Source organism: Mercenaria mercenaria, chromosome 16 (genome assembly GCF_021730395.1).
Source record: "Mercenaria mercenaria strain notata chromosome 16, MADL_Memer_1, whole genome shotgun sequence".
In the NCBI taxonomy this organism is placed as follows: Eukaryota; Metazoa; Mollusca; class Bivalvia; order Venerida; family Veneridae; genus Mercenaria; species Mercenaria mercenaria.
Window position 1 is genome coordinate 56284088 of NC_069376.1, and position 144179 is coordinate 56428266.

A 144179-nucleotide genomic window follows, 5' to 3' on the forward strand; every position below is an offset into this window, starting at 1 on the left:
TCTCCCAAAATCAGTTTTCGTATTACCTCCCTTTAATATATTATATTTCAAATACGACATAAAAGAGAATGATTATAATTGAAAATTAATCAAGTATTCAATTATTGTTAAAATGAACTCTTTTTGGGAGACCATGATAAAGTTAGCTTTCGTAGGATTACATGTTGCATCCTTCGGCCGTCATATCAATTAAATGATAAAATAACAATCTATTTACGAAGTATGTGAATGAAAACTAGTTGCACCTAAAATGTATTTAACACTTCCAAATAAGGTTATCAGCCTCGAAGTAGTTCAAATTGATAACGCATGTACTCCAGCATATTTTGGGGGGAAATAAATCACATCCGGTTTCAAGATTTTTATTACTTTGTCTATCACAAATATTGGCTTAGCACAGATAACGCTGCACCCGCTTTAAAGTTAAATTCCTTCATGTCTACATGTAAAATAACAAACAACTTGTCAGAATGCAGAGCTTACTTAGATAAATGTGCCACATCACGTGAAAAATATGACGTACCTTGAAGGAGCAAGATATTAAACTAATCAGGGGGATTATTTGTCAAATGTTTTGATGAAATTCCTTCATGTTTTCCGATTTTTTTTTAATTTTTGTATGACCTCTGAAACTCAAAATATAATAAAGGTGAAGTTACAGGTGTCATTTCATGTGTCACAGCTGAAGTACTAAACCAAGCACCGCCTACGGGTGCTATCGCTCGTCTGCAAGAGCTGTACAGTATGTAAGAAATATTTCTAAGTATAAAAAGGGCCATAATTCTAACAAAATGCAAGTTAGAGTTATGGTTCTTGGCCTACACAGTCATCTAAAAATGATAAAGAAATGTGCAAAGTTTCAAAGATGTAGCTTATATATATATTTTTTTAGAAAAGGTGGACCTAAACAAAAACTTCAACCAAGAAACTCAAATTTTCTAAGTACAAAAAGGGCCATAATTTTGACAAAATGCATATCAGTTATGCTTCTTGGCCTACACAGTCATCTAATGATGATAAACAAGTGTGCTAAATTTCAAAGCTGTAGCTCTTAGTTGTTGAGAAAAGATGGACATATTACAAAAAAATTAACCAACGCCGACGATCAAGTGACAGTACCTCGTAGATTTTTTTTTTTTTAATCAGACGAGCTAAAAAGAATTGAAGATACACATGACTTTTTCATATCTTCGGGTAAAAACAGTTTCAAAGACCTTTATATATTTATTTATTTGTGCATACGTAATGTCGCTGGCCAGATTCGAGAAATATAATACCGTATTTTTATGTGTATTATGGGTACATATGGATTGAAAGAGCTAAAAAAAAACTCTATCTCCATCCAAAATAAGTAATGAATAAATTAATTCTTAACTTTAAACATGTATAACATCGTGTAACACAACAGCCGTGTTAAGCATCGCAACACACGGTGACATATAGGTCTTTAATATAAGACAAATATCGTCCTCTGTAAAGTAAAAAAAAATAAATAACAGCGTTTTTTGTCAATTAAAACAAACCAAGCTAAGTATGTGGTAACTTGTACACCATACGGCAGGTTTTACAAGTCACAAAGTGTAAATATGCAAATGGATGGTAAAACAGATTATTTCGTGATAAATTACTACAAACGATACCTGAACAGGAACTATAGTAAGAGGGAAGATATACATTTCGAAATGAGATTATTCGTCATCACTGACCGCAGATATCTAGACTAATATCGGAGATGTTTTTAATATATTTTTATTTTCAAAAAAAAAATAATAATAATAATAATAAGAAATATAGAACTATTTTGTAGAACTTAAAACTGTATCTTCAACAAGTGATCAAAAAGTATGAAACGAAACGTCTGAAATAAAATCACCATACATAAAATATATACATATATCATGAATCACACCCACAGATTCCAAAAAGATTTCCATCATTTCAGAAAAGCAGAAGATGTTCCCGGAGAAACAAAAGTCAAAGCAAGGCAACAGAATCCATCCAGATACACATGTAGGATATCGCAGACGATCCATACAATCCAGAACATGAAGAAATGCAGACGAAACATTGGATGAGTGTGGATCTAGTCATGATAAAATTAACACATGGACGAGACCAAAACTCATCCAACTATTCATCCATTTTCTATAAATAGTAACCACTTCCAACTTCCGGTGCCAATTCCCTGAAGATGTCACGTGTTCAGAATCCAAGAGTTTGTTTCCTGTGTTTTAATATCCTTTGAAATATTTCTACTGGAGATACTGACGTGCAAAATATCACATTTTGATGAATTTACGACCATGAGATACAAAAATTTTGAAATATGCTTGCTGCACATCTCTAAAATTAATGGTAACACGTGGTCATGGAATTTTTGCACGCGATATTTGACCGCTCCTAAAAAATTGTCGTCTGTCTTTATCGATTTTCAATCCTTATACGAGTGATATTCCCGCCTTTTGAAAGTTTACTCTATTTTCTCGTCCATTTGTTTGTTTAGCGATTTTATTGAATTTTATCCTCTATCTCTTGACAAACTAATCATACCTATGAAAAATTTGAATTGCTTTCCGAATGGCGGAGACATGTATACAAGATAAACCATACTCTAAAGTGAAGAAGAAAATTTTACAAATAGCTTTATCTCCATTCTAAGCGCCCGAGGTGAAAAAGTTATGAAGCAAAATCGTTACAGGTGACGCGCTGTCAACTGTGACTGCTTGTTTAGTTGTTGCTTTATTAAACTATGCCAAAAATATCTATCATACATGCAGATTTTCTTTACTTTTATCATAAATCCTATAGCGAAAGATTAGCTATACCTATAGAGAAATATGAAATATCTATAAATACAATTTGACTAATTCGCGATCTAAAATATCTTAAACAAATACATAACAAAAGAATAAGAACAATTGTAAATTCCTCCGCAAATGTATAATAACAGCTAATCTTATTTTTTATCCGTGTTGGAGACGATCCAAATGTTTAAGCGTATACATTGACTAAATTCCAGTTTGACATGTATCTAAAATCGTTTACGACACAGAATATCCAAGTTACTGTCAAACAAATCTGAAGAATTTCTCGAGGAAATAAAATCCACAATCAATCGTCACGTGTAGAGATAAAAACTTTACGCGCGCTTTCAAAAACGTCGTCTGATAATTGTAAAAAGGAAAATCTTCCTCTCCAAGATGCCCGCCTTGTGTAGAAATCGCATTCGCTCCTTACACGACGCTACGGGTAAAATGCTTATGGAAAACTCCCAAAAATGTGTATATTTGCGCGTCTACCTGGATTCATGCTCCGTGAACAAACATAATAACTCCTCTCAAATACGTAGCATTCAAAATCTCATTTCAATGGGTATTTGGACACGAGGACGCACCGTATTACGCATGCGCAGTGAAATAAAATTCGTCGCGGATTATCAAATTTTCAAACTGATATCGAAACACTTGAAATCCTGTAAGTACACAAGAAATGTCTTTACACAAAATCACAAATCGTTAAACGTTATTTGATTTGAACAATTTAAACGCCGGGTATCCACAAATGATAAAAGGCTGTGATATATTCAAACGCGTATATTTGCAATCTTGCTAAACTCGTTTGGATGGCGATCGATTTTTACAAAATATTTGACAGTCAGGTGAGAATTTACAAAAGGGGCGCACCAGTTACGTTCTGGTTGAAAGACTTTATTCATAAAAACCTGGGCGATTTTCGACTGACATATCACGAACAATAGAACCCGCTAACGGACCGACAAAATCCTACACATTGCGGCAATCACATATTCATGGTGTATGCTAAGCTGTCATGCCATTTTAAAAGGCCAGAATTCCTATTTCAAAAGAAAGAATTTTAAACCAACTGACTTCTGTTCATTCCTTCCAAAATTCCTACATAACACTTTGAACAAGAGGCGACGCTCTAAATATAGTAATTATTTGATATTTGACAAAATATCGACTTTGAAAAAATCGCGACAAAACTCAAGTGCAAAACAGTTAAGTTTGAGTTTTGTTGAACACACGTTAGATATCAATAAATCTATGTTTGGCGTAGATTTATACAAATAATATTAAGTTACAGGTACGCATATCTAAAATGCATACCTGTATTGAACAGATCTACTTGTTGGACACATATTGTTTTCTTTAAATCTAAACACCCGATAATAATAAAATGAAGAGAAAAACGCAATATCAGATGTTATAAATATGATCTACGTTCAAAATTCTCCCCTTTTTTGCAAGATATACTTTCTATACCTTTAACAATTTATTTTGTGGTTACGAAAGCATGCACATATGTAGGAGTTAGCAAAGTATGCACGATAAGCTCTTAAATGAGAACCGGAAAAATAATGCATAAAAAAAACGTAGTCTATAAACAAGAATGCCTTAAGATGTTTTTTTTTACGCGACGCTGGACATTTTCCTCTAATTTTGCGAAATATCTGTACATGTACAAACCGGTAAAAAACGTGTGTGATTATAAATACTTAAATATTCCTTCAGGCTTTAAGTATCGCAATTTCTATAACGTCATTATAATATTAAACGCTTTCTCAGTTGGATTTTCATTGAAAAAATAATTAGCATTCCTTTAGAAAAGGTAAGATTATATTTGCTTTTGAAAGACCTATAAAAGACCTGTTTTAGCTTATTATAATGTCAAGATATGCGCGAATTGAAATCGTTGATAGGTTTTATATATCATCTATATAAAGCCTTCTCAATAGGTATTGCGTTAATATATGGGAATTTCAAATGAAAAGCGATAAATAGATGATAACGTCCTTTCAAAGCATCGCTAGAACATGCAATTACATGTTTCGAAAGATGTATATCTTGCATATATTTACTTAACAACTGTGAATCAAAATCGCCCCTTTTTTCAAACAAAAAAATAATTTAGTTATATATCTCGCCAAATGGGATATGTAGCTAAATAACCAATATTTGTTTTTCATATGATAGAAATTTTCAATGAAATAGCTAATTAGCAAAAAATAAAAGTTTAAAGCTACCTGTCGCAGGCGAAATGAAAAATTATATGTGTAGGCCTACTGCGTATATATCACACTTTCGTTAAGCCTTTCCAAACATGAATTTGTGCTATACAGGATGTTTTCACTAAAAGCCGCTTTAACAAAATACAATATAATTAAAAATGTAAGATTTTGTCTCAGCTACCAGTTCAGATCCAATTAGCCGGTACATATTATATCAGCTCGGTTACCTCCCCTCAAATAAAGTCAACTTCAATTTTTGACTGTTAAACTCTGTGAACATGTATGTCAAGTATAGGATGCTTATTAAAAGGGTTGCTGTGTTTAGAAATATATAGTTTGCCTTCTTAAACACACGTCTTCGAAATTGTTCACAACACCGATATGTGTTATTGCGGGATCAGCCCAATTAATAGTTCGCTACTAACGAATTTTCGGTTACTAATGCTAGATTCCTTCAAAGGAGTTATCTCGCTTGAAATATACATATGCGGGTGCGAGTTATAGGGTTTCTGCCGAATAAAATCAATCGTTTGTTCAGTTGATACAGAGACGAAGAAAACAAACTCTTGGGCTTTGAACACATGTTATCTTTTGGGACACGAACTGAAAAAGAGAAGCACGATTACCCTTAAGACGAGTAAAGATTCTCAACACCACAATCGTCAAAATATCACTCATGATCGTCCGTCCGTCTGTCTGTTTTTGACTGCAACAATCATGCAGCAGCCCCATCATACCGGAGACGACCACCATGAGTTTCCCTGCAAGCATTACTCGATTCATCAACAAAGCTTAAAAAAAACCTCCATCAGAAGACACTCGATTCCACTGCATCAAAATATATTCAAACGAGGCCATAACAAGGCTACTCGTGCAGTCCAAATAACGACCGGTTAAGCCATATAAATATATTTGTATAATCATTTTGAAAGCCACTGACCACCCACTGAACCTATGCTCCCAGTCCTGGTATTTACTTTGCTGTTAACGACATATCTATAATCTGCTGACTGCATCTCGATTGAACATACATAATAAAAGCCATAAATTAATGGCAGTGGCTAGGTAGCCGGTTCCGGCTACCTAGACCAAAGGTCTACGTAGCCGGTTCCGGCTACCTAGACTAAAGGTCTAGGTAGCCGGCTCTATATATATATATATACATATCATATATTAACACGTAGCCAAGACCCAGACATGTTCAAAAATAACACCCGGGCCTTGAATTAAGGTCCCTTTTTAACTATATCATATGAATTAAATTTTTTGGAATCGATCCAGGCGCCGACCTGTATCTGGCAACGGGTCTCAAAATTCAAATCTCGCTGGGCCTACGATTGATTAGTTAGACTGGAAACAGTCATAACTACGCAGCGCAGCGTAAAAAAATAAGAATGAATAAAACAAAACAAAACAAATAACACGTAAGTCAGGGTAGCCGGCTTTAATAAATTTTGTTATAAAGGATCATTATATTAGTTAAATCAATTACATTTTTTGTGACTTATTATTTACTATTTGTGATTTACCTGTTTATTTCGCCGTATTTATGCACTCGTATCATATCAGCCGATATTTTGTTATGTTATCAACAAATGATCAAAGTGTCGTTATCGTCATCGGCGTGTTTAAATGGCATGTTTATAATTAAAAGTAAAATTTTAAATGAATTTTTGTAGTTTGTTATAAATGTAAAAAAATACACCAGTTTTGATAGATGATTTCAATTGTCGGCGATCCTTTAGAATTATGTCTTTTGATATATACATGTAATTATGTAATTTTACATTTATCACGCTACCTTAGAATAAAGAGCTCATATGTTCAAACAAACAATTAGAACCAATAAAGATCATTGAATTGTAGACAAATCGGAGAAGAAATTAGTAAGTAATTAGATAATTAATTAAAGACGCACATAGAAGTGCGAAAGTAATGATCACTTAAAATTTTCACTTAAAAAAGGCACACGAAATGATCCAACGTCGTTATGTTCAGTAGAGTCGCATCATTTAATATACGATGATGCTCTTTGTTTTGCCTTTTTAAAACTGTTTGTTTTGTTTTCTTTTAGGAATGAATCGCTGTATCTCGAATATGTATCGAGTACATTCTAACATAACAAAATGTTCGCCGATATGAGTGCGTAAATACGGCAAAATAAACAGGTAAACCACAAACAATTAATAATAAATCAGAAGAAATGTATTTTATTTAACTAATTTAATGATCCTTATAATCCTTTATAGATACAGTTTATTAAAGCCGGCTTATGGTGGCATATTTCTGCATACGATAACCAGATAAGTTTCGCGAAAATGTATCGAATTTTCAAGAAAAACATAAAAAAATTCGCGAAAACATATAAGCTTTTTTCGAAAGATACTGCAAATATTAAGTGGATAAATTTGTGTTAGTGCCCACTTCTGCATAAGAAAACCAGATAAGTTTTGCGAAAATGAAACAAGTTTTCATGTAAAACGGTAAAGTTTTCGTGAAAAAACATTTTATTTTCACGAAAACTTTACAGTTTTTCATGAAAGTTTAGTCCATTTTCGCGAAACTTATCTGGTTTCCCTATGCAGTAGTTGGCACTAACGCAATCTTTTTCCATTTAATATTTGCAGTTCTTTTCGTGAAAAGCTTTTATGTTTTCGCGAAATTTTTACTGTTTTTCGTGAAATCTCGATAAATTTTCGTGAAACTTATCTGGTTATCGTATGCAGAAATATGCCACCATACCGGCTACCTTTACTTACATGTTCATATATGATATGTATATATAGAGCCGGCTACCTAGACCTTTAGTCTAGGTAGCCGGAACCGGCTACGTAGACTAAAGGTCTAGGTAGCCGGAACCGGCTACCTAGCCACTGCCTAAATTAATATCTGAGATATTTTAATTTTCGACCTTTCAACGCAGTAAAGCATAACGAAAAAAACCCTTGCTCATAAATTTTTTGCCAACTAAATACAAGCATAAATATTGATATATCTTGGTAAAATATCTACGTTTTAAGTAAATGGTTGTTAAATAACAATAAAATACGTGGAATGTTGTATACGTGGTCTCGTTCAGTGAACAGTAACTGCCTCGGTTATATATACATGTATATAGGGTATTATTTCATATACGTAGTGTTATGGGGTACAATCTGGGAAAACTTCATGTTTTTTAAGAGTTTAAATGAGTCCTTAAAACGACAAATTTGCAGTGAGTATGAAAATAATGTTTTGTAAAATGAAACAAACTGATGATGACGATGACGATGACGACGACGACGACGACGACGACGACGACGATGATGATGATGATGATGATGGAGGTATTGGAGACGATAATGGCTTGCTATGTTAATAATACAACGATAATGGTGACCGTTAATGGTGTTGTTCACGTCTTGTTGATGAGGATGATGATGATGATGAGGAGGAGGAGGACGACGACGACGATGATGATGATGAAGATGATATTACTGCTGCTAATGATGACAGTAGAGAAGAAAGAAAGTGGAAAGAGGGAAAGAAAAATAGTATATACGGATAAAAAATGAATTTATGGAAAAGTAATACGTAATACGTGGAATGAATAAAAATAATAAAGTATCAAGTTTTCAAATTGCATGAATTAAACATTTTCACAATGACAAAAGCTTTTCTTTATGCAAACACATGCAAAATTAAAACCTTTCATTCTATTATATGTTTAATTTCTCCAAAAGATTTAATGACATAGCAGTTCATAAAGAAGGCTGTATCAAGTTAAACCAGTTATTGATACTATTTAAACTACACATCTCCAAAACAGTAACAAGCGTTACTTATAAAATAAAAAACACCTGAAACATTTCCATTGACAGCGGCTGATACGACCAACTGCAGACGATAGAATATCCCAGTTGCTTTTATTGTTAAATATAGCTCACTTTAATATTCAACTACATTATGGCCAGTTCATTATTTGAATGTGAAAATTAAGATTAAGCATATATATAAATTTGCAATTAACGTATCTAATAAGGCAGAAAATCAACACGATTACACATATTTAGACATAAACCCTTCAGATGCTTTCCAAACAATCGAACATGTTTAATTTTTACATCTCATTTCATTTCTCTTTTATTCTTTAACTGTTTCTTTCTATATATTTAGCTCCTCCTCGCTATCACCCACCCCCGCGCCTACTCCCACCCACTCCCTCGTCACAGCAACACGTCCCTTTCACACTTATTTGTTCATTCCTAATCCACTTTTCTCCTTTAAAATCGTATAAATTTCTTGCAAATAGACTGCTTTGTATAAATAGCAAAAAGTATGCTCTTGGTGTTAATATACAGCCTTACTTTTCAAGTACTGAACTTTTTTGTTCTAAATGCTTATTTCAAAAGCTACACTTTTTTTAGAATTATTTCATCATTTTTAATCTTAAATATGTACCATCATGTAAAAGCAACTGTTGAAACTAATTTCTAGACCGTTGGTCGTATCAACACGGCGGCTTAAGGTATAGAATGCGTTCAGCTACAGGACGTGACAATACTTCTTCCGCAGATCAAAATCTCCCATCTTTCCGAATGGGTTGTTAAGATAAATAGTAGCTTAGTGAGACATTCATTTTAAAATATGGGAAGTACAAACGACACTTCTTTTCAAATCAATTCAACCAGTTTATATTTCAAATTTGAATTTTTACAAGAGACCTTCAAAAGGGCACATACAGGTCAATTCTTTGTAAAAAGCCATTTAAACTTGATCCATTTTCGTCTTGTTAAAGTCTGAAGTGGTTCGGCCAGTTCAAATGATTGTCGTATTGCTGCGTATTTTCTTGTACACACGTGATATTTCATGCATGTATGTCATATTAAATTTCACTTTAATAGAATAATTTTAGTTCAAGTTACTGAAAATCTACCTCAAAATTAAATACAAACTGCTTTTTCATTCTACAAGGTTTCACATAGAATTAAATTGACTAAATGTATAATTCATGGCACTTCTATAATATCAAAATGTTTCGGGTAATATTTAAGAGCAAAGTATTTTTTTAAAACAGTACAAAGGACAACCCCATCTACTATTGCCGCGCGCGTGTGCGTAAAGGGAAACAATCAATACTACTGCACTATTCAAATCAGTACGAGTTAAACCGCTTGATCTCACATTGAAGAATAGATCACCTACTGAAAAGGTAAAGTTGCGAAACTTCATTACCTATGGATTTCAAGACACCATTTTAATAATTTGCAAGATTTTCTTCAACTGACAAAACAACAAACACAATTCCATGAGGTTGCAGTTAGTACAGACAACTTTTTTTTTTATAATAATTAGTATATTTGTTTACGTGTCCGTGAAATAGATCCATGGTATTTACATGTGTACGATATAACTGAATTTCAACCGTTTCATTGGCTATAAAGTTTTATTTTTTATTAAAGAATAATAACATAACAAGCAGAGGAATTTTATTTTTTGTCAACTCTTCCACCTAACTATCCCTTAAAGTCTTCCGTTTATGCCTTATTTTGTTAGAATTAATTGTAATCACCCTGTTATTCTTTTCTTTTTCTTTTAGTCATACTTCACAAAAATCCAATTACAAGACAGAAGATAGGCTTATACCAGTTACTATAGCTATTAGATTAAGACATGGTAAGCCAATTTATTGAAACAAGTTTACAACAGGCTCTGAAGTAGCGCCACGGAAAATCGGTATCTAAATTTGATTTTAATTTTGTAAATTAACAACTTTCTGAAGAAGAAAAAAGTATAAAACTGCGTACTGATTTGTGATACTGCATACCAGAATATATATAACCTTCGCTTCAAGTACAACGTATTGTATACTCTATCAATTTAGCCATTATTGACCACAGGCGACACTGGCAACTGTCCAGTAAATATGGCACAGTGACCACAAGTGACCGATCGAAGGGCGGACATGTATCATTGTATGACTGATCCACTTATTAATAAAAGTCTATACATGTATATATTCTATTCTAAACGGTTGCATTAGGTCAATTATATGGTAGAACAAAATCGTCTTTTTGTTTTCATACATTCACAGTAATAGCAATTAGAAAATAATTCCAGTACGTTTACAATGAATAAAATTAAATCTAAAGAATATGTTTTAAATGGACCTGATTAATAGCGAAATCCGGACTGGAAACTTTCTGTTACTACAATTATAGGTGGTCATAAGCCGCCCGCCTGGCAGGCGAACTGTACTGAGCCAAATTCAGTGCAAAAGAAACGTTATAAGAATTTTTAGTTAACATTAACAATAAAAACCCTCATTGTAAGAGCAACATGAGGGAACTCTGAGCCACTTTTATGACTGGTCGCAAATCACTCAAGTGGCGATTGGCAGAGAGACCCCTGCCTGGTATTGACCTTATAGACCCTCGAGCACGAGTACCTTATTTACTGTATATAATAAACAGTTTACGTAAGTCACTTCTTTATGTCACGACAAAGTCGGTCATGATTATGAGCGGGGATTGATAGACCCCAAATAATAAACCAGACATACAAGCTCTGTCACCCTTTAAACAGCATGAAAGCAACACAGCTTCAAAATAATGCTCTGCATATTGTTTTATCTACTGACATATTTTGTAAAGTTGTAAGCTAGACACATAATTATATCAATATAGTGGACATTTTTCTTCTTTTAGCTAGGTGATTACGCAATGCGCTAAGAAATACTCCAGCTTCGCGATTTTTTCACATTTATACATTCTATGGCAAACTAGATAGAAATGATATGTTGAGAAAAAAAATCACTCCAACTGTGAGATAGAAGCTTAAAGAGTTACAGATTATTTTTGTTTGCTTTACTACTCCCCTACCTGTGACTGGGGGTGGGGAGTCCCCTACCAGTGACTAGGGATGGGGAGTCCCCTACCAGTGACTGGGGATGGGGAGTCCCCTACCAGAGACTGGGGGTGGGGGACTTAAGCTTTGCTCCCCACTGTCTCCGCCTGGAGAATATACAGTATTTTGTTGCTGTAGGAATTTATAGGGTTGCTGTCGCAACAAATAGTCCACAACTATGACAAAAATGGAAAAGTGGGATCCTGCGATCACTTTGGAAGTGTACTTTTTCATGCAATTTGCTACAAAGATAGATGGCAATATAGATAAAAATCAAACGCTTTCCTTTTCTTGCTGTTGTTATAGCAACAAATAGTTCAAACATTGACAACAAGAATGGATTTTATAGACCCTTATCACTCACATGACCCATTTCTTACCTCAGATAACTTAGTATCTAATTTGGTTTATATTTCATAAAAAGAAACATTCTGACCTTTTTTGTAAATCTAGAAAAATCGTTATAAACAAGTTTTTCTTTATCTAGTGACCTAGTTTTGTATACAAGTGTCCCAGTTATATATTTGTCCTAGATTTTAAAGAAACATTCTGTTTGACCATGTCACGTAAATATCAGTTGAAATATGGCACTTTGAATGTTTAACAAGGGTGTACTGTATATGATTTGTCCTAGTGACCTAGATTTCACCTAAGTAAATCCAGTTTCAAAACTGACATAGGTTTTATAGAAACAAACATGTTGACGAATTTTTTTTATAAACGTGGGCATCTACAGAGTTAGAAATGTGTTCAAATTTATTGACCTAGTGACCTAGCTTTTGACCCCAGATGACGTAGTAGTGATCTCATCCAAGACTATATATTGGGGGTAATATTCTAACCAGATATTTTTCATGAAACTTGCTACATATACAGATGGCAATGAGGAGAATATACACGTCTTTTTATTTCGTTCCAATGGCAAAATAAGTGGTGGCTATGACAACAAATCCAACAAGAGCGGCGAAGTGAGATCATGCGATAACTTACTAATGCATGAAACTTGGTACCTACATAGAACACAAAAAGAAGGGAATATGCAAAACTATGGTAGCTATGGCCATAAAAACAATGGTTGTCACGCCATAAATAGTTAAAATATAACAAACCTTTGATCCTATGATAACTTAACAAGAAAAAGGCAAATTTCATTTTATTACAATGAAAGGAAATACACCTACACACTGGTTGCGTTTTCCGTCAAGCATACATGTATATTTATACAATGGCTCAAGGTAAATCTCAAACAACTAACAGTATGAAATGTTTTACTGCCAGGCACTACTGTAGTCTTTTTTTTATTTCCTTTGACATTTTTTCTAATAAAGGAAGAAAAATGCTGCGTTAATGCGAAAGAAACCACTGGCAGGGTTTTCTATTTTTTTACTCTCGAAAGCAACAGGCAGTCAATTTCCATATAAGAGGTACATGAGATGAAGTCCAAAGAGGTCTATACGAGGGTGCTACGGACCAAGGTTGATAAAGACACATCAAGATACTTTTTATATGTTTTATATTTCTAACTTTGCAGTCCCTAAATGGGATCAACAGAACTATTTGGAAGAATAAACTTGATATAAATGCACACAAGAATGCTACAGACCGAGTTTTATGAAGATCCATCAAAATGTTCACCAGAAGGAGTCCTTTCAAGATGTTTATAATCCTTGTTCTGAAAAGGGTCAAATCCAAGCATATGGAAAAAAACTTGAGAGAGGACCTTGCCATGACGCTACAGAACTTGGTGAGATTCTGGCCAGAAGTTTTAGAGGAGAAGATGTTTCAAGTTAAACTGATGACGGAACATCCACCAGTATTAATACCTTCCCCTAAGTTGAAAATACATAAACAGGTATATATTGTAAAATTTGAAATTTTTGAAGTTGAAAATAGATATAGGGCTATTGTAAAATATATTCATAGTGCTTTTTCCCTTCTTCTAAATCCTTTAAGATGGTCATTGCCTATATCTGAATTTTAACTGTTTAGCCAATAACCATGAAAGATGTGGACAGCTGCGACTTAGATTTACGAAATGCCGTTTGCGCACTACTTCCCAAGAAGGGCCGTTTACATACTACTTCCAATAAAGGGCGTTTGCACAAAAACTCTCAAGAAAGGCCATTTCCACAATAATTCCCAAGAAAGGCAAAATTTATACAATAATTCTCACACAATAATTCTGGAGAAAGGCCGTTTGCACAATAATTCTAAAGAAAAGACGTTTACACAATAATTCCCAAGAAAGGCCGTTTACACAATAATTCTAAAGAAAATTATTCCATTAATCTATATTCCCAGCTTGAATATTGAGGTTATCTGATCTTTATTCTCGTTTCTCAAAATAAGTTTTGAAATATGTTTCAATATTCTCAGCTTTGAGACGTTAAAAAATCTAGGTTCATAGCAACTAATTAAATTGATACACCTGCTACTTACAATCTTCTATTTTTTGAAGTATTTGACAAGTTTATAGTCGTATATAAATTGGTATTAATCTACCACTTCAAAGATCTTAATTTATCATCATATGCGAACCCAGAAAAAAAAATTGTAGACTGTTACTCAGCAATCCAGGCTCTGAGTTGAAATGAGCTAAGAACGTTTACGAAAAATAAACTTTCTGGAAAGTATTATGCGACAATGCAGTTGAGAACCTAGGTTAAGAGGAGAACGTTCAATTCAAGTTGAAAACTTAGGTACATGCACAGAATCTATTTTCTGACTCGGTGACTTCAGTTTTCAGGTGAGAACATGGGTACTTAGAATTATTGTGCAGGTGGCCTGCCATAACGGAAGAGAAAGACATTTAGGCTTGGCCACACGGAGAAGCATCCTTAACAGGTACAAATATACTGGTTAAAACATTCTGGTTCATTGTATTTAATATTTTATACCTCTGCTCGTGAAATTATACGATTGGTTTGAAAGTACGGTCACTCTTTTTCTCGCCCACGCACATTTTTGTGCTTTTTATGGATATGTCGATAGATCGATCAACATGTTCCCTAAACAAAAAACGTTCACTGACCTAATCATGCATACATGTTTTTTTTTTCATCCAGCAAACATGTAAGTATAGATTCAGTAAAAGGTAGCCTTCTGCCAGCTATTGTTTCATGTCTGATTCACGTCCGTATCTGCAGAGTTCTTATTTTCATCAACACTCTTACTTGTATCGCCGGTCGTCCGCTCAGTCAGGTAGTCAGTCAGTATTCCGTACATTACCCCTGGCGCAGTCGCTGACGGATAACGTCATTCTACAGTCCACCCAGTTAAAGCAACCACTCAGTCAATGGATGATGTGCACATTATTACTCAGTAGAGGTACATTTATATAAGATATGTGGAAATGGATAAGTTTTCTAAAGACACACAACTTCTCAACAAGTGTGATTAGTAACTTCTACATGAGCCGTGCCATGAGAAAATCAACATAGTAGCTTTGCGACCAGCATGGATCCAGACCAGCCTGCGCATCCGCGCAGTCTGGTCAGGATCCATGCTGTTCGCTAACAGTTTCTCCAATTCCAATAGGCTTTAAAAGCGAACAGCATGGAGCCTGACCAGACTGCGCGGATGCGCAGGCTGGTCTGGATCCATGCTGGTCGCACACCCACTATGTTGGTTTTCTCATGGCACGGCTCACATGACTTTTAACATATCTCGATAAAATCTATACTACTTCTTACCTTTAGTGGTCCACCTTGTCCTGTCCAAGGATTCGCCTGAAACTTACTCGAAATTTTCAATTTTTCAGTTATCTAGACTGTTACCTATATGGTTGGTTGCCAGGTATAAGACTGGATTTATATACACGTGTGTGACACCAACACATTTACTGTGGAACAAACTTATACAGAGTTCTTTCAACATAAAAGGAAGTAATAATACTTTAATATAATCATTTTCTAAAGAGAACAGGATCACTGAATTTTACCGTTTTACCAAGAAAAAAAAGACAAATAAACCAAACAAATTTAAAACGCATTTAAAGACAAATTATTTTAAAGGGAGCCGTGGTCTAGTGGTTAAAGGTCTCGTCCGTTAAACCCGTCTGTGGGTCGTGGATTCCAGCCCCACTGGGGTCACGACAACGCCTTCTAATAGGACACCAGTGCTGCTTTTTTTTTCAGGAAGTGGACTCGGGGAGTGATTAAAATAAGCTTGAAGTTTTCTTCTCAATCGAATTAAAACAAATCAGTATAAACTAAAGACAAAGTATTCTTTGGCAATGGCTCAACGTCTGTAATATCTACTTATCTGACAAGTTAAACGGACAGCAGACTAGGCAAAACTCCTTATTGTCATTGAAACTTTGAATGACAAAGTTTTACTGTGAACATAAAATTGTATTTATCTTAAAAAAACACACTCCATGTATATAGAGATTGCTTAGTATGTCATACAATTTAACTGCTCGACTTCTAAGTAATAATATATCTGTAAGTAACGGCTTATCATACTTCTGTTTCAATGTACAAAATTTAATATATACTGTTAGCTTCCCCATCAAGAAGAATGAGAGCCGAGTTTGACTTGGAGGACAGCTTGAGCCTTTAGCTTTACAGTGAATTCATTGCCGCCACCGGTAACAAACAGTTCATTTATCACATGCCAGATTAAAGGGCATACACTTATTTGTGGAATGGAATGAGATACTTATTCCATTCCATTCCAGTATCTCATTCCATTCCATTCCATTCCAAACTTCCATTCATTTTGGTAATGTCCCAGAATATTTAATTGGAATCATGCATGTCAAGGGCAAACTAGCGTACTTAGAGTACAATGCAGTCTTGACAAGTAGTCTGAAGCTGTGGGATCTAATCTTGTCATACTATTTTTCGTGTCCTCACCTACACAGTACTCTGTATAAGTTCAAATTGAATAAAAATGTCTGGCTTTGGATCCAAATGAGTTGTGGTTTGTGTTTTGGAGTTTAACGCCCTCATTCGACTTTTTTTCATTCATATCAAGACGATTAGTTTAGTGACATACCGTTTCTGGGCAAGCTACCGCAGTTTACCGGTACTTGGTGCACAATTTCCTATACGAAGTAACAATTTCCCTTATTGGAACAGAGGTAGGGGGTGAAGAAACTCCCTGACTAAATGCCATGGGAAATGCTCTGCTCTGACCCGGATTCGGAATTGAACCCACGCCCCCCCCCCCCCCCCCCCCCCCCCCCCATAAGGGACCAGCGCTCCAAATGAACCTCAGAATAAATAACTTGGCCCTAATTTTTAATGTTTCAAAGCAAAACAAATAATCCATTCTGATATCACTCGATCCCTATTCCCCCCACCCCCACCCCATAATCAAATAAAATCAGACCTAAAAAGAATCTAATGACCTAATGACCTTGTTATTTCTGGCAAAACAACAATAACATAACCATCTGAATAATTTCAAATATAACAATAAGACAATAGCTGTGAGATAAATTTCTGCAAGAGATATCCCTTGAGATTGTCCAACAGTTTAATGAACCAATTCTACCTAAAGTTGAACTTTGGTTTGTCAATCTGTTACAAATTGCAATGAGATATGACCTAAAGATGTAAACAAATCAGTATATTTTGGAATGGAATGGAATGGAAAGAGATAGTGAAATGGAATGGAATGGAATAAGTATCTCATTCCATTCCACAAATAAGTGTATGCCAGATTAAAGTACACAGCACATTATCCCGACAGACTATTCTAGATTTATAAAAACAGCCATATCTTAGAACATTTTGTATTACGTATTTCTAAAAATCACTTTTATAAACTATAAAAGTGTTACAAAGTGGAAAATATACTTTCCTCTTCTTTATATTCATAATATCATACTAGACTAGTTATTGCACTCTTGAAAAAAAGAATATTCAGTGAATCGAATATCACACTGATACTCGTACTAATATCATTAAAAAAATTATACAACTACAGAAATCTGTTTTACACCAATATGAAATATTACATATTTTTGTATCATTCTCTTGTTATGATAAAATCACTCAAGCAATGTGTAAAAGCATAAAATGGAATATGTGTAAACATGTCAAAACCGAGATTAGGCATAGTGCACTATAAACGACACGCTGACCTGTAGTTGAACTACCCTCAGACGAGACCATGACCTTGATAGATTAATTTAAAATTCTCGCGGGAAAATGGCCGCGTCTGCTATGTTGTCTGACACACAGAAAAATGCATTCAACTGTATCTCCAACATTCTGAAGTCCGCATTTTAAAGCAACATTAACCTGTGTGCAGTTAGTATCAAGGACTATTTTATGTGTATTACGTAAACAAGTTCACATAAAATAGTTCCCGATTAATAATATCTCAAGGCTGCGCGAAGTTCAAAAGTTCGCAAGGATAAAAACGGGCGACTGGTGTTTACTCTTTTCCCATTTCCTTTGTTTCTTTAGTGTTTTCGTTTGAATAGACCATTATTACACTGAATCCTTCAATGTTATATCTGTTCTTGAAACGGAAACCCTCATTTCAAATTGCAGACTATTAAAATGAGGAAACAAAGACTGATTACTGTAATACTAATACACTAATCGTTAACTGTACGAACGTCTTACGAAAAAAACCTACAAAATAAAAAGACACTAATAAAGCCGTTTACCTGCATTTTGGGAACACGCTGTTAAAAATCTTCAGGCCCGAATTTTAAATGATGCAGGCACGGACGGCTGAACAAGAATAAACTTCTTTTCGACGCCTGTGTTTCGATGCTTTTCTACTCATACCAGAGACACTGAAGCTGAAAAAAAGATTAGCTTACAGAAACATATCTTGGTTCCAATTTTAAGTTGGTCCCGATCTTAAAATGAAACTTATAAAGGTTGGATTCGAAACCAGATATCAGACTACAACTAGTTTTGCGCTAGCCAAATAGTCACTGACGGGACTTGCATAGCATTTACTAATTTCACAAATATTTTTTTACATCCCCCTTTACAATGATATTCGGTAGTTAATTGCTTGCATATAGAAATTACACCCACCCACTCCTCCATCCCCTAAAGACGACAGTAACGACAGTATTCCTATTCTAGCAAAGCCTAAAATTATAACCTAGCCTTTTCTCTGGCGGTGTTAAATAAATGAACCTGGTTATATCAGAAATGTGACCTTTTTCAAAACGCATGCATATATATGTCAATAAAGGTTCTAAAACGTATAATCGCTACTAGTTACGTTACAAAGAAACTACAAAAATATACCTGTAACTTCTATCTGTGACGAACGTCTTCTTCAACTCCACCTTCACAGACTTGTACATGATCATTTTGTCACTATTCTAGATGATGCTCAAATTGTTCTCCATTTTGTCCGCTTTTGAAAATATTACTGTTACTGTTTACTGTCATATCCGCGTAAGAATATCACATTATATACCAACAGTTTTATTTGACTACAGTAGCAGTAGATTTTTCCGACGTATGAAAACTGATGATCAGACAATGTCCCGGGAAATTCCACGTGACCTTCAAATTGTCCAGCAGCGCGAAAAATGCAAATTGAGACAATCACATATCATTATTTAAAATGCACGCCCATGAAGTGACCAACCAGCAGCCGAACAATTTTGCATGTCTATGTTTGTATCAGTCGTTTCCGGTTGAATCTACCCAGACATACGCCAGACAGAACTGGCGGCCATTTTTATTGACCCGAGTCAAAGCGACCGTCTAGCTATAGTCTGAAAATCTTTTGAAGATTTTTTTCTGACTAAACTTCATTTTGTTAGTTTTCGCTAAAATTTCATATCGGCTACTGGAATCTTTGTTAAAGAACTCAGATATCCTTTAAAAGGAAAAGTGAAATTGTTATTTTTGTTGTTTCTGTTCTTCTTAAAACTTTTCGAACGCACCTGTCGGCTACTGGTCGATGAAAAAATAAGGTCCATATAATTCTTTCATACTATCCATAGAATATTTATGCATAATAACACTTAAATGTTCTGACTGGTGAATTTTATTACATTTACTTAAAGCTCTGTTAACATGAAATTACAACCATCCCGATTAGGTATTTAAACGAAAGTTCACTAGTACCCGATATTCTGTTTCATATTACTATCCCGTGTACGAGCCCCAATCCACACAATAATCCTAAAACCTGACCCAGCAAAATCCAGGTCCGTTAATATTCAAAATCCTTATCTCGCTCCGCTGCGGTCAGATTTTCTACATGTCTATAGTCTAGCCGGTCAGTAATGGCTGGTGTGTACAAATATGCCGCGTTCTGCCCGCATACCATTTAACTTGACCACTATATGACCCCAGCTCGTCTCACAGCAATATGATTACTGTAAACTTCCTAGGCGAAGTAAAATAGCTATGCTATATCATATATACTATGTTCTCTATATTTTCTGATAAATGTTTATAGAGAGAACTCTCATATGCTTTGTGATATTTGTACTTTATTTTAGTAACTACAATATGTGATTATGTGTACTAATCCATAGTTCTTGCCACATTATCGCATTAGTAATTTACTTTATACTGAACGGACATCGATCAGCTTGAATTTAGTTCAAGGGCATTTACTCTGAATCAGTTCAATAGTCTTTCTTTACAGAAAAACCTCGAAAAAGCAAAACATAACTCAGATTTTTATCGATTTTTATCGATTTAGCGAGCAAAAATAGTTTCAAATTTAAAACATCAGTAAACACACCGTCACTATTAATCAATAATCCTTAAGGTTCAATCGTTCAACTTTTCTTAGTTAACATTTGTTTGCAGCCCGAATAGGAGCTCTTTTACGTTTTTACATTCATAGTGTCAACTTGGTCTTTTTAATCATTTCAGGCATGAACATTTCAATGTTAGATCGAAATATTGTTTCCATCGCAACGTAAAATCAAGTAGAAATGACGGATTTATTTCATTTATAGGCGAATTTTCTATATTTTGGAAAATTTTCTATACTGTCATGCTTTGTAGCTAAAACTTATGTGGAAAGTAATATTTTTAAAGGGTATGTTAACCTCTCCATTAACATTAAAATGGCTGCCTGTATAATGAGCTTTAATTTTAACTACCTATTGTAAAAACAATTTTAGATAAATGAATGATTGTGAAACAGCTTACAAATAACATCTAGAGGAATTCCCGTTATATTTCAAAGTGATAAACGCAGGTCTATTATAGAAATATTGTTAGAGAAATGATGGGAGCATTATGAAAATATGAACTGCATTCTTACAAGATTTAGATTTCCTATACATTTATTCTGTTTATTATAGAAATAGTCACGGGAGTTCAATATTTTAGCCTGCAGATGCACCCGTCCTCCGGCAAATGAAAGCGTTTACACAAATATCCAAACTTGAAGAAAAGCCCTTCAGAAAATTTAGAATTGTGAATTTTATTTTGACGGAAGCACTATCTGCTCGTTACAAACACTTCGGCACGGTATGTATGGTACTTTCTTGGTCCGGCATTGTACCTGATGCGACAGGATTTGCTATAGTCTGCTTTGCCTTTGAGACCAGTGCAGACCAAGATCATGGTTTGCACTGTTTGCTATTCAGTCTGTAAATTTTCAACGAACACCCTTTTGAACAAGAAGTGGTACTGTCCAAATTGAATGATGAACCAGTCCTTTTTAGAAATTTAGCAGGGTAAACTGTCATGGTATCATGTGTACCTGATGCGACAGGATAGCAAAAGTACTATGACACGAATACGTCACCTGAAATGGATTTAATATTTCTAATTATTTCCCTTAAAAAGTGAAAATGCACTATGGAATTTCCCATTTTGAATGCATTTATGAAATATGGTAACGTCATAGAGCAATGCGTAAAATAAGATTGAATTAGTATCTCCTTATTAGGACTTTCCTTCTCCTTTATTTCCTAAACAGGAGACACTAAGACCTAATAAGAAGATATTGAGGTCTAATTAGGAAATATACTTTAATTTATTTTACGCGTATGGCACTAGGACGCTTCCATACATACTTGACTAAAACATTTATCACTGTGACCTTGATTCATTTTGTTTTTGTTGATGTTATTGCATGCCTATCTATTTGACCAGTGTCCTCGGCCATTTCAAACATTTCATAGTTATTTTGAGAAACACAGTATATCAAAGATTAACGCAAATGTCTTCTTTTCCTAATGGGTCAGACACAAATGAGAAGCACACGTTGTTTAAGACAGTTTTATATAGAAGCTGTTACTTTCGTATCGTCTACTTTAAAGTGGTTTTACATTAAAATCAATCTTGTGTTACCATTTCAGACGCTGACATTTACGTGACCCTAATATCATAAGATCCAAGGCGATAGTCAACTTAATTAAGAACAGGTAAACGAACCATACAAAAAGTATGGTGACTCGTTTCCGCCATGTAGTGATGTCGTGTTGGCGCTCCGGCAGAACGACAGAACGACAGCACGATAAAATGATAATCATAAAAAAAAGGATTTCAACTTGGTAAACACCAATGTTGTTTGATATTACAAATTCATAGAATGTAGTTTATTTAGAATTTAGTCATGCAATACACTAAAAAATCAGGTTGAAATTTAGCTTGTAGTTTGCAGGAAATGAAATTATTTTTGTCCATTTTTAAGGAATTGAAATTCGCCTTCATTTGGCATATAATATGTTTAGATTACTGCAATCCTCTGTTGTCACCAATCAGCCAGCTCTACCGGTAAAACAGGCGACTAAGCTTCATGTATCTAAAAATCATGGGCTCTAGTCCCATATTTGGCGTAAACGTTTCTTTTTCTGAATATTTATTTTTATCTACTTAACATTATATTCAATTTGCAACCCCGTTCTTTTCATATGGTATTGTATTTCAATTTTCTTCCAGCATGTGGCTTGAAAAAGAAATAGAAATGCTCTAAAGAGCTAAAATAGAGTGACAACTATTTGAATCCATCTCGCGACAATCACTCTTTGTGCGACTGACTATGTTTGAATACCTGGACTGCTAACACAAAGGCAGTTATTGTTATACTACATGTTTTTATGGGAAATGTCAGATCATAACGTTTTATGAATTAATATGCCGAAATATTTTGCTCCCTTCTATAACTGCATCTGACTATGTGCGTAAAGTAAAGGAAAAGTAATATATCTTTAAAACTGTTTATGCGATCCGAACACTAATAATAAGGTCTGTTTGTGTTCAAAAACGATAATTATAATTTCTTTAAATGATAGCAAATTTAGGCTTGGTATTTGAAGCTTAAATTGTACATTACCCTCAAATTAACATACTTTGAAAAGATCAATGCAAAGTCGTTTACAATAACAGCAGAACTAATGCACTTTCATGTGATATTTCACCTCAAATATGGGCTTTGGAGGAATTGTATACCTACTATAATAACACTCACTTAACAAGATGTAATTAAAAGAGTATAAAAAATTACACTGAATATATCAGTCGCCTGGCTAGCGTGATGCTCATTTGAAAGCTGAATGAACCTCAGATACGTGATATGCCATTATTTAAAACATTATACACACTCCATCTTACACCCTGGGTGACTCTCGTTCTGTATAAAGAACTACATCTGTATAGTAGATTTGTGTAGTAATTATTATGTTTTACGTAAAACAGGATGAAAATCAACTACCTTGATAGTTTCTCTATGTTCCTTATAACATATTTTTCGACTTAAACGTCATTTTTACAGAAAAAAAAAACATAATGTTTCACACTAGATGATAAAATAAAACCGGAACTATTACGTTGTTTTCGACTTTGTAACGTCATGACGTACTTCCTGTTTACGGAAAGTTGATCAATTTACAATATTTCGTAGCATACAAAGCATTTTGTAATTCTAAGTGATCTTCAGCTAGTATAACAGTGTCATCTGCATACAACAGCAAGAACAATCTAAGATAAACCTCCACTTCATCATCACTTAAGCAATCAAAGGTAGTTTTGCACAGGGTGGACAGGCCTTCAAAGCTTACAGACATATACTGAGTAAGGTCATTTAAAAATAATAAAAAAAGGACAGGAGACAAATTTTCACCCTGTCGTACACCAGTTTGACTAGAGAAAAAAACTGACAATGTGCTGTTAACTTTAACACAAGATTTTGCAACAAGCGTAAGAAGAAGAGTGTTAATAAACCCTGGTTTGATGCAGACTGTAAAAATGCCAGAAATCAATATCATGTACATAAGAACAAATACAGATTCAAACATTTACCATCTATATTACAGGACAACAATTTATGCCAAAGTGCTGTACGATTCACAGAGTCAAACGCTTTGTTATAATCTATAAAAGCACAAAAACAATGTTTTTTCTTGGCAAGATAAAAGTCTACAATAAGCTTCAGTGAAAATATATGATCTATTGTACTGTAACCTTTTCGGAAGCCGGCTTGTTCCTCACACAAAAGGTTATTATCCTCTAAATAACAATTTAATCTGTTATTTAAAACTGCAGTAAAGAGCTAACCAAAACAACTCAGTATAGTGAGTCCCCTATAATTGTCAGGGTCATCCTTATTATCCTTATTTTTATTGCTATGAGTAACAATCATATGCATTCCACATTAATGTTTTATTTCTATTATACTGTTATAGTCTTAAGCATGTAATATGCCATGACTAAATAAATAAACTTGAAACTTAAACTTGAAACTTGAAACTTGGAAAAAATAATAAAAAAGTGCTATAAGAAAATCATCTGTTTGAATTTATTTTTACTATTATTGACTATGGCATGCAAAAAATATTCAATCACTGGCGGTAGATGCAGATGAATATCCGGCTCTCGGTTAACTGTTTAAGCGGTAACTCGGCAGAGCCTCGTTACCTCCCAAAACAGTTAACCTCGAGCCAGGTATAGACCTTTTTACAGGGAGCTACTTCCTTGGCAACGGGAAACAATTTTCGCGCATGCGCACTCTACGTAGGGCAAAAAAACATGATTGCACAATATAAATAACGTTAGAGTTACATTGTATTTTAATCTATTCTATCAATAATGAGTTTGATTTATAGTAAAAATCCACCGTAAGGCAAAGGAAAATGCAAACCAATAGATTTAACTAATGCGCATTATCATTGATGATTTTGGATTAATGGACTATTTATTCGGCACTTATGATCTCGACAAATTTAGGTTCATTAAAATGAAAAATAATTTTTTCCATGAATTAATAAAGTAATAACAAAGATTTTGTTTTATTTCCTAACGTGATCTCACGTAACTTACAACGTGTCGCAGTTAGCATACATGATATTGGAAATGTGGTTAAAAGTCGAAGTTGAAAATAAAATGTTCAATTAACAAAGTTCAGCCTATGGTTTTATATCCAATTATACTTCAATGTGGATCAATTCATTCAGTATTCAAAAATAACAATAATCATCTTAAAAAAGTTATTTTTTATTTCTGTTGTTTCTTCGAATTTGAAAGTTTTTTTTTATTTGACATTATCAAAGTGGCCGAATGGTCAATGCAGCGGTAAGATTTGATAGAGAGGGGGCGGGTAGCGGGGAGGGGTGTTCTACACTTACATTCTTTATCTGTTCTATTCTTTGCGGAATTCAAGTTTATCATAATTATTCTAAATCACGGATAATGACTTCTGTGCGCGATACATTTTCGATATGAAAATGATCCAGCAATACATTATAGATTTATATCAGGCATTTTCCTCCAGTGTGTAGTTATAGTCCTTGATTTGATTCATATCTTACGAATTTAGATTTTTTGTAACTACACTTTCATCTTTTTAAAAGGAAATGTCCATTAAAGTTCCAAATATATAGCATAACTTATATTCTTATATATTTTATGATACTAGATATTGTCCGTAAGTATTGACCTGGCACTCATTAATCTTCGCCAATATTTTCGGGTGTTTTCGTTAATTTACGCAATATTAGTATCCTGAAAGTATCTACATTACTAAAGTAACATGTGAAGTTAATCAATGACACGGTGGCGTAGAGGTAAGGTGTCTGACTAGCACGCGCGTTACCATGGGTTCGAAATCACTTACTGAATAGGTCTTCTTTTTTTTCAATTTAATGCATTGTAAGGATATCGTTTACATTATTTTATGTGTCATATTTCATGAATTTTGATTGTTTTCTCTTGTAATGTTTTTTTCTTGAACGTTGGTGACAGGTAATTTGTCTTTTTCTCTAAGATACTATTAAAACACTTTTATTCCACTTTTTACAACGGGAAAATATGATTACTCTTTGTAAATGAACCATAAATACCACGATACGTTTGGTCAAATAAGTAGTAAGTTTGGGGAAAAAATATATGGTCTGTCGTAGGACTCGAACCCACAATCCTGATATTGGCAGGTAAATGCTTTGTCCGCACAGCTTAATGCGACCACCAATTCCTTGCACGGTTGGATACATTCTTGTTTGGATACCCAATTTCTTTGAGCTCATAACTCAATCAAAGTACTGACAGTATAGAAAGGCTGGCTACTGGCTTGCAAAATCTAAAATATTATAGGTTTTCCTACCAAACTAAGACGAGCATAGGGTATTGTTGAGAGGAATCATTTTAATTGACTTGAGAAAGGTATTGTTAGGATATTACAGACTATAGATGGTGAAACACACATAGCGTTTGCTTCTTTGGGGATAACACAATTAGTGAGACAAACATCACGTAATTCTCACTTGGGAATCTGACAAAATATAGACGAAGCAAAACTTGTAGACAACAAAAGCAAAATGAGCAACAAAAGGAACACAATTGGGTACCGTCTGTGGCAAACACACCATTGGTAAATTAAAAGCGTTTATGCTGCGTTTGTATCCTTATCCTTTGCCCCCACCATGGTTTCAAAGTCAATTTTTAAAACCAAGTTGAGTCATTGATTTTAAAATATAGACTTGCTTATAAAATTTTTTAAAATCTGACTACTCTAAGTCTTGAAAAAGATATGGCAGTTTGAAATTTAAGAAAATGCCTGATCATGGAGGCGCCATTTTAGTGTGTTTATGACGTCATTTACACACTGCTAAATTTTTTATTCAGCAAATAACCTTTTAAATAGATTAATTTAATATGTTTCTGGAGTGTAAAATGTAAAACATGGTAATTTCTTTCATTATAGCTGAAAAAAAGTAGAGAAATCATTTTACAGAAATAAGTAAATACAGTTCAAATATGTATTTAGAAATTTAATAAGTCCGCTATTTTGGTTCTTGTTGCCATAGAAACAAAATGGCCGCCGATTTGATAAAATATTTCAATGAGCTTGCTTACAATGTGTAAGTTATAAGGGCTACAAACGAGAGAAGTATTGCAGAGCAATACAAGACTTCCTACTGGTTAGGAACATTGCAAACAAGTATGAAGTATATGAAGTATTATAAAGAATAATAACTAGAATAATAACTAGAAACAGAGGAACTAAAAAGGAAAAAGTAAAGAATGTGACAAAAACTGCCCTACGCTGTCGAATTAAATCTCCGTTTATGTATAAATTTATATATGGCTACTTTCTTCCATTTGGATACCAAAAAAAGTTTCTTTGAAATTATAACTCAAAAACAGCTACTCATTACATTTGAATACGAGAAAGGTCATGTCGTAGTGTTTTTAGCATGTTTGGGAAAATATTCGCCACATTTATTGTTGTTTATGGCTGAAGAGTGTGTACATTGATACAAAAATATCTACAAACCAAAACAATAAGTATACAATAAAACACCAATAATATCTGTTTGACTGGGTAAATTTTATTGTAAAAAAATACCAACGGTGATTTCAGTTTCTTTCAATATGATAGCAGAATTAAGTCTTAATTTATGAAGCTCTATTGTAGATTACCCTCCATACTCCATCACTTCATGTGAGGAAGCCATCCAGCTGGCTTACGGAAGGTCGGTGGTTCTACCCAGGTGCCCGCTCGTGATGAAATAATGCACGGAGGGGCACCTGGGGTCTTCCTCCACCATTAAAGCTGGAAAGTCGCTGTATGACCTATCATGTGTCGGTGCGACGTTAAATCCAACAACATCTTAAAATACTATGGAAAGTCGTTTACAGTGAAAGTACAAAATCAGCATTATGAAATCCTCAAATAGGGATAAGGTCGAGTTACAAGTGCTATAATAATTCTCAGTTAATTGAATATACTTGAAAGATTCAAACATTGAATGTTTATAAATGACCCAAATCCTCTACTATTTACCACAGGCTAGTTCAGTTTGTAGAGCATTAGACATTTAAGGGATATCTGAGGGTCATAGGTTTGAGTCCAACACAATGGTTTTCCGAATGGTTAACTACTGGACAGATTGTCACAAACCACTCAGGTATATTTTTTGTTACCTCTTACTTTTTATATCGTTTCGTTCACTATTTAATTTTTCTTTCAGAAGTATACATATATACAGGTTCAGGTGAAAATGCTGTAAAAATATCAAGTGTCAGACTGACATATGACTTCTAGTGGAAAGGATTACAGAGTCAAATCAAACTAAGACGTATTTGAATCAAATTTTATGAGATTACCATTCCTTGCGCGCTTGGCTACGTTCTTCTGTTAGTTTACCTGAACTTTAAAACACGAGAAATGTCATATCATAACGTTTTTGACCATAGTTGCCGCAATATTCAATATTTATTGTTGTGTGTAACTGAGGAGTGTGTCAATTGACACATATATGTCTAACACTTATGCGATAAAACACCAGAAACACCCGTTTGATATGTTAAAATGCATTCAAACCAATTTGAAAACGATGATTTATGTTTCTTTTCAGATGGTCGCGGATTATAAACTTGATAGTTTTGTAGATTCGGTCCTCCTCCCTCCACGATAACTTAACATACTTGGAAGTGATAATTGGAGTCGTTTCCGATGATAGTACAACTTCAGTCTTTTGCTGTGTGTGGCAACGTTAAATGTCGCAACGCCGCTAAATGTCGCAACCACCATTATATGTCGCAAGGTTGACGTTAAATGTCGCAACCACCGCTAAATGTCGCAAAATCGCCTGCCGCTAAATGTCGCACCTTTAACGTTAAATGTCGCAAAAATTTGCCCATCGTTACATGTCGCAACTCCAACGCTAAATGTCGCGCAGCAAAATAAGAGTTAAACAGTCTTTACAACTTAGAGATAAGATAAGAGGTAATGCATGCTTGCATGCATCAGTATGCAATGTGTTGATTTGGAAGGGCTGAAATGACCTTTTACTCTAATCTGCACGTTTGCTTTTCAGTGGTCCCGCACCATACATACGTTATATATTCTATATCTAAAGGTTTGAGCACTAACGTAGTACTCGCCACAGTACCAAATTTATTTCAGGTCTGAACTATGTAATTCTATGGAGTCCTGTTTAGCTCATGAGATATTAAGCTCGCGCTCCGTATTGTCGCGCGTTGTATCGCATGTTTTTAGTCGACCTTAATTTCGTTACACAACAGCCCGGGGGCCAGAAATTGTTGATGGAGGAGGGGGTGGGGGTGGAGGGGGGTGGGGGACAAGTTTAAAACAAAAGCGTCATCGGCGACGTGCGGTAGGTACGGGGTTCCTCTATTCGTATTTGTGGGAAAGTTTTTTATGTACAGGTATGAAATGCTGGCCTGTGGTGCATTTTTGTCTATTTTTTTTTGAGGTACGTACTAAAGGGGCACTCCCCTTATTTTAGGTGGTTAGGGTCTTTTCCCATTCACAATTTTGAAATACAGGTATGGAATGCTGGACTTTTACTGCATTTTTTATTCAAAATTTCGGTGTATGAGAGGGGTTAACCCTGCCATTTTCGAGGGCTCAGTGGCTCTCCCCGGGAACGTTTGAAAAACAGGTATAAAATGGTTGCCTCTGGTGCATTTTTTGTCTTAATTTTAAGGTACTGGAGGAGTACTCCCCTCATTTTAAGGGGTCAAGGGTTCTTCCCCCTGGGGAATTTTGAAATATAAGTATAAAATGTTCGCCTCTGGGGCGGTTTGGGTCTACATTTTGAGAAAATATTATTTCCAAAGTAGTCGGGTGCAACTTAGATGAGTATAAGTCACTACTAAGCTAACAAGGATGGGGTTGGGGGTGGGGGATCGGCCCGGACCGCGATCCGGGCCTGTTACACAACAGGATGTTTAACTACGCGACACGAAGACTGTAACTGTGTTTTGTACCACCTGTAGAAAACGAATATTTTCTATTAATCAGCCATGGATTCTATTTCTTTGTTTGGAGGTTTACATTTCAAATCATAAGGTAACTATCAAGCTTCAATGGCGGAGAAAGATCCTATGTGGCCTTTTGTACATATTTTTAGGTAAAGCGGGAATTTTGATATTATTTTACTTTTAGTCTCTTAAAATTGTTTGGTTTAGTCTCATTCCCCTAATTATCCTACTTTTCCGCCTACCCACACATAACCCCCTCTCTCTCTCTCCCCCTTCAGAAATGTAAATATTTATATTTTCTATTAATTGTCTTGGTGCTGTGTGTTTGTGTCTTAGATTTCTGTGTCGTTATTCACCCCGTTCCCCACCCATACCAAACCCCCACAAACAAACAGTATCATTACCAAATCGTATTTAGTTAGAAGAAACCTCAGAATATTTCTGTCCTAAAACACTGGTCCTATTACCAAATAATAAATATTTTTCTTGCGTGACTGTTCAAACAAGGTGGAACTCAGGTGAGCGATCTAGGGCCAACAAGGCCCGCTTGTTGCTATACGTAACAACACTTATCATTAAGATAATTATTTGTATTACATAACCCTGTTAATTTTTCTTCCCTCAAAAAAAGTAAATATACACAAGGAATTGATAGTCATTGTGTCATAGTGCGACATTTAGCGTTGGTGTTGCGACATATAACGGTGGGCAAATTTTTGCGACATTTAACGTTAAAGGTGCGACATTTAGCGGCAGACGATTTTGCGACATTTAGCGGTGGTTGCGACATTTAACGTCAACCTTGCGACATATAACGGTGGTTGCGACATTTAGCGGCGTTGCGACATTTAACGTTGCCACACTGTGATATTTCGCTGGCCGAACACAGATCTTAATTTTCAAATGGAGATTAAGGTCGTACTGCGCATGCTGTAACAAAACTCAACTTTATACAGTTGGAAGACTAAAACGTATTTACACAGTATTGAATGTTTTAAAATTACGGAAATCCTCTACTGTTTAAGGCTGAATCAACCTCGGATATCTGAGGGTCGTGGGTTTGAGTCCCACGTTGGGCGTGTAATTTTTCTCTGAATGTATACCTACTGGTGAGATTTAACGTTAAATATTATCAAAGCTTTTCAGTTTATAACCAATTTCTTTTTATATTATTTTGTGTGTTGATTTTCTCTCAAAAATATACATATACAGATACTCATGAAAATACTACAAAAGTATCAAGCGTCAAGCTGCAACATGACATCAGGATGACATGGTGGAAAAGATTACTGGGACAAATCAAGATAAGAACTATTTGAATCCAATATAATGCGACTACCAATTCCTTGCACGGCTGGCTATTTTCTTCTGTTTATATACCATATCCAGTTTATTTGAACTTATAAACCACAAAAGTTATTTACTACATTTGAATACGAGAAAGGTCATATCATAATGTTTCTGAGCATGTTTAGGGAAAATATTCGCCACATTTATTGCTGTTTGTAACTAAAGAGTGTGCACATTGTACAAACCAAAACAATAAGTATGCAGCAAAACACTAATTAATGCTATCTGTTTGATAGGTTTAATCTAATTGCAACGAATATGCCCACGGTGATTTCAGTTTTCATCTACATTATATTAAATAGCAGAATTAAGTCTTAATATATTAAGCTCTTTCGTAGATTACCCTCCATACTCCATCACATCTTAACATACTTGGAAGTGATCAATGGAAAGTCGTCTACAGTGACAGAACAAAGTCAGCATTATGAAATTCTCAAACAGCGACAAAGATCGAGTTCCACGTGCTGTTATAATACTCACTTAATTATATATATTTCAAACAAATGTCTAAATAATTGTGCGATAAAACACCAGAAATGCCTGTTTGATATGTTAAAATGCATCTAAACCAATTTGAAAACGATGATTTAAGTTTCTTTTTAGATGATCGCGGAATGTAAGCTTGATAAATCAAGCTGTTTTGTAGCTTTGTTACCCTTCTCCCTCCACGATAACTTAACATACAGTCATGGAAGTGATAATTGGAAAGTCGTTTCCAGTGAAAGTACAACTTCAGTCTTTGCTATGATATTTCGCTGGCCGAACACAAATCTTAATTAAGGCTATAATAATACTCACTTAACTTAATACAGTTGAAAGACTAAAACTTATTTAAAAAGTATTGAATGTTTTAAATTACGGAAATCCTCTACTGTTTACCATCATATCAATCGCCCGGCTAGCTCAGTCGGTAGAGCATCAGACTTTTAAGGCTGAATCAACCTCGGATATCTGAGGGTCGTGGGTTCGAGTCCCATGTTGGGCGTGTAATTTTTCTCTGATCATCAGGATGACATGGTGGAAAAGATTACCAATATAATACGACTACCAATTCCTTGCACGGTTGGCTACTTTCGTCTGTTTAGATGCCCAATAAAGTTTCTTTGAACTCATAACTCATAGAACAGTTATTTACTACATTTGAATACGAGAAAGGTCATATCAAAATGTTTTTGAGCATGTTTTGGGATAATATTTGCCACATTTATTGTTGTTGGTTGCGGGTTTATCCCGCTACCAAAGTTAAAGTGTGTTTCCGACAATCATAGCATCTTTATTTGATTCCAAATCACATCCAAAGGATGTTCATGTGCTACACAAAATAGTCCCATTCATGAACAATGCGGATGAATTATCAATGAACAAGCAGTTCTTATTCAACCTGTATCCACTCGCACTGACCATTTAGATTATATAAGATCTATCAATGATAAGGTATTCCAGCCCATGGTTACATCACAAGCTGGGTCAGGCAGAGTTCATCTTAGATATGAGACACATTAAATTTGTATTTGTTTCTCATTCATGTATATTCATAGACTGGCATTTAAATAGAAAATAAATCTACCAAAAACCCGCAACCATCAGACATTTCAAGGCTTTGATTTTTAACTGAGGAGTGTGTACAGTGTACAAACCAAAACAACAAGTATGCAGCAAAACACTAATGATATCTGTCTGATAGGTTAAATTGCATTGATACAAATTTGTCAACGGGGGTTTCAGTTTCAATAATAATAATAATAATAATAATAATAATAATAATATGTTTATTTTCTGAAGGTTACATACTAAGTGTACAAAAATACACATATCAGAATTACTTAAATTTTCTCCGACAAACACGTCTCAAATTATAGAAGTCTTAAATAAACATAATATACACAAAATATAAGCATAACAATAACTATGTTTTAAAAGAATTACCATGCGTCACAAAGATTAATTCACGACAATTAATAAGTGCAAAAAAGGAAAGTCTGTCCCATAAAATAATATTTCTCTCCATATGATAGCAGTCTTAATATATCAAGATCTTTTGTAGATTACCTCCACACTCTATCACACTAAAGCTATGGACTGTAAGAACTAGTTCTACTTTGTTAGAAAACATTTAAATCATTATGGGTTAGAGCAGTACTCTGATTTTACTACACCAATATCCAAATATAATATTGTTAAGCATATTGGTGAAGCTATGTTTAAAGGTCATGTAACAGAGTGGAATAATAGTATTAATGCTGTCCAATGAAACTCCGGTAGAGGTGGTAACAAACTTCGAACATACTGTACCTTTAAAAAAAGAGTTTTGTGTTGAGAGGTATTGCACTGATACTACCAAATGCACACAGATTAGCACTGTGTAAATTTAGATGTAAAGTTGCTCCGCTCCAAATTGAAACAGGGAGATATGAAGGTTTACCTATAGAAAGAAGGATCTGTCCGTTTTGTAATGTCAATAACGTCAGTTGTATATATATATTTTTTTTCTTCTCTACTCTCCAAAATATGTTTGCTTAAGTAGTCGTACACTAAACATCGCAAGACAAACTTTCAAGGAGCTGTATTAATATAAGCCTCTACAGGCTTGTTTACATATCCTTAGACTAGAAAGCTATGTTCATGTTATTATTTATTGCTATATAAAATTGTTTGACTTTGTGTATAATTTATAATGAAAATAAATATTGTTTAAACTAATAACGTCAGTTTAATTGAAAATGAGAGCCATGTTTTGCTTGAGTGTAGTACGTGCAATGATATCAGAGATACTCTTTTTAGTAAGGCCATAGTTTCTGCATCAAATTTTATGGACATGAGTAATGCTGATAAAATGAAAATTCTTCTTACTTCAGATGTTTTAACTAGAGTATTAGCCAAAACCTGCTTTTTGATATTACAAAGAAGACAGTTTTATCTGTGTAAATAATATGGACATGAGTAATGCCGATAAAATGAAAATTCTTCTTACTTCAGATGTTTTAACTAGAGTATTAGCCAAAACCTGCTTTTTGATATTACAAAGAAGACAGTTTTATCTGTGTAAATAATATCTATCTATTATAAGTGATTTCCTTTTTCTAATATTGAGAGGCAACTGCTAACAGAATCAGCCTCGACAACATTTTAAAGCCGAGTATTCTAGTCACATTTTAAAAAGTAAAGTTGTATCTGGTTGGACTGATTAGCAGCTGTTGCTCAATTTTATCCACGGTATGTACATAATAGTGTGATATATGTACAAAGTTTACTACTGTAAAAGTAATCTTTTTATCAATTATTGCTATTATTAACATTTCTAACATAAAGTGTTTTTATGATGTGAGAACATAGACTTAATAAGTAGGGAGTCATTTTCAGAATACGAATGTTTGCCTTATTCGAAAATGAATAGATAACAAGGTTGTTTATTACTTGACAAGACTAAACAGTTACTTTAATATAGACCGCACTGGGTTGTCTATGATTAACAATAGATTGTTTTCTTATGAAACCCAACATTATACGGCACCGTGTAAAAATGGAGTGGAGTCATGGAGTGGAGTGGTGGAGTGGAGTCTGGAGTCGATTTTGGAGTCAAATTTGGAGTCGCTTTTGGAGTCATTTTTGGAGTCAAATTTGGAGTGGAATCAAAGTTGGAGTCAATGTTGGAGTCTAATTCGGAGTCAAAATTTAATAAAATCTAAACATTTATTAAAAGATTCTACGTTTATATATCACCTCCAAATAATTATCCACATACAATATTTTACACTTACATTTACTAGTAAACTGTTAAATCATGGGCTCAATATCATACTCCTCTAGAAAAAAACAATAACAGTTTTTCAAATGACCCTTATCAGATTGGTAAGAATAACTTGTCATTACATTGGATAGTTAATTACAACAAATCACTCTCTACTTTATGACAGATTTCTACAATTCATTCAGCTGATGAAGGTACTGGTACAGCACCTCAGCATGATATCTCATTCTTATCAGGACTTGACCCCTAATTCCTTCATGGTTTGTTATTTATGATGTTGGGCCAGATGTTGCCTGAAGATTACTAAGAGAGAATTGATAAACATTTCAAACTTGAAATGTTAAATAATGAGAAAGTATTGTTTTAAAATTTTAAAATGAATCAGGAAAATGAAAACAAGAAAAAAAACTTAGGTAATTAAATATTGACTATCTACTACAAACGGCATAATATAATAAGACACATAATAAGACATGATAATACATGATGAAATTAATGAAGGATAGAATACTGTGTGTGTTATGCATATGTTTATAATAGACAATAGTACAATTCACAAAAAAAGTACATTTGCACAAGTCTGGTTCTTGAATCATCTTTTCATTCCATACAAAATTTGCTTTCAAACCATATTCGAGTAAGACAAATTGTTAAAGAACTATATGAATTTTTATCAACTTCATGCCTGTGCAGGCCTCTCGTATACAAAAGCTCTACCACCGTTCTCTGGTACCATGTCGAACATCAGATGATTGAGGATAATGCAGGTTGTTCTAGTTCTATGCAAATACAGTAAACTATGTAGGTTTTCTCATGGTGTGGCTCAACTATGAATAAAGACAAATCATCTGCATTTTTTTAAGATTTGCATTTTGTAAATTTTAATATCAGACTGTTAAATAGTAAACAGGTAAATAGGTCTGCCATGACCCGCCATGGTCTTTGCTAGTCAATATTCAAAATTTATAAATGATACCTATATTAAACAGGAGCTTATTCATAGTACGCAGGGGTCGTGTTGGGGGTACGGGGGTATCCTCCCCAAGATTTTTTTTTTAAATGAGAACAGCAAATGGTGCATTTTGGGTATATTTGAAGTAAATACAGTGAACGTAAACCTTGTTCTTTTTTGTTTTTGTTTTGCTTTTAATAAATTTCATACAAAATGTATTATTTTAGTAGACCTACACGCAGGTGAAAAAAATATGCAGCAGGTCTGCAAGTAGACTAAAGAGATATTTTTATTATAGATATTTTTCAGTACATTCAATAGGATCAAGCCAATATTCACCCTAAAACAGAGCAAATCACAATCCCTTTTCTATACAAGCTGACCGATCATTTGAACAAAGTAAATGGTCAAATCTCTAAAAACATTGGTTTAAAAAATGCAGGCGTTTGTTGTAACTTTAAAATAAATCAACAAGACATATGGAGGGGCGATATCGAAAAATGTTCCAAGTGTTTATTTAGAATTATTGCTATTACGTTCCCTTTCACGTTAAGCCTGCAATAACCCTCGGTTGTTTTCAGTAGTTTGGACACTTCTATCCATTATTTAATGGTTTGATCAGATTTCTACAGACATTCTTATGAAAACAATGCTAAAGACCGAACAAGATTTGTAGAGAGGCTGATATCTTTGAATTCCTTCTTCGTGAAATAAATGCTACTTGAAATTATAATATCCGAAGTGTTTCTGGGACTTTAATACCCTTGGTAAACCGTAATATTACCAATAATGACATGACCATTGTCTTAAAACACAGACTCTAACATAAATTCTATTACTAGGAAAACCGTGATGAAAACAGTTATAACCAGTGTTGTTGTGTTTTTCTTCGACCATAAAATTAAAGAATTCCATTCCTAAATTCAGCACAAAAATGACAATAATAATTAATATAGACCAAACACTTCAGTAACATTAAGTATCAATGAGACTCCATTCACAAAATCCTTTAACATTTAAAAACATCCTGCTTGAGAGGCCGCATAAAATTAGAGACCATTTGTCTTAAGGCCCATTTTATCAATCAAGACTGTTTCATTAAGAGATAATTACATATATTTAGTGACTACAGGCCTGAGAGAAATTACACCATGACTCCAATCCAAAAATAGCTCCAAAAAGACTCTACTCCAAATTGACTCCAAAAAAAAAAGACCACTCCAAATTTGACTCCAAAATCAACTCCAAAACTGACTCCAAAAAAGACTCCACTCCAAATTTGACTCCAAAAAAGACTCCACTCCAAAATTGACTCAAATTTGACTCCAAAAAAGACTCCACTCCAAAATAGACTCCAAAAAAGACTCCACTCCATATTTGACTCCAGAATTGACTCCAAAATCGACTCCAGACTCCACTCCACCACTCCACTCCACGACTCCACTCCATATGTTACACGGTGCCACATTATACTGGTTGATTTTGTAGTCATTGTAAATTTAGGTTATAAGTCTACAAATTCTTCATACAAGTGCATACATATTCCTCATTTTACTTACTATGCTTAATAATTGTTAATGGATTGTTACTGACTGAATTAAATAACTTAGTCACGTGTTCATTGAAATATGGATTTGACTTCCACACTTAACATATCAGTACACTCTGAGGTAACTTTCCCTGACCAGATTCAATCACACACACATACCACACACGCCAGTTTTAAGTCACGGACACCTGCACACAGACATACACTCAAGCACACACAACACACATGCACACACATAAATCTGTACTGTTTTAATTAAGTCATCTGGTTGCTTTTGATGTATGTATTGTTATTTTTACTGTTTTATATGTCTCTTATAATTCTAAAATTGAATGGCCATTTACATATGTTTTAATGCTATGATGTTTATTTGTATATACTTGTAGTTTGTAAATGGAAGAGACTGAAATAAATAAATAAATCGTTTTTACTTAACAAACTTGGAAGTGATCAAAGGAAAGTCGTTTCCAGTGATAGTACAAAATCAACATTATAAATCCCGAATGGAGTTAAGATCGAGATATACGTGCTAGAACAATATATTCACTTAATTGAATGTATTTGAAAGATTCAAACATAAAAAATATAGATTTCAAATTACCCAAATCCTCTACTATTTACCACGATATCACCGTTTCAAGGCTAGTTCAGTCTCACACTGGATAACCGGCTATCCTGACGCCCGCTGGAAATGTAACCCAACTGGAAATGTAACCCAGCTGTAAATCGGTAGGTAAAGTTTTTCATTTATTTCTATTAAAACGAAGCCAATTCTTGCAAATCAACTTGACAGTTTTGTCAAGGAATGACCATGGCTTACATTTACAATTTCTGGGCCAAAAACGATCGTTACGTTTTGATCGTTCAGTTTGAAAAAAATCGAGCCAAAATCTAAAGTTTTGCGCAAATTGTTTTGTTTATGAACAACCTGTGAAAACTTTTATCACCTGGTTTAACAGATGTATCCTTTCGGAACACATGTGTGAAGTTTCCAGGTTCTACGTTATTCTTGAAAAATATTAACAGTCCAGTAAGAGCTCCAATTTCCTCAAATGGGCACAATTTCACTATCCAGCATAGAAATAGCCGAGCGCGCCGTCTCATGTGACAACTCAAGTAAACGCAGAACACAGTCACAAACTTAACATTTCCTATGTAATTTGGAAAAAATGAATAATTACTCTATGCGTATTTTGCAGGTGGCAACATTCAAAGTAAACGAATACGGGTCTCACTCCAGCACATCATAGCCAAGACATGCCCTTCTATGAATATTGAAAATTAACGTGAAGAATCAATGTTCCAGGCTGGTATATTGGCTCAAGGTATCAGTTGGACAAATATCCTAGCCATGAACTTAGCTAGTATTTTGTTTCCTCTCCTAACTTGGCCCAAATTTCCAACTAAGATGCCTTTCGTTTTAGTTGTTGTTGTTGTAGAGGTTGAGTTTATTTATACTCGCTGCCGGGAGTCCCATATGAGCGAGAATATTCGCGCCTTCACTGTCCATCATAGAGCGTCAGCGGGCGTCTTGTCATGCTGTCTCTCGTAGTCCTTGCGGAGTACCAATCTCAGCGTTCAGCGTGGAAGATGACAATACAAGCTGAGGAGGTAAACGATCCTTTTTAGGGCCACTGCCCTCGCCCTTTGTTGTGACTCTACCGGCTGTCCTCAATATATTTATGATCACTTCCGGTAGAGCCCCATGCCTGCTCCGCGACGTGCACGCGGCGAGAGCTCAGGAGCAGATTTCGTTTTAGGATAGAACATATATATATATCACTTTGTCAGTGACGTCATAGTAAAGCTTCATACAGAGATTTGTAAACTCAACATGCATAAAGGTCCACAGCTTGCGAACGACACCATGCTAATAAACTATGCTCCATACCAGTCAATGTTTATGGGTAAGGATGCCTCCTCTGTATTTTCTATATAGGAACAAGAGCTGTCACTAATGGTGACAAATGCCCCCGCAGCGCCTTGACCTTTGACCCCAAAGTCAATAGGGGTACTATTAGCATGTAAAGTTTGAAGGTCTTGGGTGCAGTGGTTCGCGAGTAGTGCCTTCATGCATAAGTTAACGTTGTGACAAACGAACAGTTGAAAACTAATATGCCTCCCTTCAGGGGCATAAAAAGTTACATAAAACCGACAGAAATTAAGCGAACGCAAAGGCGGTATGCATATAAATTACTGTGAATCTGACCATAGATTGTGACAGACGGGCGGACAAACATTGAAGGCAATTACACATCTACCCCTGCATTCAATTCTTTGAAATATGCGATTTTCTTGTTAACCTTTTTTGGACACTTTGTCACATTTGAAAATGTGAAGAATATGATCTTATTCGTGCATGTGAAAAATGTGACCTAGCAAAAATACAGTCCTTCAGAGCTCATATACTTTAAGACTTTGGAATTCTACAAGGACAGATTTATTCTGCAGCAAATGACAGCCGCATTCAGACTTCGGAACAGTGACCTACCCAGGTTTTTTGGTATGAAGAAATCCTGAAAATGGATAGCAGACTCGGAATGCATATTACTCATAATCATATTTGTTCACATTTTGGGAACAACAAAAACAGAATTGTACAACAAATATGATTTTGCAAGGTTTTATTTCAATAATACCTAAAAAACAAAAAATGGAAAACTAAATGAAAATAATAAAATACAATAAAATACCCAGTGTAAGCAAGATACGGACACGGTCTCAGTACGATATGGCTCATGTGTTGTTAATGTCAAACAATAAAGATAATGAAAATGAATGCAACACTTCATGTTGCTTCCGGGTCGATTCTTGAAAAAAAATACTAACAAAACACACCTAGGAAGCAACACATCCAAATTACTGTGCTGTAATGTACTTAAATATAAAACAGATAAAAACAACATAACTACAAAATCAGGTTTTGCAATACAGAAATCCTAACATAATTCATGCAACCAAAATTAACTGTATGTAAAAATTAAAGTACCCTTGTCAGTTTGTTTGGTTTTTTACACTGAAAATAGAACAAGAATAAAATACAGTGACTGTTCTATCTCTAGACCAAAAGTTGCTCAGTAATTTATCTCTCAGAACAGTAAAAGGTGCTAACCTGTATTACATACACAATAATGGCACAACAAAATCAGGCAATACATTTTTAATGTAAAACAAAAACGAGGGGCAATAACCCTAATGCACCAACAATCATTATTATGCCTAACATACTGATTAACTGGACTCTGAAGGAAGCTATTTGTGTCACATTCCAGTGTGCTTCCTGGTAATTACCAGGGACCAATGTGATAAAAGTGAATACTTGTTGAGACCAGTCTCAAAACTCCAGCATCTGACTGGTTGTTTCTGTACACAATTTTGAAATTGACCATTGGAAGCACTGTATTCTAAGACTGGTCTTCAAATTGGTTTTATAACCCCGATTCAAAATCTAGTGTCTTCAAAGGTAAGGTCCTGACCCCTACAAGATTTCAACCAGTTACCTTCATCTTGACTAGTTTCATATGTGCACATATAAATGTTCAGTCATTTTTTAGAAGCCATTGTTGTATATATGTGATGTGTACAATATATATTCTCTGACCTTGTCAATATCCTCCATTACAGACAATAGTATTCACTTGTGATGCAAGAAATTTCTACAGTACTCAGGTGACCATGTTGAATTTCTAACTTAAAATGGTGCAAAAATGTCCACATCCCCCTCCCTTCAATTCCTCTTTAAATATAATATGTTACCATGGATTTTATACATCATTCTAACAAACTCCAAGGCTGATAATAAGAACTTTTTAAATTTTCAATTTATCATGATAAGTTTTTAATTTATCATAGTGAAACAATTTTTAGTTTTTTATTTATATCCAGTGTAATTTTTCAGCCATTTTTTGACAAAAATAAAAGAAAGTAAATTTTGATTTTATTTGTAGAATGGCTTGTTATAAAACTTTCTTGACATCTTAGTTAGTACAAAAGCAATATTTCCATATAAAAAAAATGAAAAATGGGATTATGTTCCGTATGTACAATTGGTAAAATACATTTCTGCCCAGAACACCAACATTTATATCCTATACCATCCCTGGAGACCATTAGAATGATCTATAAATGAGCTATGCCATGAGAAAACCAACATAGGGCATTTGCTGGATCCAGACCAGCCTGCACATCCGCGCAGTCAGGTCAGGATCCATGCTGTTTGCTAACGGTTTCTCTAATTGCAACAGGCCTTGCAAGCGAACGACATGGATCCCGACACGACTGCGCAGGCTGGTCTGGATCCATGCTGGTTGCAAATGCACTATGTTGGTTTTCTCATGGTGCGGCTCAAATCATAGCATGACCTTGTAAAATAAAGTTGCTTTTCATTAAAAGCCCTGTTAGGGAAAAAATGGATCTAATAGGAAGTGCTTCCCTAAGCACTGTTTAAGACAAGTATGGTAGACCAGCAATGTAAAACAAGCTAAACATGACAGGAAAATAATCTGTAAAACTAGAAATCACATTATTACATAACAAAACATACAGTACCAAAATATACAACAAGACTATAACAAGATACAATACATGCATTTCCTTTTGTTCTTTTACTGTCTATATTTAAGGTATATGTCTCAACAGTTTTATATACTGATTTTAGTGTAAAATACTGAAAAACAAGGAGTTATATAATATCTTACTGTATATCAAGTACCGGTATTGGTGCTCCATTACAATCATGTAGCAATAAAATATAACTGTCTCAACATAAAATAAAAGCATTCTACAAAACATATTGATGAAGTACATTAAACAATGAATGGTTTTGTCTATTAACAAAAAAACCTAGAGGTACTTACAATACAGATCTAGGATAGAATATTTGTTTCAATGTAACATTGAAATATCTTTCATAGAGTGAACACCATGCAGGTGCAGAATTTCATAAGATATTATTCTGGAAGAAAAAACAAACAGGAAAACACGGACTGCTCAAGGTAGCTAGGGGACTGAGATGTCTAGGGTTCCAAGCGATACAAAAATAAAAAATATAAGGGAGACGACCTGCACCACATGAACTGCCTGGGTGCTCCAGCCATGGATACTCAAGCAAGCTACACTGAATGAATAAAAATCTGGTGTTCACAAGCTTCTCTATTTCTAGTTGATAACTGCTATCTAACAAGAACAACGTGTAAACTCCTACATAAAAGCCATCGCTTTTACCTTAATTTATACACATGAAAGACCTTTAGATGTTATTTGCAATACTATAAAAACTCTCCACTAACGGTTTTACATCTACAGATTATAGTCCATGTTTTTGTTCCTATCTGCAGTTGCAAGCTGTCCATTATCACAATGATAAAGCAAAATAAGCACAAATGTCCTTCAGCTGACAAATAAATAAATATGGAAAAATACATGACACAGCTTAACATACATCCAAGAAAACAAAACTGCTTGTGACGTTCTATAAAGATATGTCTAAATGCCATTTCACAATAGAAATATTTTTCCTTTCTAATTATTATGATGTTTTAACTGACAAAACGCACATTAATATGACTTCGAGTTGTGAAGGTCAAATGGACAGGGAAACACTTTGTATAATCGTTTACATCATGAATAGTGCTCATCGTCCAGTCAGATTAATATCTTTTTTCAAATCAACCAATAAGATTTATCTATCTTTTCAAATCAACCAGGCCGCACTCAGTACTCAGAATTCTAACTCCTCCAGATCTACTACTCCCTCGGGTAAAGTCTCGGCAATATAGTCCATCTCTGTATGCTTGGCAAGAATTCTCAGAAGTGGGCGGAGCTTCAACCACCACTGGTCCTCTGGCAGACGGTGTCTGTTTAAAAAAGAAAAAAGAAAACTAATTAAATGTCTTAAAACATCTAAAACAACTTTAACCTATGGCACAGTTGGACTTAAAATGTTAACATTGTCTCAATAATTATATATTAATACAAAACAACATCACATATATAAAACCATGTCCTCAATACTTATGCATAAAAAAAGAAACTTGTCGTCAACAAGGCCTGGAGATCAGAAGCATTGTATAAATGTGGATTACTTTGAAAATCTGGGGAAAAAAAGAGACATTTATTTTACAACTATTGCCTTTCAGAGAGGTCAATACAAGGATTTATCGACATGAATTTTTTTATATCTACCAAGGGCATTGCCCAGCTTTAATATCTCTTTTCCCACTTTGGTAAATCCTCATACTGACAGAACTTACAAAGCGTCAATTGTCCAACAACTCACAAGTAGCTTGTTTGAGAAAAACATTTGCAGCAGCTGGTCATTTTTCTAGTGTTTTGAAATTCTTACGTTTGGCCCTGCTTATGGGCTGATACCACTTTTTATCATTAATCATGTAACTGGTCTTAGACCAGTAGAAAGGACTATAAGTATGGATTTAATAATAAAAAATACAGGAATACGCCATTTTTCAGTGAAACTATACCATTTAGATATTGCAGAGATGGTCTCTAAATCAACAGATTGGTACTTTGACAAAAATCACAAATTTGTCAGATGTGAAATCATTTAATTTTGTTGGCTTAAAAGTTTGCGTTTTTGCCCAAAACTGGCCATTTTGTGCAGCAATGAATTTGTGGTATGTAAAAGACACTGGATTTTTTTTTGTATATTCAGCTTTATTTTTTTGCATTTAAACAACCAGGAAATCCTATAAAAAGTAAGTCCCTAGGAATAATAATGATTTGACGCATTTTTAGAAGGAATAACACATACTCAAAGTCTGTTCCCTCAGCCAGTTCTTGAAGTGGTGTGAACTCCATGTGACGTCTCCGCATACCCAGTAATGTTGAAGTTGATGGATGGTTTGTAAATATCTTACCTAAATAAAGAAACAAAACTTTAAAAAATGTGATACAAGAGGGCCAAGCTTGCCCAATATTGCCCACCTGGGTGTTCTCTTGCAGACAGCATGATCATGTTCTAATAAAATAGTCTCTATCCAATCATTAAGACAGCTAATCACATTTTCTGACATAATTATTAAGTAAATTTTAGTCACCCATTGGTCATGTCTGAGAAATTACATCAAAATCTGAAAGTCAAGTGTCTCCTTAAACAAGAGGTCAAAATGGGCTTAAGTCCTAACCTGAAAAGTGTTTTTACCTTCTGACCTTGAAAGTATTAGTATTTGTTAATCTGGAACTTGCAAATTATGATCCAATCTGAACGAACTCAAAAATAGACTCTCAAAGAATGCTTAAAGACAAAAGTTGGTGAAGATCCATTGAGCAGTTCATGAAAAGACGTTGTTTATACTTGTTTTGATTTTCTATTTTTAGCTCTGTTGGCCCAAGTGGAACCATTTGAGCACACTTGAGAAAGAACCTTAAACAGATGTTACAGACCAAGTTTGGTGATGATCCAACAAGTAGTTGGTTTTTCTTAATTTTTAGCTCCAGCAGCCTTTAAAAGGGCACAAATAAAACCATCTGAACATCTAGGAGTGGTTCATGCAAGTATGCTTCTGACAAAGTTTTGATGAAGATTTATTGTTGTTTATGAGAAAGAGCTGTTTAAACCTCTGGTTCAGGTGCACTAAAACTTACCAATGTAATCAAATGAAACTTTCAACTAAATTTGACAAAGGAAAAGTTAAGTAAAATACTTCAGTGAGTGCTATAGCCAAACAAACCTGGATGAAACAAAAACTGCTTACAATGTAAACAATGCACGTTTTGACAGCCCAGTAGAGGAAGCATTTGCCTTCCCACCTATATGATGATCAGTAACCAGATTCAACTAGACAGAACTTATGAAGCCCTTCATTTTTGGGGGGTTTTAGGTCATAATTTAGGTCATATTGTAACTTTACACCTTTAATGGACGAGGAGGACCCCATGTGCACAACCTGTCACTTTTTAAGGTACAGGTGGGCACCTGTATAGAACCACTAACCTTCCACAGGCCAAATGAATGATTACTTCATGTGATAAGCTGAGCAGGGCTCTAACTCTCAGTCAAAGGGCAAATAATTTGAAGTCAGCAACCATGACACAGAGGTCACTCAGGTAACATTTTGTCATTTTTTTGCAACAATAAAGCAAGTTCTTATAATATATAATTGGTACAAAATCTAGGAATACTTGTAGACTAAATGCTATTGGAGAACAGCAGTAATAAGCCCTAAATTCAATCATGAATGAAAACAGAATGTGAATCAGTTATAACATACCATCTTCTTGTGTGTATTCTTTCACTTGCTGTGCCATCCATGCAACGGCCTTAGCTGCCAGCTTGGTACCATAGTTTCTGTCAAACACGCTTGGTACCCCACCCTGCTGCATGTGACCTAATACATTCTTGCGGCAAGTAAACACCCCTTTTCCTTCTTCACTGAACAATTGCTCTATAAAGTCAGTTGTGTAGTGAGGGTTAGCATATTCATTTCTGAAAAACAATTTAACACTTCAGCCCCACTGATTGAAAAGGTATGATACATTGTAGTAAAGCTGCTAAGTATGTGTTAAAACAACTACTGCTATCAAATGTAAACGCATTTTCACTCTGATGAAATTAATTTCAATTCGTACTACATAAATCTATACCACATACATAAAAGACAGTGGAAGTCAAATAATGATGTATAATGTAAACCAAACATTACAGAAAACATGACTATACACAGATGAACAATACAGACACATGGAACGGACTTTACATGTAAACAAAGAGCACACATCATACACCAAATTTTCAAAATTAAACTCTAGCAATCCAACTACAGTATAAATGGATAAATGTAAATATTGGGTCCTACTGTATAAAGCAGGTAAATGTTCACAGCAAGACCTATTGCATAACGCAGATATATGTGCACATCGAGTCAAGTTCCTCTGTCACTGACTGACACTCTTTGTCCTTTATTTTCATTTATACTTCAGTTTAGATTTTTTTAGTCCAATATGTTCATGTTACGAGTATCTTTGTCCATACCTTAATACCAAACCTCGCTGTACACCTGCATTGAGTATTTTGTTCTTTAAATGAAAGACATCATCCTGCAATGTACAAAAAAAGACAACATGATTACTTACACAAGCAGACTGCTGACTGTACTGACCAGTATCACTTCTAAAATTACATCAATCATATTTACTGGCAAGTCATAAGAAATGAAATGAAATTCTTTAATGTTTTTCTTCATTCAATACATGAAACTGAGCAAAAACGGTCACAAATGTACGAGTCTGTAACATTTTTCACAAGTTCATACTGCAGGAAAGCTCAACAGTGAGCTATCTCAGTGAAAAGTTGACAGACAACTGCATTAGTGAAATAACATCATACTAGCAAAAGATCAGCACTGGTATGAAATCCAAGCACTCTGGCTAGGCCAACTGATTGATATGTATACAGTAAATCATTGTAAATGCACATACTTCGCAAGTAGGCTCTGTTTTGTCTTCTTTTTTATACATAAAATGTTGAATTCCTGATGTTGCAGAACTGCATCTGGATGTACTTTATCTTTTTTTTTGCCAAAATTTGGAATGATGAGAACAATTGTTTAAACCAACTAAGAGACACACTTACTCTTAAATCAGTGATTGAGAACTTGTCTTCAAAGATATAAGCAGCATCTGCTCCACCGGCAAGTCCACTCATTGTTGCTAGGTAACCACAGTATCCTCCCATTGTCTCCACAACAAATATTCTACGCTTTGTACCTGTGGCACTTTGTTTGATTCTATCACATATCTGTAGTAACATAAAATAAAATGACCATGAAACTATTGGCTATGAAACTACTAACTGATTTTGATACAACCCCATTTCCTCGTGTCCATTTATATAAATGCAAAGATGAAACAGTACACTCGAAACCCTTTATAACGCTATTTGGTATAACGCGGTACGCTGTTGGCTCCCTAATTTTCAGAAAACAAGAGGGCCATGATGGCCCTATATTGCTCACCTGTTATCATTGCACTTGAGGACAAGAAGGTTCTCAGAAAAAATATCTAAGTCCAAAGGACAGGAACAACAAAGGAAAGAAATTTAACCAAAAAGAAAAATTCTTACAAGGTACAGATATGTCAAAATACACCTACAAATTGGAGGTACCATCCATGTTGTACCACAGAAAAGTGGTCTCGGTTTTTCCCTACGGCCAATAATAAAAAAGTTACTAAAAATAGGCTATTTATAGTAACGTAAAAGGGAAGTAATTCAAAAGAAAATTATTGTAAGTTAACAAAAGAAGGATCTGCCAAATAAATCTGTTAACATAAATGAAATTTCAGATCAGTATCTTCATTAGTTATGGAAATATACCCATTTTAATTTCAAAAATAAAGGGAGGTAATTTGACAAAAAATCAGTCCATAGTTATCTACCCTGATTGGCTCGGTCCAACTAATGACAATAATGAAATTTCAAATAAGTCCTGTAAGTACTTACTGATATAAATCCATTTTGACTACAATCAGGGGAGGTAATCAGATATAAAATAACTCTGGAAAGTTAACTACGAATGGATCTGATTTGTCATGGAATCCAAGATTTATTGTTGTTGAAGATATTTTGGAAGTTTGTATCAAATAAAACCATAAATGAAGTCTCTGTATGGCTGCAAAAGCCAAAATAGCCAATTTTGGACATTTAAGGGGCCATAACTCTGGAACCCATGAAGGAATCTGTCCAGTTGAAGAAAGGAACCAAGATCTTGTGGTGATACAAGTTGTGTGCAAGTTTGGTTAAAATCAAATCATAAATGAAGTTGCTATTGTGCAGACAAGGTCAAAATAGCTAATTTTGGCCCTTTCAGGGGCCATAACTCCGGAACCCATTAGGGGATCTGGCCGGTTCAACAAAGGAACTGAGATCTTATGGCAACACAAGTTTTGTGCAAGTTTGATTAAATTCAAATCATAAATGAAGCTGCTATTGTGCAGACAAGGGCAAAATAGCTAATTCTGGTCCTTTCAGGGGCCATAACTCTGGAACCGTTAATGGAATCTGGCCAGTTCAAGGAAGGAACCAAGATCTTATGGTGATACAAGTTGTGTGCCAGTTTGGTAAAAATCAAATCATAAATAAAGCTGCTATTGTGCAGACAAGGTCAAAATAGCTGATTTTGGCCCTTTCAGGGGCCATAACTCTGGAACCCATTATGGGATCTGGCCAGTTCAAGAAAGGAACCGAGATCTTATGGTGATACAAGTTGTGTGTAAGTTTGGTTAAAATAAAATCATAAATGAAACCACTATCGTGCAGACAAGAAATTGTTGACGGACGGACAGACAGACGCATGGACGCACACACGACGGACGGCGGACGAAGGGTGATCACAAAAGCTCACCTTGTCACTATGTGACAGGTGAGCTAAAAAACAAACAAACAAAAAAACGAGTTCGCACATGTTATTTAATTTGATCATAACCAGCGTTAAAACTGCATGTACCTGTGTACTTTAACACCTTTGCCATGACAACTATGACAAACAAGAAGCTACGTTCAATAAACGCTTGATGCCCCCAGTGGCATCCTTGTCGATACAAAGCAATTTATGTCCAAAACGGGGTAAAGTTCAAGGTCAAGGTCAAACTGAGGTCAGGTGATGTCTGAAGATGAGGAATGGTCACAGGTTACATCTGCATTAGTATCAAGTCATTCTAGTAAGGGGTATTGATGCTAGACGAAACGGTCCCATTTGGTTAACCTCGTACGGACGGACGGACGAACAGACAAACGGACGAACGGACAGGGCAATCACTATATGCCTCCCGCATCAGTAGATGCCGGGGACATAAAAATCAATAATCGTCTGCTAGCTTACTTGTTTGCGTAACGCCTTTGTTAAAATTTGAATAAATGTAGACAAGTGACAATTAGGCTATCAGTACCATGTCAAAATTAGATTGTTTGCATAACAAGCGTGTAACATTGGTCAGTTAACTATCAAACCGTTTAGATTTGCACCAATTGAGTGGACGACATGAAAATTTGAGTGAATAAAAAATCAAACAACATGCCCAGTTTTGTAATATAATGCAGCTGTTTTTCTTAATTACCACTTTTTATTACCATAGATCTAGTTTATTTTACTATTTTCTATCTCATTTTATCCATTTTCTACATGTATCAAAATTTATTTTTTTAAGACTGTCCACGTTTTGGGTTTACGACCATTCGTCGAAAGATAAATGATAGAATAAGACAGTTAGTCGAATGGACAAACAAAAGAATGGAAGAATTATTGAATATGACAAATGGTCGAAACATATTTTAACATACGACACTTGGCCGAATAATTGCCTGTGATGTTTTCGACGTTGTGTCGCACTGCACCATGATCTTTGGTCAATTTGATTACCTAAAACACATTCAAGAATATATTACGCGCAATTTGACCAATTAACTAAGTGAGCGAAAATCAGTATTACTCTGCGAGCTTTATTGTACAGTTCTAATACACTGTAAATAATTGTCGATTTTGCAAGGTTTTTAAAATTATTTCTTTTGTGATATAGTACATGGCTAGTTGAATGTGAAACAAGAGCACCGCCTTGCGGGTGCTGACGCTCATCTGATTTTTTTGTATAATAGAAATATTGTCCTACCCATGATTTTCTAAGTCTAAAAAGGGCCACCATTCTTGCAAAAAGCAGGATAGAGTTATGTTTCTTGATGTACAGTGTCCACTTATGATGGTGAAAAACTGTTGCAAGTTTTAAAGCAATAGCTTTGATAGTTTAGGATAAAAGCTGACCTAACCTAAAACTTAACCAAGAAAACTGATTTATGAGAAAAGTTGCCTTAAACACAATACTCAACCAAGAAAATGATTTTCTAAGTCCAAAAGGGGCAATAATTATTGCAAAAAGCAGGATGGAGTTATGTTGCTTGCTGTACAGGGTCAGTTTATGATGGTGAACAAGTGTTGCAAGTTTCAAAGCAATAGCTTTGATAGTTTAAGAGAAAAAGTTGACCTAAACATAAAACTTAACAAAGAAATCTGATATTTTCTAAGTCCAAAAGGGGCCATAAATCTTGCAAAAAGCAGGATGGAGTTATGTTTCTTGCTGTACAGGGTCAGCTTATGATGGTGAACAAGTGTTGCAAGTTTTAAAGCAATAGCTTTGATAGTTTAGGATAAAAGCTGACCTAAACCTAAAACTTAACCAAGAAAACTGATTTTCTAAGTCCAAAAGGGGCAATAATTCTTGCAAAAAGCAAGATGGAGTTATGTTTCTTGATGTACAGGGTCTGCTTATGATGGTGAACAAGTATTCCAAGTTTCAAAGCAATAGCTTTGATAGTTTAGGAGAAAAGCTGACCTAAACATAAAACTTAACCAAGAAATCTGATATTTTCTAAGTCCAAAAGGGGCCATAAATCTTGCAAAAAGCAAGATGGAGTTATGTTTCTTGCTATACAGGGTCAGCTTATGATGGTGAACAAGTATTTCAAGTTTCAAAGCAATAGCTTTGATAGTTTAGGAGAAAAGCTGACCTAAACATAAAACTTAACCAGGCAACGCCGACGCCGACAACTGCTCAAGTGATGACAATAACTTATCATTTTTTTTCAAAAAATCAGATGAGCTAAAAATGGAGAAAAATGTAAGTTATTTTACAAGTGGCAAAACTTACTGGAAATGTCAAAATAGAACATGCAAGGGACGTTTAATTACCAGAGTTCAGGGGCTATTGGCCAAATGAAAACTATGAAAAGAACAATTCAACGTCACCGGAGGAAGTTTCTTCTCTTTAGATGAAATACCATTTGAAGAGAGCTGGCAGCTGGATTCGAGGGGCGAAACAGTGTTTGCTATATAAGGGTCAAGGAGCAGATAGACTTATCTTAACTCATTCTTTGCCTTTGATGTTTTGGACAGGTAATTTCGACAAGTTTTCGAAAACTTTTCAACGAAATTCGACACTTATAATCATTTCTAGCAAATATCCATTCTATCACTTGTCGTATTCGATCACATGTCCATTCTACCAATTGTCTTATTCTATCATATGTCTTCCGATGTTTTCCACGACTTTAAGAACCCCTTCAGCTACGCTGTTGTATTGTAATTTTCACGACCGCGCACTTCTGACAGAGCGTTATATGTTTACTTCCGGGATACACAATTCCAACTTTCTTTTAGAATTACGACGAAATGGGAAGATGATACAGCGTTATATTTTTTAAATATATTTTCCAGTAGCATATAAGGTAAATAAATATCCTGTTTATACGCTTATATGTATTTTAAAATCTCAACCTCTCTAATGTGTTTGCTCAATCAATCATACTTACATCTGTAATTTCATTTAATGCTGTGTCAGCACCAAGACTGAAGTCAGAACCAGGAACGTTGTTACTAATAGTACATGGTATAACTATTATAGGTATACAGAATGAATCATAATCTTTTCTTGCTTCTGTCAGCTGCAACGCACTGTGATATGCCTGAAATTCATTGAAAAAACTGAAATAATGAATGTATACAATTCTGTCAAGGTACAAACACTAAATCAGAGGCCTTATTCATTCTGTATAAAATTAATAAAATTCTTACATGTACAATTTTGACCTTGACAGTAAATATGTAAAATATAGGCATATAGTGTAGGCTGTTCAAATACAGTTTACTTTCAACAGAAGGTATAATTTTATAAATTCAAACTCTTAGAACCAAACTAACTAATTTAGGTGGCCTTAATATGTACCATTCTCAGTGTATATACAATCATGCACAATTCTTAATCCCAGATTACCAAGGAACTAATTTTGCAATTAACTACCAATAACCTGCAGGTATAGTGATTAGCAGACATTCTGCCAAAATTATTCTAATACATCAGTTGTGCTGTCTATCTCATTAATACACTATAGAACCGAGATACTCTGCATCAAGCTCTACTAATCAAAGAATATATGCTAGCATATCAGTTTATTATTTGGCGTATCTATTGGTAACAGACATGATAAAACAGACAATTCTGAATATAAATCTTAGAGAGGATCAAGGTTTCTGGTTCATGAATATGTCCTGAACTAACGTTATTAAGATGGTGTCCAAAAATCTGATTTGGATTGACAGTCCTTTTTTCAACAGTATTTATGTAACAAAGCTAATCTTCAGGAAAACAGTTCCTTGATTCTTGTACTCCCCATATAACTGACAACTTACCAACATAGACCTGAGATGGAAAATGAATGACTTCAGGCAAGGACAAAATTCACCTCACCCCTAGATTAAACTTTTGGCTTCTGTGTTCAAAGTTTTGCACTATGTACCAGCTAACCAGGTAGGAGATGAAAACAATCTTCTTGATAGTCTCAAAACTTCAACATCTGATTGGTTGTTTGTCAACAGAATTTTGAAATTGACCAATGGAAATGTTGCTTTTTGGAATCGGTGCCTAGTCTCTATTCTATAACCTCAGAACTAGATTTCCTCTAAAGAGGTCAAACTAAACTCAATCCCCAGCACATAGAGGGAAACAGGTATAAGCTCTCACCTCAAAGCCTCCAACGATAACAAGACCACTTATCTCGTACTCCTTCATCTTCTTGGCGATCTTTTCAATACCATATTTACTGGCTAATACTCTGAAAACAAGAAAACAACAAGATCATCTGTGTATGTGTGTAAAAAGTATCCTAAGTTTTCCTACTGTAATGTGCATGTGTGTAAAAAGTATTCTCCATTTTCCTACTGTACTGTGTATGTGTGTAAAAAGTATTCTCAATTTTCATAATGTACTGTATACGTGTGTAAAAAGTACCCTCTTTGCTCACAATGTACTGTGTATATAATATTTTTTATATTGTTCATACCTGTCATAATCTTTTCTTATGTGAAACTGTATTTTTGCCATACATGTAGCTTACTGTTCACTCAGCTTAAAACTAATGAACATGCAACTTTAATCATCAGCTCCTGTCTCTTATGCTATTGTCTTTATTACCACCACTCCACAAGTACAGGAGCATATCAAATAACGCAAGGATTTCTTTTTTGTTTCTTTCCAAATAGTGCAGCAGTTTTTCTCATGAATAGGGAAAACATTGACAACATTGGATAAAACTGCTAGATTCTCGTCCAAAGGTCCTAGATTCAACTCTCACTGGGGACACTATCCTGCCTCCTTGTATGTCACTGGTACTTATTTTCCCAGAAATAATATCTCAGAATGTTTCTAAAGAGCTTAATGCTCTAATCTTAATCATGGTTAAATAAATAAGTATGTAACAGACAATATGTCTTACTTTCTTGTTCCGAGAAGAGAGCCACCGCGACCTGACCATCCTTGCACTTCTGTCCAGCTCATAGGCTTTACCTGCAATCACAGATAAAACAAGTCAATGACAAATATTCCCAACAGATAATATAATATAAACACCATAACAACAAACAACTTATTTGTCCACAGACTATATGTGATATAAAACAAAGCTTAAATTAATAAAAGCCACTAAAATCTAAGTGTGATTTTTTTCTAGGCAAAGAAAATACTACCAGTGCAAAGCAGAAAATCGTGAAAAAAATCTAACAGATTTCACTTTAATGTTTGGAATACTGTAGTATCTCAAGGTTGTTTGGTAACTGTATTTCTCTTCACAAAAAAAGGGGCACATGGTTTTATTTTTCTGAAGGTCCCCTTTCTCAGCAGAGAATTTTCAAATGATCTTTTAAAAAAAAATTTCTTCACATAAATCCATCTTTAAAAAGTAAAGACAACTTGTTGCAGTATCTTAAAAGCACATAATATTACTGTGTCCTGTTAGGGCCATTGTTTTCCATCAAATATCTATGGCATGCATCAAGTATCTGTGATGCTACAACAGTACTAAGGCACCATGAGGATGACAGTGGTGCACCATCACAATGGTGACAGAATGAAGGCACCATGACAAAAGCAAGATACCACCAAGGCACCTGAGAAAAGACATGATTACAAAGACGCAAAATAATACTGTCTTTATCACTGTGCTGTTCTAACCTCAGTCACTCTTTCCATCATTATCACCCTATCCTGTAACTTTGTCTTCATCATCCTGCCTTTGCTCTCTTCATTCTATCACCATTATATGCTAATATACTGTCATAGCATCACATACACCAAGCAATATCACCATGACCCTAACAGGGCACCATATAATTTAGCTAGAACAAACATTTTTAGTGAGGAATACAGTCACAGTATATGTCATAAAAAAGTATTGGCACTAAATACAGTTATTAGAATAATGTGCAAAATAATCTAAATAAATATAAAATGTTAGAAACTGAAGATAAATGGTTTATGTGTTATTATAAATAACAAAAAAAAAAACAATAACTGATTAGATATTTTTGAGTTACATAACTCTGATTATAATAAGCCCAGCCAGCAACACAGGCCAGTGTAATTACATCTATACATATATACAGACAAAAGGGCAGAGTTTGCTGGAAGCATATTGGGGAATAATTATGTGCTCAAGATCAGATTGGGTGTCTTTGTGTTTTAAATACCAATACTGAGGATCTGGTAGACTATATTTTGCTTTTGATTGTACACCAAGAATTATGTAGCATTTTTGTGCTTTTGAATACATAGGTGTGATGTTGAATTTGTGATATTGGGAAAAGTGAAACCAGATATGCATTAAATTTTGGAGATTCCATGTATATACTGATAAGCACATTTTTTTCTTGAAATCCCTTGGGATGAAACTTGGGAATATATGAAGTGAAAATAAAGTTCCAAGGAATAATAACTGTTTTAATGTATAATTGTCTTATGTTGTTTGTTGCAAAAGAAAGAGGTTAAATTTATAAATATAAACACAACAAGTCTCTAGCTACATCTTCTGAAATCTAGATTATTATTGCCCATATATGGAAGACTGTTAATTAAGGAATTAATTATTTCTTTTTTCTAATTTATTAAAACTCTTTTCCGGTTAGTCAAATAAATTTTATCTAGTATGATATATGCACCTGTGAATGTATTAAAGAATAATTATATTGTAGTGGTTAGTCAATCTCTATGATAAAAATATATTTTGAAAGTTGTTTTGTAAAAATAATAGTCTAAAAGAAACACTAGGCTTTGCTAAATACTACTGTCAGAATGTGTCTATTGATATTATGATGGGGCAACCATAATCAGTAATTGTAATCACATGTAACTGAAAACTGTAATTGGTTATACTATGTAATCAGTAATCATACAATTTCAGGATAACATGTAATTTAAATGTAAGTGACTACATGGCAAAATACCGTGTAATCATGATTACTTTCTGATTACTTTCAATTTATTTGACTGGTATAATATTTTTCGTTTTTAAGCTTATTTATAGTCGTCACCAGCAACCCTTATGGGCGACTCCTCCGAAAGACTGTTTGAAATGTAAGTGGGAGGACAGTGCAAGATACAGAAGATGCTCCAATTCCAGAAGCTTCCCTGGTCCTTTAGCATTACATGCCCATGAAATTTGGATGTTGCTAAATCTCGATGATACTAAATTGAAATGTGTTACAACAACTGATACTGGAAATCAGTGACTTGTTAGAGACCCATCACCAATAGTTTTGATTGTAATACTATGTAAAAACACACCAGGACATAGAACTCAAATACTGTAAAATCATTTAATTTCACTGCTTTGGTCAAAAGGACTACTTTACGAGGAAAACATTTGGTGGATGAATTTACATGTTCATATCTATTTCATATACAGGACTATAGTCCAAATAATTTGACTTCAGAACTGATTCCGAGATATTTTCGTGATAGAGAACCCCTCTCCTTGTGGAGGAGAGATATTGACCTGTGCAAAAATTACCACAATATCGCGACTCGCATACAATTAGTTGGACTAGCAACTACACAAAATCAAGAAAAAAAGAAAGAAAAAGAAATTTAGTCCTTATTGAATATCAATGATTCTACAGCATTGACCTCCACAACAATGATTATAAATAAGTATTTTGTGTGTTTTCTATTGTTGAACATAATCTTAAAAGTGACAGTTTTGCTTTGGTCACCTACAACACAGGCCAGCACTGCCTCAGTCCCCTATCAGCACTACCAGACAAGGATTGGCTGGGCCGCCTTCTACACTGCCTCAGTCATCTACAGCACAGACAAGCATTGCCTCAGTCATCTACCGAATGGACAATGATTTAACTCAAAAGTGTCTGGACTGGCAACCTTGTGTTCCATTGACCAAGTACAAGTTTTCTTCTTTTTTTTTTCCCATGTCCTGGTGTGTTTTCCGTTTTGCTATCCAGATATAATGTTACAAGGTGAAAGTGAAAAGGCAGCTTACATAAGCAAACTCTTCATGATGAGATTCCTGAATTCAAATTTTAGACATTTTTCTATAAATCTCTCTATCTCATTGTTGGAACTAACATAATAGAAGACTAAGTGAAAGATTTGCACTTAGTACTAATTCTAATAATGTGAACATCTAATTTTAATCCCACAGTACCTCAAAATCAAGCTCAATTTCATAACAACTATTTTATTCCCAAATCCCACTTTACCCTACCTCGAAATTCTACTCTACCCCATCTCAAAATCCCACTCTATCCCACCCTAAAATCCTACTCCTCCCCACCTCAAAATCCTACTCTATCCCACCTCAAAATCCGACTCTATCTTGTATCCTAAAACCTCCCTTGTGCCACCTAAACCCAATTTATGTGGGGCAAAAAAAAAGAATTGCAGAAAACAAATTGTGCCGTGCCATGAGAAAACCAACATAGTGGGTTTGCGACCAGCATGGATCCAGACCAGCCTGCGCATCCGCGCAGTCTGGTCAGGCTCAATGCTGTTCGCTTTTATAGCCTATTGGAATTGGAGAAACTGTTAGCGAACAGCATGGATCCTGACCAGACTGTGTGGATGCGCAGGCTGGTCTGGATCCATGCTGGTCGCAAACCCACTATGTTGGTTTTCCCATGGCATGGCTCAATTTAAGGTTAAGATTAAACATGGAAAGAAAAAATAAGAAGAAATACTGAACTGAAAGTTCTGACTGCACATAATATACATGTAGGCTATATAATCTAAATATAGAGTCAATCAAAGATGAAATATTTCAGTTATTAAGCAAAATTTGCAGGTTATTACAAATAGAATACATTTACAACCACTTTTTAAAAACATAGAAAATTCCACACATACTGAAAACTGAAGAGAAAGAAGCATATACAAGTTTAAACACAAAACACAAGTAATGTTAAAATGCATAAAAACTTAGTTTTACGGTCAAACATCGAGAATAATTATTAAAGTATCATTTCAAGTAAACTTTACACTTTATAATAGCTTAGTGCTACACTATCTATTCCATATTGAAGCATGCCTCAGTTGCCACCATACATAAGCAGAATATATTCTTTTGTTTTGCATGTCTGACTGAAATTTTACACTTTTTTTTCTACATAGAATAAAGCACAGCTATGATGCTTGAGCCCCATAGAACTCACTAAAACTGTTCTCACCAGACATTAAGGACAGGTATACATAGATACATATAAATGCATGAGTTTTGAATGGATGAATACGATTTCAGATAATCTATAAAGGTAGTGGAGCCATAAAAATAATCAGCCTATTCCAACCAATCATGTATTTTTTAAATGTGATGTTGGCAGTTTCACATTACTGATTAGTACAGAAATAAATACATGTTGCCAACTGTCATTAATTCTTTACTACCTTAAATCAGTACATCATTTCTGTTACAAAATGTTAATGTGAAATTATTGAAACAAACTGGTTAGCAATCACTCATCATTTTTACTAAGGAATTTAATCTGAAAAGGTAGTTAAGCACACTATTTGGGAATTGGTCATAAAACAAATGTAAGATTCTATTGATAAAATATCTGCTTTAATATTATTAAGAACATACTTACCACTAGAATAGTTATAAAAAAATTATTTTCAAACTTTGACTTTTCAGTGTAAACACAAAAAAATGACCAGAGAATATTATATAAAACAAAAGCACCGCAATGCGGAGCAATATATGCCCAAAGGTATGACCTTTGATCCCTATGTGTGACCTTGACCTTGAAGCAAGCCGTCCGAAACATGCGCTCTGCATGTCGTCTCAATGTGGTGAACATTTGTGCCAAGTTTCTTTAAAATCCTTCAAGCAGTTCAAGAGTTACAGAACGGTCAGGCAACAAAGTCATATGACCTGTGACCCTAAAGTATGACCTTGACCTTGAAGTGAGCCATCCAAAACATGTGCTCTGCACGTCATCTCGATGTGGTCAAGTTTGTGTCAAGTTTCTTGGAAATCCTTCAAGGGGTTCAAGAGTTACAGAGCTGACACGAAATTGCTAACAGACGGATGGACACCAGTGTCATAACATAATACGTCCCTTTGGGCGTATAAAAATACAGGAAGTCTTGGAATGGTAACAATTATCATATATACTGAACAGAACAGCTAACCACCCACTCAATATTTTGCCAGTATCTTAAAAATTACTGAAAGCACTGTTGAATTTTAAACATACATATATATCAACATGTTGTTATCTATAAACATATCAAATTTCAAAAATATGGAATTACACAAAGATACAACTTTGTTAATTTTACTACCAGTCACAAAAAGTACACATAAAACTTGTAAGGAAGAGATGAATACAATTAAAAAGTATATTTATAGGTTATTCACTTTGTATCGGGAAAATGCATGAGTTCTGCAGCGGAAATATTGCGCGACTTTAGGAGGACAATATTCTTCTGCTAAAGAACGAGTGCATATTTCCTGATGCAAAGATGATATTAATTAACCTTTTTATTACATACATATCTACATGTATAAATGTTATGTAAATATTGTGAATTTGTTCAATAGCCTGAATAAGACTGACAATACTGAACTAAATAAAAGAATTAATGCAAAGACACACATAAGATTACATCACGCATCCGATATGAAATTCAGGCGTCAGTGTAAGGAAAAATATTGACGTTTCCCGTACCATTGTAACTTAATGGGGAATAGAAACGTGTATGTAATAAAGAGGTGTATGTTTTTAATTTTTCACAAGAAAGTAGATAAATATCATACAAAATGATCTTTTTCAATGGTCTTTTTTTTTTTTACTGTTTTCTTCCCTGATAATATTTTTTGCTAGTTTTTTATATTCTAGACATTTTAGTGTGTGCTTTTTTTGGGTCTGACATCGTAAAATAAGATATGATAAAAATATGATATGAAGTAATAGTTTGATTTTACTGACATTTCAAAATGCTGATCAGCAACAAATTGTTCCAAGCGTATGTTAAATTTAAAGAAAGTCATTTCAGTAATGTTTTCAGATATTGGAAAAATAGCAAATGTTGAGTTAGCTGTTTTGTTCAGTATAGATCTGATGAAAGAACAAGTCAAACTAGGAGCTTATGTATAAAATGCAAGCCATATTGTTATCAGCAAATAACTGAGTTTTGTAAATGATAATAAAATAGCTTATATAAATAGAAAAATAGTGCAGGTGACTTGGTTATAAAGGCATCTTACCACGTTTATTAGCTCCGTTGACTGTGAAAACACAAGATAAATTTTCAAAAATTTTGATCCTATATACATTAATCTAAATACTGTAAACTGGGCATTTTCTGTGTTGTTTTAATTTCAGAATTTAATTGTAGCCTTTTTCTCATTGTTAAGACTTAGAGACTCGAAACTTGTTAAATCTACGTTGATAGTCATGTCATGCCAACTTTAATTCAAGATTACAGAGTTCAAAATTATTAGTGAAAATAAAACCACCATAAATTACCCAATATACAGTACTATTCACTGAATTTTTAACCTTTACCCTGCTAAATTTCTAAAATGGACTGGTCTATCATTCAATTTGGGCAATACCATTTATTATTCGAAGGGGTGTCCACTGAAAATTTACTGACTGGATAGCGGACATTACAGACCATGATCAGCCTGCACAGATGTGCAGGCTGATCTTGGTCTGCACTGGCAAAAGCAAAATCGCTTGCCGCCAGCAGGCTAAAGGTTGGAGACTAATCTAACAATAAGCAATCCCGATGACTTTGGAAGGTCGTGGTTCTACCCAGGTGCCGCCTGTTATGAAATAATGCATGGATGGGCACCTGGCATTCCTCCACCATCAAAAGCTGAAAAGTCACCATATGACCTAACAAAAACAAAACAAAATAGTGAATTCTTTTGCACCCTAAGAGTACATTTTACCATTGCACTGTATTGTGTAGTGTGTACAAAATATTTGTATCAGGATTCTGTCCAACATTTCAGGTAACAAGAGCAGAAAATTTTAAATTCTAAAATTCCTTTTACATGATAATAACCCTTAGAAATTTAATAAATGCAAAACTGTATTCATGCCTTGATTTTAAAATTACTGGGTAAGCACTAGGCTGAGGAGAACCCTGATAACAAATATATGCAACTTGCTATAACCAACAGTCTAACTTGCTGCTGACCATTCCAGTGCTTTAACTCCAAGTTAAACACATACCTTAACGGTTAGCAGATTATATTTCTTTACTTTGAAAATATAATGATTAATTTGTTAATACTACTACTTTGTATGTCTTTAATACATTTGCTCAAAATGCCATTCTGTACGAAGTTTGGTAAGTTTACGCACTATAAGAGCTTCTGCTACATTGGTCAGTACTAAACCACTTACTTGATATAACTGGATATAAATAATTGATTAGTGCTTCTGTTAATCAAAATGAATAGATCATTTCCTGCATGTTTCTAACATTTTTTGTGGGGTTTATTTTCCATATTTTTCCTATAGAAGAGATTAATCAAAGCCTTGAAATGTTTGATTGTTGCGTGTTTTTAGTAGATTTATTTTCTGTTTAAATGCCAGTCTATGAATATACATAAATGAGAAACAAATACAAATTTAATGTGCCTCATATCTAAGATATACTCTGCCTGACCTAGCTTGTGATGTAACCATGGGCTGGAATACCTTATCATTGATAGATCTTATATAATCTAAATGGTCAGTGTGAGTGGATACAGGTTGAATAAGAACTGCTTGTTCATTGATAATTCATCACATTGTTCATGAATGGGACTATTTTGTGTAGCACATGAACATCCTTTGGATGTGATTCGGAATAAAATAAAGATGCTATGATTGTCAGAATATGCTTTAACTTTGGTAGCGGGGTAAACCCGCAACCAAAAATACTTAATTCACAAAAGTCATTTACATTTCCTGTTTTTAAGTTGTTACAAAAATATCATTTCCTTTGATAAAAAGTAAAGGGAAGTGTAAATCAAGCAAGATCTAAGAATTTACTAATCTTTTAAGGTAATGCAGGACTCTTAAAAACATTACTTCTGCTAACACACACACACACACACACACACACACACGCACACACAAATGCAATCTTCGAATCAACTCAAAATTAAAATTCACTCAGAAATAATCTGAACAAAACTGTCAGGTATTCCAAAGAAATTAGGTTGGATATACAGTGATTAATACCCCACACTACAGCACTGATGTCTTGAGTACACAAGCTGGCATACAGTAAAATACCCCACACTACAGCACTGATGTCTTGAGTACACAAGCTGGCATAAGTATTTCACCTTGTCCCTGCCCTTTCAATTGTATTTTCAGATTGCTCTACATCCTAGACTACTCACAACTTTTGCTTAGGCTCCATTTCTGACTTGAGCAAGGAATGTTTTACTTTATATCAGTGTTCAAAAAAAATTTTTCAAATCAAACTTTAACTTCAAAAATTTGAGAATAGTAAATTACAATTTCCCAAGAAATTTGATGAAATACATGATCATATTAACACATTGTGTCAAATCATTATTCAACTTAATATCTGTTTTACTTAAACCATTTTACATGAATATTCAACATAACTTCATCAGTACCTGACAGTTTTGTTGGCTTTACAGAGGGTTACTTCTATACATCAATCTAATTGAATCATTTTTCTGTACTGAAAACTTTGAAACTTCTAGTAAATTTTTTTACATTTGTGCATCTTTTCTCTGCCCATTATGAATCCTTGTAAAGAATACAAGCGGCAAGAACTCTTGTTCCCCTATATAAAGCCCAAGACAATATACAAGGGCCTTAACTCTATCCCTTGCTTATATAGAGTTATCACACATTCTGCACACTGCAAGAAATCACCTCCTTAAATATTTCTAGTGTACTTTTTCTCCTCTTACTGTTGTCTTTTGCCAAGTTCTTCACGGTAAAGAAACACAAAAAATAATGCAATAAAACTCGATGCCATCTTCATGAGTGTAACTTAACATGCATGAACATTTATGGCAATATAGGATGTCTCATGTAGTCTGTAATGCAATTACAAATAGATATGAGCTGTGCCATGAGAAAACAAACATAGTGGCTTTGTGACCAGCATGGATCCAGACCAGCCTGCGCACCTGCGGAGTCTGGTCAGGATCCATGCTGTTCGCTTTCAAAGCCTATTGTAATTAAAGAAACCATTAGCAAACAGCATGGATCCTGACCAGACTGTACTGATGCGCAGGCTGGTCTGGATCCATGCTGGTCACAAAGCCACTATGTTGATTTTCTCATGGTGCGGCTCATATGTGCAAGGCAGTCAGACCGGCTGTTTATTGTGTAAAGATATCTATTTTTCACAGGGAACTAATTTTGTAGGATTTTGTACTTGAGCTAATCAATGAATTTAAATCCTGAAGAACAAAGAAAATTTCTACAAATTTTCTAATGACACATTGAAATCAATGAATTTAAGCCCCAACAAAATAGCCACTTTGACCCAAACCATGGAAGTTTATGCCGACAACATGGTATGATTTCACAGTATATCTAAATGACCCATTCAGTACATAAACTTGCAAATGAACATCAGTATATTAATTAAGTATTTATTTGTTAACACTGTGCATGAGTATCTATAATTGTTACTTCACTGGCATAAATGTTCACTTTCATAATCAAAACAACTGAAGCAGTATTCATAGCTTATAGTGCAGCCAAGCACACACTTTCATTCTTTAAAACATTTTACTCAATTAGTGATTTTTTTCCTGCAAAACTTTGGTACACTATTACTAGAATCCTCAAGGTTTGCATGAATTTGCTTGAAAAAATAATGTTTCTAGGGTATGACCAGGATTACAAAATATCTTGTTTAGGTTTGTTCATGCAATTTACCTCCTTTGTTTCAAAAGAAAATAACAAATTATTCAACTAGAAAATGCTTTTGTAAAAAAGCGCATGTCTCCCCCAATGCAAAGTCCTATAGGCAAGAAGTCAATAGGGGTCAGGAGCGAAAGTCAAAGAGACACTGATGGTTGGCTGCAATAGGGATCATCCACTTGGCATGTCCAGTCATCCCGCTAAATTTCAACACTCTTGGCCTAGTGGTTCTCAAGTCACTGTTCAGACTCCTGTGACCTTGACCTTTGATCAAGTGACCTAAAAATAAATATGGGTCATCTACCCTGCATGTCCAATCATCCTATTAAGTTTCAACATTGTAGGTCAAGTGGTTCTCAAGTTATTTCCAAAAAATGATTTTAAATGAACAGGCCACTGTGACCTTGACCTTTAATAGACTGACCCCAAAATCAATAGGGGTCATCTACTCTGCATGTTCAATCATCCTATGAAGTTTCAACATTCTGGGTCAAGTGGTTCTCAAGTTATTGATCGGAACTGGTTATCAATGTTCAGGCCCCTGTGACCTTGACCTTTAACGGAGTGACCCCAAAAACAATAGGGGTCATTTACTCTGCAAGAACAATCATCCTATGAAGTTTCAACATTCGAGAGGTTCTCAAGTTATTGATTGGAAATGGTTTTCCATGTTCAGGCCCCTGTGGCCTTGACCTTTAACAGAGTGACCCTAAAATCGTTAGGGGTCATCTACTCTGCATGACCAATCATCCTATGAAGTTTCATCATTCTGGGTCAAGTGGTTCTCAAGTTACTGACCGGAAATGGTTTTCAATGTTCAGGTCCCTGTGACCTTGACCTTTCACAGAGTGACCCCAAAATCGTTAGGGGTCATCTACTCTGCATGATCAATCATCCTATTAAGTTTCAACATTCTGGGTCAAGTGGTTCTCAAGTTACTGACTGGAAATGGTTTTCAATGTTCAGGCCCCTGTGACCTTGACCTTTAATGGAGTGACCCCAAAATCCATAGGGGTCATCTACTCTTCATGACCAATCATCCTATGAAGTTTCAACATTCTGGGTCAAGTGGTTCTCTAGTTATTGATCGGAAATGGTTTTCAAAGTTCAGGCCCCTGTGACCTTGACCTTTGACGGAGTGACCCCAAAATCAATAGGGGTCATCTACCCTTCATGACCAATCATCCTATGAAGTTTCAACATTCTGGGTCAAGTGGTTCTCTAGTTATTGATCGGAAATGGTTTTCAATGTTCAGGCCCCTGTGACCTTGACCTTTGACGGAGTGACCCCAAAATCAATAGGGGTCATCTACTCTACATGACCAATCATCCTACGAAGTTTCAACATTCAGGGTCAAGTGGTTCTCTAAGTACTGATCGGAAATGGTTTTCAATGTTCAGGACCCTGTGACCTTGACCTTTGACGGAGTGACCCCAAAATCAATAGGGGTCATCTACTCTTCATGACCAATCATCCTATGAAGTTTCAACATTCTGGGTCAAGTGGTTCTCTAGTTATTGATCGGAAATGGTTTTCAATGTTCAGGCCCCTGTGACCTTGACCTTTGACGGAGTGACCCCAAAAACAATAGGGGTCGTCTACTCCAGCAGCCCTACAACCCTATGGAGTTTGAAGGTTCTAGGTCAAATGGTTCTCCAGTTATTGCTCGGAAATTAAGTGTGACGTACAGACGGATGGACGGACAGGGCAAAAACAATATGTCTCCTAGGGGAGACATAAATATTATACATAATACGGTGCACTGTGAGATAAGTGAACTCTGTCAAAACCAGAAATTGTTTGAAACTGAACAATATAAATGGTCTATAAATGACAGAGGGATTAGAACATTTCATTGATAATTGCTTTGACAATACCTCCCATTCTCTGTGATCAAGACTTTGACTTTGACAATATGAAACATCTATGAAAATCAGTCGAAAGTGATGGTCTGGAAAATGTTTGGTATTCTCAGAGTGCAATGTACAATGATAAAGGCGAAAATTGTGAAATAATTTTACATCTTTTGAATTTACATGGCAGTTTTTATATATATATTTTCAGTAACTTTGAGCATTCCTTTATAGTTTGTAACTAGACTAGAATTTTCGGCAAGCTACAACATTAGTACCCCAAAAAACTAATACTGATAAACACTTTATAAATTTCTCAAGGCCCATAAACGACACCCAATGACAACTCCCCAACATTTATCTGCAAGAAAGGTACTCAAATTTTCATCATGGTGGCTAAAAGGATAGTTCTCTAGTCAACATTTTTCTTGTGATTCTGCTCTTGTGTCCTATTCTATAGAGACTGGGTATTAAGTTCATGTAATGTATATTGTCTGTAATAGAATCATCCTTATGATTTAAACATCTCCATAAAATAAAAGTCAAACAAGTTTTAATCTTGAGATTCATTAGATACAAGTACTTTATCAATTGAATGTTCTCATACATAGTAAAATCACAAATATTTACTAGGTAATCAGAACTATATCAGAGATATTCACAAGTACCAATACTTGTAAAATAATCAATCAAAACAGTCTTATCTTTACTTCTTTTTCAAACTAATTTTTTTTTTTTTACTAAAAAAGACAAAAATTATCAAAAACAGAAAACAAATCAAACACTCATGCTCAATTAAAAACTCTACTATAAATATTTCAGATATAGGATTATTTATGATGCTGTAGTGCAAGATTGTAACTATTTTCATACTAACTTCCTGCACTACTCTACAACACTGGGTCAAATTTCAAAATAACTATGATGTCACATTAAAAGGTATGGTATTATAGTATTTTGTAGTTTTTAAAATATGGAACTTTGTATCAAAGATATATCTTTAAGTGCATAAAAAATTTAAAAACAAGGTCTTTAAAGCTCAAGCTTTTACCTATATAAATGTGAACAAGTCATTATAGCAATACAAAACTTTCACCATTTTCAAAGTTCAAATGTTTTCGGCTAAAAGAATTTCCCTTTTGATGTGACATCATATAAATGCATCTCATAACATTTTGTATATTCAAACAAAAGTGAAGAACATTTCTGAATTCACACTTACTCTTCCATAAAGTAGTCCGTCAAAGCTGTCATGAATACCTAGTACAGTGTATCCTTGGGCAAGTGAAAGACGCACAAATGAACGCACGACTGCATTCATACCACAGGCAGGTGCCCCAATGTTCATAATAGCAAAACGTTTGCCAACCTGAAAAGAAAACTTCATTTTATTTGAAGGTTCACATACAACCTACTTTACAAAAAAGTTAAAAGAAAAACAGTTTTCAGTAGAAGGCCATGACAAACCTACATCAGTCACGTGCCTGAATTTCTCAGCTTGCTTGAATAATTTTTGGGAGAGGAATGGAAAACTATATTGAAACTGGGCTAACTTTTTCTGAAAAGGCTCTATTTAATGTTCTTCTATATGCATACTGGAAACGCTATAAAAAAAGAAAATAGTGACCACACTCTCTTATAATGGTTATGTTTTTGACAAGTCAAAATAACTGGAACAATGTTGGTCGAGGGTCACCAAATAAACCCTGGAATTATTTCAAAATCTGGCCAGCTGTTTCTGAAAAGAAGATTTTTAAAGCTTCTATTACATACATATAGGAAAAAGTGAACACGTTCTTAGGCCATTATTTTTCAACAAATTGAAATAAACTGAACACTCATGGTAGAGTGTCCCTATAAGACCCATGTCAGTAGAATTATTTTGAAATCATGTTGCTGATCTCGGATAACACAGATTCAAACTTTACCTAAATTTCATAAACATTCTAACGAATTCTCATGAAGATCAGCATGATATGGCCATAGTGTTAACAAGGTTTTTTTATTACTTAATCTAGTCACCTTATTTTTGGCCACAGTAGCATTCGGTCATAATTGTGTAAGGTGTTAACAGTCAAATTATTGATGAGGATGGAAAATGCAGAATGTCGACACAGGATGATCACAAGAATTCACCTTGACCACTTTGTGCTAAGGTGAGCTTAAATTTTCTCCTTTTGAAAAATCATCCCAGAAACCACAGTGAGTATTGTCCTTTATATCAAGGGTAGCCATTGTAAGGTAGCCATTGTAACGTAGCCATTGTAGGGTAGCCATTGTAAGGTAGCCATTGTAAGGTAGGCATTGTAAGGTAGCCATTGTAACGTAGCCATTGTAAGGTAGGCATTGTAAGGTAGCCATTGTAACGTAGCCTTGTAAGGTAGGCATTATAAGGTAGCCATTGTAACGTAGCCATTGTAAGGTAGGCATTGTAAGGTAGCCATTGTAACATAGCCATTGTAAGGTAGCCATTGCAAGGTAGGCATTGTAAGGTTGCCATTGTAGGGTAGCCATTGTAGGGTAGCCATTGTAAGGTAGGCATTGTAAGGTAGCCATTGTAAGGTAGGCATTGTAAGGTAGCCATTGTAACGTAGCCATTGTAGGGTAGCCATTGTAAGGTAGGCATTGTAAGGTAGCCATTGTAAGGTAGGCATTGTAAGGTAAGCATTGTAAGGTAGACATTGTAGGGTAGCCATTGTAAGGTAGCCATTGTAAGGTAGGCATTGTAGGGTAGCCATTGTAGGGTAGCCATTGTAGGGTAGCCACTGTAGGGTAGCCACTGTAGGGTAGCCTTTGTAAGGTAGCCACTGTAAGGTAGCCATTGTAATGGGGACAAGGTGTTGGTCTCAGAACACTGTAATCATGGATTAAATCCAACTACCTGAGAAATGAATATACCAAACATGGACTGGTTTAAAAGCAATACTTACAGAACTTTCATCTGCTGTTTTCTTTGGAGGCTGCAATTTACTTAGAAGTCTGTATGTAGCTAAATTGTTTTGGAAACTCCTGAAAAAATAATGATTTCAAAGTACTCTTACATTTTTTTCATTTCTTTTGTAGGAAAAACATAGAAAATGGGAATGGCATGCAAAAATTCACTTTAAAGTGCCCTTACTTGTTACATAAAAGGTTTTTAATCGGACTGAAAAATCTAAAATCTAGAATGAAGTGAAACTGAATAGAAAGTATCAACTGTGCAATGGAATATTCTAGCTAATATTTAGTCTTAAGTTTTGACTTTAACTCAGTAAACCTGTGTTGATCTATAGACCACTCATTACACAAACTATGATGACATAATAATGAAGTTATGTAACACAAGTAGGTATACATGACAAAGCAACTTACTTTCCCCTTAGTTTGACGGCCTCCTCAAAATTTCTTTCATTCATAGCATTCTGTACATTTTTTGTCTATAAAATGAAAACATAAGATGTACCACTAGGTCTGAACTGAAGTGACTGATTTTGTAGATACTGAAGAATTCTTAACTCAAAATGTATTCACATTACTGAGAAGTCATGAACAAAAGTCCTGAAAAAAGTCTGTGCGGAGGCTTATAACTGCCCTGGTTCAGTGATCAGCACAAAGAAAGAACAAAACTAGAAATATGCCCACTGAATACAGAAGTCCCGTACAGACAGAAATCTGTCCATTTAGGTTCGGTTTTAAAATTGACAATCAGATTAACTCCAGAAGTTACTTCCAACTCAAAATATATTTCTTTAAATAATTGTCTGATAACCTGTTAAACTTCTATAACTTCTACCTAATATTGATTTTGAAATTGGTCAAGTAGGGTTTTTTGACATATCTAGCAAGTTCAAACAAGATATAGCCTCTACACCTGCCCCTCTCTCAGTATTATGCAAAGCTAGAAGGTGCAAGAAAGCAATAAACAATTTCTGTTTAATGGCCACATATTCAGCTTACCCTTTCCACACACTGCATCAAAGGAACTCTGACAGCTTCATTTCCGTCTAGAGATATCACACATGCTGGCGTATCTGGCGTGGCATCCATCAACGCTAATACTGCTTCAGCACCCATACGAGCACCCTGAAAATGATATAGTTAGTCATTTATTCAAGCAAACATTTTCCTATTTGTCTGACTATTCTTCCAAATAAATCAAGGTTGGAAGACAATTTTTTTTTAGATATTACTTCTTTTGTCAATTCATAAGGGAAATCATTTGTCTCATCTAGTGATCAAATTCACAACCTCTTGATTCCAACAAGTTCCAAACAGGGCCTCGGAAATTGCCACTTTTTTGGTTTTAGACTGACTTTTCACTTTTAGAACTAATTTACAAAAGGAAAAAATAAACAAGAGGGTCATTGACCCTAAAGCGCTCACCTGTGTACAAGGCTTCAAGTGTGTTTGTATAACGTAATGGTACAAGAACAGAGTTAGGTTTCTTCTATGTTAGCCTATATTATATACATGTCACACACATTTTTGAACCTAGGGCAATAATTTGAACAATTACAGTAGACAGTACAACTCTGATATCACACGCCAAATATCAAGGCTCTAGCTATTATTGATTCAGAGAAGAAGATTTTCAAAGTTTCTTATATATAGGCCTTTAGTAAGTACATGTCACACACAGGGGCGTGGCCATTTTTGACCTTAGGGCAATAATTTGGACAATTATGGTAGAGAGTCAAACCCTTATATCACATGCCAAATATCAAAGCTCTAGAGAAAAAGATTTTTAAAGTCTGATAGCTGAAAACCTATTTTTAACCAAAAAGACCCATATGTTCAATGAACCAGAACCGTTTGAACAACTCTGAAAGAGGGCTACCAAGAGATCATTTGTGTAAAGTTTCATCAAAATCTATTTAATGGTTTTGGAGATGTTTAAAGAAATTGTTGATGAAAAGTGACCACGCCCTCTGGCGGCCATGTTTTTTGAAGAATCAGAAAAATTTGAACACTATTTGTAGAAGGTCACACAAGGACAATTTGTGTGAAATTATTTTAAAACCAGGCTAACAGTTTCATACAAGAAGATTTTCTAAGTTTCTACTGTATACAAATAGGGAAAAGTGACCATGCACCCTGGCAGCCATGTTTTTTGACGAATCTGAATAATTTGAACGATCTTGGTAGAGGGTCACACAAGGACAATTTGTGTAAAATTATTTTAAAATCGGCTAGCAGTTTCACACAAGAAGATTTTTAAAGCTTCCACTATATACATATAGGGAAAAGTGACCACACCCTCTGGCTACCATGTTTTTGACGAATCAAAATAATTTTAACAATCTTGGTAGAGGGTCACACAAGGACCATTGTGTAAAATTATTTTAAAATCAGGCCAGCAGTTTCACACGAGAAGATTTTTTTATTTCCACTATATACATATAGGAAAAAGTGACCACGCCCCCTGGCGGCCATTTTTTTTATGAATCGGTATAATTTGAACAATCTTGACAGATGGTGACGTAAGGACTATTTGTGTGAAATTATTTCAAAATCGTACCATTGGTTTAGGAGATGTCGTTAGAAGATTTTTCTATTTTTAGCTCTGGCGGCCCCTATGTGCAACCAAGCGGAACCGTTTGAATAATTTTGGTAAAGGACCATCCAAGGAACATCCATACCAAGTTTCATCAAAATCCATTCAGTGGTTTTGGAGGAGATGTCGTTTAAACACAATTGTTGACGACGGACGCACGCATGACGACGACAGACACAGCGTGATCACAATAGCTCACCATGAGCATTTTGGGCTCAGGTGAGCTAAAAATATCAGTCCAATAAAAGGGAGAAAAAGTAAACAGTTTGGTCAGAAATCTCAATACACGTTACAACCTGCCAGCAAGAAACTGTTGGTCAACTTTACGATTACCACCCTGGTAACTGGTCTGTAATTAGCACATGTTGTATAAATACAGTGGGTGAAGAAGCACCAATCAAAGTGAAGTGATTTCATTTCGGACTGACTGAGTTTTTAACATTTCTGGTGCAACATCTGCTTTAATCATTATTGCAGTATTTATTTAAAACATATATTTTAGTTCACCTAACTTATTAGTAAAACATTAACAGACAAAATGAATGTTGAGCAAAAAGAACCTTTAAAGCTAAAATGTCTTATATCAAAGACACCATGACCATCAAAAAGTTCTTTGATTTCTTTGTACTAAGCTAGACAGAGTGGATATCAACATTGTATTATAAAGTAATACATTCAGCCATACCAATATTCTGTCAAAAGCTGTTGGGCTGCCTCCTCTTTGTACATGACCAAGAACAGTAACTCTTGTATCATACTTCAGTCTATCTGTCAGCAGCTGTGAGGTATACACATATAAAATGCTTAACAATATAATATAGACAAACCTAGGAAAAAGACCATCTCACGGAACCTAAAAAACACTATTCTCATTTCCGACCGATATATTTACAGAAAATGTTAACTCGTTAACACATATCACTTGTTAAAGGTTCTCCAGTGTCATCTTAATTAATATACAAGTGAGACAGTTATTTGTATGTCTGGTAAGAAAACACAAATAAAGTGCTCAATTTTGCACCAAATATCTTTTCAAAAAATCGAACGTCTGTCCAATCAGCACAGTAGCTAATTCACATGCTCTTCACCAATATGATGCATTTTAATTCCTGATCTATGTATGTCAGACATTAAATAGTTATGAGATCAATTTTTACCTAGGCTAAACAATAAGACAACCCTAGGCAACCATCTGCCCAATCAATACAGTTGATACATAGCTTAAGCTCTTTCTTTCTAACTTGCTGACTTGATCAACATCATTTTCATTATTGCCCATATTATACCAGAAACTAAAGAATACTAACTGGCTGGCAAATAATTTAATCTTGCACTGATGTTAGGTAAACCTACAAACTTCCATCGAGTGAATTAATTTACCATGAAGAAGCACTTCACTTACATCTTTCACTTGATTGGCTGTGATAGGTGTCCCGTGTCTGTCAATGGAGCCCTCAGCTACTAAAATAACATTCAGTCTTTGTCCAGTAGCTCTTTCCTGAAAGATGAGAAGATAGTCAGAAATCATTCTGGAACCAATATGAATAAATTATTTAGGAAGTTTTATAGCTAGATTTTCATTGAAATAACTTCTTCTAATAGTCAATATTCTTGAGAATTAGAGGGACAGGGGTAGGGGTATGAGAGGTGACTTAAATTGCCTTAATACTGCCTGCCTGCCTCAACAGATCAACCAATAATGAAAAACTATTATCTAATGTTTTTCAGTAGTTTATTGGAATATAATGGCAGACTATATTTGAAACTTTCGCACTTTCAAAGAGAGGGATTTACATTTTATAATTTTTACTGGTATGGAACTTAACTTGAAATAAGAAATATTATAAAGTATAAAGTATAAATAAACAAATATTCTTTCAAAAACAAGTTTTACATTAATGAAGATACAGGGGTATATAAATATGTATAAAAAAGCTAAAATCACACACAACTATTCAACTTTTCTTGTTCATAAACAGTGAAAACATGACTTTATGCAAGACATTGCCTAATCCCTGAGTAAAGTATCTGTAATTTTGTTAAAAACATTTCATAGTCATGAAAAACAAGACAATATGTTCGTTTGACATAACGACTAAATATCTTCCAGGCCTAAATTAAAATTATGTTTGTTTGACCTTTACTGACCCAGTATTTTTACAGTGGGTAGGTAGGTAGGTAGGTAAATAATTTTATTATATTTTAGTTTTTTTTGAATGTTTGTTGTCTCAGTAATAAAGTCTATTATTAATACCTATTGCTTGTAGATAATCTCTGAAGATGCTCTGTTAAATGTATGCTTGTAATATATAAACCCTTAGCCTTTGCACACACAATATGGGCACATAAGGCAAACTTCACCATGCAAGTCTTTGAGTATCTTTCATGTCTATACTTTTTCTTTATATATATATCAAGTCTTTTCATGATTGTTTTCACTACATCTGCGCTTAAAAGTACAAAAAAATATAGCGTGAAAATACGCGATATTTGGCCCTTAAACACACTATTGAATTACAGCTTTAAATATTTTCAACAAGTGTTAGATGCTTAATTCAATAGATAATAACTTTTTATGAGTTTTAGAAGGTTTTTACAATGGTAATGGCAGTATGCAAGCAAAAGTGATGATTTTTCAGCTTCAAGCTACTTGCACGTATTGGTCATGTGTTACTAAAAACAGAAACAAGATTGGGTTTCCCGACATCAGACAAAAGTATAAGATTTTTATAGCTCTTTGTCCTGGCATAACAAAATTAAAATATAAAAACTATCTTGCCTGTAATATTTCAACACATTTCCGTTCTTGTCAAATTCTTGAAATTCGAAAACTGATATTTTCTCACTTCAAACAAATGCATTTCAAAACAATCTCTGATTTAAGACATTTTGAAATCAACAATTAAGTCAGTTTATAATATATTTTCACAGATAATTAAATTAGCGGTAATTATAGACTGCAATCTATGTTTTTGTCAGGAAGACCCGCCGTAAAAATCAGGGATGTAAAAAACATTTCACATCACTCGCCTGTTTATTGCCGTAATACTCTCACTGTTGTGAAAGCAGTATTATGTACAAGTAAATTTCAAATATAACACATAGTAGACAAATAATATTCTCATGTACACTACGTTTCCTTTGTAAGCAATCATATTTGTTCTTCTTAAATTTCCTTTTCAGAGCAGACATTTTTCTTTCACTGTATTTTTGTAATCTCCATCACCTAGTTGCTCTCCATAATAACTGCATCGATAGTATTAATAATCACAGTCTAGCCGCCACCGTATTTTTCCAAAAGTGTTAGGACTAGTTATTTTCACTTTCTAAAGACTTATTTCCCGAATAATGATTATTTTGTAAAGTGTCCCAAAAATATGGACACAATATTCATAATCCACCAAGTGTTGAAAGTGAAATAAAAAGCGTAATTATTCTGTTGATAAACTTAGTCATTGTCCTTGTTTTCATCATCAATTAACACCCCCCTCAAAGAGCTAAAAGAAGTGTGTCGGTATCATGGCATCTGAAGTGGAGATCAAAGCGGTATAGTTGCCCGAGACTGTCATGGAATTACGTCATGTTTTCGCGCCATGTGACACATCACTGTTTGATCGTACCGCCTCGGTTCTTTAAATTAATCAATAAAAAAGTTTCTTCTCTAATTTGTTAAAGCAAATTCAATTTGTTAAAGCGAATTCAATATCCTGTATAAATTGAGAGGTAAATGTGCCAAACGATAATTGTGGATATCCTATCTCTGTGAGCTATTTTGCCGCACTAACATAAATCTGTTTGCCAAAAATCATTTTACGCCATGTATTTAAATTGCTGACGCATCATTTAAGATTTTTTAATTCTGTTTTTTGTACTTTCTGGTCAAAAGTCTGAACTTAATGCCCATGGAATGTATCATTTATTTACTCTTAGAAAGAGATAAGTAATTAAGATCGCACTGTTTGAAATTTTACAAAGAACTAAATTTAAATTTGACCGTTTTTATAGAATTTTGCCTACATTCCTGTCGATATCTTATTAAAATCGTTATAGAATTCAAACTATATTACTTCTTAAGCGGGGCTAAAAATATTGAAGCGGTAATAACGAAAAAAATGAATGCACTATGCACGTTTTTTGTGTATGTGTAAACAAAAGTAACGTCGAGTGATGTAAATTAGATATTACGATAGGTCGCACGTGCTCGTGGAATGGAAAATTACCGGCATGACGTTTTGGTATTTTTACATTTCGTGGGTAAATTAGATACTAGATTTGTAAAATTAAATCTTTTTGTCAGATTGCTTTCCAGTTACAAGAGGTTTGATTGTCGCCTGCATCCTATGGCCTTAGGCAACGTTATGGGCATAGCTGACACATGTTCGGAATACACGAGATAATAAACAGTCCGCTTTATCAATTTTCTGCTAGCTGACCGCAGGTTACTTTCTCAGTTGCCATAATTATTTATGCAATTGTTAAATAAAATAATCGCCAGTTTCAAGCACCATAATAAGTTTTTTTCCCTCTGATAAGAAAATAAAAATATTTTTTTTCTCTGGAATGCAATAAAATTATTTGAGTCGGGGCGATTTTATCGGGTCGGTAGGTTAAGGTCAAACAAACTTAATTTTATTTTAAGCCCCACTTGTGATCATCAGATTTTACATTTTCACTTGCAACTACACCACTCCTGAAAATATTGCATCTGATGTTCACTTAGTGAAAAATGGTGCAACACTGAAACAAACAAGTATCATTTATAAATCTAGGATAAAACCCTTATATTACAACTTATCTACAAACAGAGGACAGCTTTTCACACAAGGTAACCTCCCATCCATCCTCTGGAGGACACTCCAGTATAAACACTCAGTATTACAGTACACTTTCTTACAGCAGACAGCTTTTTACACAAGGTAACCTCCCATCCATCCTCTGGAGGACACTCCAGTATAAACACTCAGTATTACAGTACACTTTCTTACAGCAGACAGCTTTTTACACAAGGTAACCTCCCATCCATCCTCTGGAGGACACTCCAGTATAAACACTCAGTATTACAGTACACTTTCTTACAGCAGACAGCTTTTTACACAAGGTAACCTCCCATCCATCCTCTGGAGGACACTCCAGTATAAACACTCAGTATTACAGTACACTTTCTTACAGCAGACAGCTTTTTACACAAGGTAACCTCCCATCCATCCTCTGGAGAACACTCCAGTATAAACACTCAGTATTACAGTACACTTTCTTACAGCAGACAGCTTTTTACACAAGGTAACCTCCCATCCATCCTCTGGAGAACACTCCAGTATAAACACTCAGTATTACAGTACACTTTCTTACAGCAGACAGCTTTTTACACAAGGTAACCTCCCATCCATCCTCGGAGAACACTCCAGTATAAACACTCAGTATTACAGTACACTTTCTTACAGCAGACAGCTTTTTACACAAGGTAACCTCCCATCCATCCTCTGGAGGACACTCCAGTATAAACACTCAGTATTACAGTACACTTTCTTACAGCAGACAGCTTTTTACACAAGGTAACCTCCCATCCATCCTCTGGAGAACACTCCAGTATAAACACTCAGTATTACAGTACACTTTCTTACAGCAGACAGCTTTTTACACAAGGTAACCTCCATCCATCCTCTGGAGAACACTCCAGTATAAACACTCAGTATTACAGTACACTTTCTTACAGCAGACAGCTTTTTACACAAGGTAACCTCCCATCCATCCTCTGGAGAACACTCCAGTATAAACACTCAGTATTACAGTACACTTTCTTACAGCAGACAGCTTTTTACACAAGGTAACCTCCCATCCATCCTCTGGAGAACACTCCAGTATAAACACTCAGTATTACAGTACACTTTCTTACAGCAGACAGCTTTTTACACAAGTAACCTCCCATCCATCCTCTGGAGGACACTCCAGTATAAACACTCAGTATTACAGTACACTTTCTTACAGCAGACAGCTTTTTACACAAGGTAACCTCCCATCCATCCTCTGGAGGACACTCCAGTATAAACACTCAGTATTACAGTACACTTTCTTACAGCAGACAGCTTTTTACACAAGGTAACCTCCCATCCATCCTCTGGAGGACACTCCAGTATAATCACTCAGTATTACAGTACACTTTCTTACAGCAACAGCTTTTTACACAAGGTAACCTCCCATCCATCCTCTGGAGAACACTCCAGTATAAACACTCAGTATTACAGTACACTTTCTTACAGCAGACAGCTTTTTACACAAGGTAACCTCCCATCCATCCTCTGGAGAACACTCCAGTATAAACACTCAGTATTACAGTACACTTTCTTACAGCAGACAGCTTTTTACACAAGGTAACCTCCCATCCATCCTCTGGAGAACACTCCAGTATAAACACTCAGTATTACAGTACACTTTCTTACAGCAGACAGCTTTTTACACAAGGTAACCTCCCATCCATCCTCTGGAGGACACTCCAGTATAAACACTCAGTATTACAGTACACTTTCTTACAGCAGAGAGCTTTTTACACAAGGTAACCTCCCATCCATCCTCTGGAGGACACTCCAGTATAAACACTCAGTATTACAGTACACTTTCTTACAGCAGACAGCTTTTTACACAAGGTAACCTCCCATCCATCCTCTGGAGGACACTCCAGTATAAACACTCAGTATTACAGTACACTTTCTACAGCAGACAGCTTTTTACACAAGGTAACCTCCCATCCATCCTCTGGAGAACACTCCAGTATAAACACTCAGTATTACAGTACACTTTCTTACAGCAGACAGCTTTTTACACAAGGTAACCTCCCATCCATCCTCTGGAGAACACTCCAGTATAAACACTCAGTATTACAGTACACTTTCTTACAGCAGACAGCTTTTTACACAAGGTAACCTCCCATCCATCCTCTGGAGAACACTCCAGTATAAACACTCAGTATTACAGTACACTTTCTTACAGCAGACAGCTTTTACACAAGGTAACCTCCCATCCATCCTCTGGAGAACACTCCAGTATAAACACTCAGTATTACAGTACACTTTCTTACAGCAGACAGCTTTTTACACAAGGTAACCTCCCATCCATCCTCTGGAGAACACTCCAGTATAAACACTCAGTATTACAGTACACTTTCTACAGCAGACAGCTTTTACACAAGGTAACCTCCATCCATCCTCTGGAGAACACTCCAGTATAAACACTCAGTATTACAGTACACTTTCTTACAGCAGACAGCTTTTTACACAAGGTAACCTCCCATCCATCCTCTGGAGAACACTCCAGTATAAACACTCAGTATTACAGTACACTTTCTTACAGCAGACAGCTTTTTACACAAGGTAACCTCCCATCCATCCTCTGGAGAACACTCCAGTATAAACACTCAGTATTACAGTACACTTTCTTACAGCAGACAGCTTTTTACACAAGGTAACCTCCCATCCATCCTCTGGAGAACACTCCAGTATAAACACTCAGTATTACAGTACACTTTCTTACAGCAGACAGCTTTTTACACAAGGTAACCTCCCATCCATCCTCTGGAGAACACTCCAGTATAAACACTCAGTATTACAGTACACTTTCTTACAGCAGACAGCTTTTACACAAGGTAACCTCCCATCCATCCTCTGGAGAACACTCCAGTATAAACACTCAGTATTACAGTACACTTTCTTACAGCAGACAGCTTTTTACACAAGGTAACCTCCCATCCATCCTCTGGAGGACACTCCAGTATAAACACTCAGTATTACAGTACACTTTCTTACAGCAGACAGCTTTTTACACAAGGTAACCTCCCATCCATCCTCTGGAGAACACTCCAGTATAAACACTCAGTATTACAGTACACTTTCTTACAGCAGACAGCTTTTTACATAAGGTGTCCTCCCACCTATCCTTTGAGGGACACTCCGTGATAGACACCCAATACTCGAGTACATCTACTTACAGCAGACAGCTATTTACATAGTGTATCCTCCCAACCCACTCAGGGATAAACACCCAATACTCGAGTACATCTACTTACAGCAGACAGCTTTTTACACAGTGTATCCTCCCAACCCACTCAGGGATAAACACCCAATACTCGAGTACATCTACTTACAGCAGACAGCTTTTTACACAGTGTATCCTCCCAGCCCACTCCGTGATAAACACCCAATACTCGAGTACATCTACTTACAGCAGACAGCTTTTTACACAGTGTATCCTCCCAACCCACTCAGGGATAAACACCCAATATTTGAGTACATCTACTTACAGCAGACAGCTTTTTACACAGTGTATCCTCCCAACCCACTCAGGGATAAACACCCAATACTCGAGTACATCTACTTACAGCAGACAGCTTTTTACACAGTGTATCCTCCCAACCCACTCAGAGATAAACACCCAATACTCGAGTACATCTACTTACAGCAGACAGCTTTTTACACAGTGTATCCTCCCAACCCACTCAGGGATAAACACCCAATACTCGAGTACATCTACTTACAGCAGACAGCTTTTTTACACAGTGTATGCTCCAACCCACTCAGGGATAAACACCCAATACTCGAGTACATCTACTTACAGCAGACAGCTTTTACACAGTGTATCCTCCCAACCCACTCCGTGATAGACACCCAATATTTGAGTACATCTACTTACAGCAGACAGCTTTTTACACAGTGTATCCTCCCAACCCACTCAGGGATAAACACCCAATACTCGAGTACATCTACTTACAGCAGACAGCTTTTTACACAGTGTATCCTCCCAACCCACTCCGTGATAGACACCCAATACTCGAGTACATCTACTTACAGCAGACAGCTTTTTACACAGTGTATCCTCCCAACCCACTCCGTGATAGACACCCAATACTCGAGTACATCTACTTACAGCAGACAGCTTTTTACACAGTGTATCCTCCCAACCCACTCCGTGATAGACACCCAATATTTGAGTACATCTACTTACAGCAGACAGCTTTTTACACAGTGTATCCTCCCAACCCACTCCGTTATAGACACCCAATACTCGAGTACATCTACTTACAGTAGACAGCTTTTTACACAGTGTATCCTCCCAACCCACTCCGTGATAGACACCCAATATTTGAGTACATCTACTTACAGCAGACAGCTTTTTACACAGTGTATCCTCCCAACCCACTCAGGGATAAACACCCAATACTCGAGTACATCTACTTACAGCAGACAGCTTTTTACACAGTGTATCCTCCCAACCCACTCCGTGATAGACACCCAATATAGCTTTTTACACAGTGTATCCTCCCAACCCACTCAGGGATAAACACCCAATACTCGAGTACATCTACTTACAGCAGACAGCTTTTTACACAGTGTATCCTCCCAACCCACTCCGTGATAGACACCCAATACTCGAGTACATCTACTTACAGCAGACAGCTTTTTACACAGTGTATCCTCCCAACCCACTCAGGGATAAACACCCAATACTAGAGTACATCTACTTACAGCAGACAGCTTTTTACACAGTGTATCCTCCCAACCCACTCCGGGATAAACACCCAATATTTGAGTACATCTACTTACAGCAGACAGCTTTTTACACAGTGTATCCTCCCAACCCACTCAGGGATAAACACCCAATATTTGAGTACATCTACTTACAGCAGACAGCTTTTTACACAGTGTATCCTCCCAACCCACTCAGGGATAAACACCCAATACTCGAGTACATCTACTTACAGCAGACAGCTTTTTACACAGTGTATCCTCCCAGCCCACTCCGTGATAAACACCCAATACTCGAGTACATCTACTTACAGCAGACAGCTTTTTACACAGTGTATCCTCCCAACCCACTCAGGGATAAACACCCAATACTCGAGTACATCTACTTACAGCAGACAGCTTTTTACACAGTGTATCCTCCCAACCCACTCAGGATAAACACCCAATACTCGAGTACATCTACTACAGCAGACAGCTTTTTACACAGTGTATCCTCCCAGCCCACTCCGTGATAAACACCCAATACTCGAGTACATCTACTTACAGCAGACAGCTTTTACACAGTGTATCCTCCCAACCCACTCAGGATAAACACCCAATACTCGAGTACATCTACTTACAGCAGACAGCTTTTACACAGTGTATCCTCCCAACCCACTCAGGATAAACACCCAATACTCGAGTACATCTACTTACAGCAGACAGCTTTTTACACAGTGTATCCTCCCAACCCACTCAGGGATAAACACCCAATACTCGAGTACATCTACTTACAGCAGACAGCTATTTACATAGTGTATCCTCCCAACCCACTCAGGGATAAACACCCAATACTCGAGTACATCTACTTACAGCAGACAGCTTTTTACCCAGTGTATCCTCCCAACCCACTCAGGGATAAACACCCAATACTCGAGTACATCTACTTACAGCAGACAGCTATTTACACAGTGTATCCTCCCAACCCACTCAGGGATAAACACCCAATACTCGAGTACATCTACTTACAGCAGACAGCTTTTTACACAGTGTATCCTCCCAACCCACTCCGTGATAGACACCCAATATTCGAGTACATCTACTTACAGCAGACAGCTTTTTACACAGTGTATCCTCCCAACCCACTCCGTGATAGACACCCAATATTTGAGTACATCTACTTACAGCAGACAGCTTTTTACACAGTGTATCCTCCCAACCCACTCAGGGATAAACACCCAATACTCGAGTACATCTACTTACAGCAGACAGCTTTTTACACAGTGTATCCTCCCAACCCACTCCGTGATAGACACCCAATATTTGAGTACATCTACTTACAGCAGACAGCTTTTTACACAGTGTATCCTCCCAACCCACTCCGTGATAGACACCCAATATTTGAGTACATCTACTTACAGCAGACAGCTTTTACACAGTGTATCCTCCCAACCCACTCCGTGATAGACACCCAATATTTGAGTACATCTACTTACAGCAGACAGCTTTTTACACAGTGTATCCTCCCAACCCACTCCGTGATAGACACCCAATATTTGAGTACATCTACTTACAGCAGACAGCTTTTACACAGTGTATCCTCCCAACCCACTCCGTGATAGACACCCAATACTCGAGTACATCTACTTACAGTAGACAGCTTTTTACACAGTGTATCCTCCCAACCCACTCCGTGATAGACACCCAATATTTGAGTACATCTACTTACAGCAGACAGCTTTTTACACAGTGTATCCTCCCAACCCACTCAGGGATAAACACCCAATACTCGAGTACATCTACTTACAGCAGACAGCTTTTTACACAGTGTATCCTCCCAACCCACTCCGTGATAGACACCCAATATTTGAGTACATCTACTTACAGCAGACAGCTTTTTACACAGTGTATCCTCCCAACCCACTCCGTGATAGACACCCAATACTCGAGTACATCTACTTACAGCAGACAGCTTTTTACACAGTGTATCCTCCCAACCCACTCAGGGATAAACACCCAATACTCGAGTACATCTACTTACAGCAGACAGCTTTTTACACAGTGTATCCTCCCAACCCACTCAGGGATAAACACCCAATATTTGAGTACATCTACTTACAGCAGACAGCTTTTTACACAGTGTATCCTCCCAACCCACTCAGGGATAAACACCCAATATTTGAGTACATCTACTTACAGCAGACAGCTTTTTACACAGTGTATCCTCCCAACCCACTCAGGGATAAACACCCAATATTTGAGTACATCTACTTACAGCAGACAGCTTTTTACACAGTGTATCCTCCCAACCCACTCAGGGATAAACACCCAATACTAGAGTACATCTACTTACAGTAGACAGCTTTTTACACAGTGTATCCTCCCAACCCACTCAGGGATAAACACCCAATATTTGAGTACATCTACTTACAGCAGACAGCTTTTTACACAGTGTATCCTCCCAACCCACCAGGATAAACACCCAATATTTGAGTACATCTACTTACAGCAGACAGCTTTTTACACAGTGTATCCTCCCAACCCACTCAGGGATAAACACCCAATATTCGAGTACATCTACTTACAGCAGACAGCTTTTAACACAGTGTATCCTCCCAACCCACTCAGGGATAAACACCCAATATTCGAGTACATCTACTTACAGCAGACAGCTTTTTACACAGTGTATCCTCCCAACCCACTCAGGGATAAACACCCAATACTCGAGTACATCTACTTACAGCAGACAGCTTTTTACACAGTGTATCCCCCCAACCCACTCAGTGATAAACATCCAATATTTGAGTACATCTACTTACAGCCCGCTTGCTTAGCTCAATAGGTAAGAGCGTTGGTCTACGGATCTCGGTGTCGCGAGTTCGATCCTCTGGCGGGGCATATGTTCTCCGTGACTATTTGATAAACAACATTGTGTCTGAAATCATTAGTCCTCCACCTCTGATTCATGTGGGGAAGTTGGCAGTTACTTGCAGAGAACAGGTTTGTACTGGTACAGAATCCAGGAATACTGGTTAGGTTAACTGCCCGCCATTACATGACTGAAATACTGTTGAAAAACGGCATTAAACCCAAAACAAACAAACAAACATCTACTTACAGCAGACAGCTTTTTACAGTGTATTCTCCCAACCCACTCAGGGATAAACACCCAATATTTGAGTACATCTACTTACAGCAGACAGCTTTTTACACAGTGTATCCTCCCAACCCACTCAGGGATAAACACCCAATATTTGAGTACATCTACTTACAGCAGACAGCTTTTTACACAGTGTATCCTCCCAACCCACTCAGGGATAAACACCCAATATTTGAGTACATCTACTTACAGCAGACAGCTTTTTACACAGTGTATCCTCCCAACCCACTCAGGGATAAACACCCAATATTTGAGTACATCTACTTACAGCAGATAGCTATTTACACAGTGTATCCTCCCAACCCACTCAGGGATAAACACCCAATATTTGAGTACATCTACTTACAGCAGACAGCTTTTTACACAGGTGATCCTCCCAACCCACTCAGGGATAAACACCCAATATTTGAGTACATCTACTTACAGCAGACAGCTTTTTACACAGGTGATCCTCCCAACTATACTCCAGGGCTCACTCAGGTATAAACACCCAATATTACAGTACAACAACTTACAGCAGACAGCTTTTTACACAGGTGATCCTCCCAACTATACTCCAGGGCTCACTCAGGTATAAACACCCAATATTACAGTACAACAACTTACAGCAGACAGCTTTTTACACAGGTGATCCTCCCAACCATCCTCTGGGGGCCACTCAGGGATAAACACCCAATCTGCTTCTGTTGCCAAAGCACCAACCAAAGCCAGGTATCTGTAACACATATACTTATAAGAATGACTGGTACAGTCTTGTTTTTGGTAGTAAAACACATCACAGACCAAAAGATTTTCTACCATATAGAATTGGATTTAACATTTAATTATTTTGTGTTTTACATTTCTGTATGCAAGACACTAACCTTGTGTTAAGCTATCCAGATTATGGTCATTAAGCCACTACTTGCAGAATAACAAATGTACATAAACACCTTAAATATAATGTACAAGAATGAAGTTTTCTTTTTTTTTTCAAATGTTTTTCATATATATACCTATACAGGGCTCCGGAAATTTTGATAACTCAATCGGTCCGAAACGAAAATCCTGACATCGGCGCTACCCCACCCACTGCATTCCCAATATTACATATTTTGTAAAACGTGATAGGGTAAAGAAATAAGCATGTCATGCATTAAAACTGAGTTACTAGTCACCGCCCGTTACCATACAATGAAGACAGTTATTCAGTGTTATGTGTGATCGTTACTTTGTTTAAATTTCGATGTTTTTCCGAGATAATACGAGGCATTGACACCGTGTGCGTAACTAGTCTAAAAGCCAATAAACGTGACTTCGATACCGTATACACGGCAGATACTTTGTGATGTTTCCTCATTCTTTGACGGAATTCTATAAAATACAATGCGTCAAAGTGAGTTACACGACACATATTCTCTGCTAAACAGCCTCAGTATTTAAAGAATACTCTGCCGCGGACCGAATGTGTACGTTATTTGAATGCTGAGATCAAATTTCCCGCATGTGTAGTACCAAAACGTCACGCGGGTTGGCCACGGATACTTCATTTCACTTACGTTGTACTTCAATAAGCAACTACATTTTGATAAAGTTATATGTTCTCTTCTGATGTAAACAAAATTTCATTTTGAAACGTTTTTTAAAAGACCGATTTGATAAACAGTGCCACTCCGGTTTTCTTTATCATTCGTGGTTGCCCGTCCATTTTTTTCTTTTTTGTACAGTCGGGTTGCAAAGACGATTTTCTGCTTTTGTTTCAACTGGAGCCCCAACAAATGAATCATGTAATTTTTTCAAATCAAGTAATTATAAAAATTATTTTTATCGGTTTTCCGTGTGATGTCTCATTAAATCAAAGACCTATAATGTACAATTATAGCTCTTTGATTAAAATTAAATTCCTTTGATTAAATGCAGCGACCATTTGTTTGTTACCGTGATCAAACATAGCCTTTTGAAATAAACCATCCGTTGGATTCTAAATAAAAGAAGTGGATCCCCGTCGAAATGATTTGGATCCAGTCAGAAACGTTAGGAAACCAGTCAGAAATGTTTAATACACCGCAGTCGGCTGTCTGCAAACATTAAAGGATGTGCCACGCGAGCACTGATTGCGTCACGCGCTAATTACGGACCGATTATCAAAGTGACAATCAGACCGATTGACATGTTTATTGATTATCTGAAGGTGCAACCAACAACTTCCTGCTTGGCAGGTGATCGTGTATTGAGATATCAGACCGAAATTTATACTTTTCTCCATTTTTACGGGACCGATCTTTTTCGTTTTTTCACTTCACGAATCGGTCTGAAAAGTCAAAAATCGGTCCAAAACCAACAAACCAGCAAATATCCGAAGCCCTGTACCTATATATTTACCAATTTGTGAATGTACTAACATTTATCAGTATTTTGAACATTTCCATTCAATTCATTTTTATATAATTTCTGTAACAATTTAGCAACAAATTAGAATATTTTGGATTATTTCCAATATTTTTATTTTTATTTTCAAAGCTCATGAACTATGTACTACTATGATAACAAATCAATTTACCCACAATGTCTTCCCATCACTTCCAACACAAAAGCTCTTTGGTGACTGAAATCAAATAAAAGTCAAATGAATCTTTGTAACCAATTGTAATAAAACTGAATGCGGAGTTTTTTCATTTCAACATGCACACCCGATTGTAACATTTTGCAGTTATGACAACAATCTAATGTTAAAAATTGATTTTTCTCTACTGCATTTTAGACTATAAAGGTAAATCTTTCAGTGTCGCTTTAAATTAAAGAACATGCCTTTTTTTCATTTTTTGCTGGATAAAGAAATTTCAGCTACAATGTATTAGGAAAAACATCCTTGGAATGCAAACTGAAGCTAAATGTTTCGAGCCTCTTCCGTGTCAAATATAAGCAGGGATGTGAAAAGTTTATTAAATCTATACATGTAAACTTTCATGAAAAATACTTATAGACTGTTCACTATACAAAATCATGACAACAGATTTGACTTTTCAAAGTTTTACCTAACTAGTCAGTTTTTTTTTTATAATACAAGAGCATGTCAGCTTTTTAAAGTACTCTTTTAATCAATTCATTGTACTACCAAAGGCAATTTCACAAAATACAAATTTTGAACAGACTGAGATAAGTCTGAGCAAGTATCACCCTAACAAATTTTGTGACAGTTTCACAGTGTTTTTTTTTTTAATTTTTGAAAACAACCTGTGGCTTTGTAAAGGGGAAAATATAGCCAGATAAATCTCAAAAGAGGGCAAATAGCAAATCATTTGATTTTCATATCTGGCACAATACCATTTTGCAAGAACTGATGCCAATGCCAAATGCATAAGGACAGGTAATATGAATATTTGGCACCTGATGAGAAGTAAACCAATTTAATGTGACATAATTATCAGTCCGTAACAGCTGCACAAGTTGTAGCAACATGGGGGTAACTGGGGTTGAGAATTATATAAACTCAGACTTTCATAAAATTTTCACCATGCGTACTGCAGAACATTTTCTTTAAATTACAAGGGGGAATTTTGACAATCTTAAAGGGAAAAATATAAAAAATTTAGGGGAAAATAAAGCTTTTTTGACTAGGGGAAACAGCCAGTATACGGCTGTAAAAATAGAGAAAACAAGAGTGCCAGCATGTCACAATATACGCCCGTCACAGCAAATTAGCAAATAACACCTGTATTTGTAAATGGAATCTTAATTTTGTGTTTTTTTAGTAATTATTGCAATTCTTTTGTTTTTCTAAGTCCACAAAAAAACTCCTTATCAGGTAGAGATACCTTAAAATACACCTAAAATTTCTTTAAAAAAAAATTCCCCACCTCCCGCCCCCACCCCCACTCCCCAAAAAACAAAATTCCAAAAAAAGTTTGTAAGTCCACAAAATCCTTACCTGGTAGAGAAAGGTCAAAATACACCTCAACATTGGATGTAATATGCATGTTGTACTACAGAAAAGTGGTCTTGACTTTTCCCTACGACTAGTAATGAAAAAGTTACATTATAAGCTATTTATAGTAACAACAAAGGGAAGTAATTCTAAAGAAGGGACCTGCGCATGACACTCCATCTCATGATGGTGTACAATTGTGCCAAGTAACATCAAAATCCCTCCATGCATGAAGAAGATATGCTTCGGACAAAGTTTTCATTCTTGTATCCTTTGACCTCCAAGTGTGACCTTGACCTTAGACCTACGGACCTGGTTCTTGCGCATGACACTCCATCTCATGATGGTGAACAAATGTGCCAAGTTTCATCAAAATCCCTCCATGCATGAAGAAGATATGCTCCGGACAAAGTTTTCATTCTTGTATCCTTTGACCTCCAAGTGTGACCTTGACCTTAGACCTAAGGACCTGGTTCTTGTGCGTGACACTCCGTCTCATGACGGTGAACAAACGTGCCAAGTTTCATCAAAATCCCTCCATGCATGAAGAAGAAATGCTCCGGACAGTTTTCATTCCTGTATCCTTTGACCTCCAAGTGTGACCTTGACCTTAGACCTACGGACCTGGTTCTTGCGCATGACACTCAGGCTGATGATGGTGAACAATTGTGCCAAGTTACATCAAAATCCCTCCACGCATGAAGAAGATATGCTCCGGACAAAGTCATTCTTGAATTTGACCTTTGATCTCTGTGACCTTGACCTTAGACCTAGGGACCTGGTTCTTGCGCATGATACTCCGTCTCATGATGGTGAACAATTGTGCCAAGTTACATCAAAATCCCTCCATGCATGAAGAAGATATGCTCCGGACAAAGTCTGGACGCCACCCGCCCGATAACCCTTCCGCCCGCCCATCAGGGGTGTTCCCATAATACGTCCCGTTTTTCAAATGGGCATATAAAAATCACTTTTTTCAGTATTACCTAGATGCAGTAGTAGAGATAGTATCCACTGACTCCATGATTCTGTGTAGAGCTGTGTCAGTACCGATAGTCATATCTGTACCACAGAAATCATTGTCAATAGAACCAACCATCCCGACAATGTTCAAGTGGCTACACTCATCAAATTGCTCCTTTGTTATCCGCCCTTAAAGTGTCACAAAATAATCCAATAATTAGCAAACAAGATATCTAATATCTCCCTTCAAATCTCAACAAGAGCTGTCTGATGACAGCGCGCTCGACTATTTCGAAGAATTGACTGAAGAATGGGGTCAAAATATTTCCACGGATATTTAGACAAAAGAAATAAATAGATTTGACAAACAATGTTCCTGTATTACTTTGATTTTGATGAGTCTTGCACTAAATGGCAATACATGAGGCAATTTCAAAGTCCAAAAAGGGCCATAATTCAGTCAAAATAGTTATGTACTCTTGCCTACAGATGAAAATCATAATGATAAACAAGTGTTCAAAGTTTAAAAGCCATATGTCAAATAGTTTTGACAAAACATGGACTTGTATGAAAACAGAACCAATTTCAAAGTCCAAAAAGGGCCATAATTCAGCCAAAATAGATGACAGAGTTATTTTCTCTTTCCCACAGATAGAGACTATTATACTAAACAAGTGGTAAAAGTTTCAAAGCCATATGTCAAACACTTTACAAAAAATATGAACTGGTACGAAAAACTTAACCAAGATTTTTAAGTCAAAAGGGGCATTAATTCAGCCAAAATCCTTGATGGAGTTATGTACTCTTGCCTATAACTGGACATGGTGATGGTAAACAGGTTTTGAAAGTTTCAAAGCTTTATCTCAAAAGACTTTGTCAAAATATGAACTGGTACGAAATATTAACCAAGATTTCTAAGTCGAAAGGGGCCATAATTCAGCCAAAATCGCCGATGGAGTTATGTACTCTTGCCTATAACTGGCCATGGTGATGGTAAACAAGTGTTAAAAGTTTCAAAGCTTTATCTTAAAAGACTTTGTCAAAATATGAACTGGTACGAAAAACTTAACCATGATTTCTAAGTCAAAAGGGGACATAATTCAGCCAAAATCCTTGATGGAGTTATGTACTCTTGCCTATATCTGGCCATGATGATGGTAAACAAGTGTTGAAAGTTTCAAAGCTTTATCTAAAAAGACTTTGTCAAAATATGAACTGGTACGAAAAATTAACCATGATTTCTAAGTCAAAAGGGGCCATAATTCAGCCAAAATCCTTGATGGAGTTATGTACTCTTGCCTATAACTGGCCATGGTGATGGTAAACAAGTGTTGAAAGTTTCAAAGCTTTATCTCAAAAGACTTTGTCAAAATGCGGACTGGTACAAAAAACTTAACCAAGGTGTGACGCCGACGCCGTGGTGAGTAGGATAGCTCTACTTATTCTTCGAATAGTCGAGCTAAAAACCATCAAATAAGTACTAGTAAATATTTATTTGTTACATAACTAAAGAGCATTAATCACTCTATATTATAATAGCAAACATGACACAGAGTGATACTGAAAACTGTGCAAAAATTAAAATATTGCATATTTTTCATGCTTTTGTTTTCTTACTATTTTGTCAACAGCAATAGCTTTATTACAGTTTTGTACTTGATTCTCCACCTGCAACAAAGTCATGGTAAGTATAAATATCATACCTACCTGCATCAAAAAGTTTGTCTAGCAGACTGGGCCATTCTTGTCTAAATATATTAGCTCCTGTCAGGCTTCCGTCCCCTCCGATAACCACAAGATTTATTATCTTCCTACTGATGAGATTCTCCGCCGCCCGCAGTCGACCCTCAACTTCCCGAAAATCTTTACATCTGGCACTTCCAATAACAGTACCTCCCTATAAACAGAACATGTTGGATATAAATAAGCGTTTAAAACTAGAAGATGCTTTTGTTGGAAAGCGCATGTCTCCCACAATGCATAGTAGTAGTCATAGGCAAGAAGTCAATAGAGGACAGGAGCGAAAGACAAAGTCTGTGTATTCCATAAAAGGAGGTCGATTGAGAAGTGATAAATGGGCGTGACTGATTGAATCTGACCTGGAGCGATTTTCGGCTGCACGTCCAATCAATTTTCGGCCGCATGTCAGTCATTATCAGAGTGTGTGTAGTATGTCGATTGTGAAGTAAAGATTGATAAATGCGCGTGACTTATTGGATCATTACGCCACTTTAACACGCCTCCCTGCTAATCAGCGAATCTCCCGTTAATTATCGCAGGTAGAATCAAAAACACGAGTAGAGGTGCGAATATTGTAATTGATTAAATTTATGTTAATCTGTCGGGTAAGAATAAACGGCCTATTTGTTACACGTGTGTGTCAAACATTGGGCACCTTTTATTGAATTGCAATTAGTGGTACAGGTAGTATTTTTAATTGGGCCGGAATCGTTTGATGACAAACTCAGGTTGGAAACAATTCGATCGGTGAGTAGGAATTTGAAATGCAGCAGTACAGGTAATATTTTAAATGAACCGGGATCGTTTGATGATTATCCCAACTCTCTGACTGTCATTTACTATGTAAGTCCTATCATCCTATGAAGTTTGAAGGTTCTGGGTCAAATTGATCGAAAATGAAGTGTGACGGACTGATGGCCCCTGTGATCTGACCTTTGATGGAGTGACCCCAAAAACAATAGGGGTCATCTACTCTGTAAATCCTATCACCCTATGAAGTTTCAAAATTCTGGGTCAAGTGGTTCTCAAGTAATTGATCAGAAATGGTTTTCCATGTTCAGGCCCCTGTGACCTTGACCTTTGATACAGTGACCCCAAAAACAGCAGAGGTTATCTACCCCATAAGCCCTGCCACACTATGAAGTTTGAAGGTTCTAGGTCAAATGGTTCTCCAGTTATTGATCAGAAATGAAATGAGACGGATGGACAGGGCAAAAACAATATGTCTTCCCCAGTGTAATAAAACATAACAACAGTACCAGTCTGAAGTAAAGTCATTTATCCATAACATTTAAAAAGTTGTTGAATATATATTTTATCATAAAGCATTCAGGGATTTCAATTCATTTTGAGGAAATTGGCCAAGCGAACAGGACAGTCAAAGTGCTGATCTGCCATTTACACCTCTGAATGCCTCTTTATGTTTCAAGCTAACAATACTGACCAGCTGCATTATACCAGAAGAGCTTGCCCAGGTTGCTTCCACAATATTGTCCCCTCCATCCACCATGCCCTGGTAACCCTGAAAAGACAAAAACAAAAACTCCATAGATGAACCATCTTTATGTTTTGTTGTTTATTTGGGTGATATTTTTGTCTGTACTCAGGGCCTTTAAAAATGCACCAGTAAATAAAATGCATTTGGAAAACTTTATCCCAGAACACTTCTCTAATGCATATATTTATGAAATAAGCTAAAAAAATAAGAGTATTAAGGTGGTAATTTTTCTGTGCTAAATGAAGTATGTTTACCACTCATGACGCTTACATTAAGATTAGTTTAATTCAAATATATAGAAATTTGGTTGTCATCAGACAAAAAAATATAAAAAATATTGAATACCTAAGGTATTACACTATTAAAAGATAAATAAACTGAGTAACCAGTTCTTCAAATGATAAAATATTAAGTTGATTTTTAAGTTGCAAAACACCAATATAGTTGATGTGGACGTAACTTCAAACGTTCATGTGGTGGTGTGAAATGTTGGACCCCACAGCATCTGCCTGTCCAGTACAACTTTTGTGACTGTCCCATATCTAAATAACTGAATTGTGTTTCTATTGTCACTATTATAGCGTTTCAATAAAAGATTTTGATAAAGACCTACTTCTGAGAAGAATAAAAGTCAATACCGATTTTGGTTAGAACACCTTTAATTTACTAAAAGTCAATACCAATTTCAACTTAATAAAATTTAACTATTTGACTTATAATTTTACAAAATATTGATATTAATTAATAGACTGTTAATATAATAAAAGTAAGGCAATTTTGAAATCATGAATTTGTAACCAGCTTCAACATGCAGGGCTTTTTCACCCTATCTCATGGGGCCGATCTTCGGCCCCATTCCCAATGCCAAATATGCTCTATTTTTCCCAATCTGGAGCAAAAAATTCCCAATCCAATGAAAAATTTCTCAACTGAAATCAGTTACTTTCTGTTTTTCAAAGATAATTTTTGCACAATTCGTTTTGTTTGCCGAGAAAATCAAACAAAATGTTGGAAAAACCAACTCGTTTCTATTTTTAGTAACATAACCGTCTGCAATCTCGACAAAAAATAATTACATGATTTTGCTGAAGAAAAGTATGATTTGTATGCAAAAACCTCTCAAAATGCATAAAAACACAAATATTAATTGAATAAAGTACCCAAAACAATGTCATGTTGACAGGTAGTTCTTACACCATTAGAATTAAATTGTCACATATTTTCGCGACCCAGTTTTTTACACTCGAAAATACACCCACTATGCCATTCTACTTTTTGGATAATTTCAGTTATAACTTTGGTGAAAATGAACTGTAAACAAAAATTTTAACATGACAAATGTAGAGTTACTGTATTTTTAGGCACTATTGGAAAACAATCCTGAAAAAAAATTCTCAATTTCACAAGGGGATACTCTCTACCAGCAAAATTTAAACTGAAGATTTAAACTAATATTAATTAAAACTCACTTAATTTGTCAGTATATTTTCCCAAATTTGACAATTTACCGCGTTAAAAATTCCCAATATGACCAGGGGCCTTTTTTCCCAAAACCCCCTGAAAAAGCCCTGACATGCAATAACATTTCATTTTTGTAGTTGTGAATTAAAGCACAAGCTACATGTGCACAGGTGACAACAGTCATACTTCAGGTAAGACAAGAGAAAGCACCATACTGAATCAGTTTCAATGAATAATAATAAGGGAATATCAAAATATCTGAATACAATATGAAATAATGAAATCATTGCCATACATGGATGAGGTGTTTTACATAATTATATGCAAATGCACATGTCTGTGCTACATGCAAAATTATGCATGTTACATGCAGTTATAATGTACACAAATACATTATATGTATTACACATTTATCTCCATTATATGTAATAATAATTCACACGTGCATGTCTGCACTACATGCAAAATTAATTAACATGAAACAACAGACTCCATCATACCAGGTTGATTCAAACTGAAACCTAAAGTAACTGCTTGACTGCTAATTTGTAAACTAGACTCTTCTGCATGATCAATTTTGTCTTTCCATTTCGAGGGCTTGGTGCAAAACTATTGTAAGTGTATATAAATAAAGAACAAGATATAATAGTTTTGTGCCAAGCCCTCGATTTGCATTTCATCACAATCCTTGAGCAAGACATAAATAATATAGTGCAGGCATGACTTGTACACTTGAGCAAGACATAAATAATATAGTGCAGGCATGACTTGTACACTTGAGCAAGACATAAATAATATAGTGCAGGCATGACTTGTACACTTGAGCAAGACATAAATAGTATAATGCAGGCATGACTTGCACACTTTAATCACAAAAAGGCAGGCTGTTCCCCCACCAGCAGTCAAAGAGTTAGATAATTTTGCAAGACACAGAAAAGTAAGAATGCCTGAAATATTTACCTCTTTAATGTAGTAAGTTTTACAGCCCAGGTATGAACCCATTCTGACAACGGCTCTTACAGCTGAATTCATCCCTGAAAAGAATACATCAATGAATACAGCAATAAGTTCAAACTATTCTGTTCCAACACAGTAGTGCTATTTAGGCCTGATGCGATAGCTGGGGCTGCTGATCTGCGGTTCAAACTTTGAAAGCCAAATGCAACTTTTCATTTCATGGGCACAGAGCAGACAATGCGTCAGTATCAAATATAAAACTTGTGATGAGCATGTACATGTATACATGAAGACAGTGTTAACTGAAACTGGACTGTGTTTAATTGCATCCATTATAAATCTTTAATATTAACTTGTTTTTTCGTTTGAAGGCAGCTTTTAATACTTTTTAACATGGAATATAAGGAATATATAATGAACTGTAAACTATATTATTATCATTATATTAAACCTGTGTGTTTCATTGTCTCTTATAATTCTAAAATTCATAAGAAAGAAAAAGAATACACCAACATTAATAGGTAAGAAAATATATGAAAGTAAATAAAAAACTTCCAATGTGTAAAAAGTAAAAAAAAGTTTTGTTTTTTTCTGTTTTATTTGATATTTATTAATAAATGTATTATAAAAAACAATTAAAATTTACTAGATGTGTCTCCAAGGGACACATGTTAAGTTAAGCACCTGGTGTTTTCTTTGGGTTTTCACTCAACTAGGCCAGACTTATGGTTCTTTAATGAATGAAAAATACACATATTGTTCTTAAAAGTTTGTGTTGCAAACAGCTTAAAATACTTCACACAGTCCTGAAACCATGTACAGTGACAGGAACCTGTGCCCTATGGACACACATCTAGTAACTCTGGTCTTGCAAAGTGAAATAATAAAAAGACTTGGGTGCACAAATTCACATGTTGGATAATATTCCTTGATGGTTTCATGACTCCATGTGTAGTATTTTCAAAATATATGCAACATTAACTTTTTAGCATTTTTATGTGTATTTTTCATTAGGTCAAGGACCATAACTCTAGGCTGGTTGAGTGTAATCCCAAACAAAACACCAGGTGCACAACTTCACATGCCATGTAACAATCCCCTAATGTTTTATTAGTGTAATACTTTTTGAGATACATGTGACACAAACGTGTATGCCCATTAATGGATTTTTTTGACAATCAAGGGTCATAACTCTGATCTGACTGACAGAAATCGGGAACAAATCCCAGGTGTACAACTTCACATGCTAAATCAATATTCCTATGATGTTTCACAACTCTAGGTCAAATACTTCTTGAGATAGCATGTGCAACTCAAACCTTTATGCCCATTTAAGCAAAGTTTTGACTAAGTCAAGGGTCATAACTCTGTTCTGGCTGAGGGATCTCTCTTAGTAGCAAAATCCCAGGTGCACAACTTCACATGTCAAATTATATTCCTGTAATGTTTTAATAAACCTGGTTCAAATACTTTTAGAGATATATGCGAAACAAACTTTGGCCCTTTTAATGCATATTTTTTATCAAGTCAAGGGCCATAATTAAAACCCCTGGTGCACAACTCCTTCTGCTGAATGAAAATCCTGTGAGGTTTGATGACTCTGGGTCAACTTCTTTTTGAGGTACATGTATGCATGACACAAATTCTGACAGATGGACTGACAGATGCTTTGTATACGGTAAAGGCCATGTAAGTTCAGATTACTTGAAGCACTCCTTTTCCCCCCAATACTGCATTCTCATGAAAAAAGGTAGTATCTTAATCACCTTAAAACTTTAAAAAAAAAAAAAAGAAACTGCCAAGACTCGGGCATTAACAGGCTGCAATTACTTCTATCCTTCTTTTACTCTTATTTTCAACAACCCTGTCACTTACGGTCAGGTTCTCTTTGTTGCATGTACATTTTTTATCCTTGCTAACCACCAATGCACACACACTGACCTAGTAATACTCCCAAAAGCTCATTAAGGCAGTATTAGCCTTACTCATTTGGCTTATCAGAATGACTTATTTGATGATCTGATATTTTAAAGTTGCCATTCCTCTAAGCCTTACCCGTACCTGCATTTTACTGTTAGGAAAAAGAAGACATTAAAAAAAGTCATAAAATCCAGGTCAGACTTACTTGCTCCATTAAATTAAATACTAATATTCATGTATAAACTTCAAATGGGTTGAATTTAACACATAATTTTAAATAACAGACTTATATCTTAGGAAATATGATGTGAACAGGTGCAAGGAGATATCTACCCCGACACCGATGTTTATATACACAGCAGACTGCCGATGACACTAAATATCTTAGGAAATATATGATATGAACAGGTGCGAGGAGATATCTACCCTGACACTGGTTTCGGCAATCTCCTGCTTTAACACCCCGGGGAATCAGCTCTACGGAATGAATAACATTGTCACAAAATGGTTAGTTACAGACTCACATTCATTCCATAGAGCTGATACCATGATGCCTAAATTATTTTGAAATTTTTTATCTACATTGTCACAAAATGGTTACCCAGTAGTTACACACTCACATTCATTCCGTAGAGTTGATACCATGATGCCTGAATTACTTTGAATTTTTTTATCTTCTCAGTCACTTTTATAAACTCCTGGTTTAGCCCCTGGGGTCTAAACCAGGAGTATATATAAGGCAATGATGACGGACTTTGCAACATTCTCAGGTCCATTCTTATAGACGAGTAGTCACAGTATAATTTCTATGGAATGAATCTATTTGAAATTATGAAAGTTAGTTACACAAACACATTTATTCCGTAGAGTTGATACCATGATGCCTAAATCATTTCAAAATTTTTGTCTTTTCCCATTGTGTTATATATACTCCTGGTTTAGCCCCCATAACCACCATCATTGCTTTATATATACCCGGGGGCTAAACCAGGAGTAAATAATAGTGACTGAGATAGTGAGAATAAAAAGAAATAGAAACAATTTAAGAGTCACTGTATCAGCTCTATGGAATGAATATGAGTGTGTAACTGTCACAAGATGACCAGTCAGGGGTGTAACTGTTTCAAGTTATCGCAGTTTATAACCCATTTGAGTTATATTTTCATAACTTGTTTCAGTTATCATAAAATATTACAAAGCCCTCTTGTGCCAATTCCTCATTTTGAATGTGACTAATGCAATTATTTCTTGAATCCTTGAACTCTTATCTATAAAACTCTTAGCATCCCATTATGCTTATCAGGTCATGATCAGACTAAAAGAGAATTTGATTAACCACAGATTGCTACTTATTTCACTGTATACCGTATTTTCCCGTATTAACGCCCTCGGGGGCGTTACATTTTCCAAAGAGGGGGCGTTTATTTGAGGTAAAAAAATAAAAAATGAAAATTTTTACGAAACTTAAAAACATCGTTCAAACTAGCTGTAAAGTGTTTCTGTGTTGTTTAATCCCCCCAAAACGTAATTATTTGGCATCCAATTTAATGCAGTGTGTCTTTTATGCATTTAAATACGGTACCTCGTGTATTCCATGTCTGGCTTTTTGACACGCTCGCGACACTACACATTACGTCATGACCCAAACAGCTGTGTACTCCGATAACATTTTCCTTAGTACATGCGGGTAGCTAATTGCGCAATACACAATGTCAATGGTTTGACACGCTGCTGTGCCTGCTTTTAAATTAAAAGTTCTTAAAACTGCCGAAGAAAAGGGTATATCATAAACACATTGCTGCAAGTTTGTTTAAAGTCGGCAGGAAGCGTGTGCGCGAGTGGTGTAAAAACAAATCAAAAATGTATTTACCGTTTAATTTTCTGTTACGTACCGTACTTAGTACAAATGTTTTGGACTTACGGTACATGGACTGTTTAAAAGTGTGTTTAATTTTTAATACATTGGACTTTAGTACTGTAAATTACTTATTATGTGGACTTATAAAAATGAGGTAGGTGATTTTTTCCCGTTCTTGTTGACTTTTTTTCCCCCTCCAAAATGGGTGGGGGGCGTTAATTAGAGGGGGGGCCTTAATTCGGGAAAATACGGTAGGTCACTTTGTGAGAACAGCAAAAAGACTTTTTTTGAATAAATTACCCGAGTTAATTTGTATTTTATAACTAATACAGGTTACAAAATGCTTGAAAAAATAACTGAAATAGGTTACATAACTTAAAACAGTTACACCCCTGACTGATGACAGTGATGTATTTCATTCCGTAGGAATAGTCTCCACGGGGTCTAATCTGGTAGATTGCCAAAAAGTTCCCAACGGATTTCATTGGGGATTTTCTAACAGAAATATGCAGAAGTTGCCAGAATAAGTTTGGAATTGACATGACGGCAGACAGTCAAAAGTTATCACGCTGTCCTGAAACGTCCTAAGGCAGTATTCAAGTAAGATAGAAAACTAAAGTTGGCCTAGTTTTATAATATTACAGAACATATGCAATCTTCAAATATGCAGATTAAGAGTTGTCAATTATATTTAAAACTGTAAATGTGATATTTCTCCAAATTAAGTTTGTCTGAACAGTGGTGAGCAAAGTCTAGAAGCAGTTTTAAAGCAGATGCTGCCATTTTTTTCTGATTGCAAAATTAAGGTGGCAACATCCGATATACAACAAAATGCATAAAATACTTAATTAGATTAATTAAATAATAACCTTGCGAATCTCCACCGCTGGTGAACACCCCGATTGCCCGACCGGCATAGACGCCGGCCTGAATTTGCTGACCCTCTCGACCTGGAGTAGCCATTACGCTGTACTTTCTGCTATCCAAGCGCCGCGGTGGTTCCCGTTGTGGACTTGCCATGTTTGGATTCTATCACTAATCAAATGGTTAATTTCATTGGAAGAAAAGATATTATTGCTTATTCTGCATCCAAACGACCTTCCGCTGTAGGCGTCCTTGACATTACCGATTACGCGCTCTGCTATGTAAGATATGGTGCATGCCAGGAACCACATCGACTTAGACTGATCTCCTACTCAAATTTACCCAAAGATTATGTTATTAAGAAAAGTATTATTCTACCGACATCGATCAGAAATGGAATGTGGGAGAAAATATTATGAGTACAATGTAATTGTTACTCCTTCTCCTGTTACTTTGTATAATTTGGACTACTGCTGCTCAGTGTAGGACCAAATCAGTTAGTAATGGTATCCCCAAACAACCTATTTCCGACCACTGTTGAACCTATTTTCAACTGTATGATAAAAATCTTTACAAGCCAAATTTATCAATTGCATTTGTTTCATTGTTTACAGTGGAGACAGAACAAGTTAGAAACCGACTTTCACTCAGTTTTGGTACTTGGGAATTTATAAAAAAATCCTTTTATGTAGCAGTACCATCTTTTCAGGAGGCTTTTCTTATTACCAAAAAAACTTGCATGTTTCCTTGGCTACGACCTATTCTTACTTAAACCAGTGTCCATTATTTATATATCTTTTAAACTTAATCTATATTCCTTAACCCATGTTTCCTTCCAAAACTGTGAAGCATACTATACAAATTGTTTTTGACAATGCAATCCTTATGCCTGTCCTTGCAACAGCTTTCTTCATTTTCTGAGCATTTTTTTTTAATACTCGGAGTGTCAAAAACTTAGCAGTAATGTAATACATTGTCATCAGTGACAGCTATCAATGTAGCAGATGTGACACATGGATTCTCTGGAGTTATTGAGCACATGATAGTATAGTTCTTTAGTTAATGCACTAACTTGTCTGCCATTTACTTTACCCTAACCCCTGTAATCTAGCTGCCAATTCAGGCAAGCATGACTTCCTATACTGACGACTTTCAAAATCACAGATCATGCCAAGGATTTAATTAGAAACTTGAAACTTAAATGGTGTGCCTTTATAACACTTATGGTGATAGAAAGTATGAGGCAATAAACCAAAGTGTTTGACTTGCACGTGAACAAAACGGGACAGAAAACTTGTTAAGCGGTCGGAAACTGGTTGTGCCGGGATACAGCGAAGGGCAGCACGTTTTGTCACAAACAGATACAGAAACACCAGCAGTGTGACAGATATGTTACAATATCTAGAATGGGACTCACTGGAAACTAGACGGCAGAAAGCCCAACTAACATTACTGTATAAGATCGTGAATGAACTAGTGGATATACCATCAGCCACATATTTAACACCAGTAACCTCCAGGACACGAGCAGCACACAAACGCAAGTTCCAGCAGTACTCTCCAACTAGTGACTACTTCAAGTACAGCTTCTTTCCAAGGACCATACCCATTTGGAACAGACTCACAGCCAGCGTCGCTGAGGCTCCCTCTCTGGTATCCTTCAAGAGGGAGCTGCCGTCCCAACCCATCTAAGGGGATCTGATGCCTTACTACTACACTTCCAAATGACGAGTGAGCTGTGTTGGCGGAAACTTGTGTCCTGGTAGCGCCACGCAAGCCGAATTGGTCACTCTGATGGGGTGTAATGGTTTGATACACTGCTTTTTATCTTTCTTTTAACTATCTGCAACCGATTTCTTTTCCGTATTTCTTTTCTTTTCTTACTTTTTCTCTGTATGTTTTTTTCTTGCGCACCGTTATGTCATGGTCAAAGATGACAGTATAACGTACGACGTAGATGCAGATGAATTTTCTGTGTTCCGGTTGTTACATGTTCACATTTTATATTATTTTGTATTTTATGTCACATGCAATCTTGAATTTCAGACAAGAAAGAAAAGAAAACTTGATAATCAAAACTTGACACTTTCGGGCCACACTTGCTCAATAAATTGACAAACAATATTTCAAAAGCTGTCTTCCGTCATGAATAACTTTCTTGGGTAAACCAATCGCTAAAGTCGCGGCAGTTAGAGCCATCAGAAAACAGTGTTTAGATCTTTAAAGTTCCCATGATTAAGGCTTTTAATTTTACATTAAAACAGCCTGGACAAATACTGAAATAGAGAATGTACATAATTAATCGTAAGAAATCGTAAGAAAGCCACAACTTTGAAGTTTCAATATTGCACATGGTTTTATACGATAAGCACAGTAAAGGAGGGTAGATTCAAAGATAGTTCCTACTACTGGACCAAATATTCAAAACTTTGACATTTTTTCATAAAGTTTTGTAATTACCCTATTTAAAGGCTGACTTTGTTTATGATATGTTTTTTTTTCATTTGTAAGTATATAGATGTAAATAATTTTGGAAGTATATATTGCATATCAAACACTTGTTAGGCAGATGAGCTCTTTGCTGCGTTAGTGATGCTGATTAAAGTGTTGTTAAAAATAGTAGAAATTCAGTTGTTCATTATTTAGATCACAACAATATATAATGCTGATTTTTATACAATCAGACTGACACTGCCCGTAGCCTTTTGATATATTAGGATTATCATACAGACTCTGTGATTCTTTAGACTGAGTATACTTATAACTCGGGTAAAGGGTAAGGGCTACTGTGCATGAGCCCCAAAACATCACGGGAATTGTTTAATGTTTCATTCGTAATAAAGTTCCGGTTTAGCAGGTGCTGAGGGCGCAGGGTGCACATTTCACTACCGTTCATCATGAACAGACTAAGTCAAACCGAGTCTGAGAGTCTGATATTTTGTTTTAGTTGCCTTCTATGCTCACAAAGGCTCTTCTTGTAGATTTTATTAACTATATATTCACATTTCAAAACAGAGTGATATATACCATTCTATCGAAATGATAGCTCTATGACAGTATTAAGAACAGCTATTTTGGTTTAAGAGCTAGCACTTTCGCGTAAAAATATCTCCTACATCTTTAAGTTCGAGAGAGAGAGAGCACTTTTGTTAAGAAAGATATCTTAATTTAAGAGCTATATGTGAAGTTAATACCGGTATCATATACTCACTCCGGGAGAGGTACGTTCCAACGTAAGTCAAGTCTCAACGATGTCTTGTTGCAAATTATCACCGACAATTTTATCACGCGACCTCTCTTCTCGGCTGATTTACACAGGAAAGTGTACTGAATTACGTTTTTTGTGAAGGATAAGTTTGTTTTCCGGGAAAGACAGATTTTATACCACAATTTGCAACAACTGCATGAATTGTTAAGACTACATAGCGAAAAAACTACCCAATATTACCTGCTAAAACTGAAACGAAAGTAAAATTTAGCCAGATATATTGATTTCGCATTGATGAGCAATTAGGTAAATGTACAATTAGTTAAATATTGTCACTTGTAATAAATGCTTTCCTGAATCTACCTTTGTATTCACAAAATATTGTCATATTCGCTCGTTTAGCATTTAAATGTACACATTTCATTTTGATGCAAACTCTACACGATTGTTGCCACGTCTCATCGAAACCTAATACAGTATTACTGTTTCTCACTTACTGTGTTACTAAGTATCAACGACGGAGATTTCATTTGAGGAAGATAAAAGTGTATGCATTGAACGCAAGATATGTGTAGGTAATAGCTATTTTCAATAATATACTAGACAAGAAATAATAAAAAAGGAATTCCATTGTATAAAGCGCAAATGATTAACAAGATATAGGGAAAATTCATGTAGATATACACGTGTTCATGACGAAATAGTTGTGTAATGTTGCAAATGCAAGAAGCCATATTCAGACGTGTACGATCTTAGACAACACACATTGTCAATTCATGAAATGAGAATTTTATTTTGAATTTCACAACAATAGATTTACCCTGCAAAGATACTTTTTTAAAACTATAAATGTGAAATATGTGGAAAACATTTATGAAAAGCTTTGTTATTTAAGGCACAAAGACAAACATCTAGATTCAAGACATTATGCGCGTAATACATGTAGTAACAGTTTCGGTTATTTTATTACAAGTTTTAAAACGCACTTTGAAATTTTGTACGGAGAAAAAAAAAACATTTACGTATGACATATGCGAAGCATATTTAACAGTAAAACTGCTTTAAATGACCATACCAAGGAAAGACGTTGATATGTGGTCGTGGTAAAGCATATTCATGTCGACAGTTTTTGATCCGCCATAAGTCATCCTAGATATAATTTTACTAGGGGGGTGGGGGTGGGGCTTGATTATTCGTATCATTCCGTATCCGCTTCTATATATAAAACCATTTTATTTGCATAGAAGAGCTCCTATTGCTTAGTTCAGACTCTAAGTTACGTAATGAATATTTGTTTGCATCGGCTTTACATAGTTAAATCTTGGAATTTTTATACAACCGGACTCATTGATATATACTGTCAAAGACACAGGCTTCATGTTTACCTAAACATGAACTTTTTCATTACTGTGGCATCTGATGCTCTGTCAAACAAACATACACATTTGATATTGGATTTCTGCTAAGATAACATAAATATATGACTATATTTATGATTTCCGTTGCGAATCTGTAACAATATCCCAAAAAACCTCGATGAGAGCTGGTAACATATGACTATGTCATCGTTTAGAGTTTGTAACGTATTCTGTTAGACTTCATAACATTATAAAGAATATCTTCGAGCTTTATCTTTAAAGTACATGCACAATAATGATTGTAAGATCACTACTGACAATAATAAAACATCACATAACATCTACACATATACTTGTAGGAAAATATAAGCGTTATAATTAGTTTTGAAATAACGTTCATTTCTTAAAATGTTAGTATACATGGTCTCATTGGGCGAAATACAAATCAACTTTTGACATACTATGACAGCAACAGGTAACAAGGAAAGTTATCTGACCATGACCGATGAAATCAAGACATTGCTGGCATGTTGTAGGCATATGGAGTGACACGGTAACATAATTGTTGAGATACCGTATCGTGTGTCGTTGATATTTCGCAACACGATATCGTTGAGACTTGACTTACGTTGGAACGTACCTCTCCCGGAGTGATACTGCCATCTCTGTTACAAAGAATGGTCTCTTCAAAGATAGCTCTTTCAGAATACAACTATCTCTCTACCTAAAGAGCTATTAAACAAACATTTCGTGTTGCCACTGAATAAATTCATGGCAAAACGACTTGCAACAAATAATTTTGTTCTTCCCGTGATCACCATAGTCTTTAAATATAATCTGTGTTTGTATAGTTCTACTCTTATCTTCAGCGGTGGTTAACGTAGGTCATCATATGTCTATGTACAACGTGTCTTATATGTAAGTGAAGAAAATAGGAAAACTATTAGCAATGGATTTGAAATATACCGTTTTAACGATTGTTTTTGTCGCGGTTGTACTAGCAAAACTTCCTAATGTAAAAGCTGAAAAACAAGACAAGATTGCCGGAGTTGATACTTTATACGAAAATCTATTAAACCGCTTGGAACATCTCGAAGCTCGCGAGAAGGTGCGAGAAAAAGAAAATCAAGAGCTAAAACACCGTGTACAGGCTTTAGAATCTCTCGCGAAAGAGCAGCAAATCGAAATTTCAAACCTAATTGAAACAGTAGACAAACAATATATTGTAAATCGACAACTACAAGATCGTGTGTTATATTTAGAAAACCGTGACAAGACACAGGATATTTTTCAAACGGACTTTAAACCTCAAAATGAACGCAGTCAATCCGTGGAATGGTTCATCAGAAAACTGAAGAAACTTTCAACCGGAAGGCTTTATCACGAGGACCACGGGGATAAAAAGGAAGCACAGCATGCTGTTGAAAGGAAATGTACACGTAAATAAGCACATTCCACTTGTCTTTTTACCGCGTATACATACGCATACAGTTGCTTTAAACATAAACAGGAAAAACATTCAGAAAGGGAGAATTACTGAAATCGTTTTAATTTTCCGTAGAATTTTCTGTCGTCGAATAGTTTTAGACATTTATTGCTCAACCCCAAAAAATTAAACTGGCAGTTTTCTCGTGAAATCATGATTGCATTTGATCAAATATCGGTGGAAGCACCTGTTCATTTCATTTGCTTTAAAAGCTGTATTGTAAGTCGTATTACATGTATATTTTTTTCTTTGCAGATGCTGACGTTCAACGAATCAGAAAACGTCAGAACGAGATTAATGTAGCGTTTTTCGCCTATCTAACCAACCACATAGAAAACCCCGGCGTACACCAGATTGTTGCGTTTGATCACGTGACCACGAACATAGGGAATGCATACAATGCACATGCAGGTGACTTTAGGTAAATAAACATCCTTTATTCATTCACGCACATTGGACTAAGAGCCACGCTGACAGGTGTGCTTATATAGAGTCCTTGCAGTTTAATAAACGCTTGTCTGCACATTATTTCAGACTGAGAAAGAAAGCACAGGGGGCCTCCGTGGCCGAGTGGTTAAGGTCGCTGACTTCAAATCACTTGCCCCTAATCGATGTGGGTTCGAGCCTCACTCGGGGCGTTGAATTCTTCATGTGAGGAAGCCATTCAGCTGGCCTACGGACGGTCGGTGGTTCTGCCCAGGTGCCCGCTCGTGATGAAGTAATGCATGGAGGGGCACCTGGGGTCTTCCTCCCCCATTAAAGCTGGAAAGTCGCCATATGACCTATCATGTGTCGGTGCGACGTTATACCCAACAAAAAAAAAAGCACAACTTAAAGTATCGTAGCATATTCTAAGCAGTAAATAATTCAATTTTCAGATAAACCAAAAAAATGAACTGTTTACCAAAATAAGGAGATCATTATGTTCTTAAATATGTAGGTCTCCGATAACTTAACTCTCGAACGAGATTGTCTCATTTCAATCTCAGACTGTGATAATTACTGTTCAATTGAATTTTCTATGCTTATTCATATAGAGCACCTGTAGCTGGAACATACGTTTTCGCAACAACTTTAATGGCTGGAGACAAGAGTTTGACATACCATTTCAAAATCATGCATAATGCGCAAACCGTATCGAATATCTACATCACAAACGGCGGAACGGGGAGCCAAGAAGTGGTGCTTCAGCTAAATCAAGGGGACGATGTTTCAATCCACAATATAGACGGTGGGAAAAAGTTATATGGACATGGCTACAGTACTTTCTCTGGATTTCTATTGCAACAAGATTATTCAAATCCAGTAGCAATTGGCAAATAAAGATTCCCGTATCTTATAAACAGTATTCTTGCCTCGTTTTTCTTCATGTTTTCTTTTTTCTGTATCAGTATATCCAGATAGTTTTAGAATATGTGTAGGCTTATTTTTCAATCAGACACCTGCATGTAGCACGAGAAATATAATCTTGGCCGTTCCTCAATACAAAATTACTGTCAATGATAGTTGTTAATGGACTTTGTTTTCTGCTTACTTAAAATATGTTAAGTGGTCCATTGTAGTTAAAATTTCCTACGGCAAGAATTTCTTTAAACTTTGTGTACTGACTGGGAAAAAAGTTTAAAACAGAAAAATGTATCAAAAATCATAGGTACCCATGCTTGATCTTGAATTATCTGCCCTTGAAAGTAGATTTTTCTCAGTATTTTCCGACTTTCAAGGGCAGGTAATTCATGACAAAGGTTGGGTTCCTATGGTTTGTTTTATTTGATATTTCTATTTTTGATTTGATTCTCTTTCAGTAAAAAAAGTTTAAAGGAGAAATTCCTTCTGTAAGAAAAATTTTGCCCCATGTCAATATAGAGACTGTTGCAAATCACCTTAACTATGAACATGACAAAAATATACCGCAATGTCCTAGTCTTTCCCATAGACCGAATTTCTTTAAACTTTGTATACCGACTGCAAATGAAGTCTGAAACCGAAATAGAATTTAAAATTCACAGTTCTCTTGCCTTGAACTCGAATTATCTGCCCTAGAAAATTGGATTTTTTAGTATTTTCTGATATTCAAGGGCAGGTTATTCAAGATCAAACCTGAGTATCTATGATTTTTACTATTTTAGTATATATTTCCGTTTTAAACCTGATTTTCAGCCAGTACACAAAGTTTAAAGAAATTCTGCTGGTTGGAAAATTTTTGCCTATGTACATATAGGCAACTGTCCGTTCTTCGTGGGATATGACAGTGACAATGATACAGAGTTAGAAACATCTACCAGCCAGGCAGAATACAGTTAACACGACGTTTACATCGGTTTGGGCTTTCGTAAATCAGCCAGTTTTTTATGTTAGACTTCCACATTGATAGAACGACCGCAACAACCGTACAATGAAGTTTACGATGAATGTTAGTGATTGCAGTAAGCTTGGAATTACGACACCCGGCTTTGAGACTACGCTTAAATATCAAGGAAATATACCAGTTTCACAATAAATGTATGATCAACACCCGTACAGAGGAAACTGTGCATTTTCGACCAATAAATCCAAACAGGGTACATATATCGCGTCAACAACGACCATCATGATCATATTTTCATATAAATATTGATGAGACGGAAATAGTCTATATTTTAAATAGACCGTTACCAAAACAAGATTTATTTCAGTATCACGAAGTAGATATCCGAATACCACTTGTATATCGTCGCCAATGATTTATGTTTATGGGATGAGGATGACAGAACTTTCATTGTTGTCACAGAATCATAGTCTCATTACTTCTAAATATTAAAAGTAACGCGATGGAAGTAAGCTGACGTCACAATATGTATAAGTGGAACCTTCTAACTGAGCATTTCTTCTTTTAAATCCCTCGCACAGACGCGCACCTGCACGTAATACTCGGACAGAGGGCGTGGCAGTATAAATAGATAGATAGCATCTTACATATGGAACATCAAACACGTCATTCGGCTGTTCTAACCAGCCATTTGGCAATCTTAAGTTGTCATTCGGCAGTGATACCTTTTTATTGTGATGTTACTTGCATCATTCGGCACGTCGCTGTGGTACGTTTTCATCCAGCAGTGGTTACATGTCACAGTGTAAAGATGTCATTATGCAGTACTAACTTGTCAGTCCGCATTGCTAACTTGCCATTCGGCTGTACTTGCTTGTCAGTCCGCAATGCTAACTTGTCATTCGGCAGTACTTGCTTGTCAGCCTGCAATGCTAACTTGTCATTCGGCAGTTGGTATTAAATGTCATTCATTAATGGTAACTTTTAATTCTCATGTCGTCACTTTACATAATGACCTGGTAGATTTTCATTCTGATGTGTTTCGATGTCATTCGGTAGTGGTTACTAAACGGTGTGTAAAAACGGTTCGTTCCTATTTTCACCATAGGCTTTATTTTCAAATGAGGAGGCAAGTGCCGCTGTAATTTTAGCATTCAAACAAGAACGCATATCAGTTTTAGACAATTGAATAAAAATGTTATAAATTCTGGACAAACTGGATTCTTTGACTATAAATCATATATATATATATTGAAATCACTCAATTTCGAAGAGACAAATATTTTCACTGACCCCCATCCACTTAATTATACAGTTTACATATACTAGTCACTGAAATAAATCCATGATTCTGGCTAAAGTAGCTTATAGGTATGTTTATCAGAAAATGAAAACGTTCAATCAATATTAGTTATGAAATGGAAAAGCTAGCCTGTAAAATATTCAACAGCTAGATTTTATCCGAAATAGCATTATCCAAACTTGGCACACTCTTTAAATGTGAAATCTAGCTTACGGTGTACATGCCAAATTGCATTTGATGACATTCTTGTATACTAAACAGGTTTTACAGTAACAATGTAAGACGTGCAACAAAATCCATTCAACACTGTACAGTTTATAAGGGTAACATAAACGAATAGGAACGAATTTACCACACATCCTTTAGTTATTCGACAATGCTAATTTTTCATTCGGCACTTGTCCTTCAGCAATGACATTTGGCTATGCTATTTTTTCTATTGGCAGTGGTTACGTGTCATTCGGCAGTGCTGATTTGTCATTCGGCACTTGTCCTTCGGCAATGACATTTGGATATGCTAATTTTTCATTCGGCAGTGACATTTGGCTGTACTAATATTTCGTTCGACAGTGACATTTGGCTGTATAGCATAGCCGAATTACAAGTATAAAGCACTGCCAAATGACAAGTAAGCACTGCCGAACTACCAAAATGACGAGTTAGTCTTAATGTTTGGCGTTCCATTCTTACAGGCGCAACAAGTGGCATCTTTAAATCAGACTCACATACCTACCGAAATTGAGACACAGACAGAAATCAGTTCATTCTGATACACATAACCATATCTCAAATTGAAAAGCAAGAAGATATGTTGTACGAATCCTCACAAATCTGTAAAAAACATGCTAAGCAGATAAATACAACTGTTTCGCTAAATAAATTTTAATGAAGAAAGCCAAAGGGAAAGACGAAGATAGACATTTGAGAACATAATGTTTAGTTTACACTGTGGATAGTTTCATATAATATTGTACATTTGAGTTAATACTGTAAAGAATTTAAAACCAAAATCAGTGATTGAATTAATCATGTAAGTTCTTTGAGAAACTTTTGCAATTAGGTCAAGCCCGTACTTGAACCAAGTGTTCTTATCATTTCTTGTCCTTCTTTATCATGTAGTATATTCAATGTACGTTTATAGCCGAGTTTCGTTTTGACCGATGCAGGGGTAGGACAGCTGTTGAATTTTTCATTACTTCTTATCAAACTGCATGCAATAATCTGCAACTTATTCATTATTGAAGAAAATATCTGACAGAAATAAAAATGACAGAAATAAAAATACTAAGGCAAAACTTTCATTTTTTTCCCCGATTTTCTTAAACATATATAATTTTTACAATATTAAAATTGACACCACTCTCAACAACAGCCACAAGTGACCAGTGGAAAAAAAATTGTACGTCGAAATATTTTTATGCTACCTTCTTATTTACACACTTGTAACATGAAAATGGTAACGATACTAGTATATAAGGTGTCTGCCCTCCTACAATTACTTATAATCAAAGTAACCATTCCGTTTTCATTTCAAATTCCGAATATATACACTATTTTTGACCTTGACTGAATATAATGAAAAGTCACTTTAGTCTTTAAAAGGCAATATATATACTCTTATCGTTAGTTGGATCAACCTGCGTCATTCTCATTCCAGTGAAGGAGAAGGGAGACGTTATCAGTGTACTAAAACTTAAAAAGCCGAATTAGCAATGTATTTGAATCTTTACATTTTGAAGATTCCTGTTTTCATGGTTGTAATAGCAATACTGCCTGATGTGAAAGCTACAAACGAAGATAAAACTGTCGGAACTGATGCTTTCTTCAAGACCCTATTAAACCGCTTGGAACATCTCGAAGATCGCGACGAAATGCGAGAAATTGAGAACAAGGAACTCAAACACCGCGTACAGGTTTTAGAATCTTTGGCGACGGAGCAACAGATCCAGATTTCAAATCTAGAAGAAACACTCGGCAAACAGAACATTGTAAATCGACAACTTCAAGATCGTGTGATAAGTCTAGAAAATCGTAACAAGGCAAGGGATAAGCTTCAAACGGACCTGAAGTCTCAAAAGAAACGCATTCAGTCCTTGGAGTCGTTCGTTAGAATACTGAAAACGGAAAGGCAACATCACGAGGATACAAGGGGATTACCGGATGCTGCTGAAAGGCCAGGTTAATAAATATATACGTATATATTTCTTTGTCAGTTTACTCTGTATTTCAGTGTGCAAATATGCAGCTTGCTTTTGGAACAATTTCTTAAAAAGGAAAATGGTAGTACAATTCGTTTTAAATGGAATTTTTAGATATCGTGCAGGGTAGCTAGGAACACTTAAAGTAAGACATTGATGCTCATTAGGTTAGACCGCAACGTTATTTGCGACTATCAACGACAAATGCAACTAGAAATAGATTTGAAAAGTCAAGCATTTGCTTATTTCATTGATTGTAACGACTGTTCTGTTAAGTGTTACAGTACTTTTTATTGCAGATTCTGAAGTTCAACGAATCCAGAGACGCGAGAATGAGATGAATGTCGCGTTTTTCGCTTATCTTACAAACCACTTGGTAAATCCCGGAGTACATCAGATTATTGCATTTGATCACGTGGTCACGAACATAGGAAACGCTTACAATGCGCATGCAGGTGACTTCAGGTCTGTAAACATTTTATTCTATATTCAAAATACAAATTGGATTTACTGCCACTATGCCATGCTAAAAAAAGGTGTGTGGCTTGGTTGTTGAATTTATACAGGAAATTGCCACGTGTCCGCTGGACATTCTTTCAGAGCCAGCTAAATAAGTTGAAAGATACTTGAGCAGTACACAATTTCTGTTAAGAGATATTACACATGGGAGTTAATGAATATTTGATCATAATAAAAACACTGTTAGTACAATAAAATAGGCATTTATTGAAATTCTTGCATAAAAACTACTTTTTTCACTGGATCCGCCCATGTATAAACGGGAGAAAAATCTTGTGCAAACAAGGCAATTCACGTGCTGTTTATACATGATTTTTATTTTTGAAATGCTTTGCCAGGGACGTATGTATGTATTTCTGCGCAGACTGATATTTGGCATCTGCATCTTAATTGTTTCTTCCATAATAACCTCTCCTTGTAGCATTATAGATACAATGTAATCCATAGTATGTTTAGCTGTATCAGTTTCCAACCCCAAAGGTACTGCCCCCATCAATGTACGCACTAGCTTCTCTTAGAGTTTACTCCCTTTACAAAGCGTCTGTTCAGTTATTGTAAATAACTGTGAATAAATAAGTATCGCGTGTAACTTGTGCTATTGTCCGTTTTTAGGTAGATCTATTATATTCATGATTTCGTCGGTTTGTTTTTACCTGATTGTTCGCAGAATTCATATAATAAACCTTGAAAGCTAGTCACTAGCTTCGTACTCATCTGTACTCTGTTTGTTCGTACTCAAAATAATTCGAATGTAGAGTTGTTATTCTTAGAATAATTTTGTTCCTGTTTATCAAATTTTTTAGTTATATGCAAAATTATGTGTACTGTAACGTTTGTAATAACTAAAAATAAAAATAAGATGCTCCAAAACCTTCAAATCACGCTTTCAGTAGTGCTGTTGTTATGTGTGCCCCGGTTATGGATATTTAAAACATGTTTACCGTTTCCAAGAACAACGAGAATGGTAAATAAAAAATGTACCGGAATCGTCAAGTCACCACATATGAAAACAATGCATTTAGTCGTCGTGTAATGTTTTTTATGCAAGAATAGCGACAATACACGTTTGTTTTGTGTATTAACGCCTGCAGAAGCCCTTGGGATATGTTTGTGACCTCGACCTTCGGTCTCGGTCACAAACAATCCCGCGGGCTTCTGCAGACGTTAATACACAAAAAAACGTGTATTATCCCTACACAATACATATGAAATTGATCGAACGAAAACACATATATTTCAAAATGCGCTTAGCCTTCGAGATACAATTAATTTGTTTCTATGTTTTTTACTACAGAGCTCCTGTCGCTGGAACGTATGTTTTTGCAACTACTTTGATGGCTGGTGACGTGCACTTGATATATCATTTTATAGTCATGCACAACGGAAAATCTGTATCGAACATTTATCTTGTTAATGGTGGGACTGCAAGTCAAGAAGTGGTACTTCAGCTGAATCAAGGGGACGATGTTTCGATCCACAACATGGACGCAGGGAACAAACTGTATGGTTCGGGCTACAGTACTTTCTCTGGTTTCCTATTGCAACAAAATTATTCGAGTCCTGTCGTGGTTGGCAAATAGAAATAGATATATTGTATTAATTTTACTACTACGTAGCCGATTTATTTCATTTCAAAACTCACGTTAATACTTTTGCAAAATTAAATATATGGAAAAATATCAAATAGTCGATAGCGCTGTTTTTAAACAGCTTTTAGGTATAGTTCATCTATGTTTTTGTCATTGTGTCGTTTTTCACCCACAGAACCATATTTATGTTTTTCCGTCGTGTGCAGAAGTTTCAAAGTGATACAAGAATGGCGAAATACAAGTAGAGTACATTCTCGGTAATTATCAGCAGTAACAAAATATTCAGTGCAAAGTTTGAGTAAAGAAGTCAATGCAATATTTGTCAATGTTGAGTCGGGACTGTTTTAGCAACTAACGTCACTTTATTGGCATCATTGGTTGCTAGTCCTCCGAACACATGTAACTTTTTGAACGGAACATGGTTTCGATCCAAAACTGGACGCAGGGAACCAACTACATGGTACATGATACATGGACCTGTTTCACAAAAGGTTCTTAAGTTCGCTCTTTAGAAAAGACTTTTAAAACATTTATTTCATAGGCTTATATCTTATATCATTAAAAAACCATATTCAATTTTAGAGCAGAATTGGCATAACTTTGGTCGTTGAATTTGTGCATTCATATTTAATCGGAACCCAAGTTTCACTTAATATAGAGAGATATCTTTCAAAAAAAATCATTTTATTACGTATCAGACGTCCTATAGACTGCGTATATTTTCATAATCATTATTTTACTGCATGTTCTGTCAAACTTCAATTAGACTAATATTAGTCAATATAGTGCTGGCGATCAAGATTGGACAAGACTAAAATTTAAAGTACCAGAAAAAAAATGTTGAATAAAAATCCATGCTTTCGATTGTATTTAATGTATTTGATTTCTATAAATATGTTTTACGCGTTTAATGCACAAAATGTATTTATTGAATTGAATCATCGATCTACATTCCTCAATTACCTTCATATTTGTTCGTACCATTCAAATGTCATGTCATATAAAATATAAATTTGCGTTAATTGCGATCGATATTGAATATATGAGCCGCACCATGAGAAAACCAACATAGTGCGTTTGCGACCAGCATGGATCCAGACCAGCCTGTGTATCCACGCAGTCTGCTCAGGATCCATGCTGGTCGCTTTCAAAGCCTATTGCAATTAGAGAAACCGTTAGCGAACAGCATGGATCCTGACCAGACTGCGCGGATGCGCAGGCTGGTCTGGATCCATGCTGGTCGCTTTAGATTAGTAAATCGAAATTGAAAAAAAATGTCATAGAAAGTTATTTACGTTAAGAACATATTTCTCTTAAACGAATTACCGAATTATAACATTGAACTAGCTCTGGTAATTCCAATCGCTGACCATATTGGCGCAGCAGCATCAAAACTTTGGAATTAAGGAAACCAGGAACTGCGCCGTTTCATAAAACGGCAAATTCAAATTACAAATTCTCGTATTAATTTTAGTTTCGTTTGGTTCACAAGTCATGCCGTAAAAATTATGTAATGTATGCGACTTTCCCAGCTTTTGATGGCGGAGGAAGATTTTCCTTATGCATGCATGTATAGCAAGTGTTAACAATGGAACACGCTAATATTGTACTATATCCTATTCAAATATTATCAGACCAGAAAGAAAATGCCTCTGTACATGTTAAGCTGTACACCTAGGTATACTATAAGAACCATGGACATGAACGGAAAAATATCCTAACCCAATTCATTAGCGTATTTCATACCTAAAACAAGCAGTTCGGTAATACAACTGATATTGAACAAGTGGTAATTTAATTTCCATTGTTTACCTATGAGGCGCCGTTATACTATTTTCTAGGCATTTTTTGACATCAAAAAATCGATTTTTTGATAACAGGAATTCATTTTTGTATCAAGGAATGCTGTCTAATTCTTGATATCAGAAATCGAACTTTTGATATCAGGGAATGAATTTTTGATATAAAAAATCGAATTCTTGATATCAGGAATTCGATTTTTTGATATCAGAAAATCATTTCTTGATATCAAAAAATCATTTCTTGATATCTAGTAATACGGACTATTTTATGACATCAAGAATTCGATTTCTGGATATCAAGAAATCATTTTTTGATTGTTCAATATGATTGGTACACATTCACCGAACTGCGCGTTTTAGGTGAGAAATGTACGATTGAAATGGGTAAGTACACTTTTCCGTTTATGACCATGGTAGGGTATAACATGTACAGAGGCATTTTCTTTCTGGTGTGGTGCCAGTGTGCTCATAGGCATCAGAAAGTCGATATTACGATGTTGTAAACTCGATACTACGATGCTGAAAACTGGAAACTACGATGATGAAAAATCGAAAGTACGATGGTGAAAACTTGAAACGATGAAAAGTACGCTGGTGAAAATGGTGATAAAACAGCGACACCATGATAATGAAAAATCGAAACAACGAAGCCTAGATAGAGAAAACTTGAAAGTACGATGATGAAAGTACTAATTAATTTTGACCATCGTAGTGTCGTTTTTTTCGACTTTTCTTTTCATGATCACAGTATCGTTGTTTCGTTGTTTGAGCTCACCTTCAGTATGCGGCGATGACACTAACGGAACACCGTAGTAAATTTTGCAGTAGTACGTATACGTGTATAATCAGACTTCCATGAAAGTCATCTGAGGAAAAATAAGTTTGTGTAGTGGGTATTTAGTTTTCAATAATATTTCAGTAATGTAACGGCGGATAATCAACCTAATCGGTGTTCTTGGATTATGTGCCAATGTTCTCTGCAAGTAGCTGTCAACTTCTCAACCTGAATTGGATATGGAAGACGAATGATTAAACACACAATTTTTTCTATCAATTCGCTACTGAATATATACACATTGCCCCTGTAATGAACTCATGATCCCACTACTAGTATCATAGACGTGCGCTTTCCCGTTTGAGCTAATCGGACAGGCTTTGTGTAATTTGGTTTTTAAAATCAAAGCATCTGTCATAGAGTGTGTTGTATTTAACACATTTGTTTATATAACTATTTTTTACAAGAATTTGGTTTGTTTAGTTAGTGCTAAATAGAAAGATTTCAGTCTTTATACCCAGTCGAAAACACCTTATAAATACAGTTCCGTTAGTTAATATAGTAGTTGTAGTCAGTAGTCCAAAATAGTCGTATCATGTAGAATTTACTACCTTTAGACCTTTAATCTCATATTTATGTTCGATTAATCTTCTACTTAACATTCATTTGCATGAATCAATAACCAATCACAACCACACCGCCATATTCAAAAATGTAAACAAGTCATAGCCATTTTATGCTAAACTATTTTCCCATCTATTGTCTATATACATTTATATATATACAGGTAATTGTGTGTTTCAATTTATAAACATGTATTTATTGTAACTATCGATTTTGTGCATTCATCAATTGTTCCAATGCTCGTAATTATTGTTTTCCATTGGTACGATCGAATGTTTATGTTATAGTTGCAGGATCGTATCTGTCGTCAAATACATATCATAAGAACCCCAGACTTGAGTTGTCATTACTCAATCTACCGGCTGGCAAGGTCGGCGACAGTGGCGCCCAACCATTACATCAAGATCCTTGGATGGTATACAATGCATGAAGAGATGGTACCACGGAATTATCCCGACATCATGTGCTGATGACCTGTAAAAACAAGAAAAAGCATTATGAAGACCATGGCAGAAATTTTGCAACAGAGTACCGGTACTGTGAGTGACTTTTCATTAAATTTATAAGGCCTTATAAACGTGTAAACGACTGCGCAGTTCATAACGCATCTCAGGATGGAGGATCAGCTAGTGGAACTTTGTAACCCCAGCAGTGTTTGATTCTTTATTCATCAACCGGAAGTGCAGAAAAACCCTATAAAATTAACAGTGTAATAAGTGTTATTACCTGTAGATATATGTGTATGACTGTTTACCTATAAATTGCCTTTTTATTTGATTATATATGCAAATCAGATATTGCTAGTGTGTTATTGTATAGTACAATATTGATAATTTTTATACATGTGCTGTCCTATTTTTGCATAAGGTATATTTTTTTTCTGAGGTAAGACCCTGCACACTGCCACGTTATAACACAGTTTTCATCGCCATTAACATTTAATCATACAAGGTAGAGATAGAAATATGATTAGGTAGATTAAAGTAGAACAAAATACTAGTCTAAAAGGGTAGTTTCTCTTAGACTAAATCACAGGTGTTTATTCTGGGGAAATATTTGATAAAATATCCACGAATTTTAATTTACTTTTGGCCAAAGCCCTACAGATTAATTGCGCACATAAATGTTATAGGTTACTGTAAAAACAGTTATCTGTAATAGCGTTGAGGTAGACACATTGTAATCCCCCAGCCAGATCCGCATTTATCGATATAAACGCGTCGCTAAACAGGGTTTATCGGGTTTATACAACACTATCGGAAAACTTAACTATCGAATCATTCAGACTCGATAGCTCAGTTGGATAGTCTGCGGGTTTGTAAACTCGTCAGATTTTGTAAACGCGCGACCGTTGGTTCGAACCCCGACGTGAGATTTTTTTTCAAATTTTTTTTCGCGGATATTTTTTTCATATCACATACAAAACAATAACAAATAGTAGAATAGTGAAAAATATTCTAAACACATACAGATACTCAGTTGTATATAAAAGAGAAAGGTACATAGAGTGACTAAATACATAGACACACAAAGTAACTATGAATCGTGAATAAAATACACGAACAGACAATGAACATTACAGGTCAAATATAGTTAACACATTGCGAATACAATATTCTAAAAGTGAAGAATCATTTTACAAGTCACTGAAATGAAAAACTGCAATGAATATTGAACATATGTAAATGAAAATTTATTGAACAAGAGAAATACGAGTAGTGTAGTTGAGACACTGTGATGAATAGCGTAATAATAAGAGAAGAAAGAAATAATTGTTGAAATACAATTAGTGAAGTGTGAAGTGTGAAGAATGAAAAGTGAAACGTAGTGAAACTTATGGTACGGCATCCGTGAAAGCGTATGCAAATTAGTAAATTGTGAAAAATCAAAGGTAAAAAGTAGTGAAGTTTACTGGACGGCATCTAAAATCGTACGCAAAGATAGTGAAGTGCGAAAAGTAAAACAGTGAAATAAAATTTTGAAACAGCAGAAATTGATAAACTGTGGAGATATTGCTAATGAATTGTGAGAAGTGATTGAAGCTCATCATTACTTGATAAAGTGAATGTCAACAGTGAAAACAGAAATTTTTTTACTGAAATAAATAGTGAAAGTGAAAAATTTCATCTGATAATGAACACATTGTGAAAAGTGAAATTGCTATATAAATACACATGAAGCAAAGCTATAGTATGTTTATGCAAAAGTGCTAGTATACACTTAGTGTTATAAAAGTGAAAGTGAAGTAGAAAAGGAAGGAATTCTTCACTCATTAGTGAAGATATTTTTGCAAATAAAAAGCTTAACAGACATCTCATCATCGAGTAAAAATTAGCTTATAAAATTGTGATGGAAACAGAAACGTGTTAAAAGTACAGTTGATGAATAAGCATTAAAGCAGCTGTCTCACTGATACAGAAAATTGATGAAATAGCATTAAAGCAGCTGTCTCACTGATACAAAAAGTTGATGAAATAGCATTAAAGCAGCTGTCTCACTGATACAGAAAGTTGATGAAATAATATTAAAGCATCTGTCTCATTGATACAGAAAGTTTATTTTGAAACTTAGTCATCTGTGTTGAAGTTGAATGTGAAGTGGAATACACAAGACTACTTGAATTTCCCTACGGTGCAAACGGTTCTGAAAAGGAGTAAAACTGTCAAATTAATAACAGTGTTGTATACAACAGTATATAGTGGTTAGTTTGATAGAATAAAGCTACAGAATTCTGAGTATAGTAATATACAAAAAGAAACATTATGGAAGATCAAATCTCTGAAAGAGAATACAGAAAACGGAGGAGAGATGCATTGAGAGAACAAGAGTTACAGAGAAATGAAGAAAGAATGACAATGAGGGAAACGAGAAGATATGAAAATGGTCGTCCACAGGAGGTTTATGAAAGAGATGAAATACATCTAAATGATCAGTATGACAGCAATGAAAGAATTGATGAACGGAAAGGATATCAACCAACAGATAGGCAAAGGAGAAGATCAAATAGAATCGATGAAAGTCATTACCCAAATGATAATATTGGTGAAATTAATATGCCACTTTCTCAACAAATACATAGATATGATAATCAAAGAGAGCATGAAGAGAACCAAAGAAGAGAGGAATTGAGTAAACCTGAAAAATATCGCCGGTCAGTGGAACATGTTTCCAGGAATGATACAGACATTGCCGGAGGAGCAATAAAGAATACTTCAAATGAAAAGGAAATAATAGGCAAAGATAATCTTAGACGAAGTTCAGGAGCTAACAGGAAGAGTGTATCGTTTGAAGCAGATAGACAGACAGTTGATAATGCAAACAAAGAAGAGGAAAGTTTCCAAACACGAGATCACGATTACTCTGAATTCGATTTAACTGAAGAAATGACAAAGTTGGACAGAAAATTGAGCTTACTAAAGAAAAGTAACGCGGATATTTTAAGTGAAAGCAAAGTGCTTTCAAGTACAAGAAACACTGAGCCTCGAGAAATAGACTCTATGAATCAGAGCAGGAATGAAAGACTTGAAGTAAACAAAGATAACGTTGATAATAGAATTATTTATTACAATGAAGGTCATATTAACGACATTCCTCTCAGTCGAAAATATACAGATCGTGCATCGCAGAATATAAACAAAAATCGGCAACAAACTACAGAAGGCCTTAGAAGTCGTATGTCTGAAAGAAACACAAGGCGAAATGAAAATGATTTCAATGATGATCAGTATTATGATAGAAATGCAAAACCATATAGTAATTATAGAACGGATGAGAGACAGGAGCAAGGTGACTTATAATGAATATCAAAGGACTTACAGAGATGAATATGGAGCAAGGCCTAAGACAAGTAAAGTAGGCAAGGCTTATGAAGATGAAATACAGACATTTGGTAGAGAGGTATATGAAACAGAATCTATACCCAAAATAATCAGAGATAAAACACAGTCGACGACTAGAAGAGGTACAATAGATGGAGAAAAGGTTCATATGTATCAAACAGATCAGCCAATGAAACTGGAAGCCCCGGTTGTAGACGAAGCATATGATAGAAATGACATCAATTTTCAAGAATACAGTAAAGCAAATGACGAAGTTCTGCAATACGAATTACAAAGAGAAAGAAACATATTACAGCGATTACATGAGCAAAATAGAAAAATTGACTTAGAAAGAAAAATGGCCGAGGAAGAGGAGCAAAAAGTGATGGAAAGAATCAACAGTTTGAAGTTTGCAGAGAAAGAATTAGATAAAAGTAGAAAAGAAAGAGAAAAGACTAAAAAAGAGAAATCGAAAAAGTACGAACTCGAAACATTACGAGCACAGAGGTTGAGGTTGTTAAAGAATCAAGAGGAGGAACTGTCTGTTAAAATGAAAACTCAAAGTGAAGAATCAGATGGATACAACTACAAAAGTAGAAATACAGGTTACAATGCTGACAAAAGTAGAAGTGTAGAAAGCAGGAGTGATATAGCCAATGGCAGAGAAAGTTTCTGGAATAGAGATGATGACAGATATACAGTAAATCAGCGTATGAAGGATTTCAAAACTGACGATACACCGAAACACCAAACTGGGTTTGGAAAACCAAAGATTCCACCATTTGATGGAACAGATTTTAAAGTTTGGAAAATAGAAGTTGAATGTATCATGAAGAGCAAGATGTACCCCGAGTCACTAATAGCCCAAACCATGAGAAATTCTTTAAAGGGTCAGACAAGAAAAGTGTTGCTGACAATAGACCCAATGGCAAGCTCTGATGAGATTCTGAGAAAGTTAGAAGACATATATGGTACTACTCAGACCGAGGATTCCACTATGCAAGACTTCTTTAATGCAAAACAAGAAGAGAAAGAAACAACTTCAGATTGGGCTCTCCCGACTAGAAACAATAATGCAGTTAGCTGTTGAAACAGGAGAAATTCCAGAAAAAAAAAGAACAGTTTATTAAAGCAAAGATTTTGGAAGGACTAAAAAGCGAGAGACTGAAAAATAATACAAGAGTTTACCTATGAGTCTACAGCAAGTTTCGAGGTCTTGAGAAAGAAAACTCGAGTTGAAGCAGAAGAACTTAAGAGATCAACAGAAGAGAAAACACAAAAGCCATTGACAAGTACTCAGGAGAGTAGTGGACAAGACTCTGATATTCCGACTCAGTCAGATGTTATACTACAGCAGCAGCAATTGAAATCATCTTCAGGTTTCATTAACGAACAAAGAGATATGATGAGAATGTTGATGGAAAAGATGAACCAGTTAGAAAAAGAGATAATAAATATCAAAACAGAAAGCAGCAAGAAAAGCCCAGACAAGAAGAATACAAAAGACCGCCATATGGATATCACCCGATTACAGAGAAAATGTCTTACAGAGGAGGTTATCAAAGAGGAAGTAGACCATATTATGGAAGATCGAGAGGAAGACCGTACTATAGAGAAAGGTTTGATAAGTACGACCATAGAAGAGCACCCAATAACAAGAACGAGAACATTGACAAAGAACTAGATAAATCAGAAAGAACCCAAAAGGCAAATACAGGAAAAGAAAAGAAAGATTAAACAAGTAAATGCTTCCATCGCAGGGCATGATGTAAGCTTTAGTAATCAAAACTGCCCTAAAGATAATATTTTGGATCGGCTGATAGGTTCATCAAATGAGACAACAATACAGATTGAAGGTGTAACATCAAAAGGTCTTATAGATAGCGGGTCAATGGTTAGCTCAATATCAGAAACATTTTATCAGACACTACCTACAAAACCGACACTTCATACTCTGGGAGATTTTGAGCTAGAGGTTAAAACAGCAAATGGCACAACCGTACCTTACCTGGGTTACATAGAAGCTACGATAGAAAGTGAAAGTTTCGAAAATGGCTCAATAACAACGTTGTTTCTTGTGGTCCCACCAACAGAATACCATCATAAGGTTCCAGTTTTAATCGGAACTAATGTCATCAGAGAATTTAAACAAAGGAACCAAACATCAGATAACACACCTGATGAATGGAAAACTGCGTTCATGTCTGTAGAATCAGCATCAGTTGGCATTGTTACTACAACACAACCTGTCACATTAAAACCTATGGAAGTTAGAACTATAAGTGGCTTCATACGAAAAATCAGAAACACCGAAGCTGCAGTTACAGAACCAATTGAAGAAACTTACCATCAAAAGCCAATAGTTTGTCCCCGAGTGATAAAGCTTACAAGTGCAGGGAAAAAAACGTGTACCTGTGAAAATTTGCAATATGTCTGCAAAAGTTTTGAAAATTCCACAAAAGGTCTGAAATCTGTCAACTGAACGAAGTGAAAATTGTCAGGAATGCAGACATCTGTAACGAAAAATCTGATTCTGAAAATGGAAACATAGATGAGAAGAGCAAGAAATACACATCGGCCCTAGAACCAACAATTTCTGTATATCAACATACAACATCTGTAAGCGAAAGCAAAGAAGGTAACACTGAAGAATACTTACCTGGTTTCTCGGATTGTACATCCTCACCATCGAATAATGGACCTGAAATAGAAAACAAAAATATAATTGTGAAGGTAGACTTACCTGATTCTATGGATCCTCCCCCTTCACTTCCAAGTCTGTCACCTGAAACAGAAAAGGATACAATGTCAGGAAACAAATATGATCTGAAACAAGATTTTGGCGTTGACATAGAAGATTCAGAACTTACATGTGAACAAAAGAAAAAGGTATATAACTTATTCAAGAAGTGGGAATCAGTATTTCCGAAACATAAAAACGACATCGGCCATACCACAGCTGTTCGACACAAAATTGAACTTACAGATAACGAACCATTCAAAGAACCTTACAGAAGAGTACCCCCCGCTATCTACAACGAAGTACGTGAACATCTTAAAGAAATGCTAGATATCGGTGCAATCAAAGAATCTAAAAGTCCATGGTCATCCAATGTCGTCATAGTAAGGAAAAAGGACGGGACAATTCGCTTCTGCCTGGACTATAGAAAATTAAACAAACGTACCCAAGAAAGACGCTTATCCGATCCCTAGAATTGATGACACTCTCCATCTTTTAGCAGGAGCGAAATATTTTTCGAAATTGGACTTAAAATCAGGTTACTGGCAGGTAGAAATGGAAGAATCAGACAAAGAGAAAACAGCATTCCAAGTGTGGGGTATCGTTTTCTTCGAATGTAACAGGATGCCATTTGGGCTATGTAACGCCCCAGCAACATTCCAACGTCTCATGGAGAGGTGTATGGGTGACCTGAACTTAAAGATTGCTTGATATATCTGGGACGATATCGTCATATTTTCCGAAGACATAGATTCTCACTTAGATCGTCTAGATGCAGTCTTCCAACGCTTGTCTGATAACAACTTGAAGATTAAACCATCGAAGTGCCAATTCTTTAAAGATCACATAACATATTTAGGTCACGTGGTATCAAAAGACGGAATACAAACCGATCCGGAAAAGACAAAAGTTGTTAAAGATTGGCCAGTACCAAAATCTGTAAAAGAAGTAAGGAAATATTTAGGCTTTGTCGGCTACTTCAGAAAATTCATAAAAGGATTCGCCACCATTGCCAACCACTAAATAATCTCCTGATAGGTCATCCGTTGAAAAGTGACAAACCTAGCAAGCGAAAAGACAAAAGGCAGCCATTCATTTGGGGCACAGAACAACAACAGGCATTCGAGGAATTGAAAAGCAAGTTAATTAATCCGCCTATCCTTGCCTATGCAGATTACAAACTACCGTTCAAACTTCATACAGATGCATCTTTGAAAGGTCTCGGAGCCGTACTATATTCAAAAACAAAATGGTACAGACAGAGTAATTGCATACGCCAGTAGGAGCCTAAAACCAGCAGAGAAACATTATCCTGCACACAAGCTAGAATACCTTGCGTTGAAGTGGTCCATAACAGAAAAGTTCCACGACTATCTGTATGGCGCGGTATTCGAAATTGTAACAGACAACAACCCACTGACGTATGTTACCACTACTGCTAAGCTAGATGCAACTGGACAAAGATGGATGCAGCTTTATCCAACTATAACTTCAGAACTAAATTACAGAAGTGGCAAAAAACAACGCCGATGCAGACGGACTGTCTCGTATTCCAGCACAAACATCAGAAATCAGTGAACAGAGTACTCAAAAGAACTGCATCAGTGCAATGTCATTAGCAACATCTTCACCACCATCTGAAACACCACTTGCCTATCTCCATACTTTTCCCCGAGTCTTTGGATATTGTTGACCCGATACCGTCACAAGAGGTTCCCATTGACATTATTCAGTCGCATTCATTAAGTTCAAAAGATTGGAGGAAAGCACAACAAGACGATCCTGTTATTTTCCAGCTTATTGACCATCTGAAAAAGGGCACTAGACCGACAGCTCAGCGGGTCAGTGGTAATATTTCCCCAGTTGGTAAGATACCTACGGGACTGGAACAATCTTGAACTTAGGGACGGCAAAACTGTTTAGATCCGGTCAATACAGAGAGCAGAAGTATAAGCAGCTCATATTTCCAGATTCTGTCAAAGAGGAAGTGTTCAGCGCCTTACATGAGATCTCGGACATCAGGGCCGTGATAGAACAACATCCCTCTTCAAACATCGATTCTACTGGGTTGGTATGGATGCTTATATGAAGACAGAATTCGGAAATGCCAGCGTTTGTATTGCAAGAAAAACGCAGCCAGCTAAAGCACCTCTTGTCAGTATCTCGTCAACTGCTCCGATGGAAATTGTATGTGTGGACTTTCTGAGTCTTGAGCGGTCCAAAGGTGGCTTTGAACATATACTTGTAGTTACAGACCACTTTTCAAGATATGCACAAGCCTACCCAACCAAGAATCAAACTGCTAAGACTACAGCAAAGGTGCTATTTGAACAGTTTATCGTCCACTACGGATTTCCCGACAGAATACATAGCGATCAAGGAGCTAATTTTGAGTCCAGTCTCATAAAAGAACTATGTATTTTGGGAGTCACAGAAAAAGTCTCACACCACTCTCCATATCATGCTATGGAAACGGAAATGACGGAACGTTTTAACCAGACGCTTTTGAAAATGCTGGGAACACTAGAAGAAAACCAAGAAATCAGACTGGAAATCATTTGTAGCCCCTTTGGTCCATGCGTACAATGTTACCAAATTTATGACAGTACCGGCTTTTCCCCATATTATATCATGTTCGGGAGACAGCCAAAACTTGCCATCGACGCCTTACTTGGTATTCATTTCGATGAAAATAAAGCCAAGACAAGAAACGAATATGTCCGCAAGTTACGAGACAGACTGAGCTTTTGCATATGAAAAGGCAAAGAAAGCCCCAGATGAAAAGGCACAAACGAACAAGAAAATATACGACCAGAAAGCAAGGCCGCTAAATACATCCAGGCGATATTGTTCTTGCAAGAAATGTAACCATCAGGGGTAGACATAAGATCGCGGACAGATGGGAGTCAAACCCATATGAAATTGTAAACCCAGCCAGACGAAAATATTCCAGTATACACAATAAAACCATGTAATCAAAATCGGGAAGAAAACGCGGACACTGCACAGAAATCTTCTATTGCCAGTCAGAACTAAACAAGCAGAAAAAAAGCCAGTGAATTAAAACCAATCATAACAAAAGCGTCGAGGTTGAGAAATAACGTCATACCACAGAAAAGAAGAGTACACAACAGACAAGACCTATGGACCAACTTAGACGAGGAGAGGTCAAAACGTCAGAGGCGTCCACCAAAGTGGCAATCTACAGGAGAATGGACAGTGTGAAAATAAACACGAGTGAACAGTAGTAACGAACAGTTGTTTAATAAGTGATCATAAGTGCTAAGTTTAGACTTACCTGTGTCAGTGTGAATTTGTATATACTTACCTTTTGTGTGATAAATGCGTCATACTTAATAATACTTAAACCCTTTATGAACAAACAGTCGAGTTCGAATGAAAATAAAAATGTGTAAATACTTACCTGTTGTATTTGTGTGTACGTTATCACTTCATGAATACTTACCATTAAGAGACGGAATGAAGCTATCCGCCAACGAGATTAACCTGAAAATAGAAAGGTCATAAATGATTCCATATATTCTGTTTTCAGTGTGAACTGAGTAAGGTTTTAGATGAGAACAACACAAATTGTCAATATAATCACGTGTGAAATGTGAAATATACCAGTAATATCTGGAAGAACTTTAAGAGTGCAAGATACTTACCTATGCTATTGAAACAAATGTATATAATACCTACCTTAATTGAATACACCGTTAAATCATATGGAAGTGCAGGATCGACATTTAATGTGTAAACTATACTTGAATGTTACTTATACTTACTATGGTAAATAATAAATATGTGTTGATATATAGAAATATATATTGAATTAACACAGAACATATTAAGCATTCTATACTAGTATGGATACAATATGGATACAATCGTCATACTTAAACCTTTTTATACAAGTAAATATGGAAATTATATTTAACACGTGTTGGTCACACATATAATTGTTATGTTCCTACAAAAGTGTTGAAAAAGGTGTTCGAAAAATATTCCATCGCATGAGGATTATGACACGCAATCCTAGTTGACACTATCACGCATGGCGATAGTTACATTGAACTTGCTCTTCTATGAAGAAGTTGCCAGAAATATGTGTGATACAATAGATTTAAAGTCTATCAATTGACTATTTTTACCTGGAGAAAATAAATCTTCGTACACTATTTGGATGTATTTCTTAAATTCCTATGTAATTGGCAACAGAACGGATACTTCATTTTGTGGTTGTTTACATACACAAACTTCATATATACAATCATGAGTGAATTCATAGATGTTTGTTCATTTATATATGTAATTGCCATATGTTTCCGACATAACAGTCAATTACATGATATTTTTTCAGGTTGCTGAAGACCGAAAAGTTTTTAACTATATAGTTATGATGTATTATGTGATTTTTTTCAGATTTTCTTGTTTGCCATTTTATCGCCTTGTCGAAATGTCGGGACGACATTTTTCGGCCAGGGGGAATATGTCATAGAGTGTGTTGTATTTAACACATTTGTTTATATAACTATTTTTTACAAGAATTTGGTTTGTTTAGTTAGTGCTAAATAGAAAAGATTTCAGTCTTTATACCCAGTCGAAAACCCTTATACAGTTCCGTTAGTTAATATAGTAGTTGTAGTCAGTAGTCCAAAATAGTCGTATCATGTAGAATTACTACCTTTAGACCTTTAATCTCATATTTATGTTCGATTTAAAACTTCTACTTAACATTCATTTGCATGAATCAATAACCAATCACACAACCACACCGCCATATTCAAAAATGTAAACAAGTCATAGCCATTTATGCTAAACTATTTCCCATCTATTGTCTATATACATTTATATATATACAGGTAATTGTGTGTTTCAATTTATAAACATGTATTTATTGTAACTATCGATTTTGTGCATTCATCAATTGTTCCAATGCTCGTAATTATTGTTTTCCATTGGTACGATCGAATGTTTATGTTATAGTTGCAGGATCGTATCTGTCGTCAAATACATATCATAAGAACCCCAGACTTGAGTTGTCATTACTCAATCTACCGGCTGGCAAGGTCGGCGACACATCTTCGTACAACTACTTAAGTGTCACTTTGACATTACAGAATGGCACACGATCCTGATTACTACAAAGATTTGTCTCTATGTATGTCAGAAATCTTACATGACATTGGTAAGAACGATGATATGATAATAAAAGAAAGACAGGCATGGCTTTTGATGGAATCTCTAGCAACTTTAGGTCACAGCCTGGAAGGTCTACAACAAACTAATTACATTTTCGGTAGTCAGCCGGAAGCGTCAACAACAAATGGAATGTGTTCAGACAGCTAAGTTACAAGAAAAAAAGGAAAATAAGGAAATGAATTGGTCCCAGTAGGGCTTGAACCTACGCCCCCCCCCCCCCCTCTAAGAATTGCAGTAAAAGTACGTTTATGGTAGGAATTGAATACTCTTCAAAGAGGAGGTTCTCTATTAGTGATCTAATACCTTAACTAATGATATTGCAGGAGACCTACATGTCCCCTAGCATCAAATCTCTCGTACTGCGATACCTAGTGATGTGATTTCACGTTACCAGGGACCCTTTTTCTTGCTTGTCCAATGATCCTTATCTTATAAAACAGCTATTGAGATTATGTAATAAAATACAATAAGACATATAAAAGCAATTAGTTTGGCACTGCAAGATTCTAAAATGTTAAATAAGAAATAAAACATTTTTATAATGACAACGTGTATTGTTTTGTCATTTTAAGACTACGGAATTGGCAAATTCACAAAATTTGAGATTTCACATATTTAACTTTTTTAAACATTTTAAATCAATTTTGGAACGTTTTAAACATTGATGTCACCTCGTGACTCAAGTATCCTTTCACATGTGGTCGGGAATAACAACATCTGAAGACAGGTAGGACTTGTATGTTTCACTGTTGATAATTTTTGCTAGTACTATACAGATATGGAGCTTGGCTGCATTGTGTTCATGTTGTATATTATGTGATTCTACAAAGTAGCTTAAAGCATTAGATAGTTTTTCCTTTTCTTCCATTATTTGCCCACGGTGTCTCTGTGACCCAAGTTTGGTTCCATATAAATCGCCCTTAGTAGATCTTTCAAAGCTTGTTCCTACTCTATATGCATTCCAAGACGACCACAAGTCTTATATTTAAGAAATAAAAGGTATTTTAGGGAGTCAATTATTGCCAAATCCAACCATCTGTTGTTTGCGTGCCGCCGTGATTGTTCAGCTGCAGTAGTTCTGTACATTTCATACTGTAACTCTTTAGGAATACACTGAAGTTCACAACGCAAGAACGTGACATGTTTGAGGCCTTCTTCATTTAGGCGATAAGCAGCTGTGTTAAAGCCGCCTCTTGCAGGATGACTGGGTAGGAGGGTGCAACGGTATAATGGTTCTACAGCTTTTAGATCATAGCGTTTTTGAACGTCTTCTATAATTGAGTATTGTACGTTCCATATCACCTACCGGGTAGAATGCAGATGTCTTTTTTAATCTACTTGAAGAGACATCCGAGTCCAGACTTGCGTCAAACCATCATAAGGCTTCTAACGACACTGAGGATGATGAGATGCTGCAAGAAGCTATCAGTGATCCTAATGTAGAACTGAGTTCTAGTGCCAAAAACTTGCACGCTATTCGCTCCAAACTGCTACCTACCCTATGAAATTTTACCAGTTTAAAAATGCACAGATGTATATAATGTAAGGCATTTTTCAAATTTTCATCTCTAACAGTAAATATGACGTGTTGATGAAAATCTTGAATAAACTTTAGCTTAGCTCAAACGGGAAAGCGCATGTCTATGATACTAGTAGTGGGAATCTACGGCGTAGGTTCAAGCCCTACTGGGACCAATTTGTTTCCTTATTTTCCTTTTTTTCTAGTAAGTTTTTACTTCTTTCAATACATATTATTGATTTTTGTACAAAAATGGAAAAAGATGAATCTTATAAGCGATTTCTTGGTGTTCAAAGTGATTTTTCTACTTAAACAGAAGGGGTAGAGTTACACATCTTTAAAAATATTGAGTTACACGGGGTGAAAGTTCTCTATTTTGCTTTCACTCTTAGATTATATATTGTGGAAGAAATTTAGGTAGGTTTTACGTCTGTCCTACGGTTTTTTTAAATGGAGTAAGCAAAATTCAAAACAGAAACACAGCATTCGACCTTATTTTTTCAATGTTGAAGTATGAATTCTGTCTCATTAAATCCGTTTACTTGAGGCACCATAGGAAAAATGATATTGACATTTTATTTTGTGTTTTATAATTGTTTACCAATAGTTCGATGTTTATTAAAATTAATGGTAAAATGAGTTCTCTAAAAACGTTTTGTCTCTACTTGAGCTTGAGGAGATACCATAAGTTATACAAAATTTATAAAAAACGGCACGGTAAAAGTTGTTTAAAAATTGCAAAATAGTGCAAAACACGGTTACCTTTCAGAATATACCAAGTTAACAGTAGTGGAATGATTTTACCTACGAAATAAGGACATATACTTTGGTGTTTTAAGTCAAGATATCCCACTAGATAAGTATAAAGTTTTAATTAATGTAGTTGTGCTTTGTTTGGTTGTTTAGGGTTTAACGCCGTTTTTCAACAATATTTCAGCCATGTAACGGCGGACAGTTAACGTAACCAGTGTTCCTGGATTCTGTACCAGTACAAACCTTTTCTCCGCAAGTAACTGCCAACTTCCCCACATGAATCAGAGGTCGGGGACTAATGATTTCTGACACAATGTCGTTTATCAAATAGTCACGGAGAACATACGGCCCGCCCGAGGATCGAACTCACGACCCCGCGATCCGTCGACCAATGCTCTTACCTACTGAGCTAAGCGGGCGGTGATGCGCTTTGAGAAATCATTAAACAAAATACCTTAAAACCTGAATTTGAGCAAACATTCCCCATAGGAAGTTCAACTCGTCACACACAGCGTTGCACTTGTATATAATTTATATATGTAATTCCATTCGTTCGTCCACTTGTCCGTCACAACAATGATTGGTATATCTGAAAAGACCTTATTATTTCCCGTTTTAAGGATTAAAAACACTGGTTTTTAACTTTTTAATAGGGTGGGGGGGGGGGGGGGGGGGGGGGGGGGGGGACATATTATTATGGGCACTAAGTCCAAACAAACACCTTTAACTTCAGTGTTAGAATGTTGAGATGGAATCATGATTGAAAACAACATTTTTTTCTAATGGAAATAAATCATGGTGTTTTAACCTCCCTATTGAAAATAAATTAGTATTTTCACATAACATGCATATTCAAATTTTATCAAATTTACCTTTACCTTATCGATACTTAAATCACCTTTAAACTAGAATTTGTATCATTTAATTTGATACAAAGAGGGGCTATTCATGCATAGCTGGTCTGAAAAGGGGGCATTTCAGCGGCACATCTGTACAAAAACTAATCGGGCACACAAGTCTGTATTATTGTCAGCTTTTAAATACGAACACCATCTCATAATGAAGTTAAATTGAGATGGCGCCGGTGCCGATAGAAAATTGTGGCAAAATTGCGCCAACTGAGAGGGTTCCCGTGCATTTACGAAATCGAAAGTATGGCGTTTAAAGGAAACATGATGAAAATAACCATATAAAGTGTATTTACACATAAGATGGGATCCACGACTTCACATCTAAGGTACTAGATACTTGCTTAATTCGTCGCACGATGTTCATCCGAGCCAGTACTCTCCGTCTACATTCCATATTCGTTTGGTCTTGTGTCAACTGATAAAACAAATGTAATGATAAAAAGCACGGGTATATAGCTACGTCTTCCCTTGGTTCATATGTTTTTATGCACAAACCTGTGTTTTCTTGGAAACTCGATTTTCCGAGCTCCCTGACAAAGCGGCGACGTTTGAGTTCATTGTTTACCACGAAAGAAGTCCGGTGCGCGAACTTTTCTCTCCGTTTACCACAGAAAGGGATGCGATATGCACACACGCCGTGTATTTGTCTGTAAGATCGTTCCGCCTTTTCAATGTTTTGTCAAATATACTTCTTGCTGTATAAGATATTTCATTTCTTCTCGCGAAATTTGTCTTACCGCACAATATTACCGCACAATATTCTTTTCCGAAATCACAAGATATCTGTAGCATTTCGCGACAATATCATAAATTTTTTTTAGTGGGTTTTGAGAATCTTTTTTGTCTTATTTTGTCCACTTGACGTGTCAAGTTTAACCTGTTGTCACCATTGTGAATAGAATTGTGACCGAGTATGTGTTTAATCCAACCGTGTACCAACAAGGAAAATATCGGTTTGCAACATAACTTATGTTTTGATAAGTTTTTAGTTACTTTCTACTTTCCTCCCTATTGTTGTGACATTCATATATATATCGGCACTATCAGACCAATTTCCAAACCCTTAAACAAGTTTGCACGAAATTCATGTGAGAGGGAAAAGTAAGTCACTAGGTTGTGGTGGGTCTTTAAACCATGAAATATGACTGTTTCGTAAAATATTGATAGCATTCAGTAAAAATCAACATGCAGAACTAGAGTGGACGCAGTGGTCCAGTAATAACACTTTTCACTAAGAAACCAAGGACCATGAATTCGAGCTCCCCCCCCCCCCCCCACCCCACCCCAACCACCTCCCCACAATTAAAAAATACTAACAATGGGATAATTGCTTTACACCTGGCACGCTAATGAATCAGGGAAACTTCTAGAATCGGAGCATCTTCTGTATCTTGCACTGCGTCTTCCCACTAATTTGCTTACAGTTTCCTGGGGGAGTCGCTCATATGGATTACATGTGGCGACTATAAACTTACAGGCTTACAAACACGAACACGAACGCTGGACCAGCAAATTGGTAGGCCTTACAAAATAATGTACATGTGGGGCAGATAATGAGCTTTGCTCATTTACAGACTACATACTGACATGCTTACATCACTTTGGAATAGTTCAAAGCACAAATATATATATATATAAATTTTTAACACTATTGAAATACCCGTATCATGATATTCGTATATTGTAGTTGCACATACTAAACAAATATTTTCAACTAGAAAATAAAGTGTTGAAATAAAGTGGGTACATTTCAATTTCACATAATTCAATTGTTTATTTACTTAATATTGTTATTACACTGACGACAAATATCCCAAAATAATAATATTAAATTTTGCTGTGGAACTTAAGTTAATTTTAAGATACGCAAAGTCATATTTTCAGTCTTGAACGCCGTTTTGATAACATGATAGATCGGTCAAGTAGCGGAACTAGGATGTCTTTTTCTGACCTTCAGACATTCTCTAACAGTTTAGTGTATGTCGCAATGAATCTTTTTCGATCGCAAGACATTCTCGTTCTCCATACATTATGAATAGCTGGGCGACTATTTACTTTAATCAAAGTACTGAAAGTACAGAAAGGCTGGCTACCACAAAACACTGAATGAAAACTGTCCGGGAAAGATGTTTGCAAAATCTTAGATATTATGGGTTCTCCATATCAAACTAAGGCGAGCATAGGGTATTGTTGTGATGAACCATCTTGGTTAACTTGTGAAAGTAGTGTAAGGATATTACAGACTATAGATGGTGAAAAAATACACTGTGTTTGCTTCATTAGTAATACAAACGGCACATAATTCTCACTTGGGAATCTAAAACCGCAAAAATTAAAATCTTACAAAAAAGTCAGGTTCCGAGAACGTAAATCAATCAAACCACATAGGATAACGAAATTCATTGTTTATTTCGAGAAACCTAGTTTTTCAAATGTTAACCATGTTGTACGGTCGATATATTAGAATTGAAAAATCAACTATGGTTTACGGCCGTGAACCTATATTTACGAGTTTACGGACATGAACCCCTGTTTACGACCGTGAGCCTAGGTTTATGATCGTGAACCATAGTTTACGGACGTGACATGTATTGAATTTGTCCAATAATAACACGAACCCAGCTTCACAGTCGAAAAACTTGGTTAAACAATGGATAAACTAGGTTTTTTCAAACGTAAATGCATGTAAACCTATTCTTTCGAGCAAAAACATAGGATTACTTCGTAAACCATAGTTCATGCTTGTAAGTGTATGTTCACGTTGTACACCCAAGTTAAAGTTCAATCGAGAAACCTAGTTTATCGGACGTAAACATGGGTTCAAGAGAGTAAACTATAGTTTACGCCAGTTATCCTGTGTGTTCGCTCGAAAAAATATGTTAGTATTTAATGATTCTATTTTTTTTTACCAAGAATGTAACTATTGGATAATTTGATTGCCGAGAACCATTGTTTACGGACGTTAACCTATGTTTACGACCATGAACTTGGGTTTACGAGTATTAACCATAGTTTACGAACGTGAACCTAGGTTTACGTTCGATAAACTTGGTTTCTCGAATAAAACTAAGATTTTTGGTCAATATCCTATGTTCACGAGCGTGAACCTATGTTTACGGTCGTAAACATAAGTTCTCGATCGTTAACATAATGTTCACGTTCGTAAACTATGGTTTACACTCGTGAACCCTGGTTTACTCCCGTAAACATAGGTTCACGCTCGTGAACTTAGAATAACGGCCGAAATTCAAAGTTCACTTGAAAAACCTAGTTGAAACCTGAGCAAGTTTTCGCTCGAAAATATGGGTAAGTATTAGAAAAACCAGGTTTTAAGTTCGGAAAACCTAGTTTATTGATTGTTAATCCTAGGTTTTCGATCGTGAACCTGGGTTCACGTTAGTATTGGACAATTGGCATGCCATAACCGTTTATATAAGTTTCTAAAGAAGCGATTATAAACATTGAGGGACATGATATCAGATAAAATATAAAGGTAACAAACACAACATCTATATTTCGATATGCAATCCCCATCCACCACACACACATAATGTATGAATGTATGAACACTGATCAAATGGGGCGATTTTCTTGTCGGTATGAGGGACATTTTGGGCTTGAATCCCGCTACAAACCGGACTGCTCATGATTATTGTCTAGTCATGTTCCTTCTCTAATACGATGGTTAGGAAAATTGTCGTACCCGTAATAATGTACTCCTTTTTTTGAAGAGTATTCAGTTCCTACCATGAGATTACTTTAACTATTTTTTCAGGAGGGCGTAGGTTCAAGCCCCAAATTATATTTCTTTTTTTCAAGTAAGATAAACTGTTTCTTTTTTCATGACTTATTATCATTGATCTGTCGTACAAAAGCGAAAATGTTTTATTTGACTAGCCATTTCTTGCTGTTTAAAATGAATTTCACCTGAAGACATCTTTGAAAATACTTAGTTACATTTGTAACAGTTTATTAATTTTTCATTTTTTCTTTAGTTAAAAAAGTTCGGAAGAAATGTAGGTAGGTAGGTTTTACTTCAGCTCTATGGTTCTTTATGAATGCAGGGAGCTGAAGCTTAATTTCTGTCCGATTAAATCATTTTACTCGAGGCTCCGCAAATATTGTTATCGACAATTTTATTTTGTATTTTATAATTATTACGCAATACTTTGGAGTTTCATTTAGAAAAATATTTGGTAAATTGAATTCTCTGCGATCGTTTTGCGCAATGGCTATCACCTTGAAAGTCTCTGTTTCAGCTGGAGGAAAAGGAAAAACATAATTTATACAAAATTAACAAATAGGAAAACAAACAAACAACAACAACACGGTAAAAGTAGTTTAAAGATGAATCACAGTGCAAAAATATGTTACCCTCAGGACTGTATCAAGTTAAGCAATTGTTAAACATTACCAATACGGGTGGTGGAGTGCGACCTTTAAATTTTTTTTAAATATATCTATGAAAAATTAACGAAAGAAAATTGAGGATATTTCTGATTTATTACCTTTTCCGTTTGGCTCTTATTTAAGCCTCATTTGTTTGGTGCGCTGTCAAACTTGGCCACTAACGGCACTTTTGGGGCGTCATTTCTTGGCGTCATTTTCATTGTTTCTGTAAGGTTTTCAGCATATTCCTGTTTTAGTTAGAAGCGGACACGAATGAAATTTATATATTTTTAAAAGATTTAAAATTCCCTTTCCTGTGATATAACTTTCGTGAATTATCTATGACGTACCTTAAGATTATGACGCATTAAAGCGTCAGACTTACACAAAATGTAACGTAGAGTTTAGCTGGAAAATTGTCCGTTTTTCGAGTATAACATTTTTTTGGGTCGAGGAATTTTGTTTAAATTTCAATCATAAATGTGCAAGTATATTTACTTGCGTTTGGTTAACCAAAAATTGTATGTCATCGAATTCGTTTTTTCAGTACGACCGATTTTGTTTTCCCAACCCCGAGCTAAAATGCGACGTTATTTGGTTGTATTTTTAAAATTACGCTAAAGTTTCGGACGATATCGGAAAACTTGTACTATGAAACATGTTACCGACATTCTATCGTAAAAATATACGTTCAATGAAAGCATATTCTGAAATATAAGAAATAACAAATATACAGTAAATCGAATAATAATAGAAAAAAGAAGTCCCGGCTAGTTTTGAGTTGCGAAATTTTGGTTTTTACTTTAATTATAATAAACTTTATTAGCGTTCGATTTTAATACGTGATTTTAATGAAATTACTTCTGTCAAAAAGCGCATCATTAAATTTTTGTATAATCTTCATTATTAATATTTGATGTGAATATGTGTTATAATGGACTCATGCATCGTGTTAGAATCGAAATAAGAAGTTCCCAAGTGAGATTTATCGTAGAATATATATATTTTTTGGTTGGGGTTAACGTCGCACTCCGTAGAAGCAATATAAAACTGATCAAGAGTGGGTATGGGTGTAGGGACAATGTCATACCAGCTCCTACGCCCTTGCATAGCATATGAGTATGTTGTTGTCTTGGTCATTGACTAATAAAGTTTGTGTCGGCAGATTGCTGTTGCTCTTTTATCAAAATTTCGATCAAAATTTATACATTTTGTTGTTTATTTTTCTTGCTCCACTTGCACTTGTTATTGTAAATACATATTTAAATCTAAATACACTTAAAATTCTAAATACATACATGATTTCACATGCATATATACTATAGCTGCTATTGACCATAAGAACAATTTGCTTAATGGCAATTGTCCATCACTAGTAAAATTTGGAAGGATAAGCGGCCGTGTCTGTAACAACAGACTATGAATTCCAAAGCATTATTTCCTAAATAAAAACAAGTTACCTATCCCACAATCAAAGAGAATCAACGACAGCAAAAAGAATAGATCATAAATTAACATTAGACTTTGTTATCCTCATTGCCATAGTATAACACTCAATTTCTGTCATATAAACTATCACTTCATTAATTTCTACATGGAAATCATACCGTTATGACAATATCAAGGGCTTGGCGCAAAACTATTGTATCTTGTTCTTTATTTATATACACTTACAATAGTTTTGCACCAAGCCCTCGATATATTTCCGTGTCATTATACTGCAAAGCACTTACTCAACCCTACTTCACTCCGTCGGGGGAGGGGTTAGTATAAAGAAACCAAATTTCAATTCCAGCCGCCTTCTTCATATGCCCTCGCACTCATCTCCCAAAATTTATTGCAGAAAAAAATACATCAATTAAAATTAATCATGCCATGAATTTCCCAGTCCAATACTTCCACTTTATATTTCCCGCAGTAGTGCACTATGACAAGTCTATATCTACATGTAGTTTTCGTGCGGCCTATCAGTGTGTAACATTATTAACCGTTAATAAGTAGGCTATGTATTTATACGGCTTTACAACTATGCTTTACACGGAATGTCACAGGTCAGAGGGTAAGGTAGACTGGCTGTACTAATCACTTTAACCTGGCGCTGAGTTAACAAACTGTAGGGAATCTAAATTGATAGTATATTCATGACATGTAACGCGCGAAATAATTATAATCCTACACTTTAATACGTTTGAAATACCGTAATACCTCGATTTCTTTAAAATAAAAAAGTGGAAAACCACAGGTCACCCAACACGACATAAACGAAAATGTTGCAGGTTCGGTTTGATTTACGGTAGTGGAAGTGCAAGCCCTCTAGCCCCGAGATGAGCAGAACTAAACATTTTTACACATGATATAAGTACCAGAAAGTAATTTAGAAACCTAGGTGTACATATGTGCATATTGCCTTTTGTTTGAATAAACTGTCTCTCTGTCTCTGTCTCTGTATCTATCTATCTATCTATCTATCTATCTGTGCAATAAATACTCAGAGCCAGTTAATATTTAATAACTAATATCGTCTGCACAGTTTCGTGATATAGATTTTATATTTCAGCCTTAACACCTGTCACAAGACTTTTGTCTCTGTATAATTATTTACTTGATGGTTTCCAATAACGTAGTGATTCATTTCACTGTTATGAAAGGAAGACGATTGTGATATCAAAAACATGCAACAGATGGCAAACAATAACTTGGTCTAGAAATCAATATAATGCTTACAACATTTTCCTAACTGCAATATTTAGCAGAGAATTTACCGTAAATTTAGTTGAAGAATGAAATAAGAATCTGTTGAAATAGCTTCATCATTTTGTCTGTTTTTAAACTGTGTATAAGTCAAAGTTTGCCCTCAGCAGTCTGATCAGTTCATAGGCATTCTAGAGTATTTACTTCAAGGTTCTTTGCACATATTTTGTTGTAACAGGTATGAACACATGTATACTTTATTTAAGAATTGAATAATAATTTCTGTGCGTTTATACGGGTATAAAGTACATTGGGACTTCCTGCAAATTCCTGAATCACACAAGCGATACTTGGCCTTCCAATGTGGTTCATAACCATATGAACGCACAAAAAAATATAGCATTCAATTCTTATATTTACATTTTACGATACCTTGCTACAAAAATAACTGATTTGCTTTCTAGAAGTATCAGAAAATCAAAATAAATGTCAAGATATCCTTCCGTCATCCTATAACAGAACAATCAAAAAGGCCTGCCCACGTTCAACGATAATTCGCCTTCTGATAAAAATAGTTCCTGGTTTTGGTTTGAAATATTTTAACTCAAGTGAAAATTCATACTGTCGTGTTCTGTGATCTTTGACACCAGGCAAATTAGTTAAAGCTATAATTAAATGGTTTTTTTTTCAAAGTTTTGGCGTCCAATTTTGAAATAATTTTTGGAACATGACCATTCTGTTCATTGATAAAGTATGTTGATGTTTTAATGTATTTAAAAGTTAATGCCTTATGTAATACAAAATTAATGATGCTTGTTCTACAGAAATTAGCCTTGAAGATTATGCCATTCTGTTATAAAACTTCCATTTGGCAAGTGATTTGAAGTCAGCGACCTAATCGTAGAATAACCCGAGTTTTTCCTTCTTTTTCGTAAGAATTCAATCATAATCACACATTAAACTCGAATGCTAACTAAGTTAATCATAATTGAAAAAAAAATCCGAAAATTCACAGCTCAAAACTAGCCGGGACTTCATTTTTCTATTATAATTCGAATTATAGGCCGATGTGTTATTTTCTTATATTTCAGTATATTATGCTAACATTAAACGTATAAATTAACGAAATCATGTCGGCAATAAGCTCCATAATACAAATTTTCCGAAATCGTCCGAAACTATCAGCGTAACTTTAAAAAGACCACCAAGTAACACCGCGTTTACTTCATTTTTCTATTATAATTCGATTTACTGTATATGTGATATTTTTTTTATATTTCAGTATATGCTTTCATTGAACGTATATTTTTACGATAAAATGTCGACAACTTGTTCCATAGTACAAGTTTACCGAAATCGTCCGAAACTTTAGAGTAACTTTAAAAATACCAACAAATAACGTCGCATTTTAGCTCGGGGTGGGGAAACAAAATCGGTCGTACTGAAAAAACGAATTCGGTGACATACAATTTTTTGTTAATCAAACGCAAGTAAATATACTTGCACATTTATGATTGAAATTTACACAAAATTCCTCGACCCGAAAAAAATGTTATACTCGAAAAACGGACAATTTCCCAGCTAAACTCTACGTTACATTTTGTGCAAGTCTGACGCTTTAATGCGTCATAATCTTAAGGTACGTCATAGATCATTCACGAAATCTATATCACAGGAAAGTGAATTTTAAATCTTTTAAAAATATATACATTTCAGTCGTGTCCGCTTCCAACTGAAATAGGGATATGCTGAAAACCTTACAGAAACAATGAAAATGACGCCAAGAAATGACGCCCAAAAAGTGCCGTTAGTGGCCAAGTTTGACAGCGCACCAAACAAATGTGGCTTAAATAAGAGCCAAACGGAAAACGGGAATAAATCAGAAATATCCTCAACTTTCTTTCGTTAATTTTTCATAGATGTATTAAAAAAATTTTTAAAGGTCGCACTCCACCTTAATATAACATAAAAACAGTTTAAACTTTTGTTTAAATAAAACTCGTTTACATCTACGCCCCCACGCTTAAAGCAAATTGGTGATAAAGTACGTTTTACATTATATCTTTCAGTATTCGTCAGAATGTTTAAAACGAATTTAGTATAAAATAGCCTTAAAAACTGCTGTTAAATAAAGTAGTTATAGTTTCTATTGTAAATGTTAACATTGTTTCTGTAGCAAAATATAGCATGTACGCTGTTCAGGTATATAATACGTAGAATGTGGTCATTTGTTTCTTCTCACGTTACTGTGGCAATTCCACGCAGAGATTACGTCCCGTAATACCTATAGCAAATGATCTGAAAGAATAGATATATAAGACCTGACAAAACTCATATCACTATAAGTTCTTTTTAATTGATATTTCATATTTCTTGTCAGGTCGTCGAATAATGCGCAGTATAACTCATTTCGACAATTGTTTCTCGAAACCAGCGTTTGTTTGATTAGCATTTATAGACAGGGGTCATAATCTATAACGAAGCGGTCAACAGTGTTGAGTTACGAAAAAGTTCCATTCATACGGACATTTCATTCATAGAGGCGAATTAATTTACCATCATTATGTAATATTTTCTAATGTTATCTTTCAAGTATTTACCGTTAGAAAAATAAAACATTATTATAACATTTTTGAACAAATAGATCTATTGAAACAGGTAAGTTTAACAATCTTTATACAACTCTATGGCAAAACTGATAAACGTGGCGGACTATATGAATTGCGCATGAAATTATATTTTGTGTTGTCAGTCTCAGCACCTGTTCAACTTTGTGGAAACTCGACATATGGTTATAATAGTCTGGCGAATATCGCCAGCCTAAAAACGTCTATCGTTGAAGTTGCAGTACATATAAATCATGTCTTTCAAATCTGTTGAAATGCCACTTCTTTACCTCTCTTTGTCGCAGTTAAGTTATTCAGTTATTTATAATATTCGAAAGCAGTCTGCAGATAAGGACTTTAGCAGCGTTAATGGCTGGGCGCATACTTAGTGATTTCATGTAACATGTCAAAGCTGCGTTAACTTGCCCATTCTTTTCAAAGCACTGCCCTATTATGTTCATAGCTGTTTCTTTGTGTCTAAGGTTGGGCTCCTTGACTGCGCCTTTAATAAAATCTGATAATGCATCTTTCTCAGTATCAACTCCTAATCTGCGATTTGTCTTGTATCGCAGGAATAGGAGGTATATATATGAATCTATAACGGCCATATCCATCCAAGAATTATTCACGTTTCGTTGTGAATACTCGTACATTGTAGTTCTGAACATTTCGTATTGCAGCTCTTTAGGAACACTGTTAATCTCATGACGTGAAAACATGACGCAAAAAGCTAACACATGTTTTAAGGCGTCTTCATCATGACATTGAGCGAAAACTCTATATCCCCTACGTTCCGGTGTCCTTTTACAGTTGTAGCAGGCACATACAGGTTCAACGACGTTACGATCATACCTTCTCCAAACGTCATCAAGAACTTGATTTGTTTTAGGAATGTCACCAGCACAGTAATAAGCCGATGCCAATTTCAACCTACCAGATGAAACGTCCGAATGTAATCCTGCTGACAACCATTTAATGGCTACATCAGATAAACAAGCTTGGCTAAAGTTATCTCTAGACGCTAACATTGCACCCAATGTTGAGCAAAGGCTTGTTATCATAAGCATGCATCCTGTTCGCTCTGTCCTGTTGTTAGTTCTACACCAGTAATACAAAGTTTTGATATATGAACGTGTTAAACGTATTGCATTGTTTGGGCTGGTGTTTCTTAAACCGGATAAAAGATTTTCATGAAAGTCTGTTAAGATTTGAGCGGTTATGCGCAGTAGCTTACCTGCAATAACTTGTTCTTGGCTGGAATCAGAGAGCAACAATTCAGCTTTCATCGGATTTTCCTCCATTTTGTTCAGAAAGCGAAAACCCAAATCATCCTGTTTTATATCCGTCAAGAAATATCCGTTACTGAGGATCATTATTCGAAACATATCAAGTAGCTTATGTTTCACTTCCTTTGAAATTCTATCAAGTATCAGGTTGTTTTCATTGATTATGAAGTGCGGACAATTTTCAGTAATTATACAGTACTGTAAAACTGAAAGGCAAAGCGTTAAACATGTCACTAGCCTGTGTTTTTGCCATATATGCGGATCTGCGTTTTTTATGCAATGGAACACAACTGTTTTGCATATATAGCTAGTAATTGCTCCGCCAAATTTAGGATTGATGAAGGTTTTAAGGATCATTTTCATCAATACATAGCATCTTAACTGCGTGATATTTAAACTAAACATTAAAGCTCTTTCTGCTTGAGAGGTTGATATTCTCCATTCAGAATCTTTATATGCACTTCTCTTGCTGCATACTGGAACAAGAAAACACCCATTGTCCACAGCAAAAGATTTCACTTCTTCTGTAGGCCATTTTCCCGCCCCTTTTTCACTTAGCCACTTCCGTGCTTCTTTAGGCCACGATTTACATCGCAACGCATAGACATAATCTTGATCACAGAAACCAAGCTGGCCCGGGATCGCTATTGACGGTCCCTGTCGTGTCCTATCTTCAAGTAAAGCCATTTCCATAAAGTTATTTTTGAACAACAGTCTTCCAATCCTCTCATTGTTTAAAAGTAAAGGTTTATTCATATCCATTATTTGTAAAAGGCAATACCCAGGTGAGGTACTGCGGTCTTGTATCATCAAAAGGTTGAAACCAGGTGTCCAGTCCTTTGCGTCAGTTATGACTTTGAAGTTTTCTATACATAGAAGATGATCGGCGTCTGAATCGATTCCTATCGTTGTACTGCCCTCAGTTTGACTGCCAAAGCAATACATTGTCATATTATCCCCTTTTAGTCGGTATGTTATTGTTCTTAAAGATTCACATATCAGACCTTGTCGCCTTGTTTTCAAAACCACATTTTCGTTCACTCCAATTTCGTCAAGAACATCTGAAAGTATCAATGACGTGTCGTATGAGCGTTCAGGAACACGATACATTCTGAAATTGAAGATATAAATACGCTAAAGTTTGTTAAAAATAGGAATAATTATGCCGAGTACATAACATCTCAAATATTTTAACACACATTTTTATGTAGGACGATGACTATACCGATATTGTACTACAAACATATCTGGAGGAAATTCTATATTCAAATTCAATCAAAACCACACAAGAAATCTCAATGACTTTGAATAAATATTCTCCACAGAAATCAACAAGTTTGCTACATTTTCCAAGTGAAAAAGGGAAATAATTTATAGCAGAATTATGGAATTTGGTATGTAAACTAACATTAAGATCTATGTGATATTCTAATCAAATGCACGTTTACATTTCAGAAATATTAATCAAAAGTTTTATATTTGGACATTTTCAAAGTGAAAGGGATGAATAATTTTGCCAGAACAGAATTAATTGGAATTTTATATAGTGAAGAAATTGACATAATAAGTCTGACTGCGTTTTTATATTTAGTTGTCTTCCTTTTAGTTAGCTCACCTGTGCAGTGCTCATGCGAGTTATTGTGATCGCTCGGTGTCCGTCGTCCGTCATCTGTCAACATTTAGCTTGTGTATGTGAAACAGCTGTTCTTTTTAAAATTGATTTTCATGAAATGTGGTCAGAGTGATTGCCTTGAGGCAATCTAGGTGAAGTTTGAATCTTTTTTTTTTTCGGGGGGGGGGGGGGGGGGGGGGGGACGGGGAATTAAAAACTAGTTTACTAGGTCAAATCAAAGAAAAAACTTGTGCATGCAATAGAGACTGTATTTTATATCGATCTTCATGAAATGTTGTCAGGATATTTGTCTGGATAAAATCTAGGTCAAGTTTGAATATGGGTTATCTGGAATTAATAATTCCGTCAAATCAAAGACAAACATTGTGTATGCAATCGCTTTGACACATTTCTATAAGAGGAATTGA

The 144179-nt window shown here is 35.6% G+C and overlaps 4 protein-coding genes and 1 non-coding gene across 10 annotated transcripts; 3 read left to right on the plus strand and 2 right to left on the minus strand.

Annotated features, from left to right (window-relative positions):
• Positions 1-32290: 32290 nt before the first annotated feature.
• Trnak-uuu (transfer RNA lysine (anticodon UUU)) lies at positions 32291-32383 on the plus strand. Its single transcript has 2 exons — positions 32291-32327; positions 32348-32383. It is a non-coding gene; the product is annotated as a tRNA-Lys (tRNA).
• A 7871-nt stretch (positions 32384-40254) lies between these two features.
• Positions 40255-99315, minus strand: LOC123540419 (ATP-dependent 6-phosphofructokinase, muscle type-like). Of its 5 annotated transcripts, none has more exons than XR_008367901.1 (23): positions 99060-99315; positions 94416-94489; positions 91941-92018; positions 90464-90653; positions 88780-88945; positions 86429-86473; positions 84496-84604; positions 72641-72736; positions 71924-72016; positions 69642-69767; positions 69057-69121; positions 68636-68714; positions 66928-67074; positions 62847-62903; positions 53918-53988; positions 53167-53257; positions 51959-52111; positions 47237-47401; positions 46637-46701; positions 45876-46090; positions 44417-44522; positions 40977-43502; positions 40255-40927 (listed from the first exon to the last, which is right to left on the minus strand). XR_008367901.1 is itself a non-coding variant. In XM_053527162.1 (23 exons), exons 1-23 carry the CDS (start codon positions 99208-99210, stop codon positions 43367-43369), a joined length of 2469 nt encoding a protein of 822 aa, XP_053383137.1. In that variant the 5' UTR covers positions 99211-99315; the 3' UTR covers positions 40255-43366. The 5 variants fall into 5 exon arrangements, 4 of the variants coding, with proteins under 4 accessions (XP_053383137.1, XP_053383138.1, XP_053383136.1 ...); XM_053527162.1 differs by lacking the exon at positions 62847-62903 and adding exons at positions 56972-56998; positions 60197-60217 and having other exon boundaries at positions 40255-43502; XM_053527163.1 differs by lacking the exon at positions 62847-62903 and adding an exon at positions 60197-60217 and having other exon boundaries at positions 40255-43502.
• A 5156-nt stretch (positions 99316-104471) lies between these two features.
• Positions 104472-106454, plus strand: LOC123541060 (uncharacterized). Of its 2 annotated transcripts, none has more exons than XM_045326424.2 (3): positions 104472-105053; positions 105362-105527; positions 106144-106454. In XM_045326424.2, the coding sequence occupies exons 1-3, from the start codon at positions 104570-104572 to the stop codon at positions 106427-106429; spliced, it is 936 nt and encodes a 311-aa protein (XP_045182359.2). In that variant the 5' UTR covers positions 104472-104569; the 3' UTR covers positions 106430-106454. The 2 variants fall into 2 exon arrangements, with proteins under 2 accessions (XP_045182359.2, XP_045182358.2); XM_045326423.2 differs by having other exon boundaries at positions 104474-105059.
• A 3896-nt stretch (positions 106455-110350) lies between these two features.
• Positions 110351-113036, plus strand: LOC123541035 (uncharacterized). Its single transcript, XM_045326387.2, has 3 exons — positions 110351-110892; positions 111212-111377; positions 112726-113036. The coding sequence occupies exons 1-3, from the start codon at positions 110427-110429 to the stop codon at positions 113009-113011; spliced, it is 918 nt and encodes a 305-aa protein (XP_045182322.2). The 5' UTR covers positions 110351-110426; the 3' UTR covers positions 113012-113036.
• A 27530-nt stretch (positions 113037-140566) lies between these two features.
• LOC123540746 (uncharacterized) lies at positions 140567-143249 on the minus strand. The gene has a single exon (XM_053525957.1). It carries the CDS (start codon positions 143247-143249, stop codon positions 141168-141170), a length of 2082 nt encoding a protein of 693 aa, XP_053381932.1. The 3' UTR covers positions 140567-141167.
• Between the last annotated feature and the right edge of the window lie 930 nt (positions 143250-144179).

Excerpts from the sequence above, each read along its gene's own strand:
- LOC123540419 (XM_053527161.1), bottom strand. The coding sequence starts at position 99,210 with ATGGCAAGTCCACAACGGGAACCACCGCGGCGCTTGGATAGCAGAAAG. Across the intron at positions 47,402-51,958 it reads CATTAAATGAAATTACAGAT|ATATGTGATAGAATCAAACA; the intron begins GTAAGTATGATT and ends ATGTTACTACAG. Across the intron at positions 43,503-44,416 it reads GCTGAGGGAACAGACTTTGA|ACACCGTCTGCCAGAGGACC; the intron begins GTATGTGTTATT and ends TTTTTTAAACAG.
- LOC123541060 (XM_045326423.2), top strand. The coding sequence starts at position 104,570 with ATGGATTTGAAATATACCGTTTTAACGATTGTTTTTGTCGCGGTTGTA. Across the intron at positions 105,060-105,361 it reads TGTTGAAAGGAAATGTACAC|ATGCTGACGTTCAACGAATC; the intron begins GTAAATAAGCAC and ends TTTTCTTTGCAG. Across the intron at positions 105,528-106,143 it reads GCACATGCAGGTGACTTTAG|AGCACCTGTAGCTGGAACAT; the intron begins GTAAATAAACAT and ends TTATTCATATAG.
- LOC123541035 (XM_045326387.2), top strand. The coding sequence starts at position 110,427 with ATGTATTTGAATCTTTACATTTTGAAGATTCCTGTTTTCATGGTTGTA. Across the intron at positions 110,893-111,211 it reads GGATGCTGCTGAAAGGCCAG|ATTCTGAAGTTCAACGAATC; the intron begins GTTAATAAATAT and ends TTTTTATTGCAG. Across the intron at positions 111,378-112,725 it reads GCGCATGCAGGTGACTTCAG|AGCTCCTGTCGCTGGAACGT; the intron begins GTCTGTAAACAT and ends TTTTTACTACAG.
- LOC123540746 (XM_053525957.1), bottom strand. The coding sequence starts at position 143,249 with ATGTATCGTGTTCCTGAACGCTCATACGACACGTCATTGATACTTTCA.